The sequence below is a fragment of the Pan paniscus genome, chromosome 11, assembly GCF_029289425.2.
Source record: "Pan paniscus chromosome 11, NHGRI_mPanPan1-v2.0_pri, whole genome shotgun sequence".
Classification (NCBI taxonomy): domain Eukaryota; kingdom Metazoa; phylum Chordata; class Mammalia; order Primates; family Hominidae; genus Pan; species Pan paniscus.
In genome coordinates, this window is record NC_073260.2 from 119,099,603 (window position 1) to 119,212,566 (window position 112,964).

Here is a 112,964-nt window from a genome sequence, read left to right on the forward strand (position 1 = left end):
TACTGAAACAGAGATCTAGACCAATGGAACAGAACAGAGCCCTCAGAAATAATACCACACATCTACAACCATCTGATCTTTGACAAACCTGACAAAAACAAGAAATGGGGAAAGGATTCCTTATTTAATAAATGGTGCTGGGAAAACTGGCTAGCCATATGTAGAAAGCTGAAACTGGATCCCTTCCTTACACCTTATACAAAAATTAATTCAAGATGGATTAAAGACTTAAATGTTAGACCTAAAACCATAAATACCCTAGAAGAAAACCTAGACAATACCATTCAGGACATAGGCATGGGCAAGGACTTCATGACTAAAACACTGGAAGCAATGGCAACAAAAGCCAAAATTGACAAATGGGATCTAATTAAACTAAAGAGCTTCTGCACAGCAAAAGAAACTACCATCAGAGTGAACAGGCAACCTACAGAATGGGAGAACATTTTTACAATCTACCCATCTGACAAAGGGCTAATATCCAGAATCTACAAAGAACTTAAACAAATCTACAAGAAAAAATCAAACAACCCCATCAAAAAGTGGGTGAAGGATATGAACAGACACTTCTCAAAAGAAGACATTTATGCAGTCAACAGACACATGAAAAAAAGCTCATCATCACTGGCCATCAGAGAAATACAAATCAAAACCACAATGAGATACCAACCATCTCACACCAGTCAGAATGGTGATCATTAAAAAGTCAGAAAACAACAGGTGCTGGAGAGGATGTGGAGAAATAGGAACACTTTTACACTGTTGGTGGGATGGTAAACTGGTTCAAGCATTGTGGAAGACAGTGTGGTGATTCCTCAAGGATCTAGAACTAGAAATACCATTTGACCCAGCCATCCCATTACTGGGTATATACCCAAAGGATTATAAATCTTGCTACTATAAAGACACATGCACATGTATGTTTACTGCAGCACTATTCACAATAGCAAAGACTTGGAACCAACCCAAATGTCCACCAATGATAGACTGGACTAAGAAAATGTGGCACATATACACCATGGAATACTATGCAGCCATAGAAAAGGATGAGTTCATGTCCTTTGTAGGGACGCGGATGAAGCTGGAAACCATTCTCAGCAAACTATCGCAAGGACAAAAAACCAAACACCGCATGTTCTCACTCATAGGTGGGAATTGAACAATGAGAACACTTGGACACAGGAAGGGGGACATCACACACCGGGGCCCGTCGTGGGGTAGGGGGAGGAGGGAGGGATAGTATTAGGAGATGTACCTAATGTAAATGACGAGTTAATGGGTGCAGCACACCAACATGGCACATGTATACATATGTAACAAACCTACATTTTGTGCACATGTACCCTAGAACTTTAAGTATAATAATTAAAAAAGTCAATTATATGTCAATTAAAAATAAAACTTAAAAAATATATTAGGCCTACTTGTGGCAGACAGGCACACGCTTGTAAAAGGGACTAGAACAAAAGTTTAATGAAAGCTTATGAACCATTTTCATATTAACTTTTCTATAATACAGACCCCTCAAGTGTCACAAAATTTCCATACCACCAAGGCAAGCCAGGAAGACTAGTTCTCCATATCCTTTCCTGATTAGGAAGGCCAGATATCTTGATGTCTAGCACCCACTTTTATTGCTTTGACTGCCCAAGGGCTAGCATAAATAGTGCATCGTCATTACTACTGAAAACATCCAGAGGCCAGGCACCGTGGTTCACACCTGTAATCCCAGCACTTTGGGAGGCCGAGATGGGTGGATCACCTGAGGTCAGGAGTTCGAGATCAGCCTGGCCAACATTGTGAAACCCTGTCTCTACTAAAAGTACAAAAATTAGCCAGGAGTGGTGGCAGGTGCCTGTAATCCCAGCTACTCGAGGGGCTGAGGCAGGAGAATCCGTTGAACCTGGAGGCGGAGGTTGCAGTGAGCTGAGATAGTGCCATTGCACTGCAGCCTGGGTGACAAGAGCAAAACTCTGTCTCAAAAACAAACAAACAAACAAAAGCATCTAGAGTCAAACACATATTCTTAGAAATAGCCATTACAATCCTTTAAGAGTATCTGATTCAAACAAGTGATAAAGTCTTTTAAAATGGAATTTCATGACTAAAATCTCACCGGATGACACATTAAAAGGTCTATACTTCCTTGAATGATAAGTTTTGTCATGCTTGTTTAAAACCACAGATCTATGGTCCTAACCATTGCTAGCCCTTAATCCTCAACTTGGCTTAGTTCTAGGTTCCTCGCTTTATTTTCAAAACTTGAAGATTGCAATACGTCTAGCTTCCTACACATTGGATTGCATACCCATTTACAGATCTGGGAAAAGTACTTTCTTAGAGGTAAGTCCCTTTGTTTCCCTATAGTTCTATTGGGTTCCACTCCTTCTCTCCCACCCTCTTTCCCTCAGATCTTCAATGTAGATGACAGGATTTTGACTCTTCTTGGTATGGTCCTAAAGGAAGCTGCTGAATGAGAGAGAATGAAAATTTTCAATACATTCTTTTTTAAAATAAAATCTTTTGATACTTTTTTCATTGTGCAGGATTCAAAAGCATGCTGTATAAAAACATGCTGTATAAGCAATGAAAAAAGAACTAGGAAGAAGGCTGCAAATATTCCAAGTAACTTTCTCCACTGGGATGTTAAACTGAACGTTTTATTAAACACAAAATAAACAAGAAAATGGACATGCTGGTGCACCAAGTAACAAAATAAATAAGAATATTTTATTAAATTAATGCAGGTACAAAAAGTGACAATCAAATGCAGAATTAGGTATCTCTGCCTATGCCATTTACGATGAAACATGAGACAAAAGGGATAAAGTGCCTTACAAATCCAACACCACAAGGAGGAGTTAGGACTTAGGAATAGACTGAGTAGACTATGTGCCTTGCTCAGCCACAATTCTTGCCTGTAATTCACACAAAGAACACTGTCACACAAATTACTGTACAAATGCACATGTACAAACAGATAACACAAGGAGCTCTGTTGGAGACACTGTTTCTTCAGCCTTGACATGTGGCAAAGCCAAGGTATTCCTTGTCATTGACACCAGAATATGGCCAAGAGGGAAAGGAAACTCTGGGATCTCCCAGGGCAACTGAATCTCAAAACCTCCAGGAAGCCTCTTAGGAGGGCTGTGTAGTGATGACAGCTGGTGGCATTCAAGCACAACGAATGAGGCTTTTCTGGCACAGGGTAGCTAGCAGTCAAGGTACACTGCCGGAATTTCCAGAAAGAAAATGTGATTTTGCAAGTACAGCATCAAAGTGAAGTTTATACTTGACAGAAAGCAGAAAACAAAAGTTCCAGATATGATTCTGTCATACAGAGTTAATAATAAGATTGCTTTTTAGGACTAGATTGACTCAGTGCACCCTGGAGAGCCCATGGGTCTCCTTTTGAGCAAACATAAACAAATCCAAACTCTGTCCTAGAGCAAATACTTAACAAATGGTGGTTGTCTAAATGTATATGTAGGACATATTTAACATATACTGAATCATATGAAAGATAATGAAAAGCTATGGGAAAGATAACTAAGAAACAAAGAAGGCATGGGTCCTCAGCCCTGGGAACTTCAAATTCATTCCATCTGCTATATAAGAAACACTAAAATAAATAAAAATAGCAAAGTACACAGCAGACATACAATGTGTTACTATTTAGGAAAAAAATTTTAAAAATACGTGCCTTCAACATACATTTCCAAATGTAGACTATCTTTAGAAGAACATATGAATAAAAGGCAGTAGCAGTTGCTTCTGGAAAGGAAACTTGAATGGCTTGGAGGATGAAGTGGAGATTTTCCAACCATCTCCCATGGGATCTTTTGAATTTTGAATCATGGAAAGGTATGAATTTAAAATTTAATGGCATTTAAATAGAAAAGACAGAACTGTTAAACAATACCAGACACTATATAAACAAGCATTAGATTATATGGCAAAGGCAAATCAGGAATAAATATAATGCTAGAAAAGGAATTCCAGTGTTATTTTTCAGGGTTATTTTAAGTACCGACCTCTCTTTGTAAATGAAAATTACTCTGATTATTAAGATGTTTAAGTATATCCAACTGTCCCAGACCACACTGGCCTATTTCCTCCTCTTGGCAACACTGCTCGGGTTTTCTCCTCACATCATCTTTATGCTATGACACTGGACTAAATTGTAATAATACATTTTCTTGTTAATCTCCTCATTATACTATGAGCTCCTTGAGGACAGGTACTTTGTCTTGCTCACATCTGTAGATTCAATGCCTGGCACAGTGATTGATAATGCAGGGGCACTTAATAAATGGTTTTTGAATAAATGAACTGCTTAAAGTAAAATATAGCTATAAATTGTATTATAAAAGGACAGTGGGTGGCAGTCTGAGGTCTGCTATTTACTGGTTTGGGCAAGTTACTTAATCTGTTTGCTTCCTCAGCTGTGCAATGGGTAAAATAATAGTGGTTATCACAACAGGGTGGTTACAGCGATGAAATGAGATTATGTGTGTAGGCTACCACATAATTGTAAAGCTGATATTTAAATGGAACAGATACTGCACAGACACTTGAGGTCTGAGAATAAGATTAGGTCAACCAGAGTATTAATGGGTTAAATAAAGGTGACATCCTATGCAACCAACGGTTTGATCTTTATGCTTCTAATGTGTACTTGTAGTTATGGAGGAGACCAAGCACCTTACAAATACTCCATGTTTTACTAGATGTGAGCAAATCATTAAGCAGCAAGTTTAGTTTGGCGACAAAACTGTAACATCTACTACAATATATCTTCAAAAGAAATCATTGACAACCACACTCACATGACAAGAAGACCTAACAGACTCAAAATAAATAGGAAAAACTCATACATAAATACTGTCCCGTTCCAACACTGAGACTCTCAGTCATGCAGAAAACCAATTGAGGCATTGAGTGGAGGCAAAGGGCACTTCTGCAGGAACTGACCCTCAAATTAGGGATTCTCAACCCGTCTTCCTAGGATGAGCAATGGATGATTTGCTTGGAGGCTCCTTGTTCAGAAGTATCCTTTCTCCCTGTCACGTGCGTCCATGAGCCCCTCAGGCATTTGAAAGTATCAAGGTCTCCCTCCAGGCTCCCTGTTTGACTCCATCTTTCTTCATTCTCCTCCTCTGCTTTCGCCAGGTTCCATTTTCAGTGCTTGGGCCTTTTAAGTCCTACATTGCCTGCATCCCACGGGCCCATTCCTTCCTCTTGTCACGCTCAGCCCTGATGAACCCCTAAACCACAGGTTGAGAATCCCTGCTTGAAGATCAGAAGTTCCAATGCTGGATTACGTCTCCTCCAAATGTGTATCTGGAGAGTGATAATAGTATATTAATTTCATGGGAAGTGGTCTGGGGAAAAAGTAACAAGAAATCTAATAAAAAACATAACTCATAGTTGCTGATATCATAAATGATAAATCTGAAATGAGAGAAAGCAGCAGGTTATATTTGTACCCAATTATCCTTACATGCTATCCTGGAAAACCCCTCAGTCCTGAGCAAATTGGGATGGCTTGTCCCCCAGCATGACCCAAACAACATTTGCTACTTAGCTTTACAACACAGATGATGCTATGGGCCACAGAATGAAACTTGCCTGAGCTTGTCCAGGTTAATTAGACTGCTTTAAACTTGGGCTCATTGTTAAGTTTGGTTTCTAACTACATTAAAAAAATTAGAAACCTTAATATAACTTTCTTCTTAGTTCAATAAACTGGATGAGGCTTTTCTGCCCTCCTTATAAATGTAAACATTTGTAGCAAAATGGATTGAAGCAGATGGGTTAAGAGTAAGGGTCTGTGGTTAGGCTAATGGCCCCCAAGCTTGATTTTTGTGATCAGCTGTGTGTTCTTGGGCACTTTACATTATCTTCTTGACCCTCTGTTTTCTCTACTGTAAAATGAGGATAAATTCTAGTATTTCTCTCTCTCTCTCTTTGGTAATGGCAAGGGGTGGGGGATTAAATGAGATACCGTGCATGGTGCAATTAACATAGTATTACAATACTGACACACAATATTTTAGAATCAATTAATTATCCATCCACCTAAGTCATCCTTGTCCCCTGCTGCAAGGAGCTGCTAGGGTGCAGGGCAACAGAAGATTAGCAAAGAGAAGCTGACTCCTTCCCCTTCCCTGCTCCTAAACCTCCTCAGACGGTGGAGGAGTTCTTGTATTAGCTGTGAGGCAGAGGGGAACCAGCATTCTTTAAAAGGAGAGGAGATTATGACTGATGGATTTCTCTTTGTTATTGCTTTAGCTTTTTGTTTCCTTTGCCTTTTACTTCCCAATTCCGTCTGATATTCTTACCACTTTGCTTCTTTGAGTTTGTATCTTGGATGCCACATTTTTTCACATCCATCATTCTCCCTTGAGAAAAAGAAATCATTTTTATTTCCATATAGCACAGCTCTACATCCCATACAGTGACCCAAGTTTAAATTTCAAGTTCTGTGAAACATTTGTAATCCCTAGGAAGTCTGGTGGACATCCTTATTCCACAGGTCCCAACTTATGAGGTTAATTAATTCAATAGTGTAGGGCACATGCTTTTGATCCTAGATTTTCTTGAGGAGTATACACTTTTATTTTTCATCTTTTCCCAGAGATGAACCAAATTCTGAGGTATTTTAATATCTATTGATTTCTGTCCATTTCTACTGCCAACTAATCTTTTTTTCCAGAGAAATATTCAAAATGCAAGCTGGCAACAATTATTTCTTTGTGCAAATCAACTCCATCTCAGGATCTTACTGTCATTGAAACTTGATCCTCATATTCTGGCTATCTCAGTCCTGTTAAGAATATAATTTTTGGAAACAGCTTATCTCTACTCTCTCAGTTAACACTACTTTCCCCCATGTAAGGGATTATGGGGAATTTTTCAACGACTATTGGAATCCCCTTCCATATTCTACTTCCCTATTTAACATCAGACAACTCTATACCGTCACTGGATCTCTTGGTATACTTCTCTAAGTATTGGAGGAATTATTTACTCTGAATCATCTTAAATGGGAGGAAATTATTTGAATATACTCATTTGCCTGGATTTTAATTGTTCCCACAGGTAAATGGAGAAATGAACACATGCAAATTATGTAACATCCTCTACCAAAAATTATGCAAAATACTCTATGGTAAAAATACTACAGTTCTACAGAGGAACTATTTTTATTACTTAGGGTACCCAGAAACCAGCTGGTTGCAACTAATGCAAGACTAAAATGCAACTGAAAATGACGGGCATTTTAGCTCTTTCTCTTCTGTAAGTCTGTGGTTATTTTCATGATAGAAAAAAACTGTATGACACTGCATCTTCTACCTCCATCCATACCCATTCTCCTGCCCCTCACCCCTTACACTTCATTTTCACCCAGTGACCCCACTCAGCTTCAATATAATTGCTGTTGAACAGTGGAATGCCTTTGCACCACCTTGCAGAGGTTAAGTCGGGTTTCCTTGCAGCCATGATCCAATTCTCACCCCTTCCTCACCCCCAGTGGAGACCACTGCAATTAAGGAAATACTACCTTTTCTTAAACAGAAGATGAATGTCAGTGCTACACCAAGGCATAATAAGATGGCTCCCAGAATTACCAAGTGAGTCCTTTCATTTGGAGGATGTGCCAGAGGTAGTTCTGAAAAACAAAACAAAACGAAAACAAACTGACTAAAGATAAAATTTTGATGGGAAGGGGTCAGGAGAATAGTCATCCTTGAAGTTTAGTTTAGCTTTAGGATAATTTTCTTAAATGCCACAGTTTGAGTGGCTGGAATGGCGAGATACCTGTGTTAAAATGGGAACAGCATGGAGAAGTGCGAGAAGCCCAGGCTTTGAAAAGGTGGTGCTGGGGCTAAATTCTGCTGCCCTTAACCAGTTTTGAGGTCTTGGGCAAGATACTTAACCAGTGTACAAAATACAAATGCTAATACGTTTCTTGTGAGGCTAATATTTATAATGTGCTTAGCACGGTACCACATGGAGTGGCTGCTCACTATTAAATGGCGGCCTTGATTATTTCACTTCCTCTTGCTTTTTTTTTTTTTTTTGAGGCAGAGTCTTTCTCTGTTGCCCAGGGTGGAGTGCAGTGGCACAATCTTGGCTCACTGCAACTTCCGCCTCCCGGGTTCAAGCAATTCTTGTGCCTCAGTCTCCCGAGTAGCTGGGATTACAGGTGCACACCACCACACCCAGCTAATTTTTATATTTTTAGTAAAGGCAGAGTTTCACCATGTTGGCCAGGCTGGTCACAAACTCCTGACCTCAAGTGATCTGCCCACCTTGGCCTCCCAAAGTGCTGAGATTACAGGCATGAGCCTCCGCTCCTGGCCCCTCTTGCATTCTTTAATATAGAAGCTAGTAGCCTACAGTACATGGCAGAGATGGTCCACAGTAGAACATGGAAGGCCAACCAGCACTGCTAAGGAGCTCCCACCTCCTCCTATCTGTCATCATGATTGGAGGCCAATGCTTGTTGTCTTATCTTTCTCTGCAGTTTGAACATCTCTGGACAACAAGCCATTAGTATCTCTTACTAGGCTCCTTGTCTGGGGTACCATGCAGGAGGAAAGGGGGTCCCATGGCACACAGTTGTTCAGAGGCTGCTAACTCCCACCTCTCACCCTTAGTCAGCTCCTGCCTGGCTCAGCTCTCCACTGAGCCCCATGATCCATCTTTGACTACCCAGGTGAAACTTTAAAGACACAACAACAGCCAGCTTTTTCCGTAACTTACAGTTTACAATGCCTGTTCATGTATGTTTTATTTCAGTTTCAGAACAACTTTATGAGTTAGGCATGCCAGGGATTTAAAAAAAAAAATCCCCAATTTACAGATGAGGAAACAGACTCAGTGCAGTTAGGTGAGTTACTGTAGGCCACCCAACAAGTAAGTTGTCATAAAACAGCTTTTAAATGGCAGGAACCCACTAATCTAGCTTTTACTGAAAGCCAGTTCAATACCTGAGGACTCGTACCCCAGTAAGAGCATCCCCATCATTTTCTAAAGTTTTTTTCCCCCTCCTTCTGTTCACAACACCATCCTGGATTATCTTTTCCTATTGATTGACTTTTCTATCTAATTTTTCAGTTGTTTTTGCTGAAGTACGTGGCATTTTCCTATCAACATGTATTGGGGGAGGGGGCAGTGAGAAGCTCTTCTCAGAATATCTTTGTGTTTATATTAAATATCATGCTCACTCGCCTCACTTTCTTTCACATTCTGAGCCTCTCATCAGACTCTGTCTCCCACCCTACCTACTTCTGTAGAGTAGTGAGATAAAAAAAAAATAGTTGAATTTGTGCAGGCAATGGTCTCAAATAATTTTCATACACTGTTGCTAATCTGACCCTTACAATAACCTTGCTCAGTAGATTATAATCCTACAGGGAAAGTGAAGCACACAGAAGTCTAGTAATTTGCCCAGGGACACACAGCCTCATGTTCTATGCACTAAGCAGACTGCTAGAGTTGAAATATTGTAGACTACCTTGGGAGAGGCACAGGGGAGAAAGGGTCCCTCATGTTTGGCATAAGACAGAAAAATATGTTCCATTTATTTCCTGCCACCCTGGAAAGAGGGAAGCAGCTCTGATGTGCCAGGATTTGGATTCCTGAAACATGGCCTGAATTGAGTATTCCTCTCAGGTATTCCCCCAGGTTTCCCGGCTATGAAAGCATTTCCCACATGGTGTTGGATTGCCTGTTTTTTATTTGTTTCTTAGTTTTTTATCTGTTTCCTGAAGAGTGTGAACTGAGTCTTATTATTCTATGTGTATCCAATGAGTACTACAATGCATGGAACAAAAGGTATATTCCATAAATATCTGCTGAATGTTTACTAAGTAACAATATGGTTTGGATGAATGGAGGTGAGGAATTAGGATACATTTTGTAAATATAGTGTTATTCATCATTCATTTATTCAACAATCACTGAATGACTATGATAGGCAGACATCATGCTAGGTGCTAGGGGACAGTGTTAGACATATTTTAATGGACACATTCAGAATATTACCTGGGATGACCAATTCAGCTGTATGGTTTTCCTCAGGATCTAATCTCCTAAAAGTGCAGTAGAAAATCTCATTAGTTGTTGTGTTGATTCTCAGTGTGCTGGTCACATTGAAAAGCTTCTCCTCTCTCTTGGAATTGGTGGTGGTGGTCTTACCACTCAGGACTTGATGGTCACTGCTTGTCCAGATGACTTCGGCCTTGGGGTAGCCCTCAGCCTGACATGTCAGTTCATGTTCAGAGGTGACTGGATCCACAACCAAAATTCTTTGGTTGATTTTGTTGTATGGGGCTAGGACATAAACAAAAAGAAGTCAGGGCTTTTGCTGAGCACAGAACTACGTACATAGCTTGATGCTGTCCACATTAGAAAGAGTATCAATGCAGGCTGGTTCTCAGAGGGATATGCTTAATGTTCAGATGCCTCAGCCGTGGGGAACACCTGCTAGCTCTGTCTCAATTCAGTTCAAAGTTGGGACAAGTTTGGGTTAATAGGAATGACTATCTTTCTATAAAAATCATGTTGGTACATTTATTGGGCTCAAACAAAATGTAAAGATTAATTTACACTAAAATCCCAGACTTCACCACTATGTATATATCCATGTGACAACACTGCTCTTGTACCCCTTAAATGTCTACAAAAAATAATTTAAAGAGAATTATCTTTAAACCAGAAGTCTTTCTATTCAAATACAAAATATCCCTCTCCATTTGTTCAGGTTTTCATATGTTTCTCAGTAAAGTGCTATACTTTTTACATAGGGCCCCATTTCTTCTTAAATTTATTCTTGGATATTTTATTTTTGTTGTTATAAATCCGTCTTTATAAACATGAATCTCTCCAGCTGGTATGCGTTCTTTTCTTAGACTTCAGTAAACAGAAAACCTGATTTTGATGTGTCATTCACTTTTCTGATTTGAAGTCAATGATCAGAAATTAGATATGAAAATACATAGTATTTCATCTGTAAACAGTGAAATATGTTCCTGGTGATACTTTTTAATGTTTAAATTTGTTCTTTATTGTAGAAGTTTTAAATTTACAAAAAAGTTGCAAATATAGTATAGAGTTACTGTATACTCCTTACCCGGTTTCCTCTATTGTTAGTATCTTACATTACCATGGTACAATCGTCATAACTGAGGACATTAGTACATTATTAATAACTAAACTGCATAATTTATTCCACTCCTCCAGTTTTCCCCTAATATCCTTTTTCTGTTCTGGGATGCTATCTAGGATACCACATTATGATACTTATGTTTTAAGCTTTTAAATGCTGGCTATTTTAATAAATCATTTAAGTAATTATGCTCAAGGAAGAAAGTTTGATTCAATTTTAGATCATTGGTTTGGGACCCTTTCAGGATTAAGATATGTAGTTTGCTGACAATTCTAGTAGATTGTTTAGTGCATCTATATAGCATAAGAGCTTTATTCATGTTTATTCATTACAAGTACATTAACATGTTCTTATTTTGTTGGTATAATCTTTTTTTTACTCCTAATACTATAGCGTAACCACTAATGATCTAGAGCCTTAATTCTCCATTCCTTTACCAAGGACAGCAATAGATTTGTGAGGTAATTTCTTCACAGAGAGTTAATACAAAACAGCTAGGATCAAATGAAACTGAAATAAATAATGAGTGATGTTTTGATACTCCTATATCAATGAAACCACTACCAGTGGAAACACTGGAAATCAATAAAATTATGATTTCAAAACCCAAAAATAATAGTTCTTATGCGTGGGTTGCTTTGAGGTAGTTACGGATTTTCAAATTCTCTTATCTAATTTTGACTAAACTAACCATCTTACAAAATTAAACAACTAATTAAAAAGTTTCCCACAAAGAAACTGAGGACTGAAGATAATACTAATAATTCAAGCACAACCCAGAGGAAACAGCAGAAGTGACACTTTTTATCGGCCACTGTATGAGGTGGTAAACAGTAAGTACTTAATTAGACCTCACAGTGTTATATAAAAAAACACAAACCTCAAGATTATTGACACCATCCACCTTTGTTAATGATAAAGTTCACCCTAAGGTATATTATGCCTTGACATATTAGCTAATGATAGTGAAGCACCACAATTAGTAAACATTGAAAATATTGTTTATTAAATTTTTATTTCAACCTCTTAAAATGTCTATTTTTGTACAAATGTCTATTAGGTTGAACCAGATGTAACTGGTAACATTCAACCTTTTTTTGCTCTTCAAAAATGGCAATTTCTTATGGTACAACTTATATATTAACAGAAAGTAAATTTTTTATAATTACACACAAATGTGCATGCACAAACACACAAGTTTAAAATGTTTTACAGATGAGGTGAGTAATCAAAATTTTTTGCAGACCCCTGGTTTACTAGATCTAGAACACTATACTAATGTTGGACAATCAAAACCAAGAAAAGGTCATGATAGTTTTGAAGTCAACATATAACTTGATACATACACCAGAGGTACAAATATAGGCAATAAAAAGTGATTATTACGGGCCCAGACTTCAGCGCTAATCTGCTTGGATTTAGAACTAGCTTTATCATTTTCTAGGCTGGGTGAATTTGGGCAAATTACTTAATTTCTTTGGACCTCAGTTTCCTCATCCTTAAAATGGGAATAATACCACTTATCATGGAATCAAAGATTCCATCATTGAAAGACACACTCGGATTTCAGACACAATAAAATACGAAAAATACTCATGTTACATGATGAAGCACTTACCCCCTAGAGTCATTTCCAGGAGGAAATGAACTAATTTAGACAGAGTGTTCAGTACAGGGCCTAACACACAGAATAAGCAAGTGCTAATTGTAGTACGCGATAGTAGCAGTAGCAGAGCTGCTCCTCTTCCTCCTTTTACTGCTGCTGCTTCAGTGTACCCTTTAGAAGCTGCTAACAGTTCCTGATGAACAGTCTTGGAAATAAATTTTCACATATCCAAATCTGTTCATGTTTCCAAAATTTTAGGCTAATCCTATTTGAGGAAATCATTCATTCATTGACTCAACAAGTATTTTTTTGTGTGCTCTTTTCGTACCACCACTCTGCTGTACATCAAGCCCTGGGGATAAAGCAATATTATAAAACAGGCCCAAATCTTTGTGCTTGTGGAGTTTATATTCTAGGAGGAGAGAGACAATAAACAAAATAGCAAAGTATGATATGATATGCTACACAATATACTAGATAGAGATAAATGCTACAGAGAACACTTAAACAGGGCTGGGAATTTTGGGGAGAGATGGGGTTGGTGGGGAATGACAGCAGTTGATTTGGTCCATATGATCCAAATAGCTTTATCGGGACAACTATGCAACACTTTGATCTTTCAGCTGCCTAATCTCATTGAAGGTTCTGAAAGTCTGAATGAACATTTCGTTTTCCCTGCTGTTAGGTTCAGCGATTAAAGAAAAACACTTTTAATTGAAAGGTAGAGGCCTGAGAGTCTGGCATTTAAACTCACAAACAAGAAAGGTGCAATAACACCCAAAGTGATAGTGATAATTGAGTGAATCCAAAACTAAATTCTTTCAAATTTCAGTTTTGAAATGTTTCACCTTTAAAATACCATGGTGAGTAAACTCCTGTGGGGAAGCTATGTTACCACACATTTGCTGTGATGGGAAGTGAAGTTCAACAGCATTACTGTGAAATCATTTGCATATGGAGGTGACTCAGGAGTTCTACTTCCCTGAGTTGGGAAGCTCCTGCAAGCCAGCTACCTCATTTCCATTGGAGACACGGCCTCAGTGCAAGCGAAGCTTGGTGGTTGCCTTGTTCTAAGTGCAGAAGGTTCAGACTTTTGGTATAGCTGAACTCAATCCCAAAACCACTGTATGCAAATGACAAGATGGATTGGGACTAGAATGCCAATTAAGTAATTTACAATACAAAATGGAATTGTCAAACGAATCAGGTCCTCAAACCTGGTTGGTCATTTGCTTTGCTCCATAAAGAACTCCCCCTTGGAAAAACCATCAGTGCCAGAAGATTTCCTATTGTGTTGATCCATGGCAAAGGAGACTGCAGATACACAAGGGATATTATGGAGCCCAGACGACCTGAATAAAACCCTTCCCTACTACAAGGACAGCTGTCCCTTCCCTACACACTCCCTACAGGCTGATGAGAGACCTTCTTTGGAAGCAGAAACTTATACTTTATGCTGCCTTCTTCCTGACTGCCAGGATTATACTCTTCCTTTCCATCCCAGATCTAGCAATGCTGTTGATGAGGCTACGTCATGATGATTTCTTTAATATCTTGGAACACAGTAGATGCCTGATATTTGCTGATGGACTGGAGAAAAACTGAAAGTATAAACCACAACATCTCAAGAGATGTCGTGAATGGAGAAGCATATGGTAAAATATAATGAAAATTAAATCTACTTTACAAGTGATATGTTCTTGACAATAGTGGCATTACCTGAGCCAGAATCAGGGACCAGAAATACAACATAAAACTGATACATTTCTCTTAATCCCCACATGATTTTGTTTTTGAGTTTATAGTTATCAGTGGTCATTAATTAATAATTGATCAGTGATCAGTGACAAATGTAAACTTTTTCTACTGGTATTGTTAGCCCTCAGATTGATGGTAGTTAGCCCAGGAATGGAAAGACCAAGGGGAGATGATTTAATTCTAGTCAAATATTAAAAGGTCATCATGTAAATGAAATAATCCCAAGACTACAACTAGAGGGGCAGATTTCAGCTTACTATTAGGGAGTAATTTCAACAGGATATGGAAGGGATATCCAAATGGCAGGGAGGCCATTGTGGGATATGACAGGGACGCCATTGCAGAAAATATATGAACAGAAGATCCTCTGGGGGATTTTTGTTCTTTGTGGGAGTTTGGATTAGCTGCTTCTGCCTGGGATCCTTTCAGCTCTCAATTCTGTGAAACCCAACAATGAAAGCAGAGGTGTTTTCCTTTACTTAGCTAGTGCCAACACAAAACTTTGAACTCAAGTGACCTGATAACATAACTGTGGGTCAATACCGAGGAACTGACACTCCTAGTTCCTTTTCAATTCTCCAAGACAACATCAGTATAGATTTTCAAGATGAATATATGCCCAGTAAGTATGGCTTATACTGTAGTGGAAGAATAGGTTCTTTTACACTTAATATGATTATTTTTTGTCTTCATAGGGTGACTTCAAGTCTTTTTTAATGTGAACCTTACAGTGGGGTTTGTTCTGAATATATTTATTTGCATTTGATATAGGGAGGCTCAAAAAAGGAAAACTGACAGACCTAATAAAATAAAAAAATAGTAGTTGAATAAAAAAATTTCTGGAGGGACACACAAATAATGGTTACTCTCTTTGCATGCCATGGGAGATAGTGGTGAAGGGAGGAGGGACACTTTTGCAATTCATTTGATCTCTTCCATAGTATCTGAATTATTTGCAAGTATATGTATTCCATTTGTAATAAAAAAGTAAAGACTAGAAATTATTTTTGGAAAACTGTACATACTGTAGAACATGGCTCTGTGTTGTTTGTCTCTGGATTTCCAGTGACTATCAAACAGGTGCTCAAGAAATGCTAATTGGATAATTATGTGAATGAATTTATGAATTGAATGAATGAATGAACAGACTATGCTGTTCTGTTTGAAAATAAGTATGGACTTACAAGAATGAAAAGTCTTCAACACTTGGAATATGTTTTCAATAAAGATCAGGCCTCTCATCTATAATAATTCTTACCATTGACTTTCACAGTAATTCGCTTGTAATCGGCACCACCATAGCTGATCATGCAGCGGTAAACCCCTGCATCCTGCAATTTCACATCTGTGATCTGAAGTGCAGCATTTCCCAGGGAGAGCTGGTCCTTCAACAGCCGGGCCCTCTGTCTGTAGCTACTATGCTGAACCTTCAGGTCTTCCTCTCCATGCACAAATTGAATAATGTTCTTATCCTCCATTTCCCAATAGACAATTAGTGCAGCCAGGTCTAATTGTTTTTCTACTGGGAATTTGCATTCAATTGTCATATTGCTGCCATACTCTACCACATATAGGTCCTTGGGAACCGTGACAGTAAATGCTAAAAAGAAAGAAGGACAACCTTCAGAAAAGGGAAAATTCCTCGAAACATTTACAAAATTGACACAGCGTTTATAAATCACTTTATCTGGTCGGTTATGTTATCATTATATTTAAGAACTTGCTAAACACATTTTATCCAATGGGCTTGAAATATGTTTTGGGACACTATATCTCATGCCGAGACACAGTGTCCCAATAGCAGAATAATAAAATTAGCTAAACAAGTTGCCCCCACAATTTATAAACATATATTACTGTATAAATATTATATGGAGATGGAGTCCTTACAACCAGGGAGACTTGGTTTCATGTAGACATCCCCAGAATGTCCTTTGACAGGACACCTATTTGCTTCCTACATAGAGGGAATGGTAGATTCTAACAGTCATCTCTTTTTACTTCCCTAAACTTTTGATCAGTTTTCTGGCAAGGAGTACATTGGTATGGAGTTGAGGAAAGACCACAGGGTGATGCCAGTACTGTGTTACCCTGACATTTTCCATGTATCCTACAATTCTTCCTTGGAGTATCCTCATCAGGAAAGGCATGTCACAGAGCAACCAAGACTGAAAGATCAAAGGATCTTGGCCTTGTTGAAAGCAAACAAATAAATGTATACATACAGGCCATTTCCCCAGATATTTTCAGTAGTTAACCCTGGGAAATGGGTAATAGATTATTTTGTGTCTTTCAATTTGTCTATATTCTCTATATTTTTACAAAATGACACAGGTAACTTTATCATTGCGTAAAGTAGAAAGAAGACTTTGCCATTGTGTAAAGTAGAAGAAAGAATAGAATGTTCTCTCTATAAGAAAATTGCATGCATTTTAAATTATCATTTTAGTTTTAAACTCATGGTTAAAATATTTAAAATATAGAACCTAATGGAAGGATTTGGTGTCTTACCGTTCAGCAAATGCCAGTAGGTCATGAATATAAAGACAGCAAATATCCTCATCTTTCTGGAATGCCCTAATTATGGAAAACACGAAAAGAAGACTGCTTCACTTAATAATTAAACATACAATATGACAATATGGGACTTGGTGGTTCTAATTGAAATAGTCTTCTAATAACCAGTCATGATTGACTTGTAATTGTGGAAACCCAACAGGGAATTGGAAGTTCAATATCTTCATTCCATTGCCCACAGCCACATAAATGAAAAAAGTTACTAAAAGATGAGAAGTTTCAAATTTATTATAGTTACAGGCCGTGAAAAAAATCTGCCCACTCAAAAGAAGCCAAGAAGATAATATTGCACCAAATTCCTCTCAATTATTTCATGTTTTTTCTGCATTGTAACATACCTAGTAGAACCTGCCCTGTACAAAATTTCAGAGCAAGGAGAATCTGACTTTTACTTTTCCAACCTGTCAATGCTTTTTCCCCCTACAGCTAAATACTTTCATCTTACCCTTTAGCTATTCAAGACTTCCACTTCACTGTCTCAGCCATGCTAGTCCTCCTTCAGGTGCCATCCTTCAAAATCTCCTCTTCTGCCCCTCTCACTTATTCTAAATTATAAATCTATTCTCTCAATAAACAGATTCTTCTACTAACAGTGGGGAGTGGGAAGGGGAGAGAGTTGGATTTGACTAATTCATACTAAGATATGAATGACTCACAGCCACTCTTCCAGAGTATCTGCCTAGATTCTATTCTTCATTTAGTCATCCTGCTTGAAATGTTACTAATTATTTCGTTTAGCAAACACTGATTGAGCACGTCTTCTGTGCTAGGCACTATTTTAAGCATGAGGAATACGGAAGTCAGCGTGAAAGAAAAGTCACTCTCCTTTTGCAGTTTATGTTGAAGTAGGGGAGTAAAAGATTTATACTCTATTTCAGCCAATCTGTGCATTTATTAATATTTTCTCCCTCTTCTGTTATACATATATTTACAAACTTTGATAAGAAAGAGGTAAGTTTTCCCTCTTAGTGCCTCTCCAATCTTTGTATACAGACATGAACTCACAAATGATCAACTAATCAATGCCACATATATATAAGACAGGAGATTAATGTTCCTAATATATAAATAGCTCCTAACAATCAATAAGACAACTATACAAACTACACATAACCCATGAGGAAAATAAGTGAAAGGTCATAACATATAGTTCAGAGAATAAGAAATACAGGTGACATGTAAACATATGAAAGATGTTCAATCTCACAATAAAAAATATAAGATATGAAATACCATTTTCACTTATGAGCTTGACCACAATTGTAAATATTTCTAATATTTAGTGTTTGTGAAGATATGAACAAATAGGCTTTCTTACCCACTAATGGGAGGATTTTTTTTTTAGGGGGCACTTTGATACTTCCTATTACAATCATAAATGCGGATGTCATAAGACCTTTCACCCTCTCCTAGAAATCTATCCTACTAAAACAAAAACACACACATATATATATGTATATATATATATATATGTCTGTATATGTAAAGGAAGAGCATTGCTCATAACAGCAAACTGAGAATATCCTAGATTGTCTAAGTGGTTAAATAAATTTTGGTATATTCACAAAATATAATACCATTAAGGACTGAATTCAGCATATGTACATGTACTGATTTTGTAAACACATAGAAAGTAAGTTGCAGAACACTACATGTAGCAGAAATCCACTTTTGCTGAAAAAAAAAAGTGTGTGTGTGTGTGTTTAGACACAGGAAATGTCCAAGATATTGACAGTGATTATATTTAGGAATTAAATTAGAGGGAGAACAGGTAGGTTTCACTCTTTATTGTTTTTAAAGGGAAAAAAGGAAGGAAAAGACAGAAAAAGAGAGATGAGATTATGGATTTTTTTTGGTGTTCTGTGTCCAAATTTCCAAGTGAAAGAATGTTTTATTTTTAGTATCAGGAAAAAAATAAAACCAAAATTTCATGAATCACTTCACCTTGCCAAACCGTAGAATGTTTAGCAGACCAAGTGATATAATGGAAAGAACCCCAAAATGGAGTCCAAACATCCAAACTGACGTAGAATAATAACATTCGTTTATTTTTTATGTTTTTTTCTTTATTATTAAAGTAATATAATGAAATTACAGAAAATAAGAAAAGAAGGGGAAAATCCCCTACTGTTTCATCACTCTCACCCAGGGAGCATCTGGTGATGCCTGGAAACATTTTTGGTTGTCAAAATTGGGCTGGTTGAGGGAGGACTGCTGTTGCTATCTAGGGGCAGAGGCCAAGAGTGCTGCCAAACACCCTGCAGTGCACAGGCCAGCCTCCCACAGCAAAGACATACAGCCTAAAACGTCAACAGTGCCAATGCTGAGAAACCTTATCACCACTGTGAGCAAAAAACATTTCAGTGTATATCTTTCAATTTTTTTCCCTGTAATCTTTTAAAAAGTAATTTATAACCTTGTCACACATTTAATACCCATTTGTTTCATTAAAGCTTATGACATAAATATTGCCCATCTTACTGCATGGTATTCATAAGCATCTTATTTAACAGTTCCATAATATTTAATCCCTCTATTGTTAGGTATCAGATTGTTGCCAATTTTTAAAATATCATAAGTATTTGTGTGTTCAGCAAATATTCGTTGAGTGCCTACTGTGTGCCAGGGCCCCAGGCTAGGCCCTGAGGATAGATTTTCCCAAATAGTGTTGCTGATCAAAGAAAAAGAACGTTTTTCTGGTTCTCGACACATGTTGATAATTGGTACTGTTACACTGTATTTTCACCCATTGTTTAAAAAATATTATTTTTTTGCTAATTTGAAAGATCTGATCATTTTTTGGTCTGTTTATGTCACTGGTTTCTTATCAACCTATATGAGCCCTTCATGTTAAAAGATAAAAAGGTTAAGTGAAATAACATGAGTCATCATCCTCTTGCCAGGGTTAGGTACATATTTTTTTATTTCTCTCCTTTCCGCCTATCCTGTAGATGTGGAATAGCGATGGCATTCAGGCCTATGAGGTCACGTTTGCTAAAATGGGGCTGCAGCATCTATCGGACTATCTTTTCCTTGGGCCAGAGTTAACTGTACAGTTATAAAATATTACTTATAAAATATAAATATTACTTATAAAATATTTTATAACTGTACAGTTATAAAATATTAATGTGATATTTTATGATTATTGTATTATAAATACAAATTCACTTACTAGGCAGAAGAAAACTTAAAATACCCCTAATTCCAAGCAAAGCATTATAACCATATGGGAATAAAACAAAGGGACATTAAATCTAGTCATGGATTACAACTAATTTTGCCAATGTTTATGGCCTACTCTGGTGGAGTTCTTGTCCTTTAATGAATTTGGTTGAAATTTTTAGGAGTAATAAAGGTTTCCTGGAGGGTGATGGATTAGATCCAATATTTACTTAATTTCTCATCAAACCCTCTCTTCCACAGCTCCATTTCCTTGGGGTGCAGCTGTCATTAGTGAGGGACGAAAAGGCAGAATACAAAGATCATGTAAATACACACATGTTCTTTAACCTCTAAACCTCATATCAGGGCAGTTGGTCTAAGAGAAGAAGACTGACATCTTCTTCAGGTAAGAATTATGACCATATGTGAATTCCCATATCCGAATGGAGACATTTAAAGAGCAATGAAATGTGAACTGGGGAAGAAGTGATGGCTCATTCAGGTTGGGGAAGTGGGTTTGTCCCTGGGGGAAGCCCAGTATAACACTATGGAACTAATACTACTTCTCTATCTTCCAAGGGTAGGATGGGTAGGAGGACGAGATAGAGAAAAAGTTAAGCAGCCAGGAGCAGTGGCTCATGCCTGTAATCCCAGCACTTTGGGAGGCCGAGGCAGGCGGATCACCTGAGGTCAGGAGTTCGAGATCAGCCTGGCCAATATGGTGAAACCCCATTTCTACTAAAAATACAAAAATTAGCTGGGCGTGGTGGCAGGTGCCTGTAGTCCCAGCTACTCGGGAGGCTGAGGCAGGAGAATCACTTGAACCCGGGAGGCAGAGGTTGCAGTGAGCTGAGATTGCACCACTGCACTCCAGCATGGGCAACAGAGTGAGACTCTGTCTCAAAAAAAAAAAAAAAAAGAAAAAAAAAACCGGTTAAACTTAATTTCTCAAAAGTAGGAGCAAGAGGCCTGCATGGTGGCTCCCGCCAGTAATCCCAGGACTTCTGGAGCCTGAGGAGGGAGGATCGCCTGAGGCTAGGAGTTCGAGAACAGCCTGGGCAACATAACAAGAGCCCCATCTCTACAAAAACAAAAAAAAATTCTTAAGTCGGATCAAAGATTAAGACAGTTGATTTATTAAACCTCTACTAAGTGACCAAACTTTATTAAACTTGATGAAACCCCATGCCCAACCTCCTTCTCAGTCACACTGAGACACTCTTGTACATTTTCCACATGGGGTTTCAATTCCCCACAGTATTTCTGTGACTTCCTTGAAGACCACACTCTAACTGCTGTCGTGTGGCCTCTGCCTACCTACTTTTACTGAGAAAGGCTAAGTTTTTCTTCAGAGTATCGTAGTTCTCCTTAAATACTGTTGACGACTATCATTGTCAACTGATACATCCTTTCTGGAAAGCATTTTCAGTTTTCTTCAAAAGGCCTTTAAAATATTCAGGCTCTTTGACTAAGTAGTTACACTTCTAAGTTTACTTGAAGGAAACAATCAGCAATATTCCGGAGATATATATGCAATGAGTTCAGTGAATGGCTAAGACAGAACCACTGTAAATAACCTTGATACCCAACAGTGAGGAATTAATTTCATTTAGTTACCCAATCTAATCGAATGCAGCAATGAAAACATTTTTAGAAGGTTATTTAATTCATAGAAAAGCATCCACGGTAAATTTTTTTCAAGTATTAAAAAAAAGAGGTAGAACAATGGTACTTTTACTTCTTGTGTTATAAGACAAACCCAGACTGAACTTTGACATGGGCCAAGGTCAATGTGTCTAAGAAATGTTTTATTATACTATTTTTATTCTTAGGCTCCTCCATTCCTCTTTTAGGACTCCTTTGGGTTCTCAGAATGGACAGAGCAAATAAATTCCGTTCAGGGGTCCTGGACCTGCTTAGCGCAGGAAAAGACTTACTTAGATGCTGCCGCTGGGATAACTTACACAAGTCATGTTACTAGCAAGCAGCTGACGGTGGACTTGGACCCGTGTCCAGACCTCCAGCCTAGCATCAGAGCTATATTCTGAACACACAGTCCTATCCTATACTACCTATCTTATTTATTTTTAGAGGTATAGATTATTTTTAGAGCAAAACTGAATCGCGCCTGGAGGAAGGCCAGATGCATTGCCTGTTCTTATTAACCCCAACAGGTAATTGGCTCTACTGCCCCCTAGACCATCGCGTTCCCTTTCCCTTCTCCTCTCTCCATCCCAAAGAAAGGGTGTAGAGACCCTCCGTCCTAAAGTGCCCAGCGAGCTAGCCAGAGATGCTGGGCCGTGGGCACCCACGGAGGAACAACGCTCCCTACCTGCAGGCGGACAGAAGCGCGGCTGGTGCGGAGCCTCGGGAAGCTGCGCAGGACTGGGGCTGCGCGGGACGCGCCAGCTGCTCAGCGTTGCGCCAGGCCCGGAGGCGGGGGCCCGCCCACCTCTGCCCAAGGCAGCAAATCCAGTTTGCCGGGCGTTGGACTTTCCTGACCTTCGCTGAAATCGGCGGAAGCTTTCAGTTTAGGTAGCTAGTGTTGGTGTCCTAGGAATAAAGCTATGTACAGAAATGAAACAGAAAGTGAAACATGTCAGTCCAGTTTTCTTGTAAATGAGATTTTCACCGGGAAGAGTTTCGAAGATTAAAGCAAATCCACATTTAGTATGTTATTAATAAAAAAAGAAATTTACAACAAGCCAACATCTGAACGCACCTTGATTTTACCTTCAGAGGGGTAAGAGCTTAAGGTTACCCCTTAACCTTTATCAGAAAGGTTTCCCCCTTTCTGATAAAAGCCTCTTCAAGGTGACTGAACATCTTGACATAACTTGATATAACTCTACAACATATAAAAAGTCAGCAGCAGACCCATATGGCTTTGGTTTTTATTCTAGAAAGTAGGTGTGTGTGTGTGTATGGGTGTATAATAGGAAATATATTTTTAAATCGTGGATTCTGTGACTTCCTCAAAGTTCCTCGACATAATGAAACTTCATTTGCTTTGTCATTAAAAGAACTTCCCATCCCGAGCTACATCTTTTAAGAATGCTCAAGGTCCCTGATATTCTGCCACCCTAAGGATTAAGGCTGCGGAAGCCTATACTAGGTGAGGGTTAAGAAAGCCCTTTTGAAAGCTTTGGGTTAGTGAATGGGCCCAAGATGACAGACGATGGTGTCATAATTTACTTAAGTATTATCCCGCGCTGAACTTCTAGGTGCTCTCTTTTCTCGAACTCCTTGACCTCAAGTGATCCGCCAAAGTGCTGATATTACAGGCTTGAGCCACCGTGCCTGTGTGCTCCCTTTTCTTTTTTTTCTCTTTTTCTAAATTGAGAAATTGGACTCTTCATTGTTTGCCTTTCCTTCTTATTCATTTCAACTGCAGTTCAAAATACTGCATAATGAATGAATATTGAGATAGCCCTTGCATTGGTTATGACATTTGCTTCCAAAATAAGAATTTTCACATTCTGATTGTATCACAGATTTTTATTTTTATCTGGGAAATTATTGAGGCTGACACTGCCTTGATTTGGCAGGAGCGTGGAGTTCTCTTTGGCCTCAATAAAATTGCAATAGGGGTTGGGCCCAGCTCAGATGTTCCTTCTTTCAAATCACTTTTGAGGTCACATAGTAGAATAGAGCAATTTTGGTGACTGTAAGTTTGGGTGACTTCCCAAAGTTCCCGAAGTTGGGTGACTTCCCAACTTTGGTGACTGTGACCTCTAGGAAAATATAGACATTATGTGGCAATACAGTTTACAGGTACTGCATATATATAGTCTGTGTATGACACACACATGTACAACAAGTTTCATGAAAAAATACTTAGACCTACTATCTGCAATGCCCTCTGATATTTTCATTTAATGTTTTATTTTTCTAAAAATGGTCAAGACCCAGGGCATAAACTTTATGATCTGCTAGTTCATCATGACTCTTGAGGTCTGCAAAAAAAAAAAAAAAAAAAAACTGGCTTTAGAGCCATCTACCACTAACTAGCTGAGTTAACTTGGGCAAATAATTTACCAAGTAGCCAGGATTAAATCATATCCTCCTAGATGGCCTGGATGATCTATGAATAATTTTTTAAACTGAGGATGGGTATTTTGTTTTTGTTTTATGAAAGCAGTGTTCAGGGTCTACCTAAATGATCAATGAGGCAAACGGAATTTGCCTTTCTCTAAAGTTGCTGATGGGAATTGAGGGTATTTGCTCAGCTTGCTGCTCAGTGATTTGCGTATTAGTAATGTGAGGATTTGTGTTTTTGTTCATCTTTCCCACCTGTTTCTACCCTTCAGCCATTCATTTTCCCATACAATTGATCAACTATCCGGAGATTGAAAAACAGGCTGTGTTTAGAAAAAGAGAAATTTTATTACCTCAGAAAAATATGTAAAGCAAAACAGATGGTTAATGAGTGGGGGGATAAGTCCTGAAACTCTGTGTGAATTTTTTTATTTGGACGAAATAGATGGAGAAGTGCTGAGATGGGAGAAGAGCAGTGGGGAGCCAGGGCTGAAGAGCTAGATACTCTGGTCATCTTGAATACCACCACTTCCTATTCATGTAACACCTACTCTATTCATTTTTAGACATATAAATTCATCATTGCCAATGTGCTGTTTCTCAGAGTGTCTCTGATGGTTACTTGCATTACACTCGACTTGGGGTTAATGTTTAAAATACAGATTCCAGGGTTCTGCCTGGGATCCAAACTTGGGGACAGGGTCTTGGAGGTCAACATTTTAACATTGTCCTCAGGTGAGTCATGTTCACATTTGAAGTTTTGAAAACTAGTGATTTAATATTTAAGGGAAAAAATGAGCCAAGAGTTCTTTGCAAGTACAGCTGTAACTCGCTTTCTTCCATCTAATTTGGCTGATTTATCAATACCATCCTTCCTTCTGCCTCTGTCTACCCTGCTTGCCACTTTTGCTTCTAAAGCAGGAGAGATGATCCTCATTTGTACTGATCTCAGGAGGGCTGATTTCAAGATCTTATAAGTGGACCTGAAGAGATGTGAGCAAATTCCTGGTGAAGGAGCAATTTCCAGTAAATGTTCTTGATCTTCAAAAGCAGCATATACTAAAGAGACTCAAAACAAAAGACATGACAAACTGCTTTGTTTGCATCGAATATTTTAAAATGCATTTCATTATGTATAAAGACGATATCAAGATTTGTCTCCAGGTTCTATTTTTGATCATGTAGGGTTTTAAACCACTGCCCTATGCAATGCTCATTTCTCTTCCTCTGTTCCCATCCAACCCCTCACATTTGTTGCCCCTACCCTTGTCATAGACTCACATCCTATATGTGTCTCGTGTCAAACAGACTTCGTGGAAAAGAATACTTTGTTCTAGTTACACAAAACAATGGTTTAAATGACAGGGGTAATTAACATGTATAGGTGACCAGAGAGTAGCAGCTGTCCTCATCTGACACTCACAATCAGATGCTTCTCTCGCTCACACTGTGTCTCTCTCCTTCCTATCCTAAGCTGTGGAAGAGCTGGGCAGGTGAAGAGCTCTTGCCTTCAAAGGGCAGACCCCATGCCACAGGTACTTTAAAACAAAGATGAGGCCTCCAACAATTTCCCCTACCCACAATAAGTTCATAAATCCAGACATAAGTAGTTATGGCCTGGATAAATGCTGTGGGAGTTGGGGAACACTCTGTGGTAAATATTTTAAATCTAGGGAATCTCAATAAATCAACAAAATGCCACTAAAGATAAAGTTTACAATTGAGAGATACTCTTTCAGGGGATCCTAGAAAATATTTCCTGATTTAATATCCTAGAACTAATAACATAAGTGAGTGTCACACAAATGAAATAGTCACCTTGTGAATCATTTCCTTTGGTAACCACACTTAAGGTGAACTGGATCAAGAACCCATTTAACCCATTTATTTTTGTAGGCTCATAATAAAAGAATGAGAAGTGGTTTTTTTCTTTTCCCCACCATTTCCTTGAAAGGACAGCAAGACCTTTCTGCTCTGAGAGAGATATGTTCCAAACAGAAATTAATAAATAAAAATTTCAGATACTGAAAAGTCCTATAAAAGAAAAAAGAAGACAAGTCAGAGCAATATGGTATAGTGCACAGGTGTGAGGTTCCTTTAGTTATGGTGGTCAGGAAATGTGTAAGAGGTGATATCTGAGAAATGAATCATGAAGATAACCATGGAAAGATCTGCCAAAAGAGCATATTTGGCCATGGGAAGAGACAGGTACAAAGACTATAAGGGTGGAACAAGCTTGGCAAGTTCCAAGGATGAAAAGAAGAGAATTGTGGGTAGAGAGTGAGGAAGAGGGATGGGAGGGTCAAATCATATCATGAAGAGCCTTGAGGACTAGGGGAGAGGTTGGATTCTACTTGCAATGAAAAGCCACCAGATGGCTTAGAGCAGGGTAGTTGCCTGATGAATGTTCTAAAAACACCACTCTAGCTGTGGTATGAAGAATGGAATATGGAGGGGACTTACATTCATGGAGGCTGGAAAATCTTTAGGAGCTGTTTCTGTAGACCATGTTCAAAATATAATTTGGAAGTAGAACCAGTAGGACTTATTGAGGGATATTAGTGGTAATGGATAAAAGGAAATCAAGGAAGATACATACTCACACACACATATATTTGTATATATTTATATACATTACATATATATTTGTATTTATATACATTAAATATATATTTGTATGTATTTAATATGCTTTTCCAGAGTAGGATACTATAGCCAGTTTCAATATTATGTGCATTCTCTAAATTAAGGAAGTCTAAAAACAAAACAGAAACTTTCCTGGTAAGTGAACTACTGGAAACCAGTCTAAACCAATCAAGAAAATCATGATTTCTAAAGAAAAAATTACAGTCTTTTCTGGAAATGGAGAAATTGGTGGCAGTATGTTGACAGTATTTCAAAGCCATGCTCCTGAGGCTCGCTATTAACCAGGCTCCAGTTATTTTGGAGAAATTCACAAGAAGGGCTGTGGGTTAAGTTTAGAGCATTTTTTAAAAAACAATTCTTATTTTTTTTTTATGATTCTAAACATTGGAATATTTGAAACATTTAATGTTTGAACATTATTAAGATACAATATTTAGATATTTGACGTTGTTTTCTACTTCGTGTAAGGGGGTTTGGCATCTTTTAGAAGAGAGACTCGAAGGTAAGTACAAATATTCTGAATAGTGCAGTATATCATTAAACACAATATCAGAATTTCATTACTCAACACTTATTCCATGGATTAGAGAATTCTTTTTTTTTATTATACTTTAAGTTCTAGGGTGCATGTGCACAACGTACAGGTTTGTTACATATGTATACATGTGCCATGTTGGTGTGCTGCACCCATTAACTCGTCATTTACATTAGGTATATCTCCTAATGCTTTCCCTCCCCCCTCCCCCAACCCCACGACAGGTCCCGGTGTGTGATGTTCCCCACCATGTGTCCAAGTGTTCTCATTATTCAATTCCCACCTATGAGTGAGAACACGCGGTGTTTGGTTTTTTGTTTTTGCAATAGTTTGCTGAGAATGATGGTTTCCAGCTTCATCCATGTCCTCACAAAGAACATGAACTCATCCTTTTTTATGGCTGCATAGTATTCCATGGTGTATATGTGCCATATTTCCTTAATCTATCTACTCATCTGACAAAGGGCTAATATCCAGAATCTACAAAGAACTCAAACAAATTTACAAGAGAAAAACAATCCCATCACAAAGTGGGCGAAGGATATGAACAGACATTTCTCAAAAGAGGACATTTATGTAGCCAACAGACACATGAAAAAATGCTCATCATCACTGGCCATCAGACAAATGCAAATCAAAACCACAATGAGATACCATCTCACACCAGTTAGAATGGCGATCATTAAAAAGTCAGGAAACAACAGGTGCTGGAGAGGATGTGGAGAAATAGGAACACTTTTACACTGTTGGTGGGACTGTAAACTAGTTCAAGCGTTGTGGAAGACAGTGTGGTAATTCCTCAAGGATCTAGAACTAGAAATACCATTTGACCCAGCGATCTCATTACTGGGTATATACCCAAAGGATTATAAATCATGCTACTATAAAGACACATGCACACGTATGTTTGTTGCGGCACTATTCACAATAGCAAAGACTTGGAACCAACCCAAATGCCCATCAATGATAGACTGGATTAGAGCATTCTTTTGACTAAGTACGAAGAAGGAAATCCTCAGAGGCTGAGAAATGCCATCAGGTGGGCATCAGCACTTAGGTGAGTGTGTGAACTCTGGAGATGAACTGGATAGGCCACCCTCCAAGCACCTCCACGTTCAGCACCTCCAGAAGCTCTCCAAATCCCCTCATTTAGGGATTTTTATGGGGACTTCATCATGTACACATTAGCAATTGTTAACTCAATCTTCAGCCCCTCTCCCCTTTTCACAGGATGAGGTAGGAGCTGAAAGTTCCAAGCTTCTAATCATGGCTTGGTCATTCTTGTGACCAGCTCCCATCCAGAAGCCCACCAAGTTACTTCAGGAGAACGAAAGATGCTCCTATCACTATGGAAATTCCAAGGGATCAGGAGCTCTGTGTCAAGAACTGGAGTCGAAGATCACATAGAACAAAAAATTTACCTAGCATACCTATCACTCAGGAAGTTATAAGTCTTTTAGGAGCTGTGTGCTGGAAAATGGGGAAAGAAATTAATGTATATTTATTTATTATAATACCACATATAATAAGGTAGATCATTTTACTCATCAGAGTTCAGGAACTGTTCTCTGTTATTTTTATACACATTCAGAGTAGGAGACCAAGTTGAATTTCACAGGATTGCAGGAGGCTGAGATTCACAGGCTGAGAATAGGATCATGTGAGTTGCATGGGTTTCAAGAGAAGGAAGTTAACAGGGGCTTAGTATAGTGCTGTAGTGCCCTCGCAGTTGAGGAGGATAGATATAAGGTGCTCCTGTCAGTGGGAAAAAATAGGAAAGAGAGAAATATCTAGAGAAGATTTTAGGAGTTTCTTGTTCAATATGCTGTGTGAAGCATTTGCGGGGACTCCTTCAGAAAGCATAAGGTGAAGACCCTCATTATTCTTCATGCTTCACAGTTTACGTTTTCATTCAGTTTATGTTTTCTTAGAATGCTATTACATGCATGGACTGAGCCATGTGAAGCCTCAGTTTTATTCAGGTTACACTCTGAAATATAATCATTTTCAGCTCAAAAAAGCTTCCTTGACTTTATTACCCCTTATATTTTTATCTTCTCCAATTACTCCTTTTCATAACAAACATCAATAAACTGTATCATTACCTTTTAAAGCTATCAAATTAACAAAAGAAAACACAATAATTATAATAAAGATTAAAATAGCAGCAATGGTAAAACATATACCATTTACAAAATGTCAGACCCTATTTTTGTGATTTACACATATTAGCTCATTTAAATCTTACAACAATCCTGTAAGGAAGGTACTATTATTGCCTCTATTTTAGAGATGTGGACACTGAGGCACAGAGCTTTAGTAACTTGTCTAAACCACACAGCTAGGAGATAGCACAGCTGGGATTCGAACCCAGACATCTGGTTCCAGTGTTTATGCTCTTAACTATTGTGCAAAGGTATGGTGAAATCAGCATCCTTATTCACTGCTGGCATGGTGTATTTGTTCAACTCCAAAAAGTTAAATGCAGAGTTACCATATGACCCAGCAATTCTGCTTTTACATATATACCCAAGAGAATTGAAAACATACATTGATATAAAAACTTAGCAGCATTATTTATAACAGCAAAAAAAATGGGAACAATCCAAATGCCCCACAATTTTGAATGGATAAACAAAATGTGGTATATCCATACATTGGAACATTAATCAGACATAAAAAGAAATGAAGTACTGGTACATGCTACAACTTGGATGAACCTTGATCATACTAAGTAAAAGGAGCCAGACACAAAAGGCCATAGATTGTAGGCTCCTGTTTATATAAAATGTCCAGAATAGGCAAATCTATAAAAACAAAAAGTAGGTTAGGGGTCCCCAGAAACTGGGGGAATGGGGAGAATGGGGAGAATGGGGAGTGGCTGCTAATAGGTATGAGGTTTCTTTCTAGGGTGAAGAAAATATTATGGAAGTAGATAATGGTGATGGTTGTACAACTTTTTGAATGTATGAAAAACCATTAAATTGTACATTTTAAGGTGGTATATTTTATGGTTGTGAATTACATATCTTAATCTTAAAAATCTCTAGGTAGGGAGAGAACAGGATCTGAGTCCACTGATGCCATTATATTACAGTGCCACATGGTGTCACCGTTGAGGAATGGATGAAGTCCAAAGAAGGCTTACACAAAGCTTGTGTTCAGGTCATGTCCAAGCTACAGAGGTGCCCCAGGATTGGAGTGAAGGTTAAAATCCAGAATTTGGGGAGCACCATCCCAGAATGGTTTAATATTAAGGAGGTTCTAGCCTCAGCCCCACACTGTGCAACTATTTACAGTCCTTCACAGACTGAAGTTCTTGGCTAAACCTGGTTCCCAGATCAATGGGGAAATTCAAATCCTTGTGAAAGCATCTCTGTTAAAAGGAGACACTGCTAGGCACATCTTAAACTTCCAAACACTTTATTTTTTGAAAAACTGCTTCTTTATGGAGGTCCCAGGAAATATTGAGCAATTTTTACTGTCCTGGGATAGGGAGCATCAAATGAGTTGAGGATTTTACATCAATTTTCTCTAAAATATTTATACTACTTAATTCAGTGTATACATATGCATGCGCATATATATATGTGTTTATATATATACACACATATGTATATATGTATATATACACATATGTATATATGTATACACACATGTATGTATATATACACATGCATATGTATATATACATACACATACATATGTATATATACACATATGTATATATGTATACACACATATGTATATATACATATATGTACTGAGAAATATCCAGCAATGGAAGTTGTTACATACACACTTATTGAAAATCCTTTAGCTGTTAAAAATGGTAAATATAAATGCAATGTAGCAACATAAAAATCCTTATGCTATAATGCAAGATGATATAAAACACATATTTATATATGCATAAAAATGTACACATATATATTCACAAATTCATACAACTGAAAATAATTCACATACCAGTTAAAGTTATATGCCATTTAATTCTGAAATAAATTTCCTTTAACCCTCTTACTCCACATTTTATAAAATGTGTCCAATATCTATACCAAGACTTTTTTTTTCAATTTCCTGGGCATATTTTTCTATGGTCACTTTTTTCACTTATGTTTTAAAATTATGAAAAACATCATACATACAAGAATATTTATAATGTGTGTTTTCGGTTTAACATGTATCCATCAGGAATCAGAATTTTACTCAGTTGGTTTGATTAAAGAGATATTAGTGAAGACACTACTTAAAGGAGTATGATTAAGAGGACCATCCAGTTGAGTCATCCAGAGTCTAGCAACAGCAGGAAGACTGCGCTCTCTCTAGGCTACATAGCAAAGGAGAAAAGTGTTTCCAGAGCCCATGGAGCTGGAGCCATGGAGAAGGGACTGCTTGCCAAGAGCTGCAATTGTGGAGAAACACAACCACCACCAGATACTCAACCCCAAACAGAGAAAGAACAGAGAAAATATACCCTGATGTCTTTTTCCTCCTGCCTCCCATCTCCCTGAATGCCTCCCGCTGTCCAAACTCAAATGGAAACCAGCTGAAGAGAGCCCAGGTGGTGCCGTCCAAAGAGGTCAGCTTTGGGGTATAGAACAGGGCAGGGAAGTGAGGAGAATGAATATGATGGAAGGCAAACAGAAAACCTAGACAGTCTAATTGTTTTGTCACCCAGAATTTATTCTTTTCCTTTGCTCAGATGAAGAGCAGCTCATCCCTTACATGTGAGAATAACAGAGTCTGACATGATTTCTCCTTGACCAAACTTTAGTCAGGCTCCTCTAAGCCATCTCCTTGATTAGATATTGACCTTGGGCTGCAGTGTTCATCCTTGCAGAATCAGTGTTAGCAAGAATCCTGCTAAGTCAGTTTAGAGAGGATCTTCCCACCCTGAATGTTTGACCACTCTCAATATCTGATCAAATTCCTTACCCCCACCAGCCCCCAGGTGGTGTCTGCTTACCCTGGCCTACCTTTAGCAAGAATCCTGTTAGGTCAGTTTAGCAAGGATTTCCCCTACCCTTGGTGTCTCTTCTTAGTAATTTTCCATCCACGGACCCCACCCCCATCCACACAACCTGCTCCTCGGCTATAAATCCCCACTTATACTTACTGTATTCAGAATTGAGCCCAGTTCTTTACCAAGGTCTCTTTCCCCCTATTTCAAAAGTTGCTGAATAAAAATCTATTTTTACTGCTACAACTATTGTCCAGCTTTGATTTTCTTTAACAAGCCCCATCAGCTGCCATATTGCCTTGAGGGGATGTCAGTTCAGGTACATTCTCACCTGGAAACTAACTTGTAATATTTATCTCCACCAGTACTCTTTATGCAGGGTAATAGGAAAAGAGAGTCAGGGAAGAAGTAATTAACATTTTAAATGGAGAGCTACTATAATTCCTGCCTCTAGAGCTTGTTGCAAGGCTAAAATTAATAATCATAGCTTCCTACTCATTTACTTATGTTTCCCCTGCCCTATGCCAACACCTAGGTAGATCAGGATTTTTTTATCTGGTATGCTTCAACACTTTAATTTCTTCATGATCTGAAATTTCTGCATTACTTCAGTTATCTGATAATCATTATTATGGCACACGGCAGTATTAAGAAGTGCCCAGTGAATCTCCAGGTGTCATGCATAGTTCTTCTTGCCCTCAATATATAGATGTAACCCAATTTCCTTTTGGTATTTGGGATGAATCATACCATTCTGTCACTGTGAGGAATCAAAGTGACCAGAGGGCAGTTTCAGCTTTCGAATCAATGAATTGAAATTCAATTCAATTCAGTGACTGGGTCTTCTAGTGGAAGCATTCCTTCCTTTGGATCTAGGCTTCCAAACACAATAAACCCAAGGTTGTAGAAATGGTGTGCTGGAACACTATGCAGCCATAAAAAATGATGAGTTCACGTCCTTTGTAGGGACGTGGATGAAGCTGGAAACCATCATTCTCAGCAAACTATCGCAAGGACAAAAAACCAAACATCGCATGTTCTCACTCATAGGTGGGAATTGAACAATGAGAACACTTGGACACAGGAAGGGGGACATCACACAGCGGGGCCTGTTGTGGGGTGGGGGGAGGGGGGAGGGATAGCATTAGGAGATACACCTAATGTAAATGACGACTTAATGGGTGCAGCACACCAACACGGCACATGTATACATAGGTAACAAACCTGCACGTTGTGCACATGTACCCTAGAGCTTAAAGTGTAAAAACAACAAAAAAAGAAACGGTGTGCTGGATATTTTCTATTTATCCCTCCAGGCATTGTGCCTAGTAGGCTGACCTCTACAGACTACACAGACCTAGCTCCAGTGTCTTCTGGCTTCCTGGTGGATCCAGCCAGTGGAAGACCCCAGCTGGATATCAGAGCTGGGAGAACAGAGAGGTGGGTCTTCTCCACTCTGTCCCTGCTTTGGGCTGACGTCTCAGCACTGGCTACAACTATAGAATCTCACCTTACTTGGTGAAAAGTTGGCATTGCTTGCTTTCCTCTACTGAACGACACAGTTCCAGTTGGTTACTCTCGTACAGCCACAGCTACCGCTCTCGCCTTGTTTTAGTAACTGCTTCCTTCCCCCACCCCCTCAGCCCTATAGTTAGTAACAGCTCCCCGCCGTTACTGGTTACTACTGGTTATGGAAGGCGAACTATGTGCCCGACACTGTGCTAAATGCCCACATATATTATCTTTTAGTCCTCACAATCCAATAAATTAGATGGCTTTAGTCCTATTGCAGAGGTAATAAATTCAGAGTGACAGTGACAGAGCTAGAAATTGAAGGTAGGTGTGTTTATGCTAGAGTCTGTGCACTCAAACACGATTCCTTACTTCTTGCATCAGTTGTTAACCTCCCTTCAAGAGTGTCAAACCTGCTGGTAACCCGCCCATTCCCTCAACTGGAAATGAGGGTGCTGTTGCAATTTTCTCATCCAGCCATTCCACAAATGGTATCTGGAATGTGGGACCCACAGTCCAGAATCCTGAGGGCTGCTGTGGAGAGCATCAGGGCGCGCCCAGGAGGTCAGGGCGGTGTTCACTCACACGCTGAGCCTGGAGAAAGTTAGACGCCTTCTCCACCGCTGTGGTGGTTAGCAGGGACTTTCCTGAAGGCCAGAGACTGGTGACGTTCATGCTATTTTTGCAAGCCATTTGGTAGCAAAGAACAGAGTGCCAACAATTCAAGCATTCTCTCAGGCTGGGAGAGAGACTTGGCTTATTCAAGATAGAAATTGCTGGTGAGGTTGAGACGAGACTGACATCTCTCTGAGCAGCAGGGGAGAAAGACGGCTCTGTTCAAAAAAGAATGGGTAATTGCAGTCAGTTCTGTTCTTTCTCGTTTCTGTCTTATCTTTATGACTTTTTAATAGTGCCAATTTAACAGATAAGGGGACAGAGGCCTTTAATTGAGAATTCCACTCCGCTTCCTCTGCCTCACCTCAAAAATCTGGCAGCTGAGTCGCCGCGGCTTTGAATTTGCCTCTTTTGACCTTCCCCTCCCACCTCTGGTAACACTGAGCCTGGCCCGGAAGGACACACCCGGCTTCTGGCGGAAGTGCTGGCTCTTTAAAGAAGCCGAGGGCTGCGCGAATTGGCTGAGGTGCGTCATCTACTGTGGCTGGGCGCCAATCCCAACGCTGGGCGGAGCGAGGCCCGGTCCCTGCAGCGGGCGAAAGGAGCCCGGGCCTGGAGGTCTGTGTACCGGTCGCCTGGTCCCGGCACCAGCGCCGCCCAGTGAGTGAACACCGGCCGCAGGCGGGTGGGGAGAAGGGTCGGCCCGGCCATGTCAGTCAGCGCGATCTCCTGGGCTCCGGGCTTGCCAGGCAGCGCTGGGCGCCCGCTCCTCGTGAGCGCCTGCTCTTGGCTCTCGCACTGCCCCCGGTGCTGATAGGGTGTTGCCAACCTCGTTCCCTTAGAGCGCGTTCTTGTCGCCTGGCGTGGACTCCGGATCTCTGCGTAGCTTTAAAATAGAGTTGAGAAAAACAGGCAGAGTGCTCTCAACAGAAATCAGCACACTATTGCGGGGAATACCTCAATTACAGTAATTGGCCTCAGGGAGCGAGGGCGGTGTTAATTACAGAAAACCTCCGGAAGCTGTGGGCTCTGGGCTGGAATTTGCAGGGGGATGTGGCTTAGTTTGAATGGGATGCAAATATTTATTGAAAATGATTGTGGTGAGACGATCAGTCATACATTCAGGCAATGTGTCATCTGATCAGGAAATAAGTCAGCGCAGTAATCCCGATGACAGAATTCATGTAATTAATTTTTTATGTCCCCCCAAGTAAAATCAAATCTAGGTACTCACAGGTGACCGGAAGAAAGGCTGTCTGGAACTTGCAGGCCCCACTTCTCCTCCCCAGAAATACACCTTCCCATAGTAATTTATAGCTCACCTGAGGCAGGGCTGAAGCATTAAAGACCCCTTCCAAGATCTCAGAAGGAATCAAAGGGAAAATGAAGACAGAGGGATTGAAATCAGCATTCTCTGCAAAACATCACTCTGAGACACAGTGATGTTTAAAATTATATAAGTAGCAAGACTTTTTTTTATGCATGGTAAAAAGTGTTAGAATTTTTAAAAGACTTAACTTATACAAGTGAGTGAAATCAAAGTTATCCCTATTGCAAGGTCAACTTTTGCTTATTTTCTGATACATATTTTGTGAGCAAGAGGAGATAGCTGAAAGTGTTCTGGACACCCTAGGGAATATTCCCAGACTTTGGGAGATGACTTTGCCAGGAATGGGGAAGTTGGGAAAGGAAAGAATGTTGAAAATACTGAACTCCAGGGTGAAATTTACAAGGTGTGATGCGTTTATTTATTCTCAGGTGTGGTTTCCCATAAGGAAGCTCTTCTTCCTGCTTGGCTTCCACCTTTAACCCTTCCACCTGGGAGCGTCCTCTAACACATTCAGACTACAAGTCCAGACCCAGGAGAGCAAGGCCCAGAAAGAGGTAAGTCTAAATACTAACTTCCCAGACAGTGTTTCTTTCCCAGATGATTGACATGAGGACTCTCTTTTCAGTGGAGATCCTAACCCCTTACAAACAGGAGCACTTTAAAGCACACAGCTCTGTGATATACAGGGTATGTGGAGGAATAGTACTAGAGTACAGTTGTTTTCTTTAGAAATGTTTGCAGCAGGTGTAAAAATTTAGTCATCCACTCCTATGTTCAGAAGAAAAATAAGTAATGGCAAGTGGCCTGAGCCACAGTTTTTCTTGTATCTCTCATGCTTTGTGCAAATATTTAGGGGAAGTAGACACCATGGAGACTATCAAGATGGATAATATGTCACTCCTAACCTCAGGCAGGTTCTGGTCTGCTGTTAGAGATGAGTCACATGAGACTATTAGGGTTTGGAGAAAGGAAAGAACTGCCAAATCACCCTGCTGTCAGTGAGTGGCCTCTAACTCTGGTCACAGGGTGCTCGAGTGGCACAGTGGCAGAGGGGGAGGGAAATCTCACCACCTCAGGCCTTTTCAGCATTGTGCCTCTTCATCCTGGTAAGTGGTTTGGTATCCTGTGCTCAGCTTTGAAGCTGACTCTGGCACAGAGCCCTGAAACTCTAGGTGTATCCTTGGTCAGAATACAAGGAAGTCACTGAAGTCTTGCTTGCAGCTCCCACTCACCTGGAACCCCATTAGCTGGGCTTCCCACAGAATACTTGGGAATCCTGGCTGTAATGAATTAAGACTGGCCATTCTTACCTGAGGTTCACAACCCTACTCAACAGCCTGTTAAAGAGAAAAGGTGTCAGCAACATTGTTGAGAAGGGTAGAGCAGTTGCAACTTTCCCCTGAGTTTTGCAATATTCTGAAATGCAACCAACTAACTCAAGGTCTTCTGTACCCACCCAGTTGGATTAAGAATAAAAATTGGAGTTCTGTCCCTTGTAGAGTTGACAGCCCACTTAAAAACTTACATAAGATAGACACTACTGTGCATTCATCTAAAAAGTACATTTTCCAGGACATTTAAGTATCTGTATGTTTTTCCATTTTTGAGAACTTTAGTACATGCTATCTTGGAGAGAATGAGAGTGAAACTGGAGGAGGATGGCTAAGGCAGTCAGCAGTGGGTGGATGGAAATAAGGGGCATGTAGGAGAGGGACAGGAATTGTGGTGGGATGACAGGAAGAATAACTGGTCTACTGACCTTGAGACAGCTCAATCTTCTTTCTTTTTTTTTTTTTTTTAGTATTTATTGATCATTCTTGGGTGTTTCTCAGAGAGGGGGATGTGGCAGGGTCATAGGATAATAGTGGAGAGAAGGTCAGCAGATAAACACAAGAACAAAGGTCTCTGGTTTTCCTAGGCAGAGGTCCCTGCGGCCTTTGGCCCTGTTTGTGTCCCTGGGTACTTGAGATTAGGGAGTGGTGATGACTCTTAACAAGCATGCTGTCTTCAAGCATCTGTTTAACAAAGCACATCTTGCACCGCCCTTAATCCATTTAACCCTGAGTTGACACAGCACATGTTTCAGAGAGCAGGGGGTTGGGGGTAAGGTTATAGATTAACAGCATCCCAAGGCAGAAGAATTTTTCTTAGTACAGAACAAAATGGAGTCTCCTATGTCTACTTCTTTCTACACAGACACAGTAACAATCTGATCTCTCTTTCTTTTCCCCACATTTCCCCCTTTTCTTTTCGATAAAACCGCCATCGTCATCATGGCCCGTTCTCGATGGTCGCTGTCTCTTCGGAGCTGTTGGGTACACTTCCCAGAAGGGGCGGCCAGGCAGAGGCGCTCCTCACTTCCCAGACAGGGCGGCCGGGCAGAGGCGCTCCTCACTTCCCAGACGGGGCGGCCAGGCAGAGGCACACCTCACTTCCCAGACGGGGTGGCGGCCGGGCAGCGGCGCTCCTCACATCCCAGACGATGGGTGGCCGGGCAGAGGCGCTCCCCACCTCCCAGATGGGGCGGCCGGGCAGAGGCGCTCCCCACCTCCCAGACGAAGAGCGGCCGGGCAGAGGCGTGCCCAATTCCCAGACGGGGTGGCCGGGCAGAGGCGCTCCTCACATCCCAGACGGGGTGGCCGGGCAGAGGTGCTCCCCACTTCCCAGACGGGGCGGCCAGGCAGAGGCGCTCCCCACCTCCCAGACGAAGGGTGGCCGGGCAGAGGTGCTCCCCACTTCCCAGACGAAGGGCGGCGAGGCAGAGATGCCCCTCACCTCCCAGATGGGGCAGCCAGGCAGAGGCGCCCACTTCCCAGACGGGGCGGCCGGGCAGAGGTGCTCCCCAACTCCCAGACAAAGAGCGGCCGGGCAGAGGCGCTCCCCACCTCCCAGACAAAGAATGGCCGGGCAGAGGCGCTCCTCACTTCCCAGACGGGGCAGCCAGGCAGAGACACCTCTCACCTCCCAGACGGGGCGGCGGCCGGGCAGAGGCGCTCCTCACTTCCCAGACGGGGTGGCGGCCAGGCAGAGATGCCCCTCACCTCCCAGATGGGGTGGCCGGGCAGAGGCGCTCCTCACATCCCAGACGGGGTGGCCAGGCAGAGACCCCCCTCACCTCCCAGACAGGGTGGCCAGGCAGAGGCGCCCACTTCCCAGACGGGGCGGCCGGGCAGAGGCGCTCCCCACCTCCCAGACGAAGGGCGGCCGGGCAGAGACGCCCCTCACCTCCCAGACGGGGCATCCAGGCAGAGGCTCCCACTTCCCAGACGGGGTGGCCGGGCAGAGGCGCTCCCCACCTCCCAGACGAAGGGCGGCCGGGCAGAGGCGCCCCTCACTTCCCAGGCGGGACGGCTGGGCAGAGACACCCCTCACCTCCCAGACGGGGTGGCGGCCGGGCAGAGGCGCTCCTCACTTCCCAGACGGGGTGGCGGTGGGACAGAGATGCCCCTGACCTCCCAGACAGGGTGGCGGCCGGGCAGAGGCACTCCTCACTTCCCAGATGGGGCGGCTGGGCAGAGGCGCTCCTCACTTCCCATTCAGGGCAACCGGGCAGAGGCACTCCTCACTTCCCAGATGGGGCGGCCGGGCAGAGGCGCTCCTCACTTCCCAGACGGGGCAGCTGGGCAGAGGCGCTCATCACATCCCAGACGATGGGCGGTCAGGCAGAGTCGCTCCTCACTTCCTAGACAGGGTGGCGGCCGGGCAGAGGCGCTCCTCACATCCCAGACGGGGCAGCCGGGCAGAGGCGCTCCTCACATCCCAGACGGTGGACGGTCATGCAGAGATGCTCCTCACATCCCAGACAATGGGCGGTCAGGCAGAGACGCTCCTCACTTCCTAGACGGGGTGGCCAGGCAGAGGGGCTCCTCACATCCCAGACGATGGGCGGCCAGGCAGAGACGCTCCTCACTTCCTAGACGGGGTGGTGGCCGGGCAGAGGCACTCCTCACTTCCCAGAGGGGGCGGCCAGGCAGAAGCGCTCCTCACTTCCTCCCAGACGGGGTGGCTGGGCAGAGGCGCTCCTCACTTCCTCCCAGACGGGGCGGCCGGGCAGAGGCCCTCCTCACATCCCAGACGATGGGCGGCCAGGCAGAGACGCTCCTCACTTCCTAGACAGGGTGGCGGCTGGGCAGAGACGCTCCTCACTTCCTAGACGGGATGGCGGCCGGGCAGAGATGCTCCTCACCTCCCAGGCAGGGTGGCCGGGCAGAGGGGCTCCTCACATCCCAGACGATGGGCGGCCAGGCAGAGACGCTCCTCACTTCCTAGACAGGGTGGCGGCTGGGCAGAGACGCTCCTCACTTCCTAGACGGGATGGCGGCCGGGCAGAGATGCTCCTCACCTCCCAGGCAGGGTGGCTGGGCAGAGGGGCTCCTCACATCCCAGACGATGGGCGGCCAGGCAGAGACGCTGCTCACTTCCTAGACGGAGTGGCGGGCGGGCAGAGGCTGTAATCTTAGCACTTTGGGAGGCCAAGGCAGGCGGCTGGGAGGTGGAGGTTGTAGCCAGCCGAGATCACGCCACTGCACTCCAGCCTGGGCAACGTTGAGCATTGAATGAGCGAGACTCCGTCTGCAATCCCAGCACCTCGGGAGGCTGAGGCGGGCAGATCACCCAAGGCCAGGAGCTGGAGATCAGCCCAGTCAACACGGCAAAACCCCGTCTCCACCAAAAATACAAAAACCAGTCAGGAGTGGCGGCGCGTGCCTGGAATCCCTGGCACTTGGCAGGTCGAGACAGGAGAATCACCGGAGCCAGAGGCAGGGAGGTTGCAGCGAGCCGAGATCATGGCGGTACAGTCCAGGCTCCGCAAGAGAGGGAGACCGTAGAAAGAGGGAGGGGGAGGGGGAGGGAGAGGGAGAGCTCAATCTTCTTAAAACGCAAATGCAAAGAGCACAAAGAAATATGTTCTTAAGACGCACAAGGCATCTTCTTAATCATCCCTCCTCAGATGCAAAGGTTCTGTTGCCTAATTGTACAGCGGTAAGAAGATGGATGGTATCCACCCTTCCCCTCACAAAAAAAGAGAGTTGTTTTTTTCTTCAAGAATTCAGTTCTTCAAGATTTATGATGGGAAGAAAAATCAGGAAACAGCCATATACTTATAAAGCAGGGAAGGATTTTGGAAATTATCTAGTTCAATCAGTTGGTGTTAGGTGAGTAAAATGATGACCAGACTCGTTAAGTATGCCTGAGGTCAGGCGGCTAGTTAGGAGCAAGAACTAGAATCCACACTGTGTTCCTAGATCAGAAATTTTACTTTTTTTTTTTACTTTGTCATAAGCCCAAGGTAGCTCAAAGTGGAGCATACAAGAATGCATGTAGTATATTATTATAAGTCTCCTTGCTTTTTTTACATTTTAGGTCAAAATGGGGTTTATATTTTCGAAATCTATGAATGAAAGCATGAAAAATCAAAAGGAGTTCATGCTTATGAATGCTCGACTTCAGGTATGTTTTAAAATAATTAAGCTATTATGTTGTTACAATGTTTAAAGTTTCTACCACATGTACTCCAGCCGTACATTCTCTTTGACCCCCAACAATAAAATGTTCTTTGGGCTGCATCCTTGAAACCAAGATAAAATGGATTACTAATTATCTGGTGAATGGGCTAATTTAAATCTCCAATCCAGATAAATTTGTGTAAAAATTTCCATTCTGTAGGAAGAGATAACTGCTTAGAGTATGTGGTACATAGAATAATGCCCCCCACCCCCAAAGATAATGTTTGAGATGGGGAGATTATCCTGGATTATGCAGATGGACTCATTGTTATCACAAGGGTCTGTCTTTTTTTTTTTTTTTTGAGAGAGTCTCACTATGTTGCCCAGCCTGGAGTGCAGTGGTATGATCTGGGCTCACTGCAACCTCTGCCTCCTGGGTTCAAGCGATTCTTGTGCCTCAGCCTCCCTAGTAGCTGGGATTGCAGGCATGCACCACCACTCCCAGCTAATTTTTGTATTTTTAATAGAGACAAGGTTTCACCATGTTGGCCAGGCTGGTCTCGAACTCCTGGCCTCAAATGATCTACTGGCCTCAGCCTCCCAAATTGCTGGAATTACAGGTATGTGTGCCTGGCTCACAAGGGTCTTTATAAGAGAAAGAAGGAAGCATGAGAGTCAGTATAAGAGAGATTTGAAGATGCTACACTGCTGGCTTTGAAGATTGTTTAACGATCATGAGTCAAGGAATTCAGGAAGCCCCTAGAGGCTGTAAAAGGCAAGGAAACAGATTATTCTTTAGAGCCTCTACAGGGATGCAGTCCTGCCAGCCCATTTTGGACTTCTGAACTTGGTGTTGTTTTAAGCCACGGACTTCATATAATTTGTTACTGCAGCAATAGGAGACTAACATGGAGTGTGAAACCTTAACATTGGATTTAGACGTGGCCGGATAGAAAAGATCAAAGCACTGCAGAAGATTATCTAATTGCCTAATACAGGTTGTAAAAAACATTTTAAAATGTTGCAAGTCAAAAAATCAAGTCTTAAAAGTTTGACCCGAATTATTTTCCTAAGATTTCAGACAAAGATGTCTAGGCCTCTGTGGCCCATTATGGCTCTGGGAGTAGAAAGTCCTCCTGTAAGCCATGTAGCTAGTGGTAAAAATGAAGACTAAAGCCAGACTGCCTGAGTTTGAATCCCAGTCCCACCCTTGACTAACTGTGTGACTTGTGCCCCAGTCTCCTGATCTGTACACTGGAGGTAATAATATCCCCTTCAAAGGGATGTTTTAAAGATTAAAGATGAAATATATAGAACAATGCCTCAAGTTTTTAGAAAAATGCTTCTCACCTCATAAATATTTGTTGCTGTTGTTACTATTATCGTTTTTAATGACTGACAAGAGTGTCTTATGCAGAATAAATATCTCTTTGGGGACAATGAAACAATTGAAAGAATGGACAACTGAATTATTGTAACAGAGCAGTGACCTAGGCGAGACCAAGTATTAGGTTTACAAATCAGCCAGGTGTCCGATGCTTAGCACGTCCTTGTCAAAGACCTTTGGAAACTACAGGGTTTTTACTCTTTATGTTGGTCCCCATGAAGTCAGGGTCTGTGAAGGGTCTGGGATTTTACCCTACTTGCAAGCTAACGTGTTAGCCTATTACAGAAGACTGGAGACAACTACATCAGAGTCAGAGGACTTTATTACTCACAGCACAGCAAAGAGCACGAGCGTGGTGGTGTTAATTCCCCATGTCCTCCAAAACTCACCGAGGTGACAAAGATGGGCATGGGCGAAATGAGTGCTATGCCCTCAGTGGATTTGTGTCACAGTTGAGCAGCGTAGAGTTTAGGGAACCTACCGCTTTTACAGTGGGCCATGAGCAAGGGGTGGGTTGTGGCAGGGGGAGAGGGTGGGAGCTACTCTCCTCGTAGTAGTTGTGTCCTGGTTGACCCACCCCAAAATGGAGATGTCAGACCTGGGAGTTACAAGCCTCCATGGGTTCATTTTTAACAAGAGCTCAGCAGCAGACCAACGATTGCGTCCCCTTTTCGAAAGGGGTGTGTTATGGGTTGAAATGTGTCTCCTGTCTCCAAATTCATATGTTGAAGCCTTAACCTCTAGTACTTCAGAATGTGATCTTGTTTGGAGATAGGGTCTTTACAGAGGTAATCAAGTTAAAATGAGGTCGTTAGAGTGGGCCCCAATTCAGTGTGACTGATGGCTTTATGAGAAGAAGAAATTTGGACACAAGACCATACAATTCATACTGGACTATTCATACCGGGACCATACAATGTGAATATGAAGACAGCTGTTTACAAGCCAAGGAAGGGGCCTGGAACAGACGCTTCTCTCACAGCCTTAGTAAGGAACAAACCTTGCAGACACCTTGATTTTAGATTTCTCCCCTTCAGAAGAGAGACAATAAAGTTCTGTTGCTTAAGCCGTCCAGTTTGTGGTCCTTTGTTATGGCAGCCCCAGCAAACTAATACAGGATGTATTTGGTGCCTGTGCCAAGCAGGTGGTGCTGCTGCACTGGGCAGTGGCCTCACTGGAGCTTCATAGTGATTTTCTTTTCCTCCCTGGGCTTCTATGTTTCTATTAGACCACCTAGAAGGGGTCTGGGAATCCCTGACTGGGGAGTCTGTTTTGGTCACTGTGAGTTTTATAATACAAGCATGTAATACATCAGTGTCATTGTACATTTGTATGTAGTGGGTAGGGAGAGTGTTGACACACATCACAGTATCTTGAATTGGCTATAAAGGTCCCTTTAATTTTTTTTTACTCATTGTGAAGTTTGCTCACACTCTATAGGTTGAATTCAGTTACTTTCCCCCACCTAGTCACAATTTACATGTGATCAAGCATGATGACTCACACCTGTAATCCCAGCACACTGGGAGACCATGGCAGGAGGATTGCTTGAGCCCAAGAATTCAAGACCACCCTGGGCAACATAGTGAGACTTCATCTCCATTTAAAAAATTTAAAAAATTAGCCAGGCATGGTGTTACACAACTATAGTCCCAGCTACACAGGACGCTGAGGTGGGAGGATTGCTTGAAGTGGGAGGATTCCTTTCACTTAAAGGAAGCACTTTATTGCTTCTCTTTGGTATATCCAAATTGCCAGCATCACTACTCTTCTACTTTGGGGCTATGGTTAAGTAAAACAAGGGTTACCTGCACACCAGCCACTGTGATATTGTGACAGCTGATCTGATAACTGTGATGGCTGTTAGGTAACTAACAGGCAGGTAGTGTGTACAGCTTGGCTACACTAGACAAGGGGATGATTCATGTCCCAGCTGGAATGGTGGGAGGTTTTATCACATTACTCAGAATGATGGGTAATTTAAAAATTACGAATTGTTTATTTCTGAAATTTTCCATTTAATATTTTCAGACTGAGGTTGACCATGGGTAACTCAAACTGTGAAAAATGAAACTGTGGATAAGAGGGGACTGCTGTAATAAATTAGCCTGTTATTATTTCATGGATGCTGGCAGAAGACTTTATTACTCGTAGCACAGAAAGCGGCACGCACTCCAAGTCCCATAGAGGAGATGAAGGAGAGCCTCGTTGGATGCTGGGATGGATGCTTTGGGTTTGTGACATAGCTGAGGTACATTGAGCTTGTGGACTCTATCACTTTCATCATGAGTGATGAGCAAGTCTGCTCTTTGACTGGAAGGAGATGGTACCTCATCCCTCAGGGTTGCTTACTGCAAACACAACTCTGGGAAATGGCCCAGCTAAAGAGCAGTCAGGGCCTGTGACCTCATCCTACCCAGCAAGATCGTGCAGGAAGACTTGGCCCATGGTGGATTGATTCTCCCAACATACGTTGCTTAAGGTGACTAGGTTTTTCTTATTGATCAAGATACACTTTATTAATTATTTCTTAATTTCAAGAAAGGATGAACAGGGGAATATAGACCCACATGGTTGAACCAGCATTCTAACTCTAGAGATACTTGAGTTCTCATCCTACCTGGGGCAGCCTAGAGAGAAACATCCTCATCTACAGTAGTTTCGGAAGATCGGGTTGTTCCTTGAATGTGTCCCACTTGAAGGAATTAAACTTCCAGCATCATTCTAGGGTTTTGAGCTGTTCTTTCCCTTTTTAAGAGTATGAAGTATTTGATATATACCACAGAGTATATTTATATCAAATGTAAGTTATGGAGTATAATAAGATGAACACCAGCGAATCTCCCACTAGGCTTAAGAATTCTGTTATGACAATATTCCTGAAGCTCCCTGGGGGTTCTCCTCCCTATGTATTGAGTGAACCCAAATAGCTAAGGCTGGGCTGGAATTGACCTCATGTCCCAGAAGTCCCTAGGGTTGAAAAGGACCCTGCAAATCGCATGGAATTGACTACTGGGCTAGAAGATGTTGTCTTTTTAGGGTCTTCAAAGATGAAGTTTTAAAAAAGATTCGATTGAAATACCATGTGTAAATAACATCTTTAGCCTGTGATTCAGTCTTTTAGCTATTTTTAAATTGAATGGCACCTCATGAGAAGGATAAATAGAAGAAATAAAGCAAAACGTTTATTAGAGTAAAGCCTAATAAATAAAATCTTATCCTACTGGAGTTTTTTTAGTTCTTTATTTTTTGATTAAAAACAAAGATAAATCACAGCTCAGTAATTTTGTGTTATTGTTTTTTTCTTTTGGGGGAAAAGACCACTCATGATTCAACCCCATCTCTTATACCACTGGTCAGGCTCCCAATCCTGGCTGCACATTTGATTCATCTAGGGCCTTTTGAATGTTTGGGTCCCACCTCAGACCTTCACAGAGTTGTTATTTTAATCTCTCTAGGGGACTGTAATGCAATGTAATGGTCTGGGGTGAGAACCATTTTTTTCCCTTCTTTTTCTGTGATGCTACATAATTATAATTGGTGATTGTCAGTGATTTAATATAATCTATAATGGAGATAGAAACCAAGCAAGTTTTCAATTAATAGTAAGCCAATCAGGAAATGAAATTAAATCAATCGCTGGAGTCTGGTTAACCAAATTTATGAAAGGCCTCAAATCAAAAGGTTTTCTTTTTTTAACTAACGACTTTGGTTCAGATTGTGATGGAGAGGATTCATGCTACTAGTTATAATGATATTTTCAGATTATCAACAAACTTCAGTTTCTTTCTAGCCTGTGTTAGGATGGTGGATGAGTGGTAAACTCATCTAAAAACTCCTCTAAAAATGAATACTTCCTTAAAATGCCACTAGGAGGCACACCTAAACTAATTTTATGTCACCTGAGTGGCTGGAAAAGCATTTTGAGAATGAGGGAAGAACATATTCTGTAGGTCCATGCTATGCTACAGTGCTAGGTAGGCAAAGCACTTATGGTCAATGTAAAGATTAGTTGGGCAGTAAATAGATGTTTATTTGTTGTTTATTGTGTTCAAGCAACAAACTAAAGATTTTTTAAAAATACATGAGATCTAGACTTTGACCTTTATATCTGTTGTTAGACTTTGGTGTTAAGAAAATGAGGCATAGCTATAAACCAAAAAATACAGTTATTTAATATTAATATGTATAGGCTGGGTGGGGTAGCTCACGCCTATAATCCTGGTCAATACGGTGAAACCCCATCTCTACAAAACAACACGAAAGATCAGTCAGGCGTGGTGGCTCGTGCTACTTGGGAGGAGGATCACTTAAGCCCAGGAGTTTGGGACCAGCCTGGGCAACATGACAAAACTCTGTCTCTTTGTCTCTCTCTCTCTCTGTCTCTCCCTCTCTCCCCCTCTCTGTGTGTATATATATATAAAATATATAATTATATTATATATATAATTAATGTAAATATATTAATATATAATATAATAAATAATATATTATATTGCTGTATAATATAAATAATATATATTATATTGTATTATATATAAACATATATTAAGTATATTATATGTTAATAATATATAATATATTTTATGTTATATATTATATGTTAATAAATAATATATTATATTTTATATGTTATATATTATATGTTAGTAATATATAATATATTTTATAATATGTTATATATTATTACATTATGTATTATATATTATTATATATATTATATATTAATAATAATATATATTATATATAATACTATAGGTACACATCACATTGCCCAGCTAATATCTAATATATATTATATATAATATATGACATATAGTGTATATATACTATATGACATATAGAAATATATATTACATATTACATATATTATGTATTACACATACATATTACATCTATTACTATATATAATATATATTATTACATGTAATATATAATATATGTAATATATATTATAATATAGACTATATTACATATATAATATATTTTATAATATAGACTATATTACATATATAATATATATTATATATTATACATATATATTAGCTGGGCAATGTGATGTGTGCATATAGTATATACAATATATGTCATATATATGACAAATACATATATATTACATATTATATATATTATGTATTACACATACATATTACATATATTACTATATATAATATATAACATGTAATATAATATCTAATATATGTAATATATATTATAGACTATATTACATATATAATATATATTATACATATATATTAGCTGGGCAATGTGATGTGTGCCTATAGTTCCAGCTACTCAGGAGTCTGAGGTGGGAGGATTGCTTGAGCCTGGGGGGGTCAGGGTTGCAGTGAGCTGTGATTATGCCACTACACTATGACCTGGGTGACAGAGTGAGACCTTGTCTCAAAAAAAAAAAAAAAGAAAAAGAATAAAAAAGAAATTTCCCATCTGAATTTCTTAATGAGCTGTAGTTGAGGTACCTGGGGCCTGGCAATCTGTTCATAGAGTGTTTCAAGAAGAAAGAAGGTGTTTTCGACGGTGTCAAATGTTACAGAGAAGTCAAAGGCCTTCAAAAAAGGTCAGTGCCTGGGAGGAACCATGTCAGTAGAATATGAGGGAAGAAACAAGTCTGTAAAGGCCTGAGTGTACGTAAGGATAAAATGAAGGAAGAATGTATATAGACTCCCTTAGTTTTCTGTGAAATCTTACCATGCAGGTAAAAGATACAGTATGTTCCAAATATAATTATAAAAAGAAACATACTTCCAGACACACACTGGGAGGTATTCCTTTGGCATTACAAGATTCATTTACACATTTAGTACACTTTATGGAGTGTCTATCACGTGCCAGTTGAATTAGGAGCTAGAGATACTTTGGTAAACAGCACAATCCCCTCTTTCAAGGAACTCAGGCTCTTGAACAGGGTAGTGGTGTGATAGTGACAACAAACAGTTTCAATATTGTGTTAGGAACTGAGAATTCTAGAGTGTTTTGTGAGCCAAAATTGATCTGGCTTCAAATGTCTTCTAAGTGCCAGCAGGCTATGGAGCCATATCTTCAGAATTTTGAGAGAAAAACCCCAAAACTTTATATTTAGGTAAATTATATATGCATGCTGATAAAAAGAAAATTTTAAAAGTGCAAATATTAAGAAAATAAGTCAGCCAGGTGTTTTGAAAGCAATTAACTGAAGATATAATCTTGTCAATTTAGAAAGAAATGCTAAGACCCACCAGCAAATCTAACTTGCTAAAGTGCATGTAGAGGAGAGGAAAACTTTTTAAAAAAACTTTAAAACCAGTATTTTGGTAATCTTTTTTCTTCTATTCCATCTTCCTTTGCCTTTTTGCCCCTTTTTGTTGGAATATACTTTAAGGCAAATTTCTATTTACCTGTAATATTTCCATATGATTCTCTAACAGAATGGTTATAGATATAACCATATTTAGCTAAATTAGCAATAATTTCTTCCTATCATATGCAACCTAATTTCAGTTGCTTCACAGGTGTCTTTTACAGTTGTGTTTGAAATAGGGATCCAAGCAAAGTTTTCCTACTATAGTTGATTATTATGACTCCTAAGTCTTTCTCAGTTTGTGAGAATATCCCTCCCTTTCTACTTGTCGTACTATTTATTTGTTGAAGAAACCAGCTCATCTGTTCTATGGAATGTGCTACAGTTTGTATTTGGCTGATTGCCTCCTCATGGTATTTCTGAGCATATTCTTCTATACTTCATTCTTCCTATGAAGTGGTAAATCTAGAGGTTTGATGAGACTCCAGTTCAGTTCTTTTAGCAAGAATCTTTTCTAGGTGGCAGTGTGTAATTCCTAATACATCACATCATAAGGCTCATGAGGTCTGGTTTTCTTACCTTTAGTCATATCAACCTGATCTACCCATTATAAGTTTCCCCATCAACCTGTGATCGGCTGGCCTTACCATCCACTCATGATCATTGCCTACATCTGTGACTTCATTAGGGCTTGAAAAAAATGGCAGTTTAAAAATATTCTCTCATTCCTTTGACATTCGTTGTGTGGAAATTTATTAAGAACTTTTACTACCTGGTTATCCTGGAATATAGTTTGTACAGGAAACAAAATAAATGCTTGATTCTGTCCTTTTATTTAGCAATTTCAGAATAGTGAATTGATACCCTAGAAGTCTCCACAATTTACCAAATAATTTTTGTTTATTTGTATATTGTGACTATAAACTCTTTAATCAGTTGTAGTCATTATTCTTTTTGCTCAAGTTATCCCATCTTTGGCTAATGGAAGCTCTTTCAAGTTGATTCCTATGTCCCTTAGATAAGACCCACTTAATTCTTGATTGTAGGGAGGTTGCTTTAGCCTGCCTGTGTCTCATTTCCCACATGTGAGTATATAGCTTAATAATAAGGAGTATGATACTTTGTAGAGTTACTCTGAGGATTAAGTGAGATGTCCCACGTACAAGAATTTAGCACACAGCATCTGCCCCATGTAAGCACTCAGCAAAGTCAGTAATTAAAGCAAAAGTTTTCTTATTAGATGTGCCATTTATTCACTCACCAAATGTTTATTGAGGTGCCTCTGCTCTATACTAGGTAATATTTAGATGGGGAGACATAATAGTGAACAAAATCCTTCCCTTGTGGAACTTACACTCCAGTGGGAACACATGCAACAAAGCAACAACCACAGAGTGTTAGTGGTGATGAGTTCTGTGAGGGGAAAAAGCAGGGTAAGGGATGATGATGGGAGACCATGGGTGGGTGAATGGGAAATCCCATTTTTGGTAGAGTAGTTAGTGAAAGCCTCAGAAGGTGACCTTTGAGCAGAGCCTTGAGGGAAATGACAAAGTGAGCCATGCAGATAGCCAGGGAACGAGTTTCAGGCAAAAGGAAAGTGAATGCAGAGACACTGAGCTGGGAGAACTCGTGGTGAGTTGGAAGAACAGCAAAGAGGCTGGTATGGCCAGAACTCTGAAAGGATGGGGGAGAGTGGATAGAGATGAGGTCAGAGGTCGCTCAAGCCTTGTACCCAGGACAACTGTTTTGAAATGTATTCTGAGTGACGTGGGAAGCCATTAAAGGGTTTTGAGAGGAGTAGTGATGTGACCTGATGGTTTTTGCAACATAAAATATAGTGTGTGCTCAGTAAATGCTTTGTCAAATACATAAAAGTTAAAGCAGCAAATAACTATTATGAGCACATTTAAAAGTTGCTTAAATCCTTATAACTCCCAGTATCTGTCATACTTGTGCCCCCCATCTGGTTTTTTCTTTACTTGCTTGTTTTTTGAGGAGAAGGCTGTACCAACATCTTGAAATAGGAAGGGTCCTATGTTCTAAGGAAAGCAAGAAGGTGCAGTGTGTGCTTTTAGAGAAGCTTTTGGTGACAAGGAACCAGAATGTAGAGTAGGTGGAGGAGAAGAAAGCAGCACAATCTTTGTAGGGAGAAAGACCAGGTAGTGAGTGGGAGTTGGCCCAGAGCCTACAAGTATGAGCGAACTTAACCTGGAAGTGTCTTTCATAAAGGGGCAGCATGGCCAACACAAGTTCACTGAGGGAGTGGGTGTACATGCATGACTTAACTCCTGGATCCACACCGTATTTAGCTTGTCGTTCTGGGACTCATTTCTGCCCATACCTCCTGTCCCCACTACCTGTTGTAGTCTCCCCATGTTCCTTATCTGAAGTCATTCTTCTGAAGTTAATTTTTTTCACTTGTGAAAAAAATACACATCATATAAACGTCACCATTTTAAAGTCTACCACAATTCAGTGACATTTAGTACATGTACAGTGTTGTGCAACTGTCACCACTATTTAATTCTGTAACACTTTATCACTCCAAAAGGAAACCCTGTAATTGTTAACCAGTCACTTCCAATTCCTCCTCTCCTTCCTCAGCCCTTTGCAACCACTAATATGCTTTCTGCAACCACTCATCTGCTTTCTGTCTCAATGGGTTTGCCTATTTTGGGCATTTTCTGTAAATGAAATCATAGAATATGTAGTCTTTTGTGTCTGGCTTCCTCCAATTAAGATTCATCCGTGTTGTAACATGTATCAGTACCTCATTCCTTTTTATGGCTGAATATCATCCATTGTATGGATATACCACATTTTGTTTACCTAGTCATATGTTGGTGGATATTTGGGTTGTTTCTACCTTTTGGATATTGTGTATAGTGCTGCTGTGAACATTCTTATACCAGTTTTTGTTTGAACAGTTGTTTTCCATGCTTTTGGGTATATACCTAGTAATGGAGTTGCGGAGTCATATGGTAATTTTATGCTTAACTTATTGAGGAACCACCAAACTCTTTTCCACCATGGCCACAGTTTTTTACATTCCCACTGTAAAGTGTAAGGGTTACCATTTTTTATGTCCTCACCAAATCTTATTTTCTCTCTCTCTCTCTTTTTTTTTCCCCAAATTCTAGTCATCTGGTAGTTTTGAAATATATCTCATTCTGGTTTTGAGTTGAATTTCCATAATGGCTAATAACATTGAATATGTTTTCGTGGGCTTAATGGCCATTTGTATATCTGCTTTGGCGAAATGTCAGTTCTAGTCTTTTTTGTGTCTTTTTTTGTGGCTCGCGGCGGCCGCTGGCCGTAGGGCGTGTCTGGCTCAGCTGGGGGGGCACCCAGGACCACCCCGCGAAGCTGTAGCGTCCGTGGCCTCTGTAGCGAGCGCCTGAACCCGCCATGGAGAAAGGTCCGCTGAAGAAAGCTCAGTCTCAAACTTGTGCTTCCTGGCTCTTGCCTCCCAAACGCGTACCATTTCCACTTGATGTCATCATGCTCAGAATGGAGTGAAAGGGATTCAGTGACAGATTCAGTTTGGAGGATAAATAATCATATTGCATTGTTTTCCTTGGGAACCACTGTTTCCAGAAGCCATGGTCTTTGAAAATTTCCATTGCTGCTGGCCTTGTATTCCTGGGTGTTTTGAAAGAAGATGTGCCCCGCTGCTGGCTCTGAGCTGTCTGTCACTGAGGTCGCCCTGGCCTTTGACAAAATAAACACACCTGTGAGTGCTGGATGTCTGAGCTCCCCATGACCTGCACTGGAAAGACGCAGAGCGGCGGCCTCTGAAGACCAGCTCCCTCCCCTTCCCCTTGGCCTTGTCCTTCCTGCTCAAGGTCCACCATGGAGACGCTGTCCCAGGACTCTGCTAGAATGTCAGATCTGTTTTAATTACTACAGCCCCTAGTGAAGGCCAAGTTGCTGGATTGCAAGCACACCTGCTGTTCAGTTTGCCTCCAGCAGACGAGGACCAGCCAGAAGGACGTGCGATGCCCCTGGTGCAGCAGTGTCACCAAGCTGCCCCCTGGCTTCTCCGTGTCGCAGCTCCTCGACGACCCCGAGGTCCTGGCTGTCATCACCATTCCACACGCTTCGGAGCACATGCCGGTCTTCATTAGACTTCCCGGCAGTGGGTGCTACATGCTGCCCCTGCCCATCTCCAAGGAGCACGCGCTGCTGCCTGGAGATATGAGCCGCCGCCTGCTGCCCAGGAACCTGCAGAAGTCCGTCACTGTGGTGACCATCCCTGCTGGACAGCAGCCTCTGCAAGGCAGGGCTCCCCAGGGGGTGGCGGAGGAGGAGCAGGACAGGTGGGGCATGGTGAAAAGCTCCATGTGGTTGAGGGTGTGCACTGTCATCTTGATGGCTTGCGTCTTGGTCTTCCTCCTCAGCATCGTGCTCCATAACATGTCCTGCATTTCTAAGCGCTTGACCGTGACATCTTGTGGCTGGAGAGGGCTGCAGGGAAGTCTCCTGTGGGTGCCAACTTAGGGGTTGAGCACATTGGTGATGAGATCCCAGTGAGAAGATGAGGGGGCGACACTGACCATTTGGTGCTGAGAGCTGGCCTCTGGTTTGCCTCTTGATTTACCGCAAGACAGACATGAAGGGCAGAAGGTGAGGTCTCAACAAGATACCAGGCAACTTGCTCTGAGTACTGATGGCAACAGCTTTGAAGATGATTGCATGCATCCTCATAATCATGTATTCAATGGACTGTAATTTCTGATTTTTCAAAATCACGTTACGGCATAGACATATTCTACTTAGACGTTAAACTCTACAAGTGCGTACAATGTGATCTTCTCGAAATCCGTTAGATTAAAACAAAGATGCTATGTATGCAAGTAGAATTAAACCTGCAAATCCATGTAAAAATTCAGTTAAGACATGCAGTGCTGGCTTGTTTACTTTTTTTGTTTTCCTTGAAACTCAGTCTTCATTTAGTTGCTGAGGCTTTTTATACATTTTGAATGGCACCAAAACAAGTCAAAATGGACAGTCATATTTTTTTGAGAAAATATTTTAACAAGTGTCTCCAATGTGTTGTGTTTTGTCATGAACCTTCATTTTCTTCACTTGTAATTAGAGATCCTATGTGTTTATTAAACTGAAAGCCCAATAGGGGAGCAGTAAACCGAGACATCATGAGAAAAAAAAAAGAGTACTTTACATATTATGGATACTAGATTTTTATTGGCTATAAGATTTGTAAATATGTTCTCCCATTCGCAGGTGTTTTTTTTTTTTTTTCTCTTGACAGTGTCCCTTGACACACACATTTTCAATTTTTATGAAGTCCAGTTTATTTTTCTTTTGTTGTTTTTGGTGTCGTATCAGAGAAACCATTGCCAAATCCAACTTCATAAGGATTTACTCCTATGTTTTTTTTCTAAAAGTTTTCTAGTTGTAGCTCTTAAATTTAGGTCTTGGGTCCATTTTGAGTTAATTTTTATGTATGGTATGAAGTAAGGGTCCAACTTTACTCTTTTGCGTGTGGATATCCAGCTGTCTTGGTATGAGGTCCATTCTTTATAAGCATACCGAAGCTAGACACTGTACAGTAAATATTAGGGGTCACATACTAAGTCTTTAACTGGCTCAGATAAAGAAACTGCTTACCAGGTTCTGCCCACACAGCCCCTTTGAAAAGTGCATCTTGACCTTTACTGGTCTTCAAAGTTTGAATGGCAACCTGCTGTGTCTTTCTCTTTCAAAGCTGGAATGAATGGAAATAAGTTAGCTTAGTTACAGTAAGAAGGACTGTATCTAAATGCAAATACTGTTATGCATTATTTAACTTTTAAAAAGCCTACTAAAAATGTCCACCAAATCTCTTAAAATGTGGGGCAGATATTAATATGTCTGCAGTCACTTGGGGAGCTAATGAAAATACTTTTAATATTTCCTATATTCTGATGTCCAGAAATGGTAGGAAGTGAAAGTAGAACAGTTAATAAAGGTCATTAGTGCCACAGGCACTTTTCTACAAAGGTAGATAAATGGCAAAGAAAGGTCAAGCCACCAAGCTGATCCTTGGCTGCCTAGCCCTTCCATGCAAACAATGGGTCCAGGACAGACACTTCTCCAGGGCAGACACACAGTTTTTAGATTTGTTCACAAACTTAAGTGAGACCAATGAATCCAGTAACCATCAGAAAGCTTTTTTTTTTGTTTTCCTCCTTCAAGCTATAATTTTATTTTCATAAATCTGAAGAGAGCAAATTTTCATTAATTTTTGTTCTTCATTGCTTGGGCAAGGGGGTGGATTGCTTTATTATTTATTAATTCTGTGAGGCATTTTCAGAATGCCTACTATATGCAGGGTTTCAGGTGCAAAATGATTAAAAATGATCCTATAGCTTTAATAATTGTTTTTGCCTTCTTTATACATTTTGATAATATGTACACAGACAGACACATAGTCACCCTACCATATTTCAAACAGAATTTCAGGTAACCTTGCTATTAAAATCTTTAGACTTCTACGTGTCTTGTTTCTACTTTACCTGGTTCCTTAAGGTAATGAAGAATTTAGGGCAGCAGGAGGAGGAGGATTTCTAGAGAGAGAGAAAAAAGCCCCCATAGATGTCTTTAATGTTGAGTATTAAGGAAAACAATCTGAAGTATTATTAGACTTGAATAAACTCATGACATTCAGAATAAAAGTGAATCCATATTTTTTAAAAAAATGTTTAATTTTGAAATAATTTTAGATTTGCAGAAAAGGTGCAAAACATGGAGAGTTCAAGTATATCCTTTATCCAGCTTTCTCTAATATTAACAATTTACAAAGTCATTGTACAATGATCAAAACCAGGAGATTAATATTGGTATAATACTATTAACCACTGACTTTTTTTTTTTTTTGATATTTCACCAGTTTTTTCCTAAAGTCCCTTTTCTGTTCCAGGATCAAACCCAAGATCTCCCATCACATTTAATTGGTGTCTTCTTAATCTCCTCCCATCTGTGACAGTTATTCTTTCTTTCCTTGGCTTTTATGATAAGTACTTTTGAGAAATACTGGTCATTTATTTAGTAGAATTTCTTACTTTGGGTTTGTTCAATATTTTCTCATGATTAGATTGAGATTGTGAATGTTTTTGCTTATTTTTCTTAAACCACAAAATGCTTTTGTGTCTTCCTTGTTGCATTGTATCAGAGGATACATGAAGTTGATATGTCTTATTGCTAGTGGTGTTAACCTTGATCACTTGGTTAAGGTTGTATCCATCAAGTTTATATACACTGTAAAGTTACTATTTTTTCTTTCTAATTGATAAATATCTTTGAGGAGATACTTTGAGACTTTGTTAATATTCTGCTTCTTCTTGAACTTTTGCCCACTGATTTCATCTTTCATTGGTGGGATCCTACATGCAACAGTTATTACTCTGAGGTTTGCCTAATAGTGATTTTTTTATTTACTTCATTTCATCTGTGTTTGTTAATTGGAAGAGCTGTCCCTTCTTTGTGTGTTTATTTATCCAATTATTTATATGAATATGTTTTCGTGGACATTTTACTCTATGGGTTATAAACTAGTACCATCATTATTTATTTTGCGGCTCAGATTGTTTCAGCCTTGACTTTGACCAACTTCCATTTGCTGTCTATATCTTTTTAATAGAACCCATCCTTTTTTGAGTACCTGCTTCTTTTCTGTGATCACAATATATGCCAGACTTATCTTATATTGTTCCTGCTCCAGGCCTGGAATTAATGACTTCTTCATGGAGTCCTGGTTCCTTTTGTCAGAGAATGATATTTGGAAATCAAGACCTGGGCTCTGGGTATGCTTACTGTTATGATGATTGTCCTCTTAGCAAAGACATGTATGTATATGAACCCATGCATAGACACACATCTGTATTTATTTCTATATCTACCTATCTGTGTATATTTTCTAAACCAGAAGTTCATATTGACACTTCTATTTCCAATCCAGTGTGACACATTTCATTCTAGCTCTTTCCCTTTCTTCATTCATAAGTTTTTTTTCCTCAGGTACTGAGACACTTACACTATATTCACTTCAATCCCAGTAGACATGTAAAATAGTTTTAGAGTTGCCAATACGTACCCCTGTGAGAAACAGATTCAATAACTAGAGGACGTTATTTGCATGTTCTTTTTGTCTTCACAGTATCCAGTCAAAATATTGTTTTCCTAAGTTGATAAGGTTAGTTTCTCCCGGCTCCTTCAGTGTTAGTTTATTGACTTGTAATGCAGTTGGATTTATTTGTTATACTTTATATTCTCTCCACATCTGGTTGGTTTTAATTAATTATAGGGCTGAGGAGTATATGAAACATTGCTATGGTTCTAATAGTCAAAGCTATATAAAAAGATACATTCACGGTAGCTCATGCCTGTAATCCCACCACTTTGGGAGGCCGAGGTAGGCAGATCACCTGAAGTCAGGAATTTGAGACCAGCCTGCCCAACATGGTGAAACCTCCGTCTCTACTAAAAATACAAAAATTAGCTGGGTGTGGTGGCAGGTGCCTGTAATACCAGCTACTTGGGAGGCTGAGGCAGCAGAATCGCTTGAATCTGGGAAGTGGAAGTTGCAGTGAGGCGAGATTGCACCATTGCACTCCAGCCTGGGTGACAGAGCGAGACTCCGTCTTAAACAAACAAAAAAGATACAGTCCAAGAAATGTTCTTCCTCTTTCTCCCTATTAACTCATTCCCATTCCCCCTCCTCTTTATAATACCCTGTTCCCACCCTTCCTCTATAGGTGTTTAATCTCTTAACCAAGATAAATCTTTGGTTTGTCCTTCCTACATTGATTTGGTACAGTTAATAGCTATATGAGTATTTTCTTATGCCCCCTTCTCTCATGTGTGAAGGGTAGCATATCATTGATACATTGTTTACTTTGCATTTTTCATTTAGCAGTGTATCCTGGAAACCACTCCAAATCAATTCATAGAGATCTTTATCATTTAAAAAAATGGTTGCATAGAATTTTATTGTGTAGCTATATCAAAATTTATTCAAATGATGTATGTACACTGTATTAGTTTTCTATTGCTATAACAAATTATCACAAACTTAGTGATTTAAAACAACATAAAATTGTTTATCTTATATTTCTGAAGGCCCATAAGTTTGAAATGGTTCTCAATGGATAAAAATCAAGATGTGAGGGGGGCTGCATTTCTTCTGGAGGGTCTAGGAGAAAACCTCTTTCCTTGCCTTTTTTAGTTTCTAGAGGCTGCCTGCATTCCTTGGCTCATGGGCCCTTCCTCCACATTTAAGCTAGCAGCATGGCATCTTCATTTCTCTCTAATTCTGACTCTCTTGCCTCCATCTTTCACTTTTAGGACCCTTGTGATTACACTGGGCCTGGATAATACAGGATACTCTTCTCTTCCCATCTTAAAATCCTGAGCTGAGTCAGATCTACAAAGTCCTTTTTTGCCATGTAAGGAGATACATTCACAGGTTCTGAGGATTAGACATGGGCTTCTCTGAGGTCCCATTATTCTGCCCACCCCAGGTACTTAGGTTATTTCCAATATTTTGCTATTACAAACAGTGCTTCAATGAATAACTTTGTTCTTTCATATTTTTATATTGTTGGAGGTGTATCTTCAGGGTAGATTTTTAGAGTTGAGATTGCTGAGTTAAAGGCAAGTACTTGTTAGATAGTGCTACGTTTCTCTTCAGAAGGGTTTATCAATTTGAAAGTGGCTATTTTCCCAAAGTCTCACCGACAAAGTATGTTGTCTTGCTTTTTAGTTTTTGCTAGCCTGACAAGCAAGAAGTGGTATCTCAGTCTTGCTTTAATTTGCTTTTCTTTAATTATGAGTGAGTTTGAACATTTTCTCACATTTGAGGGCCATTTATATATCTTGTTTTTTTGTGAATTTTCTGTTTATTGGGCTCTTGTCTACTGTCCCTCAAGTGTTCTTTGAATATTAGGAGTATTGGCCTCTTGTCTATGGATATATCTTCCTAATATTTTATCTCAGATTGTCACTTGTTTACGGTGGTTTAAAAATTTTTACACCATGAAAAAAAGTTTAGTTTTATGTGGTCAAGTTACCAATATTTTATTTACTCTACATTTTGATTCTTGATGTAGAAAGCTTTTCCCTATACCACAGTTATCCTTGTTTCCTGTGGTACTTTTGTCTTCGTTCATTTTCTGTTGCTATAATCCAATATACAGACTGGGTGATTTATAAAGAATAGAGATTGATTTAGCTCATGGTTCTAGAGGCTGGGAAGTCTCCTTCCTTCTGCATCAGGACATGGCAGGAAGCATCACATGGTAAGACAGAGCGAGCAAGCCCAAGAAAGCTTGGTTTTATAACAAAGCCATGATAACAAACCTACTCTCATGATAGGGACATTAATTTGTTCATGAGGGCAGAGCCAGCATTTATTCATTCATGAGGATAAAGGATTAAGTTTCCAACACATGAACTTTGGGGGGACACATTCAAACCATAGCAACTTGTATAGCTTCATTTATTGACATTCAGATTCCAAATCCATTTGGGGTTTATTCTCATATATGATATGAGATAGGGATCTAGTTTTATCTTTTTCAGACGGCTACCTTGTGGTACCTATACCACTTATTAAGAAGTCTATCTTTACCCCCAGTGAGTTGAGATACTACCTGTATCACATACTAAGTCTCTGTATGTACTTGCATTTGTTTCTGGACACTCTAATTCACTGGTCAGTTTGTCTAGTCATGTACTAGTATTGTAATGTTTTAATTATAGACACTTTTTAGTATGGTTTAATGCTTGTTGAGGCTACTATACCATTGTAGTTTTTCTTTTTCAATGTTTTCTTGGATAATCTTTCATGTTTGATTTTCCACAGAAATTTTAGTATCAACATGCCCAAGTATAAAATAGTCTGTTGATATTTTTAATTGGGATTGTATTAACTTATAAGTTTATTTGTGAAGAACTATTGAGTCATTTTATTCAAGAATAGGAAATGTTTTTCCATTTGTTTAAGTCTACTTTAATGTCTTCCAGAAGCTTATAAATAAACTGTAGGCTAAACTAAAGAAAAAATGAAATTTTAAGTTAAATTTAAAACTGTAATATCTTGTCAGTAATTGGAAATATATTCGTATAGTTGGATTTCTTACCTAGCCAGCAAGAGGATGTGTTAGCAGTGGCTTAACGTCATGGTATGGCTACTGAGGGCTGTGGATTCATTCTTCTTTGTGTGCACTTGGAGGTTCACAGGCTTTGGAGTCACACATACCTGTGTCCGAACCTGACTCTATCACTTACTGGTTCAGTGACCATGGATAAGTGACACAGGCTCTCTGAGTCTGGCTTCTTCGTCTCTAAGATGGGGAGAAGGATACCCAAGAATTGGTTCATGTAGCAGAGTAGATGCTCAGTAGTGTTTCCCTCTTTTCTTTTCTTTTTTTTTTTTTTGAAACAGGGTCTTGCTCTGTCTCCCAGGCTGGAGTGCAGCGGCATAACCTTGGCTCACTGCAACCTCTGCCTCCCAGGTTCAAGTGATTCTCCTGCCTCTGCCTCCTGAGTAGCTGGGATTATAGACGCATGCCACCATGGCCCGGCTAATTTTTGTATTTTTAGTAGAGACGGGGTTTCACCATATTGGCCAGGCTGATCTCAAACTCCCGACCTCAGGTGGTCCACCTGCCTCGGCCTCCCAAAGTGTTGGGATTACAGGCGTGAGCCGCCGCAACTGGCCTGTTTCCATCTTTTCTTATCTGCTTTCTTTTCTCTTATTTGCTCATGATGACTACTCCATTTTTTCTTTCGTCTCTAGTTTCATTATATACATAACCAGAGAGTAAGTTAAGCTAAATATTATCATACAAATACCCATTTTATTTAGCCATATAACAATTAATATTATATCAAGCTGAAGTAAATAATGCTGATTTATTTCATCTAGAGTGTTGTGTATTGGTCTCAAGGTAAAAGGCTGTGCTTTAAAAAATGGAGACAAAATTTTATTGTTCATTTGTAAACGCTTATTTGATATACTGATGCCATTTCTAATCTTTCTCTGTGGTACAGGCCATAAACCTGTACTAGAAGTGAAACGTTTTAATTTTCTACTGTGGATCTGCCTTATTCGAAGAGCTATGCAACAGACAATAGTGTTAGACAAAGTTTCAGTATGAACAAATTAATTCATTTTTATAGAGAAGCATAATCTAAAACATAATTTTCCCAACCCTGCCTGCTTAAACTGCTTATTGCCTTAATTATGATTTCAACATGATTTTGGTGACTTCTGTTAATTTCTTTTTCTTTTTTCTTTCTTTTTTCTTTTTTTTTTTTTTTTTGAGACAGAGTCTCGCTCTGTTACCCAGGCTGATGTGCAGTGGCACGATCTTGGCCCACTGCTCACTGCAACCTCTGCCTCCTGGGTTCAAGTGAGCATGTCAGCTAATTTTTGAACTTTTTTTTAGTATAGATGGGGTTTCACCATGTTGCCTAGGCTGGTCTTAAACTCCTGACCTCAAGTGATCCACTTGACTCAGCCTCCCAAAGTGCCGGGATTACAGGCATGAGCCACTGTGCCCACCCACTTCTGTTAACTTCTATGTGTTGAGTTTATAGTGAGGTTGATTGCACAGATTGTATAATGTAGTGTAAACTTTTATACTTGAAAATGATCACCTTAAATGCTTATTTCAGTCACAAATAGAAAAATGAATAGGTACAATTAAGGCCAGTAATAGCAATTTTTCTTGCTTTTAAAAATAAAGTTTTAAAGTCAAAATATTATTTTATTATTTTAAAAGCAATCATTTTATCATCTTATATGCTTGGTTTCTAGGGTTTTTAAAGGTAAAAATTTCTCCAGGTCCCACTTCTCCTATGCTTGTTTTTAGAAAAGAATTTGAAAAGCCATGCCTTAGAATGTTTTTGGAAAAAAAAGTTAGAATTTCATTATTCCAAGATACAATGGAGGTATTCCAAGATACACTGGGTAAACACTCTCATTCCAAATAGGAGAATTTGGCCAAAATAAAGGGGCTACAGGCCCCATGCATCTAAAACCCAGCAGGGCAGTCATTAAACCTTAAAGCTCCAAACTGATCTTCTTGGACTTCATGTCCCACATCCAGCACACACTGGTGTGAGGGATGGGCTCCCAAGGCTTTGGGCAGCTCCACCCCTGTGGCTTTGCAAGGTTCAGCCCCCACTACTGCTCTGATGGGCTGGTGTTGAGTGTCGTGGCTTTTCCAGGAGCAGGGTCTAAGCTGTCAGTGGATCTACCACTCTGGGTATATATATAAAGGGGAGTTTATTAAGTAGTAACTCACATGATCACAAGGTCGCACAATAGGCCATCTGCAGGCTAAGGAGCAAGGATAGCCAGTCCGAGTTCCAAAATTGAAGAACTTGGAGTCCGATGTTCAAGGTCAGGAAGCATCCAGCACAGGAGAAAGATGTAGGCCAGGAGGATATGCCAGTCTAACCTTTTCACATCTTTCTGCCTGCTTTATATTCACTGGCAGCTGATTAGATGGTGCCCATCCAGATTAAGGGTGGATCTGCCTTCCCCAACCCACTGACTTAAATGTTAATCTCCTTTGGCAACACCCTCACAGATATACCCAGGATTAATACTTTGCATCATTCAATCCAATCAAGTTGACACTCAGTATTAACCATCACAGTGCCCCAGTGGAATCTTTGTGGGGGCTTCAACCCCATATTTCCCCTCTGTACTGCTCTAATAGAGGTTCTCCATGAGGAATCTCCCCCGTAGTAGGCTTCTGCCTGGACATCCAGACTTTTCCATACATCCTGCAAAATCTAGGAAGAGGCTCCCAAGCCTCAGCTCTTATCTGCTGCATACTCACAGGCTTAGCATCACATGGAAGCTGCCAAGACTTACAGATTGCACCCTCTGAAGCAGTGACCAGAGCTGTATCTGTATCTGAGCTGTATCTGACCTGAAGCTGGAGCTGGAGTGACTATGATGTGGGGAAACAGTGTCCCAAGGCTGTGCAGGGAAGTGGGGCTCTGGGCCTGGCCCAGGAAACCATTCTGTCCTCTTAGGCCTCTGGGCCTGTGATGGGAGGGGCTGCTGCAAAGGTCTCTGAAATGTCTCCAAGGCCTTTTCTTTATTGTCTTGACTATTAGACTTGGCTCGTCTTTACTTATGCAAATTGATGCAGCCTGCTTGAATTCTTCACCCAGAAATGGGCTTTTCTTTTCTACCACATGGCTATGCTACAAATTTTGTAAACTTTTATGCTCCCTTTTAAATATAAGTTCCAGTTTTAGGTCATTTCTTTGCTTGTACATATGAGCCTAGGCTGCTAGAAGCAGCCAGTCTACATCTCAAATGTTTTGCTGGTTAGAAATTTCTTCCACCAGATACCGTAAATCATCACTCTCAAGCTCGAAGTTGTGCATATCCCTTGGCAGGGGCACGGTGCAGCCAGGCTCTTTGCTAAAGCTTAACAGAAGTGACTGCTCCACTTCCCATAGGTTTTTCATTTCCATCTGAGACCTCATCCACCTGGCCATCTCTGTCCATATCACTATCAGCATTTGGGTCACAACCATTCAGCAAGTCTTTAGGAAGATCCAACTTTCCGTCATCCTTCTGTCTTCCTCTGAGCCCTCCACACTCTTCCAACCTCTGCCCATTTCACAGTTCGAAAGCCACTTTCAGTGTGAACAAGATAATATGATTTTATAGCAAAATATAATCTAAAATAAAACTTTTTCTCTTGCCCCTCCAAATTTAGACCAGTTATTCCCTCAGAGAAAATTTCTACATGTCTTTGGTGGGCTTCTGTTAAATTCCATGTCCTGGACTTACAATAGAGTTGTCTATATACAGATTAGGCAATGAAACACTAAACCTTTGTAGTACTTGAAAATGGCAGTATTAAATGCTAATATCAGTCATACACACACAGACACACACACACATAGTTACAGATGCAATTAAGAGTGGCAATAGCATTTTGCTTTTCTTTTAGAATTATGGTTTTAAGGTCAAATGTTACTATTTTTAAGCCAATTATTTCAAGATCCTATCTAACTTGGTTCCTAGGGTTTTTAGGGTAAAGTCTCCAAATTCTCCACTTCTCCTATTCTTGAGATATCACTTTAGGTGTGGATTTGCAAAGCAATGTTTCAGAATTTTTTTTTTTTGAAAAATTTGTAAGAACAACATTATAATGCTGCCTAGAGGTGTAATCAGACATGTTTATGTTACGGATAGAACCCCAAATAGAATATTGTAATACTAATTTATTTACTCATCACTTTTTAAAGCCCTGACAATATGCCAGGCCCTGTGCTAGTCAATAAGGTTATAAAGATAAAAACACAAGGTTCAGAAGTTCTATAATAATTAAATGTTCTGAAGTGTTTCAAATTATATCACATAGTGCTTTTCTTGGAAGAAGAACTATTTAGATTATGTTCAATAAACACAAATTTGGTGTTTTCTTTGTGTGTATGAAAAATTAGTGATGTTAGTTTAAGTTCATGTGTAGGTTTAGTTCAAGTATATTTACTGAAGACAAATTAGCAATATGGGGCCATTGGGTTAGGATTTTATTTATTATGGTAAGATAATTTTGTCATTTAGCCTCTGAATTTTTGTTATATATGGGAACATTCATTTGATTGTCAATCATTGTACATGTTTTAGATGCCAAATTATAGAATAAAATTATGTACTCCAAAGTAAAAATATTAATTTGAAGAAATATTTACTTTGAGAAAATTTTATACATGAAGACCTCAAAGTTTTAAAAGCAATATAAAAGTGAGGGACTATGGGTGATTTTTCTTTCCTGAAAAACTCTGCAATTACATTTTATTCTATAATGTACACAAACAAAAAGCACAGTGAGAGCTGCAACTGTAGACCTTATACCTTAACTTCATTTTTATTTTTAATATTTTTAAAAATTTCAATAGCTTTTGGGTACAAGTGGTTTTTGGTTATGTGGATGAATTCTATAGTGGTGAATTCTGAGATTTTAATGCACCCATAACCTGAGTAGTGTGTCGTAGCCAATATGTAGGTTTTTATTAGTTCCAGAGTATATGTACAGGATGTGCATGTTTGTTACATAGGCAAACGTGTACCATGGTGGTTTGCTGCACCTGTCAACCCATCACCTAGGTATTAAGCCCAGCACGCATTAGCTCTTTTCCCTAATGTTCTCCCCCTGGCCCACCCTCCCCCAACAGGCCCCAGTGAATGTTGTTCCCCTCCCTGTCTCTGTGTGTTCTCATTGTTCACCTCCCACTTATAAGAGAACATGTGGTGTTTGGTTTTCTGTTCCTGCGTTAGTTTGTTGAGGATAATGGCTTCCAGCTTCATCCATTTCCCTGCAAAGGACATGATCTTGTTCCTTTTTATGGCTGCATAGTATTCCATGGTGTATGTGTACCACACTTTCTTTATCCAGTCTGTTATTGATGGGCATTTGGGTTGATTCCATGTCTTTGCTATTGTGAATAGTGCTGCAGTGAACATATGTATGTGTATGTCTTTATAACAGAATGATTTATAATCCTTTGGGTATATACCCAGTAATGGGATTGCTGGGTCAATTTTCGGTTCTAAATCTTTGAGAAATTGCCATACTGTCTTCCACAAAGGTTGAACTAATTTAAATTACCACCAACAGTATAAAAGCTTTCCTATTTCACCTCAATACTGCCAGCATCTGTTGTTTCTTGATTTTTTAATAATTTCCATTCTGACTGGTGTGAGATGGTATCTCATTGTGGTTTCGATTTGCATTTCTCTAGTGATCAGTGATGTTGAGCTTTTTTTCATATGTTTGTTGGATGCATGGATGTCTTTTTTTGAGAAGTGTCTGTTCATATTCTTTGCCCACTTTTTGATGGGATTGTTTGTTTTTTTCTTGTAAATTTTCTTAAGTTCCGTGTAGATTCTGGATATTAGACCTTTGTCAGATGGATAGATTGCAAAAATTTTCTTCTATTCTGTAGGTTTTCTGTTTCCTCTGATGATAGTTTCATTTGCTGTGCAGAAGCTCTTTAGTTTAATTAGATCCCATTTGTCAATTTTTGCTTTTGTTGCAGTTGCCTTTGGCAATTTCATCATAAAATCTTTGCCTATGCCTATGTCCTAAATAGTATTGCCTAGATTTTCTTCTAGGGTTTTTATAGTTCTGGGTTTTACATTTAAGTCTTTAATCCATCTTGAGTTAACTTTTATAGGGTGTAAGGAAGGGATCCAGTTTCAGTTTTCTACATATGGCTAACCATCTCTCTCAGCACCATTTATTAAATAGGGAGTCCTTTCCCCATTGCTTGTTTTTGTCAGGTTTGTCAAAGATCAGATGGTTGTAGATATGAGTTTCATTTCTGAGTTATGTATTCTGTTCCATTGGTTTATGTGTCTATTTTAAAAATACCAGTACCATGCTGTTTTGATTACTGTAACCTTGTAGCATAGTTTGAAGTCAGGTAGCATGATTCCTCCAGCTTTGTTCTTTTTGCTTAGGATTGTCTTGGCTATGCGAGCTCTTTTTTGGTTCCATATGAATTTTAAAATACTTTTTTCTAATTCTGTGAAGAATGTCAATGGTAATTTAATGGGAGTAGCATTGAATCTATAAATTGTTTTGGGCAGTATGGCCATTTTTACGATATTGATTCTTCCTATCCATCTGCTTGTGTCCTCTCTGATTTCCTTGAGCAGAGGTTTGTAGTTCCCATTGAAGAGGTCCTTCACTTCCCTTGTTAGCTGTATTCCTAGGGATTTTATTCTCTTTGTGGCAGTTGTGAATGGGAGTTCATTCATGATTTGGCTCTCTGCTTGTCTATTGTTGGTATATAGGAATGCTTGTGATTTCTGCACATTGATTTTGCATCCTGAGACTTTGCTGAAGTTGCTTATCAACTTAAGAAGCTTTTGCGCTGAGTCAATGGGGTATAGGGTCATGTCATCTGCAAACAAAGACAATTTGATCTCCTCTCTTCCTATTTGAATACACTTTATTTCTTTCTCTTGCCTGATTGTCCTGGCTAGGACTTCCAACACTATGTTGAATAGGAGTGGTGAGAGAGGGCATCCTTGTCTTGTGCTGGTTTTCAAGGGGAATGCTTCCAGCTTTTGCCCATTCAGTATGCTATTGGCTGTGGGTTTGTCATAAATGGCTCTTATTATTTTGAAGTGTGTTCCTTCAATATTTAGTTTATTAAGAGTTTTTAACATGAAGCAATGTTGAATTTTATCAAAGGTGTTTTTTGCGTCTATTGAGATAATTATATCTGTTTTTGTCTTTAGTTCTGTTTATGCAATGAGTCACATTTATTGATTTGTGTATGTTGAACCAACCCTTGCATCCTGGGGATAAAGCCATCTTGATTGGGGTGGATAAGCTTTTTGATGTGCTGCTGGATTTGGCTTGCCAGTATTTTATTGAGGATTTTTGCATCGATGTTCATCAGGGATATTGGCCTGAAGTTTTCTTTTTTTTGTTGCATCTCTGCCAGGTTTTGGTATCGGGATGATGCTGTCCTCATAGAATGAGTTAGGGAGTGGTCCCTGCTTTTCAATTGTTTGGAATCATTTCAGAAGAAATGGTACCAGCTCTTCTTTGTACTTCTGGTAGAATTCAACTGTAAATCCATCAGGATCTGGGCTGTTTTTGGTTGGTAGGCTGTTCATTACTGCCTCAATTTCAGAACTCATTGTCTATTCAGGGGTTCAACTTCTTCCTGGTTCAGTCTTGAGAAGGGTGTATGTGTCCAGGAATGTACCCGTTTCTTCTAGATTTTCCAGTTTATTTGCATAGAGGTGTTTATAGTATTCTCTGATGGTTGTTTGTATTTCTGTGGGGTCAGTGGTGGTATCCCCCTTAACATTTCTGATTGTGTTTATTTGAATCTTCTGCTTTTTCTATTAGTCTTGTAGGATGAGGGGGAACCTATGAACAGGCAGAGGCCATAGAAGTGGTATTTCCTTCTCTCATCTTATGTGAAGAAAAGTGCATGAGCCCATTTTCTCATGGGTTGATTTATCTGTAACCATTAATAAGAAGTCCACCATTTTGTTTTGTGGTCCTCCCCTTCATACTCATCACTAAAATATTTGCTTCCAGGATAGAAGTTTACGCAATAGAGAACATAGAATGAGATTAAATTTTAAACTTCTGGTTAATACGGTGATATTGTTTTCTTGTGCTTTAGTAGAACAATCTTATCATTGCCTTTATCCTTACTATGAAGTATGAATCACTTCAAAATGTACACCATTAAGAATGAGAATCATGGCTGGGCGTGGTGGCTCACGCCTGTAATCCCAGCACTTTGGGAGGCCAAGGCAGGCGGATCACCTGAGGTCAGGAGTTCGAGACCAGCCTGGCTAACTTGGTGAAACCCTGTTTCTACTAAAAATACAGAAAATTGGCCAGGAGTGGTGGCGTGTGCCTGTAATCCCAGCTACTCAGGAGGCTGAGGTAGGAGAATCGCTTGAACCTGGGAGGCAGAGGTTGCAGTGAGCGGAGATCACACCATTGTACTCCAGCTTGGGCAACAAGAGCGAAACTCCGTCTCAAAAAAAAAAAAAAAAAAAAAAAGAATCATTTAGCAACCCCTCAACTCGCTGTATAACAAAGCACCTAGTATTGGTGAAATAAATTGTTCCAATCTGCTGTCTGTTTAAAATTATCTAATGCCACCTTCCATCTGTTACATTGAGACCAATAATGATTAAATGCAGCAAAATAAACCTTATTTCTACCCAGCCTTCCACTACCTATTATCCAGGGGAGAATACTATTTTTCCTGCTAGGGTTTGGTCTGTTCTATAAGTTTCTTTATTTTATGTTTTTAATTCCCCTTGCTCATTTCTGTTTTCAATTTTTTCTTGTCAAGACATTTGCCTTCTGTTTCAATACTTAGTATTTACTTTACAACTAATTCTGATTTGTGCTAACCATCATTTCTTCCTAAATTTAAAAAACGTTAAGGACTTAATATTGCTGTCCTACTTTTACACTTTATAAAAATTTTGAAACTGATTTAAACAAGAACTCTAAAAATAGTCTGTCATGCTGATTCAGATCACTATTTGACATAAGTTGGGTGGAGACCTGAACGTTCTCTGTTTGATGCCCTACCACAACCTGCCCACCTGGCTCCTCCATACCCTGCTCTTCCTCGTCCATCACTGCCCTGTACTCTTAGTCTGACCCTCCACACTGCATTTCCCAGATTCCCTTGCCCTCTGGCTTCTGATGGGGATCAGCCAGTGTGGTTCCCAGCAGGAGTCTGGAGGGTAGGGAGACAGTGAGTTTAGGTATGTGGTCTGGCTATGGCAGTGGGTTCCTAAGCCACAGATCCTTTTAGGCAGTACCACTTCAATAGCTCCACCTGTTGCTGGATCTGGTTAATTCTGTTTCCTTCCCCTTCCCCTTCTATCCTAAAAGAGTTCATGGTTTCCTGCAATTGTCAGCCCCTGGGTGCCTTTTCATCCCTTGAGGTTACCTTAAACCCTGTCCACAGAGAGTGCAGAGTTCTTTCATTACATTCTTCTCTGTTAAACTCTTTTGAGGGAATACTATCTCTACCTTCTGTTGACACTAATCAAACAAAATAATAGTATGTTCGTGGTTTTGTTACAAACGATTTTCTAAAATTTAACAGAAACCTGCATTATTCAGGAGCACTAAAAATGTACATTTAAAGTAATTGTTTATTAAACTGTAACAAGTTTTCTAGCAATTTTAGATTGAATTTGATGCTCTCAAACTGCTTTACATACCTGTGATAATTACAAATTAAATTTTTGGGTAAGACTTTGCTGTAACTGTGGTAATTAGAAAAAAAAAATCCACACTAAACATTAGACAAGTGTCTGTTGACCAAAGAGAAAAGAACTTTCCAGTGTGTTACATGGATTTTACAACAGAGAAGTTGCTTCCACAATAGAATTGATGTACCCTTGACAACGCCTTTGGGAAGGAAAAAATAAAATAAAAAAAATCGATGTCACCTTTCAGATATAGATATTACAACCTTAAAGAAATTTTAGAACTACAACTCTTATCTTCACCTGGAGCATAAATTAAGGTGATATTGGTTTTTGAATACCCGTTTTCCTCATATAACAATTAACAAATTTACATCAAACAAAAGTAAAAAATGCTGGTTTATTTTATTTATAAGTAGTATATATTGTTTTTAGATGGAAGGCTCTGCTTAAAAAATGTTTTTTTGACACAAAGTCTTCCTGTTCATCTGTGAAGCTTATTTGGTATATTGTAGTCATTTCTAATCTTTCTCTGGGTTACAGGCCATAGAAGTTTGCTAGAGGTTAACAGTCTTAATTACAAATTCTCTCTATTGCTTTATTAACTTTCTTGTTTGTTCTGTTGTATATTTACCTCATTCTAAATGCCATGCAAAACAAAATAGTGTTAGACAGAGTTTTAATGTGAACAAATTAATGCAGTTTTCTAGAAAAGCATAACCTAATCTACATATTTTTTTCTAGCCCGTCCTATATTTAAAATTCTTGTTGCCTTTCTTATTTCTTTATGTCTTTGATAGACTTCCAATAGTTTCTATGACTTGAGCTTATACTCCTGTGTCTTGTGTAGACTGGGTAATGGAACACTAAGCTTGTATATTTGAAAATGAAAGACTTAAATTCCCCTATTGGCCACCTGTCCCGGCAAAATAATAGTAATAATTAAGGCCAGCAGTAGCAGTTATTTTTCCTTAAAAAATAAAATTTTAAAGTAAAAATATTATGTTTTTATTTTTAAGCCAACTATCTTAAGATCTTATCTAACTTGGTTTCTGGGGTTTTTGAGGGTAAAGTTTCCCAACACCCCACTTCTCCTACACTTACCCTTACACTTAGGCATGAATTTACAAAGCAGTGCCTCAGAATGTTTCTGGAAAAAATATGTTAGAATTACATCATATGGTTGAATAGCAGCATAGTTGAATATGTTGGTTTTCTAATTTGCGTCTTCACATTTGTTTATGTTAAGGATAGAACCCCAAAGAGAATAATACTGGTTTACTTATTCAATGCTTATTAAACAATAACAATATGCCAGCCTCTGTACTATTCAAGGAGGATATAAAGATGAAAAGACAAGGTTGCGTACTTTTATAATATTTATATGTTCTGGTGGTTCAAATTATTTTACACAGTGCTTTTCTTAGAAGAAGAAATATTTGGATGATGTTCAGTAAACACAAATTTTGTGTTATCTTTCAATCTGTTTGGTAGGTTTATGATGTTAAATTCCTGGTTGGGTTCAGTTCAAGTATATTTACCAAAGACAAATTAGAAATACAGGGACCATCAGGTTAGGGATTTATTTCATGATGGTAATAGGATTATGTCATTTGGAATTGGAATTTATTTTACACTTGGTCTGATTTTTAAATCATTTTACATGACTTAAATGTCAAATTATAATGTAAAATGATTATTTTCAGTTATGCACCCCACAATTTGAAGCCACATATGTTTTGAGGGAATTTTGAATATGAAGACCTCTGAGTATTAGAAGTTATATTGAGTGGGGATTATGCGTAATTTTCCTCTCTTGGAAAATCTATCTGTGATTGTGTGTTTTCTTTTTAATGTACATAAACAAGTAAAAAACACAAGGAGAACTTCAGCTGTAGACCCTGCACTTTAGTAACTGCTAATCTACCCACAAATTTTGGTGAATTTTTTTGCACATATAACAATAAAAATTACTACCACCACCTTAAGAGCTGATTAGAATAACACTTTATTTATTTATTTATTTCATTTATTTTTTTTGAGACAGAGTCTCACTCTGTCGTCCAGCCTGGAGTGCAGTGGTGCGATCTTGGCTCACTGCAACCTCTGCTTTCAGGTTCAAGTGATTCTCCTTCCTCAGCCTCCTGAGTAGCTGGGATGACAGGCGTGCACCACCAGGCCTGGCTAATTTTTGGTATTTTTAGTAGCGACGTAGTTTAGCCATGTTGGCCAGGCTGGTCTCAAACTCCTGACTTCCAGTGAATCCACCCACCTCGGCCTCCCAAATTGCTGGTATTACAGGCATGAGCCACCGTGCCTGGCCTGCGTATTTTAATTCCATATTTTGCTTATATTTTTAGTATTTAAACATTTGCATATTTAAAGACATTAGTATACTTACAAGTAAAGGAAATTTTATTAGGTTAGATATTTTAAAACCTTTGAAAATTAATTCATTTCTAAGTAATAGTTTGGTGCTATGTACCTTTAATAAATATAACATTAGAGCTTTCATATTCACGAACTGTCACTTGCAAGGACCAGACAATCTAAAAATGCACAACTCTAAAGAAAAGGGAAAAAAAATCTGCCTATTGAGCATATAAAAGGGAAGAACAAGTAATCTTCAGACAGAAGTGATATAAGGTGAAATAATAATGGCAAGGATTTTGTTTTCTTCATATATTTTATCAGGAGGGAAACTACTGTAGGAGAGGGAAAATTGCTTCTGTGTACCCTTTGAGGTTTCTTGGCTGGTCTATGAATTAAATTGACATTAGACAGATTAAAAGGAGAAAAAATATTTAATTACTCACATATGCACAGGAGTCCCACCAAAATATGAGACTCCAGGAAGCAGCCAGATGATTGAGACAGATACTATCTTAAGCTAGAGTAAGGAATAGGAATAAGGATTTGGGGGTACTGGGGAGTGGTAGAGATGAATTGTGGGAAGGCGGGAGGAGGAAATGTGTGGTGAATAAAGGTTACCTTGCTATGCAGATAAAAGTCTCTCCGGTGAGAAAAAGTTATCTATGAGTAACTCTCTTTCTGGCAAAGGTAGATACATTTACTAATAAAAATGTCCTTTACAAATGGGAAATTATACTTTAAGCAGATGGGGAGGCGAAGTGCTTTTTCTGCATTGACTGGTTCTCAGTTTCTTTTAGCTCAAAATAATACATCAAAGTGGCCTATTTTGGGATGACTTGTTCTGACCCCATCACTACTTGGTGGTAAAATGCTACCAATATTATAACATCATGTGGCGCCTTCTTTTAAAAAGTCTTTAAACATGATATAATTTCCTCAAAGCTTTATGATGTAAAATGAGGTATCTCAGATATGGACATCTCCAGTGAGAGGATCCCAAAGGCTTTATACCCCCATATTCTATTGTGGGTTGGGGTGCAGTGGAGAAGAAATGCCAGGACGTTTGTAGCTTTATCAAATTGAAAACTTAGAGCATCTAATTATTACTCACTTAGAAATCAAATTGTTCTCTGTGGACTTCCTTCTCCAAGGAGATTCAAAACACTTGCTACAAAAAGGGAAGATCACAGCTTGCTTCTCTGTTTTCCTTCCTCCAGGCAAAACCTTGTGTCACTTGGTTGGCTTAACAGAAATAACTTCTCTCCTTGGATCGTTTGTCATTGTTTTTATGTAGTTCCGCAACTATTAAATACTTTTCATCTGTGATTAAAAGCATATTGCTTCTGGAGGGTCCCTGGCATGCTGCAGTCCTATGACTGGGCAGCAGGTTTCTCACCTTCCTAAATCTGAGCAGTAAAGCACTGCTGGAGGGTAACCCACCCCTGATTTTTCTCCTTTTGGGGTGGCTGAGTGGTAAGGGTGCAGCTGCTGCCCTATCAGCTTTCCCAGAGTCACAAAGAGAAGCTCCCACTTGTAAGGGACCTTATTCATTGTCTGCTCCCGTTTTGCTGTCCATCCACTGATATCCTAATCTACCTGCTCTAGTCCTCAGTGTGGTTCAGGCTTTGCTGTACCCATCCATTCGGATTTGGGCACCAAGCTACAAAGTTCATATTTGCACAGATCTCAGCTATGTCCTCCTTCAAATTCTATACCTTCCTGTTCTAGTTTTGAAATAAAAAGAAATAAGGAGGAGAAGAAAGTGACCATCGTTCTCAGGGCTGCCTCAAAGCTAGAGATAGACAAGAGGAACAAGCTCACAAACTCGAGTGTACTTAGCACAGCTGACACCAAGGGCAGCCAATGCTCCCTGTATCTTTATGCTCTGTAAATTCAGTGACATGAGGGCAGCACCTGGGACAGCTGCTTGCAGTGTTCTTGCTTTGTCCTTTTTCCTTAGCCACAGTGCATGTGTTTAGGCTGATATCTTAAGCCACTGACCATTGCTTGCTTACTTGCTTGCTTCCTTCTTCCCTCCCTCCCCTCTTCCCTCCCTTTTCTTCCTCCTTTTCTCCATTTCTTTCCCCCACCCTCCATCCCTTCTTTCTTTCCTTCCCTCCCTCCTTCCTTCCTTCCTGCCCTCTTTTCTTCCTTCTTTCAACAAATATTTGATGAACACCTATCTAAGGTGATTGGGATACAGAATTGAACTCAGTCACTGCTCATATACAGCCTACATTTAATCGAAATGACATACAGTATTTAAAGAAATACAAAGTGTAAATCGAGCTAAGTGCTATGATGAACACTAAAGCTGGATGTAGAGGTCAGGGAAGAGCTGCCTTTGGAAAGAAGCATTTGAATAGAAGCGTGAATAAAGTGAGGGGAAAGTCATGTGCAAGATGAGGGTAGTAAGCACACTGACTTCTTTGATCTTACCTGGAAGAAAGTCCATGAGCTCATTTCCTAATGAGTTGCCACTAGTAGGCACGAGTAGCCTCCAATCTGTTGCCACTAGTAGGAAGCCTACAATTTTGTTTTGTAGCCTTCACATTCATACTTACCACTAAAATATTTGCTTCCAGCATCAAAATTTACTCATAGGAGAAAATAAGTTTGGAAGTTAATTTAAACTTTTGGTTAAAACTCTGATTTTCAAAAATTCTGCTTTAGTAGAATAGTCTTATGTTTGCCTTTATTGTTACTGTGAAGTATGAATCACATTGAACTGTATAATTTTAAGATGAGAATCATGTTGTGATTCTTCAACTCACTGAAAATGAAGTTCTTAATTTTGATGAGATAAATTGTTCCAGTCTTTGTTGGAGTTGTAGATTTATCCATAGCTGGCTTCCATCTGTTACATTCAGATGATAATGATAAAATGCATCATTTCTACCCAGTCTTCCAGCACAGACTAGCTAGAAGAGAAAACTATTTTCTGCTAGGTTTTTGCCCTTCTTAAAATGTCTTTATTTATTATTTTTAAATGCCTTCTGGATATAAAGAGTCATTAAATGCAATTCTAAAACTAACTTTTCATATGTGAAAATGTTTTATTCAAATTATTTTGTTGTGGCCGGATGCAGTGGCTCACGCCTTTAATTCCAGCACTTTGCGAGGCTGAGGTGGGCAGATCACTTGAGGTTAGGAGTTCGAGACCAGCCTGGCCAACATGGTGAAACCCTGTCTCTATTTAAAATACTAAAAATACAAAAATTAGCCATGTGTGGTGGTACATGCCTGTAGTGCCAGCTACTCGGGAGGCTGAGGCAGGAGAATCACTTGAACCTGGGAGGTTGAGGTTGCAGTGAGCCGAGATCACACCATTGTACTCCAGCCTGGGCTACAGAGTGACACCCTGTCTCAAAAAATAAAAAATAAATCATTTTGTTGTGTTCTTGTTAGTGTGCAAAATCCACTTGAGAGAGTCTTTCAGAATTGTAAAGTATAATTAAAAGTGTTAGGTTTGCTGGGTGTGGTGATTCATGCCTGTAATCCCAGCACTTTGTGAGGCTGAGGCGAGCTGATCACCTCAGGTCAGGAGTTCGAGACCAGCCTGGCCCACATGGTGAAACCCCGTCTCTACTAAAACTACAAAAATTAGCCGGGCATGGTGGTGGGCACCTGTAATCCCAGCTACTTGGGAGGCTAAGGCAGGAGAATCGCTTGAACTCGGGAGGTGGAGGTTGCAGTGAACCAAGATTGTGCCACCTCATGCCAGTCTGGGCAACAGAGTGAGACTCTGTCTCAGAAAAAAAAAAAAAACAAAAAAACTGTTAGGTTAGAGGATGAACCCTAATGCATTTCTTAATGGTATCCAATCAAATAAAAAAAAATCCACCTTTTTTTTTTGTCAATGTTTCCATGAAAATGCCTTGGAAAAATGAAAACTATGCAAATTAGGATTAAGAAACTACATCTTGGTTTGGTTCTTTTTGCCTATTTCAAGAGATAGGCTTACAAGTTACTATGCTGTCCTATAGCTCAGAGGATAAAAGAAAATGCCAGATCAAGTAGTGAATAGAGATCATTATACAAAGGAATTTGCACTGTTTAAAGATGTTCTTAAGTTTAATGCTTGTTTCACCTGCTCTTATATTACTTTCTGCTACATGAGTCAATACTTTCTTATTTCATAATGAATGTTACTCTTATTTCTTAATGAGCCCTGCTCCATAATTCTGCAAAGTTATTTACATCAATGGTCAGAACTACTGTCCAGGATTTCAGTGACTTCAGAACTGAAGTACCAGTAATTCACTGAGTTGCTTGCTTGACAATTATTATAAATAAACTAATATCATGCCTCACACTAATGATTCTGTAGAGAAGATTCATTTTATAGTTTCATATATCTATATATATATAGTTTCATATATAATAATAATAAAATGAAATAAATTAAATAAATAAAAATCAATCCAGAAATTTAAATAAAGGGGCATGCCAAAAATACTCATAGTAGTTAATTTTCACTGAATGCTTATTAAATGCCCGTTACTAGTCTGAACATTTTATGTATTCTCTTATTTTATGATCCCCCAATAAGGAGATCTAATTATTTATTTCTTTTTAATAGATGAGATAACTGAAGCCCAAAGATGAAAAGCAGCTTGCCTGAGGTCACACAGCTAGTATGTAGGGGAGCTCAGATTCAAATCAGGGAGCCTGACTGCAGAATTGGAATGCTTATCTCCTCCTGCTTCACATATTCATGAGACATATGCAAAAGCCGAGACATGCTAATGTGAGAATGTGAGTTAGCCTTAAGCAATTTGCTTTATGAATAACCGTATTATAATTGCACAATAATGATACAGTGAATAGCAAGTGTTAGTAGAAGTTTTAAGACACAATTAAAGATAAGTTGTAGAAATAAAGAATACATTCCTCTGGGACTGATTGTCAATGGCAGTTCCTTTATATCAATGTATTAACCCTAGGCAATTAATCAGAATTATGATCATATCTTTATTGTGAACATCTATAACAACTTGACAAATACCCATTTGTCTTAAAAGTACCTCTCTGGAGTAGTCCTGAGGAGACCAGATAATATTTTTTTTTTTTCTTTTTTTTTTTTTTATTATACTTTAAGTTTTAGGGTACATGTGCACATTGTGCAGGTTAGTTACATATGTATACATGTGCCATGCTGGTGCGCTGCACCCACTAACTCGTCATCTAGCATTAGGTATATCTCCCAATGCTATCCCTCCCCCCTCCCCCCTCCCCACCACAGTCCCCAGAGTATGATATTCCCCTTCCTGTGTCCATGTGATCTCATTGTTCAATTCCCATCTATGAGTGAGAATATGCGGTGTTTGGTTTTTTGTTCTTGCGATAGTTTACTGAGAATGATGGTTTCCAATTTCATCCATGTCTCTACAAAGGATATGAACTCATCATTTTTTATGGCTGCATAGTATTCCATGGTGTATATGTGCCACATTTTCTTAATCCAGTCTATCATTGTTGGACATTTGGGTTGGTTCCAAGTCTTTGCTATTGTGAATAATGCCGCAATAAACATACGTGTGCATGTGTCTTTATAGCAGCATGATTTATAGTCATTTGGGTATATACCCAGTAATGGGATGGCTGGGTCAAATGGTATTTCTAGTTCTAGATCCCTGAGGAATCGCCACACTGACTTCCACAATGGTTGAACTAGTTTACAGTCCCACCAACAGTGTAAAAGTGTTCCTATTTCTCCACAGCCTCTCCAGCACCTGTTATTTCCTGACTTTTTAATGATTGCCATTCTAACTGGTGTGAGATGATATCTCATAGTGGTTTTGATTTGCATTTCTCTGATGGCCAGTGATGATGAGCGTTTTTTCATGTGTTTTTTGGCTGCATAAATGTCTTCTTTTGAGAAGTGCCTGTTCATGTCCTTCGCCCACTTTTTGATGGGGTTGTTTGTTTTTTTCTTGTAAATTTGTTTGAGTTCACTGTAGATTCTGGATATTAGCCCTTTGTCAGATGAGTAGGTTGCAAAAATTTTCTCCCATGTTGTAGGTTGCCTATTCACTCTGATGGTAGTTTCTTTTGCTGTGCAGAAGCTCTTTAGTTTAATTAGATCCCATTTGTCAATTTTGGCTTTTGTTGCCATTGCTTTTGCAAGGCTGGTTCAATATACGCAAATCAATAAATGTAATCCAGCATATAAACAGAGCCAAAGACAAAAACCACATGATTATCTCAATAGATGCAGAAAAAGCCTTTGACAAAATTCAACAACCCTTCATGCTAAAAACTCTCAATAAATTAGGTATTGATGGGACATATTTCAAAATAATAAGAGCTATCTATGACAAACCCACAGCCAATATCATACTGAATGGGCAAAAACTGGAAGCATTCCCTTTGAAAACTGGCACAAGACAGGGATGCCCTCTCTCACCGCTCCTATTCAACATAGTGTTGGAAGTTCTGGCCAGGGCAATCAGGCAGGAGAAGGAAATAAAGGGTATTCAATTAGGAAAAGAGGAAGTCAAATTGTCCCTGTTTGCAGACGACATGATTGTTTATCTAGAAAACCCCATCGTCTCAGCCCAAAATCTCCTTAAGCTGATAAGCAACTTCAGCAAAGTCTCAGGATACAAAATCAATGTACAAAAATCACAAGCATTCTTATACACCAACAACAGACAAACAGAGAGCCAAATCATGAGTGAACTCCCATTCACAATTGCTTCAAAGAGAATAAAATACCTAGGAGACCAGATAATATAACTGCTATTACAGCGTCTGAGATTTAAGTGGAAAAAAACCCAAAGGCACAGAAAACTCAATTTGTCCCAGTGTGTTCAGCATGCTTAGCCTTGTTGCTGCCTCACACACTTTCCCCCTCTAGGTCTCATGGTACATATGTCAGAGCTCGAAGAGATGAGTTTAGTGTTGCCCAGGCCAGACCAACTTCTCCTCTCTGTGCATCCTTGCAGCTAAGGAGATCAGCCTTGAATTGTTCAACTGAGAGGAACATGCCCATCCCTACTTCTGCATGGAAGGGTGAGGGAGGGGAGGTGCATCTAAATTACCTGCAGGGCTTTCCCAGCCAACATTCCTTCCCCTAATTCCTACAGAGAACCTAGTAAGTCACTAGCTTTGAGGTGTCTTGGCTTGCTAAAAGTTTAAGGACAGCTAAATTAGACAAAGCATGAATACGACTGAACCTTTCAGGATACCTGTGGGGCTGCTTGCTTTGTTTATTGGTTCATCCATGGAGAAGAGCTAGCCTTACTCTTGCCTCAATGCCACAAACTCTGCCTTTTACTCCGGAGGACAGTCTCCAAAATGTGTGTCACTGATTACAGGGTGACATGGAGAAAGCAGAGTTCGGTCTACACCAATTTATCACTGCTTCTGACCAAAGGCCAAAGATGTGGCCAATGTGATGTCATCTTTGTACCCAGAAGCACAGCTCATTACATATAACAAACTAATTTTATGGAATTTTCTGATATGAAATCAAAGTATGCTATCCTCAGGAGAAATATTGCGATAATCTAGGTGAAATTAGTATTGCAGCAGGATGACTTTCTTTTCTTATCTTAGCTTTTATTTCCCTGGCAATGTTTTCAAGTCATGTTGGCTGTTTTCTTTTCCACTCCAAGAAACCAAGTGCCATAAACTGCAATTGGTTCAAAGATAAATAATCTTATTTTGACTTAGCACAAATCAAAACCATATCACATCATATAAAGTTGCCTCAAATCAGTGATTTTTAGATAAAGTTAATGATGCTTTATGCACACACATGCATTTAACCATTTCAGTCAAGTTTTTAAAGTCTTGTGACCAACATCAATTCCGCAAAGTACTTTTCTGGCTATTGGGATGTGCTAGGTATCTTTTAATTGTTCTTAGACAATCCTGCTGCTTTGATATTTAGGGTGGAGAGACCGAATAGTGCAAAAACAAATAAAAAACAAGAAAACCCAAAACCAACCACTAATGTCCCCCTTATTATAATTTTCTGACAATTGGGAATTATGTTAGTAAATAGAACTTTTTTCTTTTCGAAGATTTAGTCATTTTGTGTTTTGAAGACATTTAAAAAATCTCCACTGGAGATACAAAATGCAGCCTAGCTGTAAACTTGACTTGATAATATTTTTCTTTGTTGGCTACACCTGGGTTTGCCTTTTTACCTATATTATCTCTAAGTCACACAACAGCCTTGCAAGGTAGGAGTGACTGGGTACATTGGGGAAGCTGCAGTTTGGAGGAATGCCATGGTTGAGATCAGGCAATGATTACCTGAAGGAGCCTGAGTTAAAGATCTGGGTCTCTCTGGCTCCAAAGCCACTAACCCCAACTTGATTTGCTGAATTATCAAATGCCAAGGAGAATAAACATCATTTGTAGAGGAAAGGTGAGAATGATGTGATAGTGTTTGCATTCTGCCCTTGGACCCTGTGGTGACAGCCAAGGCGGGAAGGGTCTTCAGCCCCCACAGCCTGCCTCTTTGACTCTCTCTGCCTGAGACCACTCTGTTTGGCCTCTCCTGTGATCTTTCAAATTTTGAAACTGGTCCAGCATGAGGCTACCTTGATAAATTCTGATAAAAGTGTCACATGTCTAGGTCTTCGTCTGGCAGTTTTGTGGTTTTTCAGGCCTAATTTTACATGGAGAAAGGCAAATATATATATATATATATATATATATATATATATACACATACACACACACACACACACACACACACATATACACATTCACACACAAGAACTGAATTAGTCACAGAGTTGAGAATTGCTGGTATTTTAAGCAAAAATACCCTCCCATCCTGAAGCAGACCAGGGTTGGTATCTGGATTTTAGAATCTTCTAGATGGCCTGCATTGGTTCCTCTGACTCCACTAGATTTCCTCAATGACTGTCTGACCCCAGTGGCACCTTCCTGGTGCTTCTGGACATGATGTACCAACCTTCCTGGGTATTCTTCATTTCAGGCCCCTGGAAATCACACCCTTGTTCCTCACTCCTCCTTGATATTTCTCCTGGCAGTTCAGGTTTCCTGATGTGCTTTCTGGCTGGGAGTTCCCACAGGTGTTGTCCTTCAATGAAGGTCCGTTTCACATACTATGAAGCTGGTTTCTCTACATTGTCTTTATAATGGCCTTCAGTCATTAGGGAGAATGCCATTTTATCCTGGAGTGCAGGCTAACAAACTCCTATCTCTTCCTGTTTTCTTCATGAACCTATTTTGGGTCACCTAGAAAATTCCCAGCCCCTTCTGAGAGCTTTCAGTGAATCATTTGCAAAGCAGAGAAGATGAGCATGTCTAGGACTAAGCAATTGGGGTCTTCCTAGATCAGTTACTCCTCTCTGCCCACCTCTCCAGGTTTTCTCTGATGACTCATTATCCAGATGGTACTGGAGGAAATGGAAAGTCTTTCCAAAGTATTTTAATGATCCCCTCAAAGCACATGGCATTTTTTACATACCCTGACAGGTGGGGGCTGACCTGGCACTATCAGCTAGACCGTCATGTTCTCCTGCAGAACATAAACAATTTCATAGATCAGCACCATCAGACAAGACCATGCTGTGACTGTGACGAACAAAGACATAAAACAAGACCATTCTGTATTCATGCCAGGCACTGACAACCACATGAACGTTGTCAAAACCACAGAAATGACCAAGCATCCCCCCTGCTGACTAATAGCAGTGCTCCTGCAGCCTTACTATTTTTCACTGTTGCCTGCTTTTTTCTTCCTGCTTCTAAGTAAATCTTAAGATATCCCATCATATAACTATGGCCACTTCCTGACAGCATATAGCAGGAGGAACCACATTCTAAACACATTCAAAAAATTGTTACATCAGCTCTTTCCTGTGTATTTTCATTCTTCAGTTTCTTTGTTTAAAAAATATTAAGAACAGCCACAAAATTACTGACCTCAGTAATCTGTCAATCTGTTGAGTTTCCAAAGAGGCAATTATGTAAAGGTCCACAGACTATTTAATACAATTTTCCCCTTAATAAAATAGTAAAGTTATTAAATTTCATTTGGACACACAAAACATTGTATAACACAAAGGCAATGACATTATCCAAAATCATTCTTATTGCAGTTTTAATTTCATATTTATTGGAGCCTTCCCTATTTTTGAGAAATAATTAGGCCAACTCTGAGAAACAAATCAGTTTACTACTATGTTTTAGTTTCCAATGACATTTTAATTTATGCACAGTATATTCACATGATAGAAAAGTTTGGTTATTATTTGCAAAACTTTTATTTGCCAAAAAGTTATTCTACATATTCTACCAGAAAAGGTCATGTAGACCTGTTTTTGTTTTGTTTTTATCCGAAATGAGAGTGTTTTGTATTTATCTATGCCTTTGTTAACTTAGTAGAAACATTATTAATACCTTCTAAACCAAAATAAAATCGGTGTTTCAGGTAAAAACAAAACATAAACTAACATTGTTAAAACAAAGCAGCCATAATGAAAGCTGTGGCAAGTGGCATTTAACCTTAACTTGCTTGACGGATATGTTAAATGTTCAATGTCCAGTCTAGGAAGAATCTCAATGAGGAAATCAGTAGTAATTTGAAGTTCTTTTTGCCCTAAGAAAAAAAGTCCCCCTTTATCAATAACTTATAAAAATAATTGAATACTAACCAAGTTGTAGTATTATTCAAAGGCTTAAAAGCTGTGGTAACAGCATCTTATTATATATCTTCCAATAAAGATTACAACATATTTACATCCATTCTTACGCGTACATGTAACATCTTATTATAAACAATAAGGTTGCCATATGTAAAAATGAGAATTTCAGTTTGGCAAAAACCTGTGTTTTATGCCAAATGCCATATTAAGAGGTAGATTCCAAAATAAATATTTAGACTTTTTCTAAAAAGATCAGAAGATGCCAGTAAGTTGAGCAGCTGAGAGAATCTAGGAAAGAAACAACAAAAGACCATCCACTTCTGATATGATTTGGCTGTGTCCCCACCCAAACCTCAACTTGAATTGTATCTCCCACAATCCTCACATGTTGTGGGAGGGAACCAGGTGGAAGTAATTGAATCATGGGGGCCAGTTTTTTCGATATGCTAGCTTCCTTTTATGTTTTTTATTTTTATTTTTACTTTTATTTTTATTTTTTATTATACTTTAAATTCTGGGATACATGTGCAGAATGTGCAGGTTTGTTACATAGTGCCATGGTGGTTTGCTGCACCCATCAACACGTTATCTACATTAGGTATTTCTCCTAATGCTATCCCTCCCCTAGTCCCCCTACCCCATGACAGGCCCTGGTGTGTGATGTTCCCCTCCCTGTGTCCATTTGTTCTCATTGTTCAACTCCCACATATGAGTGACAACATGTGGTGTTTGGTTTTCTGTTCCTGTGTTAGTTTGCTGAGAATGATGGTTTCCAGCTTCATCCATGTCCCTGCAAAGGACATGAACTCATCCTTTTTTTATGGCTACACAGTATTCCATTGTGTATATGTGCCACATTTTCTTTAGCCAGTCTATCATTGATGGGCATTTGGGTTGGTTCCAAATCTTTGCTATTGTGAACATTGCTGTAATAAACATATGTGTGCATGTGTCTTTATAGTAATTTATAATCCTTTGGGTATATAACCAGTAATGGGATTGCTGGGTCAAATGGTATTTCTGGTTCTAAATCCTTGAGGAATCACCACACTGTCTTCCACAATGGTTGAACTAACAATCTACACTCCCACCAACAGTGTAAACGCGTTCCTATTTCTCCACATCCTCGTCACCATCTGTTGTTTCCTGACTTTTTAATGATCACCGTTCTAACTGGCATGAGATGGTATCTCATTGTGGTTTTGATTTGCATTTCTCTAATGACCAGGGATGATGACCATTTTTTCATATGTTTGTTGGCTGCATAAATGTCTTCTTTTGAGAAGTGTCTATTCGCCCACTTTTTGATGGAGTTCTTTTTGTCTTGTAAATTTAATTTCTCTGTAAATTCTGGATATTAGCCTTCGTGAGAGGAGTAGATTGCAAAAATTTTCTCCCATTCTGTAGTTGGTCTGTTCACTCTGATGGTAGTTTCTTTTGCTGTGCAGAAGCTCTTTAGTTTGATGAGATCCAATTTGTCAATTTTGGCTTTTGTTGCTATTGCTTTTGGTGTTTTAGTCATGAAGTCCTTGCCCATGCCTATGTCCTGAATGGTATTGCCTAGGTTTTCTTCTAGGGTTTTTATGGCTTTAGGTCTTACGTATAACTCTTTAATCCATCTTGAGTGAATTTTTGTGTAAGGCATAAGGAAGGGGTCCAGTTTCAGTTTTCTGCATATGGCTAGCCAGTTTTCCCAACACCATTTATTGAATAGGGAATCCTTTCCCCATTGCTTGTTTTTGTCAGGTTTGTCAAAGATCAGATGGTTGTAGATGTGTGGTGGTATTTCTGAGGGCTCTGCTCTGTTCCATTGGTCTATATATCTGTTTTGGTATCTTTATTTTTTATAATTTCAACTTTTGTTTTAGATTCAGGGGGTGCAGGTTTATTATGTGTGGCGCTGAAGTTTGGGGTATGAATGATTCCATCACCCAAATGGTAAGCATAGAACCCAACAGGTAGTTTTTCATCACTTGCTTCCCTCCCCTTCTACCCCTTCTAGTAGTCCCTGGTGTCTATTGTTGCCATCTTTATGTCTATAGTTACCCAGTGCTTAGCTGCCACTTACAAGTGAGAACATGAGTTATTTGGCTTCCTGTTCCTTTGTTAATTCACTTAGGATAATGGCCTCCAGCTGCATCCATATGGCTGCAAAGGATATGATTTAATTCCTTTTTATGGCTGCATAGTATTCCATGATGTATATGTACCACGTTTTCTTTCGCCAATCCACCATTGATGGGCACCTAGGTTGATTCCATGTCTTTCCTATTGTGAATAGTGCTGCGATGAAAATATGAGTAGATACGTCTTTTTTGTCAAATTATTTATTTTCTTTTGGATATATACCCAGTAATGGGATTGCTGGGTCAAATGGTCTTTCTGTTTTAAGTTCTTTGAGAAATTTCTAAACTGCTTTCCACAGTGACTGAATTAATTTACATTCCCACCAACAGTGTAAGCATTCCCTCTTCTCTGCAGCCTTGCCAGCATCTGTTATTTCTTATCTTTTTAATAGCCATTCTGACTGGTGTGAGATGGTATCTCATTGTAGTTTTGATTTGCATTTTTTCTGATTATTGTTGTTGAACATTTTTTCATATGCTTGTTGGCCAAGCATATGTCTTCTTTTGAGAAGTGTCTGTTCATGTCCTTTGCCCACTTTTTAATGGGATTATTTGGTTTTGCTTATTGAGTTGTTTAAGTTCCTTATAGATTCTGGATACTAGACCTTTGTCAGATACATAATTTGCAAATATTTTCTCCCATTCTGTAAATTGTTTACTCTGTTGATAGTTTTGTTGTTGTTGGGCAGAAGCTCTTTAGTTTAATTAGGTAACATTTGTCAGTTTTTGTTTTTGTTGTCATTGCTTTTGAGGACCTAGTCATAAATTCTTTGCCAAGATCAATGTCCCGAATGGTTTATTTCAGGTTTTATTCTAGGATTTTCATAGTTTAAGGTTTTCCACTTAAGTCTTTAATCCATTTTGAGTTAAGTTTTGTATATGGTGATAGGTAGGGGTCCATTTTCATTCTTCTGCATATAGCTAGCAAGTTATCCCAGCACCATTTATTAAATAGGGAATCCTTTCCCTGTTGCTTATTTTTGTCAGCTTTGTTAAAGATCAGATGGTTGTAGGTATGTGGCTTTATTTATGAGTTCTCTATTCTTTTCCATTGGCATACGTTTCTGCTTTTGTACTAGTACCATGCTGTTTTGGTTATGATAGCCCTATAGTGTAAAGTCAGGTAGTGTGATGCCTCTGGCTTTGTTCTTTTTGCTTAGGATTGCTTTATCTATTTGGACTTTTTTTGGTTTCATATGAATTTTAGAAAAGTTTTTTTTCTAGTTCTGTGAAGAATGATGGTAGTTTGATAGGAATATCACTTAATCTGTATTTTGCTTTGGCAGTATGGCCATTTTAATGATATTGATTCTTCCAATTCATGAGCATGGAATGTTCTTTCATTTGTTTGTGCTGTCTCTGATTTCTTTCATTCCTAGGGGTGTGTGTGTGTGTGTGTGTGTGTGTGTGTATGTGTGTGTATCTGTCTGTCTGTTGTAAATGGGATTGCATTCTTGATTTGGCTCTCAGCATGACCATTATTGGTGTGTAGAAATGCTACTAATTTTTGTTTGTTGATTTTGTATCTTGAAACTTTACTGAAGTTGTTTATTAGGTCTATTTATTAGGGCTAGGAGCCTCTTGGCAGCATCTTTAGGTTTTCCTAATATAGAATCATATTCAGTGAGGAGGGATTATTTGACTTCTTTTTCCATTTGGATGCCTTTTATTTCTTTCTCTTGCCTGATTGCTCTGGCTAGGACTTCCAGTACTACATTGAATAGCAGTGGTGAGAGGGGGCATCCTTGTTTTGTTCTAGTTTTCAAGGGGAATGCTTCTAGCTTTTTCACATTCAGTGATGTTGTCATAGGCTGTGAGTTTGTCATAGATGGCTCTTATTATTTTGAGATATGTTCCTTCGATGCCTAGTTTGTGGAGCGTCTATTGTGCTCTGTTTGAAATTAATTGTGGTTCTCTAATTGTTAAACTAGCATCAGATAAGCCTGTAAAATCCTCAGAGTGTGAAGTTATAATCAGGAACATTTTGATTTCAAATTATTCTGTAGAGCAGTATCAAAAGGTCCAGAGATAAGAAAATTATTATTATAAAAGGTCTACATTTCTTTTAAAATAGGATAAAGAATTTTGTATTTGGGATTTGTGTTAACAACCATTAAGAGAACTTGCTGCACATGTTCTGTTTTGCTTTTATTTGTTGTTTTTAGTGTCAGTAATTGGGAAGGAAGGTTGAAAATGAATGTACACATAGTTAAAGGATGCCAATTATTGGTAAATTAATAATTGCATTAATTCATTTATCCCTTTATGGTTATTGAAAAATTTGACAGTCAAGTTTATTAATTTGATTTTTAAGATGTATGCAGATATAGACCTATGAATTTAAACATAATCTTATGAAATATAGAATAGTTAATAACATTTTAATTGATAATTAACATTACAGATCAAAATATCTTTCATTAGAATGTTTTGCTCATGGAGAGAGTCTGCATGGAATTTTTTCTCACTCTAGGCCCATAGTTTATCACAGATACACAACCTTGCTGATTTTCATAATTTATCTATGAAAGATGGACATGATTGCCTTTATTCTTAACAGTAAGGGAACCGACTCGGAATGTAATATTTGTTCATGACTAGTTTTTTAAATATACTTAAATTTGAGAGTAGTTTTAGGTTTTTAGAAAAGGCATATAGAATTCCTGAATACCCTACATTCATTGTGCCCTGCTGTTAACATCTTACCATTACCATGGCACATTTGCCACAACTAAGAAACTAACATTGATCCATTACTATTCAATACATCCCACATTCAGATTTCATTTGTTTGTCTCTAATGTTCTTTTTCTGTCCCAGAATCTCATCCAGGATGCCACATTACATTTAGTCTTCTTGTCTCTTTAGCTTCTTCATCCCTCACCCTGCCCTTTCATACTGTTTTCGTTGGGAGCAAGTAACTAAGCAAAGCCCAAGATCAAGGGGTGGGAGTTAAGCTCCACTTCTTTGAAGAGGGAGGAGGAGTATGTATATAAATGAGTTGGAATTCTTCTGTACAGGATATTTGTCTCTTCTCCATTTATATTAGTATAGGCTTATGGATATTTATTTTGTACTTTAGGTTATAATCCAATACTATGTTATTTATTTTGCTGATAAAATTGTTCCAGCTTTGGACATTAGGAGCTCTTTCAGATTGACCCCTGTGTCCCTTTGACATACTCCATCATCATTATCATTATTTTAGTATCTCTTGACTTTCTGGCACTATAAGATTCTGTAGGCTCCTCTTATACATTTCTTGCCCCAGTCCTAGGCCAGCTATTTCTCTAAGGAGCCCTGGTTTATTTTTCTTTTTTGGAGAGTAGAAATCATGTCTGGGTGTTTCTGGGTGTTAGGTATGCTTGTTTGCAAAGGGTTGTTATTGCCTCTATGCCCTGTCAGTGGACAGAGCTGAGAAAATGTATGTACTTACACTAAGCCATGAATGCCTAATCTATGCATGCATATAGATATGCATATCTATAATTTCATCCTTGTCTATGTCTGTATCAAGCACTAAGCATGAGTTCATACTGATGTCATTGGCTCTAATCTAGTACCACATGGTTCATTCCAGTCTTTTCCTCTTGCTTGTTTGTAATCTCCCTGTTTAATAATAAGAAACCTGGCTTCCACCATCTTCTGTCAATTTACTTGTTGCTCATCTCCAGTAGCCATGTAAAGCAGTTTCAGAATTGTTAATCTGTAACTTGCGAGAGACAGTTTTACTCACTAGAGTACAGTGTTTATGTATAGTTCTTTGTCTTTAGTTTTACAGTTTTTAGTCAAAATACCATTTTCCAAAGACAGATCAGTTCTTTTCCCCCAACCCTTCATTGAGGTTGTGCCACACATTTGTAGTACAGTCAGATTATTTTGTCACAGTCCCCATTCCGTCTTGTGCATCCCTTGCCCTTTTGGCTGATTTGTAAAATTTGTATGCACTAAGGTTCACTCTGTGCTGTAAAGTTTTATGAGTTTTGACAAATGCAGAATGTCATGTATCCACCACGATAGTACCATACAGATTAACTCCATCACCCTGAAAGCCCCTCTGCTCACAATCTTTTGAGAGTTCCCAGGTAATCTCTTTCAGGTTGATATCTCAGGTAGATCTTTTGTGGGAAAAAAATATGAGCTATGAGTCTTTCATTTCAGGCGACGGTTCTCAGTCCCGGCTGCACACGGGAATTATCTGGAAGCCTTTAGAAAATACGGATGCCTGATTTTACCTCCAGATCCTGACTTAATTGATCCCACCTGGTTTAGTTGGTCTGGGAGGTGTATCTGGTTACTAGACCTTCGAAAATCTCCCCAGATGCTCATGTTGTGCAGCAAAGGTTTAGAACCAATCTGGACTCCTCTGTTTCTTGTTTGCTGCCTTTTGATAAAAACACAAATAATTAATTGCTGTATTTACATCACTTTGGGGGATATGATGAATCAGTATGTAAGTTTTGTAAATAAGTAATGTAGCAAGGATGAATTTCACACACTAATCTTGTGCAAAAACACATCTATTTTTAATCTCTAATTGAACTCAAAATGAACCTCAATTTCTCTTGGTGACAGCAAATTTAATTTTGATAAGTCAAGGTTACTCAATTACTTCTAGTTTAAAACTCGGTTCTTTGGGAGAAAATAGTTGAATTCAGCTTTCCTCCTCCCCTTCTCCGTTCATCTTTTCCCTGGTATGACCTAGGCTTGGGTCCAGGTGATCTCAGGTGGCACCAGCATCAGGGAAGGCACATCTAGCCAGATGCATTTGGGGATCCCCAGACAGAGAATTATGGCCCTGCTTCCTGTGGAGAATGTTGGGAGGGAGCAGGTACTGCAGAGCATAAATGGTTTCAGAGCAGACCTCACAGAGAGCACACCTAAGAGAGGCCACTTCCGTCTCCCTCAGCGGCCAAGGGGTGTGAAGAAAGTCTGCAAGGTTCTCACATCAGCTGGAGAGGGCCAGAGAAGGTAGCTGAAGATTGAGAGCAGGTGGCCTACCAGAGTCCAAAACCTTGGGCCAGGGGACCCCATAACACACACTTGGGAGTGAATATAAGCCAGTGGCTGAGTGGGGAAGGCCACTGGATCCCAGAGGATCAGTAACACCTGAGAGTATGGCGATGATGGTTACGCCAGCCTGGAACATGGCCACATGCCCTTAGGGAACATCATGTGGCGCTGTCCAGGTTGATTGAACAGAAAACAAAGCAGAAAAGCACTCTCGGGTGCTGCTGATCCTCTGGGATCCAGTGAGTGGCCTTCCCCACCCAGCCACTGGCTTATGTTCACTCCCCAAGTGTCTGTTATGGGGTCCGCTGGCTCTAGGTTTTGGACTCATTGGTAGTCCCCCTGCTCTCAATCCGCAGCTACCTTCTGTGCCCCTCTCCAGCTGATGTGAGAACCTTGCAGACTTCCTCCACACCCCTTGGCTGTTGAGGGAGATAGAAGTGGCCTCTCTTAGGTGTGCTCTCTGCAAGGTCTGCCCTGAAACCATTTCTGCTCTGCTGTAGCTGCTCCCTCCCAGAATTCTCCGCAGGAAGCAAGGCCACAAGTCTTCTCTGTTTAGGGATTCCCAAACCCATCTGAGGCTTCCGCCATATCTTCTGGTGATTTAACCTCCCAAATAGGCCAAGGAGCCAAGCCCCATCTTTACATCTAAACTATCATTCGCCCCTCCCAGCTACTCCCCTCAGTAGAAAGAGGGCATGGAGGGAAAACTAAATCACATTATTATTCCTTCCTCTCCTCTTCCTTGCATCATGAACTCCCTGTGTATTGCCCTCTAGCTTGGTTAATGACATGTAGTGCCAAGATTTTAGAATTAAAACATCAACAACAATGCCAACAACACTTTTCTCTGTCAAGAATATAACTCTCTTCAAATAATGGGTTTGGGTTTACAGACAGTTGCTTCTCCTGAGTATTTTCTAAAAATCAATTTAGAAATTCAGTTTCCTTCTGTGTTCTGAGCCATCTGCCTTCTGTTCAAAGCAGTGAAAGGCACTGAACAAAGTGGTGAAGAACTTGAGGTGAGAAAAATATGGCAAAGAAAAATCTCTATAGATGTCTCAAAACAACACCCATCTACTATCATATTGTGGTATGATATGGAGCAAATAAATACTCCAAATAAATTTCAATTTGGAATGGATTTGGAAGGCAGATTTCCATGCAAGTAGAAATAAAGGCCAATAAGATGTATCTACATTTAAAGACCCATAGATCTTTCCACACGTGCAATAGGAAAAGCTGGACATTTATTTGAGACTTGGCTAAAGCTCCAGACCACAGGCAGTCAAGACCTCAGGGTGTAAAAATGGAATATTGATATTTATTCTGTATTTATTCCAGGAAGATTTCACTGCCAAGGTGACAGTTGGTGAGAGCTGTCCAAAGGAACTTTAGTCAAAGTCTGTTGAGATTTTTTTGAAAAAACATGAATTAAAGCAATTGAAGAATGAATCCGCTGGAAAAACAGATTATTAACTATTTGTTCAGATTCCAAAGATGAGTAACTTTACTTTGTCTTTTGTTTTGTCCTTAGCTGGAAAGGCAGCTCATCATGCAGAGTGAAATGAGGGAAAGACAAATGGCCATGCAGATTGCGTGGTCTCGGGAATTCCTCAAATATTTTGGAACTTTTTTTGGCCTTGCAGCCATCTCTTTAACAGCTGGGTATGTTTGCTATTTAACATTTTCTTCAATCATTTACTTCTTTTTGTGTTTTCCATTACCATTTTATTATGAAGTTGGCCAGAATAAGACTTTGGTCCAAATAGTGTATGTAACCAAAGTAACCTATTAACCTTAGTCCTTGGGGGTAACTCTGTGAAAGCAAGGCAGTAACAGTTAATTTAGTTTCCTAGGTTGCTTCTGTCTTTTTCTCTACTTTATTAGTTAGAGAGAGAGCACCAACTTGACACCAAGAAGGGCTCTATGTGTTTATCTCCACAATCCCTTAGTGGTAGATACCAATCCTTACTCATTTTAAAAACAAGGAACCTGAGCTTCAGAGTCAAATAAAGATGAGCAAGTCACAGACCTTGCCCTTGAGAACTGCAGAATCTGGTTAGGGGTATTGGGTAAGGAAATCCTATTTCCATAGAATTATCAAATGTATTAAGTAACTTCTGAAGGAAAAGGCATTCTTCCAAAAAGCAGGTATTTTTTTTTCTTTAAGTATACAGGTATGTATTTACAGGTTATTTTTTGATATTGGTTCTTCTTTTAATTCTTGGAACAGCGCGATTAAAAAAAAGAAGCCAGCCTTCCTGGTCCCGATTGTTCCATTAAGCTTTATCCTCACCTACCAGTATGACTTGGGCTATGGAACCCTTTTAGAAAGAATGAAAGGTAAGTCTTTGATAAACTAGAGTTTCTATTTGCTGATTTATTTTCCATTTCAAGGATCCCTGCCTTAGGAACCTTTGACTTATAAAGATTCTGACAAGACTCTCTCTTTGAACCTCCAATGAGCAACATTTCTGCTCCCTTTCACACAGTGGTGTCCTAGAGCCAGCTCATACCAGCTCACAAGAACCAATCGCTACATTTTCAGGGATTGTGTAAGCTGGTTGTTAAACATAGTCACTTAATGTATTAAAACTTTTATAAACTTGCAATAAATAAATTACAGCAAATAAATAATATTAAATTGTGTTTAAAACAAAGGTAATAAACAGAACTCATCTGTTTCTAAATATTTACTATTATCCATACTCTGGTTATTTATAGCTATTGTATCTATGTGATAGAAATGCAGATATAATACACAGACAAAACAAAATACAGCTACAGTCCAGTTTCAGTGACATCCCATTGGTAGCCTGAAGTTGGTCTTGGTGGGAATATTTACACAATGGAAATCTGTTGTTGCCAAATCAAGGCTTGACTTCTTATTTTCTTGATTGTCTGGACCAGGGGTTGAAAAATGATGGCCTGAGGCTGGCCACCTGTTTTCAAAAATAAAGTTTTATTGGAACACATCCATGCTCATTCATTTATGTATTGTCTGTGGCTGCCTTCCCATTACCATGACAGAGCCATCCTTGAAACAGAAACATGAGTCCACAAGCCTATAATATTTACTGTCTGGCCCTTTAAGACAGTTTGCCAACCTATGGTCTAGATTTTAAAAATTGATGAAGAAAATGCTAATAATGCAGATTAAGCTTAAAAGTGTGCTTTGTCTGTAACTATTACATTGTAAGTAGCATAAAAGTTGGTGAAATATTCTTCTAATATTGAAAAACTATTATCCAGTTCAGCAAATAAGTTGTTTACATCATTCTCAAATAAATGAAGTTCCAACATTTGTCTTGAAGGAAACAATTGTTTCACTTTTGTCCTACTCATTAGTGTAAATGAAAACACCAACCATCATCCATTATACTCTCTCATCAACTGCAACATAGGCTGGCTACGGATTCAAGCATTCCATAAAAATCAATGAAAGCATTCTGTGAGAATCAATTTAGTATGTGGAATTTTATGTACATTTTATTATGATACATATTTTTATGTATAGTGAACATGTATAACACGTGTAATAAACATATATATTATACATTTATATACATTTTATTTTCAGAGAACTGGTTGGTAGATATTCACCAGCATGCTGCTACTGTCACAGAATCCTGATTTTTATTGCCCTGGAATTTGACCCAGCTGGCACAGAAATTTAATAGGAAAATTTTGTGGGAATTTCCTGTTTAAAAAAAAGTCAAATTCATCAGAAAACTTATCACATTAGAAAATGTAGATTATAGTTTTTTTCCACGTTAATAGTGATGACCCTAAAATATACGATCCCTATTCGACTGAGTTTATCATCAGCCATTCTTTTAACACATGATGAGAATTTACCAACTGGAAGAAAGGCTCTCTCACGTGGAAAACATCTAGTCTGTCATCAATGGCCAACCTAATTACATATAATTTTATAATGAATTTTACTTGCTATTTGAGACAGAGGTAAAAAAAAATAAGACATTTGCAGATGATTGAAATGCTCTTGTAATTTGAAAACTATGGTCTGTTCTGTTGGGTTTGGAGTACAATTAATAGTGTGTTAAAAGAAGGCCAGGTGCAGTGGCTCACACCTGTAATCCCAGCACTGTGGGAGGCCAAAGCAGGCAGATCACTTGAGTTTGAGACCAGCCTGTCCAACATGGTGAAATCCTGTCTCTATGAAAAATACAAAAAATTAGCCGGTGTACACCACCTGTAGTCCCAGCTACTCAGGAGGCTGAGGTACAAGAATCACTTGAACCCAGGAGACAGAGGCTGCAGTGAGCTGAGATTGCACCACTGCACTCCAGCCTAGGCGACAGAGCTAGACACTGTCTCAAAAAAAAAAAAAAAAATAGTGTGTTAAAAGAGGAGTACTCACAGAAAGTGTTACCTTTTAATCCCAAGGGAGGCTTATAAAATGTAAACATGTACTGTAATACAATTTTTTAAAATGTGCTAAGTAGTCTTCGACAATAAAACCTGGCAAATGTCACTGGGCCCAAGAAATTACTGCGTTGTGTAGCTCTTTGAAAGAGGAATTGTTTATAAAGATGTGTATATATGTATATTTGTATGTATACAGACTAAAGAACATTTAATATTATTTTAAGTGTTTACAAGTAATGTCAGGTTGAAGATTAGCTTTTCTGAAAAATCAGAATTTGTAGTAAACTTTACTTTCTCTCTTGTCACTTATATTAAAGGACAATGGGAAAGACTATATGTGGTTTCTCTACCCAAATCCCTCCAAACAGAATTAATGCGAATCCTGACTTTGGTTCAAGGGAAAAAATTACTTATCTTGATGTTCTTTCTCTTCTACATGTCAAAAATACCATCTGTAGCTCCTGATTTATTTATGGGTGTTCAGAATTCATCACTGTGTTTCCTCAGGGAAGTATATTACTTCTCCTGAGGAAAATGTGTAAGTGTGAGATTGGGGACATGGCTCATACGGTGTTAGAGCCTGTCAAGGAATATAGCAATCAGGCTTTGTCACAAATTGCTGATGACCCCTTTGTCACCTTGTGTATTTCTGTACTTTATTTAAGGTGAAGCTGAGGACATACTGGAAACAGAAAAGAGTAAATTGCAGCTGCCAAGAGGAATGATCACTTTTGAAAGCATTGAAAAAGCCAGAAAGGAACAGAGTAGATTCTTCATAGACAAATGAAATCATGCTTACCAATCAAATCTCAAAGCACAGAATTAGTGACTTGAATCATGGTTTTTACAGTTTTTTAAATGCTCAAGATTTTGATATTATAGATTTTATTTTAAAATATTAAAATGCAAGATAGTTTTGAGCTATTTTAAAGTAAAATTTATAACATTCAACACAAAATCATGGAGGTGCTCTAAATAACTTTTAGATTTCCTCTCTCTGTGTGCATTACCAATATCTAAGTGTAAAATTAATAAATTGTTTTGAATTCCTGGAAGCAAATGCCCAGCTGCTCTCATTTCTCTGTCACACATTCTTTCCATACCACATTCCATTTCCACAGATGCTTCTGTATTTTGGATTTGTCAATTGTGTCCTGCCCCTACATGACAGAAAACAGTATTGTTTGACTAACATATATACTGCATTTTCTATGACTGGCACTGTTCTGAGTGTTTTGTACAAATTCTTGTAATCATCCCGATAATTTTATGAAGCAGGAATCATTTTATAAATGTGGAAACTGAAGCACAGATAAGCAGCTTGAACAAAGGCAGAAGCATGCAAGCCAAATCCAAGAAGTTGCTGCAGGTCATCCAGTTTGGCTGGGCCAAAGCCATACTTGGCCAGGGCTTGGATTTGAACAAGTGTGGCTCCAGTGGCTGTGCTCTAAAAGGCCTTGACAAGGCCTTAACTGATGCTTAACCTGCAAAGAAAAGCTATAAAAGGGAAAAGGTAACAACATTCAAATAATGACTCAGGGCATAGTTGCTAGAGAGGTGGAAACAAGAGAGAGCTAGATTTGGATGACTGCCTTTTTATTTAGACTCACTGGGAAAACTCCTCATAAAATACTCCTATATATAAGTATTTCTTCAGATGCGAACCCTACATATAATATGCTCATTCCAAAGAGATTTATTGATACTACTTTGTGCCAGGCACTGTGAGAGCTACATTGGTGAATAAGTAGACAATGTCCTATATCCTGGGCAGAGGAATATGTTCTAGTGAGGGGTGGGATAATTGGGGCGGGCAACAAATTAACATCAAGATAAATAAGATCATTTCTAATCCTGGCAAATGCTTCAGTGGAAATGAAACAGAGTGATAAGAGAATGATTGGGTTAATGAGGTGGTGCTACTTTAGATCGGTACTGCAGACACTGCCTCTTTGCAGAGGTGACATTTGAAATGAGACATGGCATGGCCAAATAATAGAAAGAAGCCCAGGAAGAATAATAGGAGATTAAATATTAAGGTAGGAACAAACATGAATATGATGTGGTCCCTACCTTCAAGGAGCTGACAACATATCAACATGTGTTTTGTTACAATTTTAGTTTTAGAGAACCTTGAGCCAAGTCTTGAAGGATGCATAGAAGTTCTCCATGAAGGTAAATATTGAAAAGGAAGGGTGCCCCAGGCAGGAGAAGCAGCTTGAACAAAGGCAGGACTGTGCAAGCCAAATCCAAGGAATTGCTGCAGGTCATTCAATTTGGCTGCAGCAAGGGGTTCCTCATGTGGGGGACTTTTTCAGAAATGATCCTGGTGGAAGTACAATTCAATTCCTGAAGGGCCTTGGATGTAACAGCAAGCAGTTTGGACTCTTTCCTGAGGGTGGTAGCAGTGAAAGAATGCAAAACGGGATTTTTACCCAAATTTGTAGATTAGAGGGGAAAGATCCCAGATCCCAAGTAATGAGGAGCTGCAATGATCCATCTGAGTGCTGACCAGTGGCCTGAATTAAGGCTACAGCCTTGGGAATGGACTCAAGATTATGAAAATAGAGAATAGCAGTACCAGGAAACCAGTTTGAGGTCACAGAGTGGGAGTTGTTTTCCCTGCATTTTTAATCTGTGTGGATTATCTAAGGCCCCTAGAGAACATGGGAAAGAAGTATTGGGAGGAACACTGGTGGACTCATGAGTGCCTAAGACCTAGTGCTGGTTGTAGGTCACACCAGAATCTGGAATTGTATTTCTTTCCCCACAATTCAATCATGCTATTCAAATGTTCCTGACATAGTCTAGCCAGAGCTCACCAAGAGTAGGTTTGATGCCTCTGCAAGGGTGATCGGCTCAAGACCTTATATGGGATTTTCATTGCTGGCAACATAGCCAGGCCCTGGGCCCCCTTAAGAACACCAGGCTGTCCAATTGTATTGGCTTCTTCCTCTGGCACTGACACTGAGTTTATTAATAATTCTACCTCAGTAGAGGCCCTGCTGAGAAACATATGCACACACTTACACTTATACTGTTGTTTGCTCCCAATTGTATAGTGAGCAAAAATCAGAGTGGAGCTATTAAAAATGACCATGCAGCACAAGTATGTTGTAACATTTTTCACTGTTATAACTGCTGATTATCCAAAGCTTTTCCTCTCATTATTACATTGTCCTTTTGTTGAAAGGAAAAACATTTCTGCTGTGATGCTTCGGAGCTATTTCTTCATCATTTATATTAATTAAATATTTGTTTATGCTTATGATGAATCCCTAATTACCAACTAGACATCTGATGTTTCCAAATACTGAATCTTATATGGTCTTCTATAAGAAACTAGCTTATGATCATCACAAACTTTTGTGATATTGCAAGAAGAATGAGGAAATAAATATGAGAAAGTATATTAGGAGAAGGATAAGAAACAGGTTTCATTATGAACAAAGATTTAGAGATTAAAATAATGATAACCTCACTCAATCTCTTTGTCAATTATTAGGAATAAAGTTGGAGGAAAACTTATCTACACTCCATGTGGTTCTGTTCTTCCCAAGACATTCTTGGCTCAGCCAAAGCAAGGCAGAGACTGCTAAGTATATGTGGAGTCTGTCATAATTAAGGGATATAAATATGGATCCAGAGATTCTCTGCAACAGAAAAACTGTTCTTGACAATCACTGTATAATAGTAAAAATGCAGTTTATAACATTGCATTACCTAAGTGTTTTGAATGTTTCTTATTCACATTTACATGAGAGAATTGTTCTCCCAGTTAAAACAAAAATAATATATCAGGGTCTGAAATTTACAAATAAATCAAGTTTATATGGTGTTCAACCAATCTGAATTTGTGTTTATGGGTAATGTTGAAGGTTCCTTTATGGTGTGGTACTCATTGCACTTTGGAAAGGCTGTGAGAAAGTTCCCATAAGCCGAAGTTGTTTTAATGACAAATAGTGAAGTTATGATCAAGGATTTTAAAGAACGGAAGACACTTAGAAACAGTCTAGTCTAAGCCCTCACCTTACACTTGAAAAAATTGAGGCCCTTTGTGATTGACCTAAAGTTTTATATCTAGTAATGGTAGTTACACTAAAACCTTTGTATTTGGTATCCCTGGCAGGATTCTTTTCAATACAACATGCTGCCTGATCAAGAAAAAATAGTGTCAAAGTCAAAATCAAATATAATTAAAAAAATTATCACACACATTCAGTCTCAGAGCCATATGAAGTGTCCTAGGGTGGGGTTAGAAGGGCATTGGTTAGAAGAGAAGTGAGAAGGAATAGACACAGATTGCAAAAATAATCTATGACCAATATAACCTAAATATAAGCCATCTGAAATTGATAATATATTTTATAGACTTCCACAATTTTAATATATGAATGTTCAAGTGTGATATTCTAGAAACACAAGCCAGAACGTTGATACTTTTTCTGCCCCACCATTCTTGGAAAGGAATAAATTGTTACTGAGAAAATATAATTAAATAAAGCACATTGCTCAGGCATTGTGGTGTCTCTTGACCTTGGAGTGTGTCTGTTTTGTGAGAGGATTGGAAATGCTCCCTTAGATTTGGCCTTGTGGATGCCCACAGGAGATTTCAGGAAGTACCCTGCTTATCATCACTGTCTGCTTTCTGCTTTCAGAAAGCAGTTTCTAGTATTTTCTTCAAAATACTGGCTGTTTAGCATCTCCACTGATTTTTCTAATGATAACTTTGAGTCTGTCTGGAGCAGTATCTGGGCTGCAGATGTACTAAGAGACACAGGCAGAATGGAAGGAGGCGAAGTGAGAAAAGTCTGGAAAATAAGAAAAGGGCCAAGGAAGAATGGGATGGAGCTGACTCAACTGCCTCCGACAGTAGACAGCCCAAGAATGCCTGTTAGGGTTCAGCTCCTGGCTTGGTTGGGGGAGCTGAACCCACCAACCCAATCCAAAGACCAAAGCCACCAATGGGATCCCTCACAGGCCAGTTTATTTTGCTGTGTTAACTTGTTCCTCTGGTTACTCAAATGACCGAAGTGTGGCTGGGGCAGCACAAATTCATCATTACCACTTAATAAAAGCAACTGGAAACTGTATCCCACTGATAAGAACTCAGTGGCATCACTAAGTCTGAGGTTTGGATAACATTTCTGGCTCAAAATTTCTCGGTCCACAAGTGTCAAGGATTCAGTGATGGAGTGTTAGCCTTAGTTAGTTTATTTTTTTTCTCGAAGGACTCCATCTGTGGTCAGCAGCATTCCATGGGTGTTTTCTTCTCTGCACTTGAGGTGGAGGTAGACCCTGACCTGGAGTTAGTTTAAGCATGCCATTTGGTGTTGGGAGAACAGAGTCCATGTTGTAGGAAGGATCAGAAATCTAGGACTGTAGCTTGGTGAAGGTTTCAAAAAATAGTAAGGAAGTAAATGGCCATTGAATGTATGTGAAAGTCAATGGGTTAGAGATAGTGGTAGATATTGAAGTGTGATAAGGGAGACCTGTGAAAGGCTGTCAGGATAATGTTAAAATAATTTGATCAGACTTTGAGAAATACGAGTGACTTTTTCCTTCTCTTCCCACCATTCACACACCATTAATTTACTGCTGATAAACATTGGACTTGACTTGAAGGTAGCACCAACTTTATCCACTAAGGTGATTTTGAAGAAAGATAAGCTAAGAACCCAAGATGGGTTCTGAGGCACTTAACAGTTTCATACTTCCTTAAAATACTTCAGAGAAAACTTGGTCCCTGGAATGTTTTTCTTTTCATCTTCAAAGAAATAAGAATTTTGGAAGCACACCAACTGATGCTATCTATTTCAAACTAGTGATAATAAAAAGACACGGGGTTGGAATAAAGTTTGTGCTGATGAATAGTTGCTTCTCTCAAATTCAGTAGCTGTGGAAGACACAGGGCACTGGATTGACCTTGCAGCCAGTTTTCTTCTCTGAACTGACAGCTTAGGACAGGTCACAGGTGAATTTTTGCAAAGCCTGACACCTCTGAAGCATCCTAAAAATCTAGGTAAGCAAAGGGGTTCTGCTCAGTTTCAGACTTTGACATGGTCTCTCAAACAGATTATCAATTTCCTGTTAGAGTAGGAGTGTTTTAGGAAAAGGAAACATTTCAAGTAGCTCATTGGTCATAGCTGGAGGAAAGGTGTGGTGGAGTGGGACAGGAAACCAGACCCACAGGAAACACAACTTGCCTTCAAGCTCATCTCTGGTCCCACCTTAATCTCCCCTTCTAAGGACCTCTCACAGGAAATGCTCGATCTCTTTTAACCTGACTCTAGCTGCTTATTTGCACAGCATCATGGAAACCTGTTAGAAACAGTTCTAAGTTGCAATACATTAAATAAAAAGTACAATGTCTTTTGACCAAGAAGTAGATGTATTTTTCACTGCTGTGACTTTGTTGCATTTCTAAGCATAAAGCCCACTTTAGCAGGTTGAATTGTGTTTCTTTATCTGAATGTTTCTTATCCCTCCCATCAGTGTGGATATTATCTAAGAGCAAAGAAGAACTTCATAAAATTCTATTATAATGTTCCTGCTGAATTATTTTGTTAAATTAAACATCATATGCTGCCAGAAATCTAACTATAAATTCAGAGCTTTGCATATTACATATTTACACTCTTACCTACTGTTCTCAAGTATACATCAGTGATGATTTTAATTAGACTAGCTTTTTCTAAACACACTCATTACACACAACTTGAGTTGCTTCAATACTATTCAATGTCCAACTTTTATTCTCACTTGTCACTTTTTAATCTGATTTCATGATGAAAGACCAGTTCTGGCAAACTCTCCTTTAAATTAAAAGTGAATGCATTATGATTTCATTTATATGAAGTTTAAAGCAAAACAAATCTAATTGTATCAGAATAGTGCCTACCCTAAGGGTTGAGGGTTGATCAGAAAGAGATATGAGGAAGTTATCTGGGAAGTTATCTGGGAAGAGAGAATTGTTTTATATCATAATAAAGATGTGGCTTTCTCTGGTGTACTCATTTGTCAAAACTGTAAAGCTAATATGTAGGCATTTCAAGGTACGTTATATATGTAGTGATAGATATAGGTATATAGTGATAAATGAGAGATACAGGTGAAAAAAGAATGACAAAAATAATGATAGCCATTGCAGTTGTATAATGTAGGACATGAGGATTCTTTATACTGTTTTGTTTACTTTGTACATATTTGAAATTTTCATAATAAACAGTTTTTCATAATAAAGAGCTTTTAAAAGCCAAAATACTTTCTAAATTGTTCAATCAGCAAACCTGATTTTGCTAGACTTTTGAAACTACATGCATTTTAAAAAGATAGATATCAAAACTTTAATCTTGATTGAAATATTACAATATGCAGAAGAATACATTTAGTAGGTTTAAAACATGGTAGAAGTTGAGAGATTGATATCATCGAGATAGTGGAGTAGGAGATATAAGCCTTCAATCCTCCTCTACACACACACACGCACACACACACACAAACATGGACAGCTATTTCCACAAACCACTATAGTCCTGAGACAGCTCAAGGGCCATTAAAGAATCTGCAGCAGCACAGTAGAGCAAAATAAAATGGAAACTATCCATTTAGAAAGGATCACCGGTGAGATTTTTATACCTGAGATTCCAGAAGACAGGAACAAAGAAGGAAGACAGATGCTTTTGGTATTAGCCAAATTAACTGTTGTGGTCCCCAGCAGCATTCTCTGCAGAGGACACCAGCATCTTTTGATACTAAGGTACCCAACAGCCATTCTTACCACTCTCAGAGAGGAAGACATAGCTGCACTTCCCTCTGCCACCTCTTTTAACCCTGTGTGCCCCAACTCCCAAGCAGCAGCTGCCTTATGAGTGCCCACACTCTAGAGCTGTGTTCTGTGGCTTAACCGCCCTGAACACATCTTAGACACTGGATCCATTGCTATAGCAAGCTAGTTCACATTCTGGGCTTTAGAGTGACAAGGTCACTCTGAGCATGCCTATGCCCCAGGCTCAACTGCCATAGATAGCTAGATCTTACCCCAACTCCCAAGTACTATAACTCTATGTACACCTGTGCTGCCATTCTCAGCTCCCCAGCTGTTTCACAAGCATATGTGCAACACATACCATTACCAATACAGCAGTGGGGGTACCTGCCCCCTGGGCACAAGTGCCACTACTGCCTACAGCCCAGAGCTATAGTGCCAGCATGTTTGCCTATGCCTTAGGACTAACCTCTGTGGCTGCTCCATGGGTGCCACTCATCAGATACCAGAGCCACCATTACTGCAAAAGGGCCTGAAAGCTGGTCCCAGTGCCAAGAGGGACCTGCCCCAATCTACAACTTCCCTGGCAGGAGGAAAAAGATTGGGAGGACTGTAGCAGCCATTGTCATGAAAACCCTAACAACCCTCACTGCTACTGTGGGCATTCACAGCATTCGCTGCTGAGAATTCTGTAATCTTCAACAACACTGATCTTAGCTGACAGAACTACGTGGCTACTACCAAGGAGCCACACTCCATCCATCCAGAGGCTTTACTCCTCCCTGTTGAGGAAGGCCTTTTCACAGTGAAACTAGCCCAGATGTCTGAAAGAGATAATTGTTTCAACAAATGTGTAGACATCAATGCAATGCAACAAGAAACATGAAAAAACAAAAAGACATATCACTACCAAGAGAACACAATAGTTTTTCAGTTTCTGACCCTAGATAAATGGGAATATATGAACTTTCTAACAAAAAAATCAAAATATTTGTTTTAAGAAAGCTCAGCGAACTTCAATAAAATACAAACAATTCAATGAAATCAGAAAAATAATAAACAAAATGAGAACTTTAATAGAGCAATTGAAATTATTTAAAAACACAAATAGAAATCTGGACCTGAAAAATACAATAAAAAAATGAAAAAGTCAATAGAAAGCATCAACAGGGAGTTGGTTAATCAGAAGAAAGAATCTGTGAACTTGAAGACAGGTACTTGAAAATATACAGTCAGAGGAGTAAAAAGAATGAAAAGGGATAGAGAAAGCCTACAGGATTTATGGGACAGGCTCGTCAAAGCAAATATTCAAATTATAGGAATTTAAGAAAGAGAGACAAAGGGACAGAAAGATTATTTTTAAAATAATAGCTGAAAACGACTGGGTGCAGTGGCTCACACCTGTAATCTCAGCACTTTGGGAGGCCAAGGCCGGCGGATCACGAAGTCAGGAGATCGAGACCATCCTGGCTAACACCGTGAAACCCCGTCTCCAATAAAAATACAAAAAATTAGCCGGGTGTGGTGGCAGGTGCCTGAGTCCCAGCTACTAGGGAGGCTGAGGCAGGAGAATGGCGTGAACCCGGCAGGCAGAGCTTGCAGTGAGCCGAGATTGTGCCACTGCAGTCCAGCCCGGGTGAAAGAGCGAGACTCCGTCTCAAAAAAAAAAAAAAAAAAAAAAGCTGAAAACTTACCAATTGAGTAAAGATATAGATTTCCAGGAGCAAGGTGAAAGGTCTCTAATCAGTTACAATTCAAATAAAATGACATCAAGACATACTATAATCAAACTATGAAACATCAAAGACAAAGAGAGAATTCTGAAAGCAGCAAAAGGAAAGAATAAAGCACTTATAAGAGAGTCCCAAAGGCTAGCAGAGAATTTCTCAGAAGAGCTCTTTCAGTCCAGGAGAGGGTGGGATGATATTTTCCAAGTGCTAAAGAAAAAATCTGCCTACCAAGAACACTGTACCTGGCAAAGCTGTCCTTCTGAAATGAAGAAAATTAAAGACTTTCCCAGGCAAACAAAAGCTGAGGAAGTTCATCACTACCAGACCTGTCTTTTTTTCTTTTTTTGAAACAGAGTTTCCCTCTGTTGCCCAGGCTAGAGCGCAATGGCACGATCTTGTCTCACTGAAGCCTCCACCTACAGGGTTCCAGCAATTCTCGTGCCTCAACCTCCTAAGTAGCTGGGATTACAGGTATGAACCATCAGACCCAGCCAAGACCTGTCTTATAAGAAATATTAAAGGAAAAATTTCAAGCTGAAAGAGTGCTAAATAGTAACATGAAAACATGAAAGTATAATACTCATTGGTAAAAGTAAGTGCATAGTCAAATTTGGAATACTATGATACTGTAAAGGTGATGTGTAAATCACTTATATCTTTAGTATAAAGGTTAAAAGGCAGACCTATCAAAATAATAGCTCAATAATTTGTTAAAGGATACCCAATATAAAAAGATGTAATATGTGACATCAAAAAATAAAAATGGAAGATGGAAGATGGAGTAAAAGTGTGGTTTTTGTATGTGAAGTTAAATTTTTATCAGTTTAATAGTGTTGTAAGATGTTTTATGTGACCCAATTACACCCAAATTTAAATGGATTAAATTTCCTAACTAAAAGACATAATAATATCTTATATATTTCAAAACTTCTAAAAGAGTGTATTTTTTAGAGATAAAATTTTCTTTGTACATTTAAGGTATATAACATGTTATAAGATACATATATTGTCATCCCTTGGTATCTGCTGGGGCTTGGCCCCAGGACTCTGAGGATACCAAAATTCATGGATGCTCAAGTCTCACTGTAGGTCCTGTGGATTCATCAATGCAAAAAAATCAGCCCTCCATATCTACTGGTCCCACATCCAGCAAATACTATATGCTTGATCTGCAGTTGGTTGAACACATGGATGCAGAGCCCATGGATACGGAACTTATGGATATGGAGGGCCAACTGTATATAGTAAAATGGTTACTATAGTGGAAAAAATCAATATATACATGACCTTGCATAGTTACCCATTTTTCCCTCATGGCAAGAGCAACTATAATGTACTCATTTAGCAAAAATCCTGAATACAATACACTATTATTAGTGATAGTCCTCACACTGTACATTAGATCTTTTGGCTTGTCCACCCTACATATTTGCCACTTTGTATTCTCTGACCTGCATCTTCTCATTTCCTCCCCTCACCCCAATGTTGGTGGCCACTGTTTTGTTTTTATTTCTTTGTATCTGACTTTCTTCTTCTTCTTTTTAAAAGATTTCACATGTAAATGAGACCATGCAATATTTTTCTTTCTGTGTGTGGCTCATTTTACCTAGCGTTAAGTTTCCCCAGATCCGTCCATGTTGTAGCAAATGGCAAGAGCTCCTCCTTTTTGAAGGGTGAGTAATATTCTCTCTCTCACACACATACACACACACACACACATGCACACACAGTTTCTTTATCCACTTGCTCATCGGTGGACATCTAGGTGGTTTCCATGTTTTGGGTATTATGAAAACTACTACAATAAATATTGAAGGGCAGATATCTTAACAAGGTGGTGATTTCATTTCCTTTGGATCTATATCCAGAAGATGGGTTGCTGGGTCATATGGCAGTTCTATTTTAATTTTGTTGGGAATCACCATACTGTTTTCCATAATGGCTGCACTAATCTACATTTCTATCAACAGTGTACAAGGTTCTCTTTTCTGTACACCCTTGCCAACACTTATCTCTTATCTTTTTGATAATAGCTATCCTAACAGGTGTGAGGTAGTTCTCACAATGATTTTGATTTGCATTTCTTTGATGATTAGTGATGCTGAGCACCTTTTCATGTATGTTGGGTATTTTTATGTCAACTTTTATAATATGACTATTCAAGTCCTCTGCCCATTTTTTCAATCAGGTTATATGTTTTATTGCTATGTTGAGTTGTATGAGTTCTTTATAAATCATGGATATTAACTCCTTATCTGAGTTGTTTGAGTTCCTTATAAATCTTGAATATTAATCGCTTGGATATGGTTTGCAAATATTTTTTCACAATCTGTAGGTTGCCTCTTCATTTTGTTGAATGTTTCCTATACTGTGCAGAAGCTTTTTAGTCTGATATAGTCCCATTTATTTATTTTTGCTTTAGTAGCTTGAGCTTTTGGTGTGATACCCAATAAATCATTGCCAAGGCCAATATCAAGGAACTTTTCCCCTGTGTTTTCCCCTTTTAGGCATTTTATGGTTTCAGGTCTATGTTTAGGTCTTTTATCCACCTTGAGCTGATTTTTGTATATGGTATAAGATAAGAATCCAATTTCATTCTTTAGCATTTGGAGATCCAGTTTTCCCAGCACCATTTATTGAAGGAACTATTCTTTTCTCATTGTGTCTTTTTGTGGCCCTTGTCAAAAATTAGTTTATCATATGTGTTTGGATTTATTTCTGGGCTCTTTATTCTGTTCCACTGGTCTATTAGTCTGTTTTTATGCCAGTACCATACTGTTTCAATTATTTTAGCTTTGTAATATAATTTTAAATCAGGATGTGTGATGCTTCCAACTTTCTTCCCTCAGAATTGCTTGGCTATTTAGAAGCTTTTGTGGTTTCATGCAAATTTTAAAACTTTTTGTCTATTTCTATAAGAAGGCTATTGGGATTTTGCTAGGGATTGCATTGAGTCTATATATTGCTTTAGGTAGTGTAGACATTTAAACAATATTAATTATTTCAGTCCATGAGCATGGAATACCTTTCTATTTACTTGTGACTCCTTCAATTTCTCTTATCAATGTTATTGCAGTTTTCAGTGTACAGGTATTTCTCCTTTTAGTTAAATTTTTTCTAAGTATTTTATTTTTTAATACTATCATAAATAGGATTGTTTTCATGATTTCTTTTTCAGCTAGGCTGTTATTTGTGCATAGAAATGCCACAGACTTTCACATGTTGTTTTTGTATCTTACAACTTTACTGAATTCATTTAAGTCTAGCAGTTTTTTGGTGAACTGGGGTTTTCTACACATAGGATCATGTCATCTGCAAATAGAAATAATTTTACTTATTCCTTTTCAATCGGGATTCTCTTATTTCTTTGTCTTTTCTAATTGCTCTTGATAGTACTTACAGTACAATGTTGAATAGAAGTGTTGAGAGGGAACCTCCTTGCTTTGTACCAGATCTTAAAAAAAAAGCTTTCAGTTTCACTCCAATAATCATGACATTAACTAGGAGTTTTTCATAAATGGCTTTTGTTATGTTGAATTTCCTTCTATTCCTAAACTGTTGAGTTTTTATCAAGAAAGGATGTTGAGATTTTTATTATATTTAAAATTGACATTGTGATTATATATATTTATAGGGTAAAACTTGATATTTTGATACGTATATGATGTATAATGATCAAATAGCATGACTGTCACTTCATATATTTATCATTTCTTTATGGTGAAGACATTCAAAAGTCTCTCTTCTAGGTCTTTTGAAATATATTATATTTTACTATTAACCATCATCACCTTACTGTGCAACAGAATACCAGAACTTATTCCTTCTATCTAATTATAATTTTGTGCTCATTGACCAGCTTCTCCTCATACTCCTGTCCTTCTCCTGTCCCCAGTCTCCAGTAACCACTGTTCTATTCTCTGCTTCTATGATATCAACTTTTTTTTTGATTCCACATTATTGAGATCATGTAGTATTTGTTTTTCTGTGTATAGTTTATTTCACTTAACATGATGTCCTCTATGTCTGTCCATGTTGTTGCAAATGATAGGACTCAATTCTTTTTTAGGGCTAAATAGTATTCATATATATATGAATATGTATATATATATGAATATGTATATATATCACACTTTTTAAACCACCCCTTTTCGGGTTGGATTGATTCTTTATCTTGGCTATTGTGAATAGTGCATCAATAAACATGGGAGTGAAGATGTCTCTTTGACATACTGATTTGCCCTCCTTTGGATATATAATCAATAGTAAGATTACTGAACCATATGGTAGTTCTATTTTTAATTTTTAAGGGACTTCCATAGAGTTTTTCATGCTGGATGTACTTATTTATACTCCTACCAACAGTATGTAAGCATTCACTTTGCTCTGCATCCTCACAAACATTTGTTTTCTTTTATCTTTTTTATTTTAGCCATTCTAACTGGAGTGAGGTGATATCTCATTGTGGTTTTGATTCGCATTTCCCCAGTGACGAGTGATGTTGGATATTTTTTTATGTACCTGTTGTTCATTTGAATATCTTTTTCGAGAAATGTCTATTAATGTCTTTTTCTTATTCTTTTTATTTATTAATTTCTTTTTCTTATTCATCAAAAAATATTTTACTGAGTGAAAACTTGGAAGCTTTGTTTTTGAAGAACTGTTATAAAATTCTTTTGTAGATTATAACGACCTTTCATTGAGTAGCAACTTTTATTAAGTGCTAAGAATTGTGCTAAGTGCTTTAGATAAAGTATTTCAATTAACCTTCAACACAATTTTACAGAATTTGATCCAGTTAAGATATATATTTTATAGGTGAGAAACTGAGGTTCAGAGAGATTAAATAAATTACCTAAGGTCATATACCTACTTGAAAAAAAGAAAACAAAGCTGTTGAACTCTGTCCAGTGTTTTTATTCTTGTGTCAAATGACATAATCATGTGTTTTTTTTATGTTAATAGGCTTTTAATTTTAGGACAGTTTTCGATTTACAGAAAAATTATGAAGACAGTACAGAGAATTCTTACATATCTCACACACAGTTCTCCCTACTGTTAACATTAATTAGTAACATTATACTTATATTAGTATAGTACATTTATTACACCTATGAACCAATGTTGATACATTACTATTAACTAAAATCTGTACTTTATTCATGTTTCCTTAGTTTTTCCCTAAAGTCCTTTTTCTGTTCAGGATCCCATAGGATACCACACTATATTTGGCGCTCATGTCTCCTTAGGCTCCTCTTGGCTGTGGCAGTTTTCCTTGTTTTTGATGACCTTGATAATTTTCATCTTTTTCTTTTTTAAAAAATTTGATACTACTCTATTTTTTTTTATTTCAGTAGGTTTGGGGAAGAGGTGATGTTTGGTTACACGAATAAGTTCTTTAGTGGTGATTTGTGAGATTTTGGAGCACCGGTCACCTGAGCGGTGTACCTGTACCCAGTGTGTAGTCTTTTATCCCTCACCCCCTTCTCACCCTTTCCCCCAAGTCCCCAAAGTCCATTGTATTATTCTTAGGCCTTTGCACCCTCATAGCTTAGCTCCCACTTATGAGTACGAACATATGATGTTTGAGTTTTCATTCCTGAGTTACTTTACTTAGAGTAATGGTCTCCAATTCCAACCAGGTTGCTGTGAATACCATTATTTTGTTCATTTTTATGGCTGCGTTTTATTCCATGGTATATATATATCACATTTTCTTTATCCACTTGTTGACTGATGGGCATTGGGGCTAGTTCCATATGCGGTTAATCTTTTAGTCTGTTCATGTGATATAGCACATTGATTGATTTGTGTATGTTAAACCAGCTGTGCATGCTAGGGATACATTCCCACCTGATAATGACATATAATCTTTCAATGTGTTGTTGAATTCGGTTTGCTAATATTTTATTGGGAATGTTTCCATCAATGTTCCTCAGAAATATTGGCCTGTAGGTCTCTTTTCTTGCTGCGTCTTTGTCTGACTTAGGTATCAAGGTAATATTGGCCTTATAAAATGTGTTAAAATGTATTCCCTCTGGCTCTATTTTTTGGAAGGGTTTGAGAAATATTGGCATTAATTCTTCTTTGAAAGTTTGGTATAATTCAGCTGTAAGGCCATCTGGTCCTGAGCTTTTTTTTGTTGAGAGATTTTAAATCACTACTTCCATTTCTTTGTTAATTATATGTTCAGGCTTTCTACAGCTTCCTGATTCAATGTTGGTAGGTTGTATTTTTCTAGGAATTTATACATCTCCTCTAGATTACCAAATTTTTTGCATATAATTATTCATAACAAACTAGTGTTCGTTATGATCTTTTTTATTTCTGAGGTGTCTGTTCTACTGTCTCCAATTTTATTTTTGATTTTATATATTTGAGTACTCTCTTTTGTTTTCTTAGCCTAGTTAAGGGTTTGTCAGTTTTGCTTACTTAAAATGCTCTTAGGCTGGGTGCAGTGGCTCATGCCTGTAATCCCAGCACTTTGGGAGGCCGAGGAGGGTGGATTACATGAGGTCAGGAGTTTGAGACCAGCCTGTCCAACATGGCAAAGCCTCATCTCTACTAAAAATACAAAAATTAGCCAGACATGGTGTCTCGTGCCTGTAATTCCAATTACTCGGGAGGCTGAGGCACAAGAATCGCTTGAACTCATGAGGTGGAGGTTGCAGTGAGCTGAGCTTGTGCCACTGCACTCCAGCCTTGATGATGGAGTGAGACTCTGTCTCAAAAAATAAAAACAAAAAACAACAAAAAACTCTTAGTTGTATTGATTTTTCTGTTTCTTTTTTTGATTTTCATTATTTCTTTCCTTCTTCTAAAGTTGGGTTTAGTTTCATCTTTTTCTAGTTCCTTGAGCTGTAATGTTAGGCTACTTATTTGGGATCTTTTCTTCTTTTTTAATGTAGGCATTTATTGTTATTATATAAACTTCCCTTTTAAAACTGCTTTTGCTGCATCCCATAGGTCTTGGTATACTGTGTTTCCAATGTTATTTGTCTCAAGATATTCTGTAATTTCCTTTTTTTGTTTCTGTTTTGACACATTTGTTGTTCAAGAGCATTTTGTTTAATTTCCATATATTTTTCCTGTTATTGATTTAAGTTTCATACCATCTTGGTCAGGAACAATATTTGATGTGATTTTGATCTTAAATTTATTATGACTTGTTTTGTGCCCTACCAAATGGTCTATCCGGGAATGTGCACTAGAGAAAAATGCGGATTCTGCTGTTGGATAAAATGTTCTGCATGTATCTGTTAGGGCCATTTTGTCTACAGTGCAATTCAGTTTCAATATTTCCTTATTAATTTTCTGTTTATTTGATCTGTATGTTGTTGAGAGTGGAGTATTAAAGTCCTCTATCATTATTGTAGAGGAATCCAGTAGACATGGGTTGGAACCCCAACTCCAGCATGTGACAGCTGTATGCATGGACATATTTGTTGTTTCTCCTTAAAAAGGTTTCCTTTTTGTTTAAAGGACATGAAATGCCTTTTAGTTGTGCCTGTAAAGACTGTGAATCTTGCATTTGCCTGTGATCCTTAGCAGTAGGGTAAGCCCACATCTGGCATATGTGCTGGCCAAAATTACCCTGAACAACTCTCAATCTGTTTCTTCTTTCTGTAAAATGTAAAAGTGGCCACTGTACTGGACAGTTTTAAGGACTCTATAAAACCATGTAGGCAACATAAAATTTCAAAACATCCCTGGACACTTTGGGAGGCTGAGGCAGGTGGATCACCTGAGGTCAGGAGTTCGAGACCAGCCTATCCAACATGGTGAAACCCAGTCTCCACCAAAAATACAAAAATTAGCTGGGTGTGGTGGTACATGCCTCTAATCCCAGCTACTTGGGAGGCTGAGGCAAGAGAATCGCTTGAATCTGGGAGGTGGAGGTTGCAGTGAGCCGAAATTGCACCATTGCACTCCAGGCTGGGTGACAAGAGCCAAATTCTGTCTCAAAAAAATCACCCAAAAACAAACAAAAAACCCTGGAAATTTACATTTTTAATGAGCAATTAATTTGGAGTACAGCCTAGCACGTGGATTGTTTTTACAAGGACTGTTAACCCACGAAAATATTTTCAAACCTCAGTTTTGAGAGGCCTCTCTCAAACTGTGTGTTTTAGTGAAAATCCATTTAAAATCATTAATTGCCTCTAACCATCTCATAGCTTTGGTCAGGTATTTTTTGAAGAATTACACATTGCTTGGCATTTGACCAATGTTAAGTGGGCCTACTGAAATCACCAGCAATCTAGAAATTAGAATTACTTGATTCCATAGTTATGTTTGTAACTAAGAGATTGTTATTATTTTATTTCAAAGCTACCATAACGTCCTGCATGTCTCCAGTTTATCTGATGGAGCTGAACTAATCTGAGTATATTATGAACACAAGCAAGTAAGTTATTTTAAAAAATGAACCTATTTGTACTAAAAATTTACAGGTAGAAGGGTCATCTACTAACCATATTATCTAGAACTGTGTGGATCTTTAAAACGCTAAATTAGATGGTGGTAATAAAAAAAGAATCACCTCTAACCAGGTGCAGCAAACACAAAATACAGTAAACAAATGAACATATCCTTGTGCTGTAATTTGTTATCAAAATATTATTTCTGGGATTGTGGGATATCCACTGCTTTTTTTCCCCTTCTTTCTCTTCTTCTTTTCTCTCTCTCTTTCTCTCTCTCTCTGTGTGTGGTGTGTTCTCCAGTCTCTAGAGACATAGACTAGAATTTTAAATTAAAATATTTAGACAACTAGTTACAATCAAACTTCTCCCACAGGAGTGGAAGGAAAGTCCAATGGAGAAATTGTTTTGTAAATTAAAGACATTACTGCACAAGCCTAAAATGATGTTACTGGGGATTTTAATCTTTTTACCTGGATTCAGATTAAAAGTCATCAGTTTTCCCTCTCATCAACAATTTATTTATTCATCCATTATATTTTTATGGATTGATATGCCCAACATTATACTAATTAATCCAATTTATAAGATAATCTACAATCCTATTTAGGTTAGAAGGGTTTTTGGCAAATGTTCACTCTGGAAAACTGGGTTGTAAGAATATTGGCGATCTCAATTTTATTTCTGT

The 112,964-nt window shown here is 39.0% G+C and overlaps 2 protein-coding genes and 1 pseudogene across 4 annotated transcripts; 2 read left to right on the forward strand and 1 right to left on the reverse strand.

The window, feature by feature from the left end:
- Positions 1–2,642: 2,642 nt before the first annotated feature.
- CD274 (CD274 molecule) lies at positions 2,643–23,009 on the reverse strand. Of its 3 annotated transcripts, XM_003823378.6 has the most exons (7): positions 22,618–23,009; positions 17,055–17,120; positions 15,802–16,143; positions 10,057–10,344; positions 7,568–7,675; positions 6,345–6,404; positions 2,643–5,343 (listed from the first exon to the last, which is right to left on the reverse strand). In XM_003823378.6, the coding sequence occupies exons 2-7, from the start codon at positions 17,104–17,106 to the stop codon at positions 5,321–5,323; spliced, it is 873 nt and encodes a 290-aa protein (XP_003823426.1). In that variant the 5' UTR covers positions 17,107–17,120; positions 22,618–23,009; the 3' UTR covers positions 2,643–5,320. The 3 variants fall into 3 exon arrangements, 2 of the variants coding, with proteins under 2 accessions (XP_003823426.1, XP_054948154.1); XR_010109170.1 differs by having other exon boundaries at positions 6,345–7,675; positions 22,618–23,008; XM_055092179.2 differs by lacking the exon at positions 2,643–5,343 and having other exon boundaries at positions 5,351–6,404.
- Positions 23,010–35,097: 12,088 nt separating this feature from the next.
- On the forward strand, positions 35,098–95,413 carry PLGRKT (plasminogen receptor with a C-terminal lysine). The gene is made up of 6 exons (XM_003823381.5): positions 35,098–35,254; positions 36,353–36,478; positions 41,289–41,375; positions 91,501–91,631; positions 92,200–92,309; positions 95,024–95,413. Exons 3-6 carry the CDS (start codon positions 41,295–41,297, stop codon positions 95,143–95,145), a joined length of 444 nt encoding a protein of 147 aa, XP_003823429.1. The 5' UTR covers positions 35,098–35,254; positions 36,353–36,478; positions 41,289–41,294; the 3' UTR covers positions 95,146–95,413.
- On the forward strand, positions 52,909–57,546 carry LOC103786931 (E3 ubiquitin-protein ligase RNF152-like; annotated as a pseudogene).
- Positions 95,414–112,964: the final 17,551 nt, after the last annotated feature.

Coding starts and splice junctions, on each gene's coding strand:
- CD274 (XM_055092179.2), bottom strand. CDS start 17,106: ATGAGGATATTTGCTGTCTTTATATTCATGACCTACTGGCATTTGCTG. Junction 10,345..15,801: donor AATTACTGTGAAAGTCAATG/GTAAGAATTATT, acceptor TTTATGTCCTAG/CCCCATACAACAAAATCAAC. Junction 6,405..7,567: donor CATCTTCTGTTTAAGAAAAG/GTAGTATTTCCT, acceptor CTTTTTCTCAAG/GGAGAATGATGGATGTGAAA.
- PLGRKT (XM_003823381.5), top strand. CDS start 41,295: ATGGGGTTTATATTTTCGAAATCTATGAATGAAAGCATGAAAAATCAA. Junction 41,376..91,500: donor TTATGAATGCTCGACTTCAG/GTATGTTTTAAA, acceptor TTTTGTCCTTAG/CTGGAAAGGCAGCTCATCAT. Junction 91,632..92,199: donor GCCATCTCTTTAACAGCTGG/GTATGTTTGCTA, acceptor TTCTTGGAACAG/CGCGATTAAAAAAAAGAAGC.